Genomic DNA, 104,683 nt, shown 5'->3' with positions numbered 1-104,683 from the left:
GCAGGAATTCGGTGATTTTTTTTGCTTCTGTGCATGTGCAGGAACAAAAAATTGCCGAAATCTCTTTTGCACGTGCATCCCCTCGCAAAATCATGCTGGGTCCGCACACATGTGCACACCCAAAACCCGAAGCTGCGTGTGCATCTCCAGTTTTACTATCGGTGCAGTGTTCTCATCTGTACCGGTAGGAACCTGTTACTGGGTGGGCTTTTTCAAGAATTATGATTGGTTAAGGCCCTGTGAGCCTAGAATATAAATTACAGGCATTTGCTTGCTGTTCCTCAGTTCTAGTTTTGCGTCAATAAATGCTGTTGCATCTATGCTGGTCTGCTTCTTGCCTACTGAAGCCCACTACATAATAAATGTTTTACTAAGTTTCTCTATGATCTTAATGCAATGGCTATTTTTAAAATAAAAAGACATTTGTTTTTTAAAAAATTGTGTTTTCCTGCGATAACAATCTTAGATAGCTTTTGATAAAGTATGGCTAAACAGAATTATGTCCAGAAACAAGCTTGGCAGGAAAACATTTTCTGTAGTTATTTTTAATGAATCTTAACCTCACAAAACCAGTGTTACAAGTAAATGCCACTTCCTTTTCTAGAGTCTCAGGTGATTTATTTTGTGTTCACTGTTCTACAAGCAGAAAGGTCAGATGCTGCAATTTGTAATGCCACTATTTCCTGAAACCTGTCCCAACCCCCAATGTACATAAGATTAAGTCTTACACTATGGAGAGGGGCGGCATACAAATCTAAACAAACAAACAAACAAACAAACAAACAAACAAATAAATTTAATCAACTGTCCCAAATTAACTTATGAGCTCACAGATAGGGATATTTTTTAAACTATGAATGTAAAACAGGTATTCACAATCAAGTTAAATGTATCAGAAAACTTGTGAAATTACAGCTCATCCATGAATTTTGGTTCAAAAAGTTCCATCAGAAGAATCATCTTTTCAAAAACAAGATCCATCCATCTACTTCTCAAAGAATGGATCTGCAATGTGCTTGTCAAAGGTGAAATAATACAGGGGAAATAATAATGGTGTTAATATTTGCAACACAGCCTTATGCACAGTATCCTTGCTTGGAGGAAAAATCTGCTAGTGAGGAACAAGGCTTCTCTCATACAAAGGAGCATTAAAACAGAAAACCTCCTCCCCTCAAAATGTCATTATAGAGCAACGCAAACCAAGACAGCTAGACATAAGAATATTGTTTCCCAAACGCCATCACTCTGCTAAACCAATAATTCCCTCAACACTGTCAAACTATTTACTAAGTCTGAACTATTATTACTACTAGTTTTTTCCTCATCATTCCTATCACCCATTTCCTCCCGCTTCTGACTGTATGATGTAACTTGTTGCTTGCATCCTTAAGATTTTTATTAAGATTGTTTCCTGATTGCTTATTTGACCCTTATGACCACCATTAAGTGTTGTACCTCTTGACTCCTGACAAATGTATCTTTTCTTCTATGTAGAGAAAGCATATGCACCAAAGATAAATTCCTTGTGTGTCCAGTCATACTTGGCCAATAAAGAAGAAAGAAAGAAAGAAAGGAGGGAAAGAGAGAGGAAGAAAAGAAAGAAAGGAAAGAAAAGAAAGAATTCTTATGGAAAAAAGCCACAAATTGTTTCCACTAGTAAGATTTTTTATAGGGAAAAGTGCTTGAAGTCCCCCCAAAATATGCTTGTCCTTCTCTAAAATAATAGAATTAAAGTGACCCAAACGGGTATTTCCCAAGAGAAACCTGGCTGAGAATAGAAGGGGAAGCCTATTTCTTGACAACGTGATTCTTGGCTCCTGGGTGTATTTTAAGTTAACTATCGAGGTAAATTCTTTATAGTTTAGGTCTTTCAGTTAACAGTTGCCCCTTATTTGGAAGAAAACTGCGTCGAGGGGAACATCCTTCTCTGAGGGCCGCTTTGAAGCCTGCAGCCTGCTGGATTAACCAGGCCAGAGGGCAGAAAGGCAGCCGCCTGTCCCCCTCTTAGGAACGGTTGAATCGGTCTCTGTGTAGCCAAGGCTCCATTCGACCCGCAGCTAGAACCATTCCCCTTGGCGCCTAGTCAATGAGCGTCGTCACCCTTGGCTACGCAGCCCAGCCGCCTCTTTCCAGGATGCGGCACTTTTGGCGGGCCGCAAAAGAAAACTGCGCCGCGGGGGAAACAATCGTCAGAAGTGGAATTCACACCTGTGACGGGCCAGCCCCGTCCCCTCCCCGTTCTTACACGTCTCACAGGCCGCGGGGCGGTCGCGCCCGGGGCCGGCGGGCGGTCGCGCCCTCTCCAAGCGGCTCTCTCCACTGGGAGGCAGGGCGGGCGCCGGGGCGAAATTCTTGGGAAGAACTTTTACTGCTCGAGGGGTGGAGCGGAGAAGGGGAGGCCTGGAAGGCAGCCGGCAGGCAAAACACACGGGAGTCGGACGTGTGGAGAGTCAAGCGTCTTTCCCTCCCGGACCGGTGTTTGGGAGCTGTCGAGGCGTCTCTGCGAACCTGCCGCCCCGATGGGCTCCTCCGCCGGGGAGCAAGTGGACTTGGACGAAGGCGGCCGGCTCCGCTCGCTCTTTCTGGCCTGCGACGTGAACGGCTCCGGTCGGATCGAGCGCGACGACTTCGGCTCGCTTTGCGCCGACCTGAGGGTCCGACCGGCGGAGGCCGAAGCTATTTTTCAGCGCCTGGACACTGACCGGGACGGCGCCATCACCTTCCACGAGTTCGCTCGCGGGTTTCGCGGAGTTGCTCAACCGCAGAGGCTGCGGAGCGACTGCGGGGAGCTCGCCGGGGAAGAGAGCGACGCTTCGGGTGCCTTGGCTGAGATGGCGGCGGGACCAGCGGTGGGTCCCAGCCAGGCCTGGCGGGAATTTGAGCGGCGGCTTGGGGAGGAAGCGGGCTTCATTCCCAGGTAAGTTCGCTGTTTCCCTCCTCTAAAGGGAAAGACGCACCATAACCAGTCCCAGAAGTTTTAGGCCCCCACCTGCTTTTTTTCAGTCACTCTTGAAAGGTAAAAGATGTTAAAAGTCCTTCTGAGTAGAGTTCCGCCTTTTATTTTCTGAAAGATACAACAAGCCTGTTAACAGATCGCTTTAGCAAACTTAAAGCAGTGTTTTTTCAGAATGGAGAAAAGTTGCACCTGTTGAACTTCTGCCATGCAGGTATTACTTCAGGGATACACAAGGGCTGTTGGCCAGCATTTGACCATGTGATGTTTTTTTAAATTTCAGTACAGTACTGTATTTCCATAGATAGCAGTTGATTATGTATTTGCTTATATGGTTTTTTCTGTTTTTTTCCTGTTCTGTTCAATTCAGCAAAAATATGTGAGATATATATATATATATCTCACATATTTTTGCTGAATATTAAAATTAAGGGAGACTAGGATAGCGCTATTTTGGCCTTGTTCTGACCTCATCAGCTAGCCATACCCTTACTGGGATTTGATCCTGGGGCCATTGCCTTGTAAGGCAGAGAATTCCTCTGATGAGGCCAGAACAAGGCTGAAATAGCGCTATCCTAGTCTGCCTTAATTTTAATATTCAGCAAAAATATGTGATACATACAGAACATAGTTTGTTGGCTATGAATAAATTAACTGCCTTGAAATGGCCCTGGGTTGGGCCTAGAGGTAAAAAGGAGCTGTGACGTTCCTTCAATATACCAGGGTGATCCAACAGAAATAAACAAAACACACACACACACACATATATATGTATCACATGTTTTTGCTGAATTTTTTAAATTAAGGGAGACTATGATACCGCTATTTCGGCCTCAATATATATATATAGTATATATATATATATATACACACACACACTGTATATGTATGTATGTATGTATGTATGTATGATATATATATGACAAACAAACAGGCAATAAAATCAGCAAACATGTAAGCACATATAACATTATATACTGCTCAAAAAATAAAGGGGATACTCAAAGAACACATCCTAGATTTGAATGAATGAAATATTCTCATTGAATATTTTGTTCTGTACAAAGTTGAATGTGCACAACAGCATGTGAAATTGATTGTCAATCAGTGTTGCTTCCTAAGTGGACAGTTTGATTTCACAGAAATTTGATTTACTTGGAGTTACGGTATATTGTGTTGTTTAAGTGTTCCCTTTATTTTTTTGAGCAGTGTATAAACACAAATATATACATATCTATGTATGAATATTTGAATAGAAAACATTCAGTGTATAGGTCAACCATCCTGTTGACTCAGTTTCTACAGCCCATCATTAACATATTTTAAATATCCTATATGTATATATAACTATCTTTTACATCTACATGCTTGTTATTTGTTTTTACTAATGTATTTATATTTGCACTATCTTCAAATAATCTTTATTTTAATTCATTCATTTCCTATTGTGTATCAATTTAACAAATGATTGAAGTTGATTATGTATTTGATTATTTTCACTCTTTATAGACTAGCCACCTTTTCTACAAGGAAGTGGGAATCAGTGTTTACCCTCTTATCAATGCAAAGGGTGGTGAGGTAGGAGAGGCAGTGTGTGTGTGTATTTGTGGCTTTGCCGGCATTCAAACTCTTAAAATTTTAGGTAGTTACCAATGACTAACTGGCTTTTCCCATGAAGTGGAGAAAATCGTAGATTATAGTTTCTAAGCAACCACTGCTTTTCACTTTAACTGGAAATTATCTATTGCAGTTTTATCTCAGGCCTGTGTACCTTATGGCATAGCTTGTGTTAAAAAAAAGTATAAACTTTTGCCGGTCCCTCCCTCTCCAACATGTTTGGTATTTGTTGTTGCCATTGAAAATTGTCCCTCTCAAAAGAAGTGGCATATGGTAGCATCGCTAAAGAGCGGGTGGCTAGAGAGGGCAGCAGAAAAAAAAAAAACACAGACAGGGAATTTTTGTTTTTGTTTTTATGATGCAACACATACCTTTGAAAACTCTCAACCTGCAAGCCTGCGAGGTGCCACGTTGCTCCTAGTCTTTTTTTGCTACTGCTCTGATCAGATTTCAAGTCTTTTCTTATGACTCTGAAAGAATCTCATTCTATTTTCTGTTGGTACTGCCTACCTCAGCTGATCATTTTGCATTCTTCAGGTTTGTGATAGTCCATCAAGCACATTTCCAAGCTAGTATACTTTCTTATACCTGTCCTGATTTTTCAAACAGCTGTTCCTGTGCAATGAAAAGCGGAACAACAACAACAGCAGCAACAACAAAAAAATCAGTCAAGTGAATTTAACCAAGGGATAGTCCTTCTTGAAGTCAGATTATTGAAAAATGTATTCAAAAATGTAAAACGTTTGTTGTTTGGCTGCTCGAAGATGTCAGTTTACACCTATATGGTTTTAGTATTGTGAAAATATTCCTCTGTTTGAGTTTTGTATCATATCTCCCTGAGCTGTATCCTGAATATCGAAATAGCATGAGAGCATGAGAACAAGCCAATAATACAGTGCAGTTTTTTAAAAAAATGTTATTTTCCAGGATATTAGCACCATATAAGGAATATTGCCAATCAAAACAACAAAGATTTCCCAAACAACGTTATGATTCCTTTAGAGAGCTAATTATCAAAGGTTATTACCATATTTTTCAGAGTATAAGACACACCGTTTTTCTCCCTAAAAGAGGCTGAAAATTTGGATGCGTCTTATATGCCGAATGTAGCTTTTTCAAAGCTTTTTTTCCAGTGCTAATGATCTTTCCTGCTTCCTCCGAAGGTTTTTTTCCAGCCCTGTCCTTGCAGGCTTGTTTTCATTCTTACTCCCTATGAAAAGGGCTTTTTTAGCCCTAACCAGGGGATAAAATAATGTGCTGAAGCTGAACAGACTAAGGAAGCTAGCCAGATGAATACTAGGTAGGTAGATCCCCCCCCCCCATATTATTCTCCCAAAAGTAAGGTGGATCTTATACTCCGAAAAATACGGTAAATGTCTATGGAGATTCTCAGTCATCCAGTTCCTGGTTGTCCCAAAAGTGCCTTTTTCAAAAAGGCAACAGGACTTTCTGTGAAACTAATTTAAAGAAAAACCAGAAAGTCAAGTTGCCCCTTGAAAAAGTACTTTTGAGGACATCAAAGAATATTGTATCACTAGTAGAAGAGTCAAATCATCCTTCAGGCTGTTATTCCAGTTTCATTCATATTTAGCAAAGTACCTTAAATTTCACTCAATTTGAACTGATTTCATGGCAATCTCCAGTAAGGTGCTCAAGAATGGGAGAAGGGTGCACACATAGCCAGAAGACTAGAAGTGTGACCATTTATGAAGTAGATGGATTTGTGCTATGTTGTGGTCAGTTAGGTTTGTCTGTCTGTCTGTCTGTCTCATCCATCCATCCATCCATCCATCCATCCATCCATCCATCCATCCATCCATCCATCCATCATCTATCTCCATTTTTTATATTTAGGAACTGCCCATCTCCCACATAGAGTGACTCTGAATCAATAGAAATAGTATTCATATATGCTGTTTTATTATTGTTGTTAGCCGCCCCGAGTCTACGGAGAGGGGCGGCATACAAATCTAATAAATGAATGAATGAATGAATGAATGAATGAATGAATAAATAAATAAATAAATAAATATTTTGCTCCACCATCAAGGCATATGCTGTTTCTAACCATTGTTTCCCACTCTTAGTTTAAATTAGGGCTATATAATAGCATAAACCTGATTTAATTGGGGCTTTAACCGAACTGATTGGCGGTCACAAGACCTTCATGAATTATAATTTTGAGGATTTTAGATGTGATGGATTGCACATTTCAGTCATCCTTCTCAGCATGATTATGCTGATTAAAATGGTCATAGTATTAAGAGTTTAATTTTTAAACAATATTAAATGCTTGTGCAATAGAGCTCACTTTTAAACTTTTGTTTGAATTTAATGCTGCAAGCATTAGGACAGGGATTAAGAATTATTTGAACTCTCAGCAGCACTAGCCAATAAAGTGATTAGGGATGCTGTAAATTATAGATCAGTATCAAAGCAAACTTTCTTTTAAGTCATACATTATCAAACTTACTGCAAAGGTCTAGCTAAATACCTGTACATGTGGGTCCAGTATCCTGTTCTAGAAGACCTATGTAGGTGGTGGAATGAGGTTTGTGCAGGAAGAATTTGTGTAAGCATCTGCCTTTCTTATCTTAGTACCATGGAGACAATGTTTGCTCTAGTACTCTGTAGTCTTGCTAATTTGGTTTAATCAGACAGGGGAATGAATTGCACTTCCTTTGTTTGGCATAAGTGTACAGACATAATGCGTTTGAATTCTGAATACCACTCCTCATGTATTGTTTCAAGCAGAATGATACTCAGAATGAAATGGATATGATCCCCAAAGAAGTAGGGCTGCTTAGGGAAAAACTAAATTTTGTTAATGAATTTTTAGATGCTCCTCTAATTTACAGTGGGTTTTTTTTAATAAAAAAAATAAACCGACTAAAGGTGTGCATTGGTATTATCTATCTATGTAGTAATTGCAATATGTATCTTGTCTTTCATTCAGGAGCTCCAGGCAGTGTATATATAGTAATAATAATAGCACTTAGACTTATATACCATTCCATAGTGCTTTTACAGCACTCTGAGCAATTTACAAATATCAGCATATTGCCCCTAACAATCTGAGGATCTTGAGTGGTCAGGATGGAACTGCTGGCTGTTGGAAAAGTTTAGTTGCAATAGTGCATTCTAACCACTGTGCCACCATGGCTCCTGCCTCCTAATTTTATTTATAGGAACAACTCAGGTTGGGCAGAGAATAATGGCCCTCCAGGGAATTTTTTTGGGTGAGGATGATTTAGAAATTGGGCGTCCTCATTACTAATTCAACACTGCATTGGCTTTCACTGGAAGAGGTGATGGCCTTGTGAATAGCAGTGTGTTCATCAAACATTATCAAGGCGTTGGGAACAGATTAATTTTTAAAAACCAAAGCCACAGTGAAAGAAAAGTATATACCGTATATACTCGAGTATAAGCCGACCCGAGTATAAGCCGAGGCACCAATTTTTGCCACAAAAACTGGGAAAACTTATTGACCCGAGTATAAGCCGAGGTTAGAAAATGCAGTGGCTACTGGTAACTTATAAAAATGGAAACCAATAAAATTACATTAATTGAGACATGTTTTAGAATATTTATTTTAAAGAAAACCAGTAAACTAGCTCTGTAAATTTAAAAGAGGGTAAACAAATTAACAATATTAACAAATTAAAAAGTAAAAAAGTAGCTCAATCAGCAACAATGCTAAAACCTAACTAGATTCCTTCTCATCATTAATTGGATTTACATTATTGTTCTGTTTTTATATATGCTGTGAGCCGCCCTGAGTCCTTGGAGAGGGGCAGCATACAAATCCAATTAAATAAATAAATAAATCTGTATGTCCAAACAGCTTCAGCATTAGCTGCTGTGAGGTTATCAGCATAGAAAACCAGATAGATAGATAGATAGATAGATAGATAGATAGATAGATAGATAGATAGATAGATAGATAGATAGAATGATAGATAGATAGAATGATAGATAGATAGAATGATAGATAGATAGAAAGATAGACAGACAGACAGACAGATAGAATGATAGATAGATAAATAGAGAGATAGATAGATAGATAGATAGATAGATAGATAGATAGATTGATTGATAGATAGATAGATAGATATGCTCTCAAACCCACTTTATAAAAGGCAACTTTTAAAGATCCACAAACACACTTAAGAAATTCCTGTCTAGCTCTTGCCTCATTACACATTATTAAATCCTATCCAAGCAAGGACAGCAACTACCACAAGATACCATTTTTTAAACAGTTTAAATCTTTTCAAAAGAGGGGGAGGAGAATCGGACAGCAGGAGGTCTTTTTAATCCAACTAAGGGAAACTCAGAGAGAGAGAGGAATAGTTAAAACCTGTTGGCAAATACACAGGTTAAGGGAGTGAGGAGTAAAAAAAACCAAAACCCTGCTGGTTTAAGCCAGGGGGAAAGGAGGCACTTTGGCTACACCTCCTTCAAAGAGGTAACTGGCATTTTTCAGGGGGGGGGAGGGGGCAGGCAAGCACACAAACAAACACACACACACACACACTCGCTCTCCAAAATTCATCCTTCCCCTTTTTCTTTGTTGCCTTGGCTTCCCTTTCATTCACAAGCCCACCCCCACGCCGCTCTAGGGCTTCCTGCCGACTCCGATAGGGTTTATTTGTTGACAAATACACACACAGAGGGAGCAAGGAGAAAAAAACCCCTCCCGGTTTCAGCGAGGGAAAAAGAAGTAGCTGGCATTCTTTGCAGGGTGGACAGGCGCTCACACACACACACACACACCTTCTTCCAAAGCTGATTCTCGATCCTTTTTTTGTTCCCTTGGCTCCCCCTCACTTTCCCAGCCGCCTAAGGCTATGTAGGGTTCTCCTCACCCAGCCCGTGCAAGTGCGAATCAATCAGCTGCCAAATGGTACGTTTTCCTCTCCTCTCAACTCAGGGAGAACTTCAAGCTCTGGGTTTTAAACGCAACCAAACGGGGACACAAGAAGGTAGCCAGCCGCTTCTCATTCAGGCTCGCACTCATTCTCTCTGTGTGCGCTGCCTTTGGAGGCGCCTTTGCTTGAGCTGGGGAGAGGTGGCAATTGCCCCACTCCTCCCACTGCCTCCTCTCGCAGGCTCAAGCAAAGGCACCAGCCGACCGGCCCGATGGCGTGCGAGGGGAAAAAGGCGAGGGGAAGCTGGTGAGGTGGAGGGGGGGAGAGAGAAAGGGTGCACGCAGGCACCGTCTCTCTCTTCTCCCCCGCGACTGCCCCGATGGCGTGCGAGGGGAAGCCGGTTAGGTGGAGGGGGGGAGAGAGAAAGGGTGCACGCAGGCACCCTCTCTCTCTTCTCCCCCGCGACTGCCCCGATGGCGTGCGAGGGGAAGCCGGTTAGGTGGAGGGGGGGAGAGAGAAAGGGTGCACGCAGGCACCCTCTCTCTCTTCTCCCCCGCGACTGCCCCGATGGCGTGCGAGGGGAAGCCGGTTAGGTGGAGGGGGGGAGAGAGAAAGGGTGCACGCAGGCACCCTCTCTCTCTTCTCCCCCGCGACTGCCCCGATGGCGTGCGAGGGGAAGCCGGTTAGGTGGAGGGGGGAAGAGAGAAAGGGTGCACGCAGGCACCCTCTCTCTCTTCTCCCCCGCGACTGCCCCGATGGCGTGCGAGGGGAAGCCGGTTAGGTGGAGGGGGGGAGAGAGAAAGGGTGCACGCAGGCACCCTCTCTCTCTTCTCCCCCGCGACTGCCCCGATGGCGTGCGAGGGGAAGCCGGTTAGGTGGAGGGGGGGAGACAGAAAGGGTGCACGCAGGCACCCTCTCTCTCTTCTCCCCCGCGACTTCCCCGGTACCTTCCCTACCCTTCCCACAGCCGCGGAGCCCCCTTTTACTTCCTGCTTGGAGCTCCTGCAGCTACGGTACTTCTCCGTTCCAGCAAAGTTGCCAGCCAACTGCTCCGACGAGAGAGGAACAGACGATGCGAAGGTGGGGGGGGGGGATCATGAAGCAGGAATCCCCCCCCCCACCTTCGCATCGTCTGCTCCTCTCTCGTCGGAGCAGTTGGCTGGCAACTTTGCTGGAACGGAGAAGTACCGTAGCTGCAGGAGCTCCAAGCAGGAAGTAAAAGGGGGCTCCGAGTGACGCGGCTGTGGGAAGGGTAGGGAAGGTACCTTCCCTTCTCCGTTCCAGCAAAGTTGCCAGCCAACTGCTCTGACGAGAGAGGAGCAGACGATGCGAAGGTGGGGGGGGGATTCCTGCTTCATGATCCCCCCCCCCCACCTTCGCATCGTCTGTTCCTCTCTCATCGGAGCAGTTGGCTGGCAACTTTGCTGGAACGGAGAAGGGAAGGTACCTTCCCTACCCTTCCCACAGCCGCGGAGCCCCCTTTTACTTCCTGCTTGGAGCTCCTGCAGCTACGGTACTTCTCCGTTCCAGCAAAGTTGCCAGCCAACTGCTCCGACGAGAGAGGAGCAGACGATGCGAAGGTGGGGGGGGGATTCCTGCTTCATGATCCCCCCCCCCACCTTCGCATCGTCTGTTCCTCTCTCGTCGGAGCAGTTGGCTGGCAACTTTGCTGGAACGGAGAAGGGAAGGTACCTTCCCTACCCTTCCCACAGCCGCGGAGCCCCCTTTTACTTCCTGCTTGGAGCTCCTGCAGCTACGGTACTTCTCCGTTCCAGCAAAGTTGCCAGCCAACTGCTCCGACGAGAGAGGAGCAGACGATGCGAAGGTGGGGGGGGGGGATTCCTGCTTCATGAGTCCCCCCCCCCACCTTCGCATCGTCTGCTCCTCTCTCGCGCCGTCGGAGCAGTTGGCTGGCAACTTTGCTGGAACGGAGAAGTACCGTAGCTGCAGGAGCTCCAAGCAGGAAGTAAAAGGGGGCTCCGCGGCTGTGGGAAGGGTAGGGCAGCTGCCGGGCTCCCGCGGTGCGCCCTCTTGTGGTCACCCGGCGCCCTCTTGTGGTGACCCGAGTATAAGCCGAGGTCGGGTTTTTCAGCCCATTTTTGGGGCTGAAAAACTCGGCTTATACTCGAGTATATACGGTATAAGGAATGGGAAACTCAGCAGTCTCCAGATGGTTTGAAGCAACAGTATCAGAATATATGACAATTGTCTATCTTGTAAAAGGCTTCTTGGAAATATAGTTAGAAATATATGGATGGCATTAAGTAGCAACTTTTGTATAAATATTAAACCTGAGGCTTGATATCTGTACTATATTTGGACATAAAAACACCTACGAATAGTCCTCAGGTTGTAGTTGGAATTGGAATCAGAATGTCCATTGCATAAACTGTGACATTACATGACTCCATATTTTAGTGAGGGTAATCCCAGCAGTTTCTATTGCCATCTTTAATCAAATCTCAGTGGTTGTTTGGTGAGGAAATCCCCCCCCCCCCCAATCCATTTGGGCCCTGGCAAAGTTTCATTTCTCCTTGATGGCTGTGCTGAAGCTAAATTAAGGCCCAGGGATGATGACAGATGGAGATGGCTAAGACTACTGTAGGCACTGGTCCTCTCCTCTGAGGAATTCCCTTGTGAAGGATGGTCCAAAAGCAGAGATGGTGGGAAGGTAGGTAGCTCAGAAGTTGAGGCACCCACATTTTGATCAAGTCATTATGACAGTGCTACAGCATCCATAATTTCAGGGACCAAATGTTAAGTACCATTCTTTCAGCACTGTCATAACTTTGAATGGTTGCTGAATGAATGGTAGTTAAACAAGACCTGCCTATGTTCTGGTTAGATTCCCACATTGTGCTAAAAAGCAGTTTTGTTTTGTGTGATACATGAATCTAGTCAGTTGTGATTTGTTGAAACCAGGACTAACAAATCATGTATTAATGTTAATCCAGCTGCAAAAAGAAGAAAAAAATACCTTCCTATCTTAGGTCATATAATCTGCTTATGTCTTCCTCAGTCATAGGTGGTAGGAAGATAGATACTAAGCGGTTTACGAGTTTGGTCATTGCTTGAGTATCTATTTCAACTATTGTACCAAATGCAAAAGGAATATTAATATTAACAGTGACTTCTGCATTTTCAAACAATAACAAATCCAAACTGAATTGAAAACCTTGCAGAAACTTTTTATAGATAGGGAATGGGAAAATATGTAGGTTTTCAGAGAATTATTAAATACTGTACTGAAAAGTCAAGTTATTTTGTGAAATATTGGTATGTAATTATTGGTAACCATTTTTTATAATTAGAATTTATAATAATTATATAATTATCTCCAGTTCTTTCTCTTCTATTTTTCTATCTTATGCAAAATTGAAATATACAAACATGTATATTATTATTGGGGTGGTTTGTTTGTTTGTTTTTTGCACAATTATTTGTTGTCATTTATGTTTGTGTCAACTGTTGTGACCACATAAATTGATAGCCTCTCAGACGATCTGTTCTCAACATGGCCCTTAAGTTATGTATAAAATTATATCTAGTTTTCTTACCCTTGGGCTAGAATCTACTTCCAATACATAAAATATAGCATAGTGGTTAAACCAGTTTGAGGGTGATTTATACCTGTCTTTTCAAATCACTGTCTTGCATATATGTTTGACTAGACACTAGAACATTTACTGATCATATCTGAATTCTGAGAATATATTCTGACACATTTACAGAATATGAGATATGCTTACGTTGTACAAGTTGGTTGCAACAGAAACTAGGACAAAGTTATTTGGCAAAATGCTTAATTAAAAAGAAAAAAAACTCCCATAGCTGTTTGAATTGTGATAATCAAAATGTTCACAGGTCATGAAATTTAACATCAGGTCGAAAGAGATAATTTGCAGACTCTACTTCCAGACATCATGCATGGGGTACTATCTTCATAACAGGGGTAATAGTGAAAAGAAATTACAAATAGGATGACAGGTTATTTTCAGAGGAACTTTGAAAAACTGAACTCTGCATTCTTCCTAGAACTGATGCTGTAAGATACTGTATATTGGATTACAGTTCACTTCTAGCCAGCATGATGGTAAGAATTATCATCCACCCAACATGCACAAATGTCCAAGTTGCCAGAGCTAGGATGGAAGACTTATTCTACCTGTCTCCTTTCATGATGTATTAGATGTGCTTTATAGAGCACAATGTGTTTGTGACAGGTCAATTATAATAATGGTCAATAATAATAATAACTGCAGGAAAATTGCAGAGGCTGACTACAAACAATGGCATGGTAAAGTAGCAACAATCGTGCATTGGAATATCTTCAAGAAATAGCATTGCCTGCAAAAAAGAATAGCTGCGATACAAAATAGACGGATTTATAGAAAATGAAAAAGGCACAGTGCTCTGGGACTTTAAGAATTCAGATAGGCAAATATCTCCTGGACAATACCTCAGGCTTAACCATTGTTGATAAAGTAGATTAAAAGAAAATCCTGGGTAGTAGACAATGCATAACCAAAATCCAACAAAATGGAAGAGAAAATAGCAAAATATACTATAAAGATTTGCAAATAGAAGTAGAACAAATGTGGTAAAAGAAAGCAAAGTTAGTGAAACCAATAGCAATAGGCACCTTGCATACCATCCCAAAACATCTGAAATACTATTTGAACATCATTGGCATTGATCATCGTCTTCAGTCAATTGCAAGAGGCAGCTTTAGTTGGAACAGCTTACATTCTGCCACAGTACCTTTAATATTATTATTAAACAATATCTACCAATCCTGGTCCTTAAAAAGGACTGAATAAGTGGATAAAAATACCAAATCCAATTTAAATACTGATTCAGAGCCCTTGGAGTTATAGTTAAAGGATTCCCTTGATATCTGCAAATATTTAATTTATCAAACTTGAGTACTCTCCTGTTAAAAACAAAACAAAACAATGCACCCTGCTTGAAATTGCCTAGATTCCTATATACTGTACTACCTTAGTAATGTTTGGCTCCTTGGTTAGGACTCAAATTATTAAGTTTCTACCAATCTGGGCATCCAACCGTACATTACTAACATATTAAGGAGAAACTTTCTGACAGAGCGATCAAACTATGGAACAGCTTGCCTACGGAGGTTGTGAGAACTCCAACACTTGAAACCTTCAAGAGGACATTTGACTGCCACCTATCTGAAATGGTGCAAGGACTCCTGCTTGAGCGGGTGGTTGGACTAGATGACCTACAAGGTCCCTTCCAACTCTAGTACTCTGTAAATCTACTCAAATATCATTCTGAACATTTCAATTCCAATAAAATTCTTCAGTGTGCAGGATGCCAACCAGTTCCACTGGCTGTCAATTATTTTAATTGGCAAATATATACATGCTTCAGTTTGTTCAAAATCAACCCGGATGTTGGCTTTGAGTGTAGTTTTCTTTTCCTTTTTTAAATGTCTGTTGGGGAAAAGGTGATGTGATTTGTTAGTATTGCTGCATATTTGATATATCGGTATTTAGGTCAGCCGTCTTGTAATTATCCTTCATTTAAAAAAGAAAAAGGAAGCCTTCCCTATCCTTAGAGCTCCTTAAGTTTTTCTAGAGAATGTTTTTGTTCTGTTTGCGCAGAGTTTGATTTCTCATTCTTGCACCTGACTGTTTTGTGTAAATGTAGTCCACTGAAAGTGCCTGAATGGAGCTGTTAATTAGGTCAGTGGGAAACAACAAAACCATATTAAGGTTCGGTGATCAAATAACCGGAGCAAACTTTACCACCACCATTGTACTGAATGTTTACAATTGCAGCTTTTCCAGACAGAGCTCAGCAGGCCTATGTGAAGTAGCTCAGTGGAGGGAATCATATCTTTTATCTTTCCTTCATTCACGTTTCTGGTTTGTTTAATCTTCTGGAGATTAAAACCTCACAAGCGCAGCAGCTGTGGGATAGTGCATAGAAACTACGTAGGACTGTCAAGCTATAAGACAATGCTGTTGCCAGATCTCAACATGAGGATTGGTTTTAGGATTCAGCTGATTTTAACCCTAGTTTGGCGTTACATTCAAAGCTGGTCAAAAAAAGTGTCTCTATTAGCTTGATTTATTATGAATTAAGCATTGAAATAGGGTTGCAGCCAGATTCCCCTGGTTGTTGCCCATTGTAGATGTCCTAAAATATAACATTAATATCATATAGATTTTGGTAATTTAAGATGGTGAAAAGAATGAATTAAATAGTTTTAAATACTTTAATACTTTTTTGTCTACTATATTTCCTATTTAAAATTATAATAATAATAGTTCCAGTATAACTTATTACCATTGTCAACTTTCAGTTTATTATATCTGGATTTTGAATAGAGTTCTCCTAGATCTGTGGTGGCGAACCTATAGCATGCATGTCACAAGTGGTACGTGGAGCCATATCAGTGGGCATATGAGCTCAGGTAGGCCATATCAGTGGGCACATCAGCCAGCCAGCCAGCTGATTTTCGGGCCTTCTGGGCCAACTGGGAGTTGGGAAACAGCCTGTTTTCAGCCTCCAGAGGAGATGGGGAAGGCCTATTTTTTTGCTCTCCCCAAGCTCCAGAGTCTTTCTAGGAGCCCGGGGAGGGCAAAAATGGCCCCGGAGGCCCTCTGGAGGCCAGAAATGGCCCTTTTCCCAACTTAAAATGGGCCATTTCTAGCCTCAGGGGCCGGGAGGCTATTTTCTCCCTCCCCAGGCTCTTAGAAAGGCTCTGGAGCTTGGGGAGAACAAAAAAACGGGCTTTCCGGTTCAGCAAGAACTTGGCAAATAGGCAATTTTCTGCTTCCAGGGGGTGGGTGATGGGTGGGAAAGGCTGTTTTCTCACTCCCCAGGCTCCTAGGAAGATTCTGAAGCCTGGGGAGAGCAAAAAACGGGAGTGCCGGGAGAGCGAATAACACGTGCCGGGAACAGGGGGTGGTGTCACATGTGCATGCACAAAGGAGGGCTGCATGGAATTATGGGGGTGGGCACGCATGTATACGACCTCCCCGTGACCCCCCACTTTTGCCATGTGAACCAAAAAAGGTTTGCCATTACTATCCTAGTTTGTACTACTCGCATTGCCACGCTCCCTTGAACCCGTAAAAAGCATTGCATTCCCCCCACCCCCACCCTTTTCTGGCAACCGAGAATAACATTTTAAGTATTGGTTTGATGGATTGATTCTTATCCATGTGAAGTTTTATGCAGCAAATATTTTACCAGATTTAGAAAAAGGTATGATAAATATAGATAGTCCTCGACTTACAACAGTTCGTTTAGTGATTGTTCAAATTTACAACGGCACTGAAAAAAAATGACTTATGACTATTTTTTCACATTTACGACCATTGCAGTATCCCCATGATCATGGTAACTGATTTGTATTTGTATTTGTATTTGTATTTATGATCGTTACAGTATGCTGAAGTCACGTCACCTTTTGTGACCTGATAAGCAACGCCAATGAGGAAGCTGGATTTACATAACTACCTTGTTTCTAACTTAACAACTACAGTGATTTGCTTAACAACTGTGGCAGGAAAGGTCGTAAAATGGGGCAAAAACTCACTAAATATCTTGCTTAACAACAGAAATTTTGGATTCGATTGTGGACGTATGTTGAGGACTTCCTGGATACTAGTTCCAGACTGCATATCATTCTGACAAACTTTGATTTTAAGATCTTTTAAAATTCCCATACCATTTGCTATCATTTTAGGGCAGGGCTTATTATTATTATTATTATTATTATTATTATTATTATTACGTATTATTATTATTATTATTATTATTATTATTATTATTATTATTATTATTATTATTAATTAGATTTGTATGCTGCCCCTCTCCGTAGACTCGGGGTGGCTCACAACACAATACAAACAGTTCATGACAAATCTAATAGCCCTAAAGTGCATGTAAACTCACATTCACATGTGTGATATGTTTCTTCTTCTCTACTGCCTATTTCAGCCCTTGACTTCCTCTTCCCAAATCCATTAGCAGGAGAATGTAGGGAAAGGAATAGCAGAACCTGGGGGTTGAGGAAAAAGAGGGATCAGTCTAGAATCCCCACTTAGACATAAGTCTTGCTCCCCACCCACCCCAGTGCTGTTGACCCTTGAGGATGCCGCACCGGTAGCAAAAGTTGAGCTACAAGCACAGCTTCGGGTGTCTTGTGTGCACATGTGTTCCAGTGTGTTTTTGCTTCTGTGCATGTGCATACAGCAAAATCTTTTGGCGATTTTTTTTGCACAAGCAAAAAATAACTGAATTCTCACGCATGTGTGCGTCTTCTCACAAGATTTTGCTTCCTGTGCATGTGCAGAAGCAAAAATGTGTTGGAACATACGTGCATGTGCGCATGACATCCAAACTGCACACGTCGTGCGCCAGAGCAGCGGTAGGAAGAATCAGCCCCTGCCCTTAACCCTTACATAATTCTAACCAGGTATTTCACCTTGAGTTAAGATTCCTGTGCATAGGCTTTTAGTAATAAATCAACTTAATTGAATACGCATGTATGGACATGATCTTTCGCTCCTGACAGAGAAAGATATAATTTGAGTGATATCAAAAAGGTGAGACTTATCCAGACCACTTATTTGATGAACTTGATGGATTTTTGTCTGGATGGGACAGTAATCTGATCCTATACTAGAAGCATTTCCTGCATGAAGGGAAAACCTGATTCTTCCCCATTAGCATTTTTATTTATGAAAGTTTCTCCAGCATTGCATATGTGTATGTGTTCATGCAGTGAATTTAATTTTTTATAACCTAAATGCTTGAGTAAAGAGATTTTGAGTTTAAATCTCTGGATATGTTTTGATTCCAGGATAAATTAAGATCACAATGCTTACACCAAAATAAATTAAATCATATTAACTAGTAATATGTCTTGTTTTTTGTTATCTGTAATTTGCTCTTACTTATGAACTATTTGACCTATTTATAGAACCTTATTTGTAAAATCTTAATTTAAAGTTTGTGCCATTTACCCATTTTCCTTGACATTACCAAGTACGGTATATTATTTTTGAATAAATCTGCAAAACATTTAATACTTGATTTCTCCCCCATTTCTAGGCAAGAGCAGGTCTGCGTTCTATATCAAAACATTAATATAGTGGAACCACGATTAGTTCAACCATATGAAAATGTTATTAAGAACTTCATTAGAGAAATCAAGCTGCAGAGTACAGAAATGGAGACCTTGGCCATCGCTGTAAAAAGGTAGATAACTGGGTTTTTACTTTATAATGAAACTATATTAGTATCAATTATTCAAATCTGAAGTGGGCAAATATCCTCTAGAACTCTGGACATATCTACATCTACATAAAGTAAATAAAGAGTGTCCACACCATATCCAGAGCACTATTGGATTCAAATATTTCCATGAGTCCCAGACAACAAAACTGGTGGGAAGGGATTGGAGGAATTACAGCCTAAGGTATTTGAATTTGTTTAGCCATGCTATAAATACCCAATAAATCATGTGGGTGAAGAACAAATGAATCATAAAGGTTATGCTATCATGACCCTTGCAAATGATTAAATATGATGGAAGCTTTTGTTTGTTTTATAGGTTGTGAACGTTCATTGTATGTTTTCTAAAACAGTATTTTCAGAATAGGTATCTCTAACTTAACTTTGAGATTTCTGATCACAAAGAATTTGAGTCTGAAGGGAAGGAATAATTAAGTGAAAAATGTATTTTATTTATTTATTTATTTATTTATTTATTTATTTATTTATTTATTTATTTATTTATTTATTTATTTAATTTTTATGCCACCCTTCTCCTTAGACTCAGGGCGGCTTACAACATGTTAGCAATAGCACTTTTTTTAACAGAGCTAGGCTATTGCCCCCACAATCCGGGTCCTCATTTTACCCACCTCGGAAGGATGGAAGGCTGAGTCAACCTATTGCTAGATGCAAGTTAGGAATTTGATTTATTAATGGTTAAAACACAAATTTTCTCAACAAGGCACATACTAGGCAGTAGCTTTCCAAATACTTGGACATCAGTTGAGTTTCAGTTGGTGGAAAAAGGGCACTACACTGATAATACCTAATCTTATTTCCAATCCTATGCAATCATTTTGAATTTCTATACTTATGCAAAGAAGTCTTTGTCTTTTCATGCCCCTAAGTCTTCTCCATGGAGAAGAGTTGCATGTTACATTTTCTGCATTCTTTCTGAGACAATTGCTCCTGCCAGGATGAGATTCTGATGCCACTAATTACTAGTATTTCATCATATTACTAGTAGACATACAGTGTTTCCCTGAAAATAAGACCGTTTTATATTTTTTTCAACTGTGAAATAAGCACTTGGCTTTATTGCCATGCACTCAAAAGCCAGATTGAACTTATTATCAGGGGTTCAGTGGCGGGTTGCTCCCAGTTCAGCTTGGTTCTGCGAACCGGTAGCGCCAGTGTTGGGAGGCCCCACCCACTGTCTGGGATGCTTCTGCGCAATTGGAATTTTCCAGTGAATTATGCTATAGGCAGAAATAAGGTAGACTATATAAACTCTAATATATATATATAAATATATAATTTGTAATCTTTGTAGTTATGGTATCAGTGTGATCATTCATTTACATCCCCATCAGTTTCATCCAGAGATTTAGTGCCTAAGGTCAGAACCTTCTGCAGATACTGTAATTGGCTTATTGCTATGAGGAATAGTAAAACTTCTGTTTAGAAGTGTATGGAGACAATCTATACCTATAGTTCAATGGCTATGATTGCTCAATACTGAAGATCTTTGATAAATAGGATAATTGGGTATGAAAGGCAATTTACATGTCTCTTTTAGTATGTAATGTCACATTAGCTACAGGGAAGATCCACCAGTTAATTTTAAAATGGGAATATAAATCTGTTCTCCTGGTTTGAAACATATTTCTCCAATTATTTTTAAAGTTGTTTTATGTGAATATTTACTTTTATAGAGCACAAGATAAAGCAGCCATTCAGCTTAGTGAATTAGAAGAGGAGATGGAACAACGCATACAGGCTACAGAACGTAACGTCAAGAAGGAGGTGATTAGAAGGGGTTGCTTCCCTTAACAAAATAAGTAAACTAATTCCAAATTTTGTGATTCAGATCTGATGTATGGAACATTTCTCTGCATTACTTTCTTCTTTAGTTTGCCTATAATTTAGTTTTCTCTTCCCTCTTTCCATTCAAAAATATCCTTAATTTCCATTTATTTATGGGTCTCTGGTTTTTTTTATATAACTTTTGGTAATTAAATCTAGGGAATAATTCAAAGGGGAAAAAACCCTGTATTCTGCATATTATTATAGAACTAAAGTTACAAATAGTTCTAACGAAATTTAGATCTCTAATCTTAGAATATGGTAATAATAATAATAATAATAATAATAATAATTTATTAGATTTGTATGCCGCCCCTCTCCGAAGACTCAGTAAACTAATTACATATCTTGACTACAGAAAATGCCTGTTAGTATCCTTGGAGGATTTGTTTTACAGAACCACTGGTTGTCAATACTTCATTCGTGCAGCTATACTACTGTTATTGCATCCCTCCTATAACAACTAAAAATAACTTCGTATGCTTAAAGAGCCATAAATAGTGGGCTTTTAGATAATCTAAAATAGTGGGTTTTTATTTATTTATTTATTTATTTATTTATTTATTTATTTATTTATTTATTCATTCATTCATTCATTCATTCATTCATTCATTCATTCATTCATTCATTCATTCATTGGATTTGTATGCCGCCCCTCTCCAAGGACTCGGGGTGGCTCACAACATGATAAGAATCACAAGAAATAGGCTTCTTGTGTATAAGAAATCTGATCATGATGTTATTAAAACTCTGAAAACTGGGTGGGGGGGTATTAGTTAGAAAGAACTAAGATGTTAATGTAGATTAAGGCAGAATTGGTTGAGATTTTTTCTTCTCCAAATCAGAACATGGTGGGTTGTGTGTGTGTCTGCAGGTGAACCAAAAATAGGGCACAAATTGACAAAATCCATGTTGTACTGATATGATGAAAGCCCTTCTTCTTTTGTACATGTGACACTGTATGCATGCCCCATTCATGTATAGTGTCATTTCCCCCCTCCAAACAATTAACATATGAAAAATACAGGGGGGAAAAAGAAGACAAAATTTTGGGTTTAGTTTTGAGTATTTGCCCTATCTCTCAAAATAAGAGATTCTAATAGGATTCACAAGCTGCCCTAAGTTATATTACAATTATACATTAGGTTCTGAAGTAAAGTTTGCAAAATATGGTTTATATTGTATAAGCAAAGCTCAGGATCTTGTATCGACTAAGCTAATTGTCGATCAGTTTCCGGTCACAATTCAAAGTGTTGGTTATGACATATAAAGCCCTCTATGGCATCGGACCAGAATATCTCAGAGACCGCCTTCTGCCGCACGAATCCCAGCGACCGGTTAGGTCCCACAGAGTTGGCCTTCTCTGGGTCCTGTCGACTAAACAATGTTGTCTGGCAGGACCCAGGGGAAGAGCCTTCTCTGTGGCAGCCCCGACCTTCTGGAACCAGCTCCCCCCGGAGATTAGGATTGCCCCCACCCTCCTTGACTTTCGCAAACTTCTTAAAACCTACCTTGAGACATCTCCCCCAGGCTTATATAGTGTTATGTATGGTATGCTTGTGTTGTATATTTTTTAAAAATAATGGGTTTTTAGATATTTTTTAAATATTAGATTTGTTTATTGTATACTGTTTTATTGTTGTGAGCCATCCCGAGTCTGCGTAGAGCAGGGGTCCCCAACCACCGGGGCGCGGACCAGTACCGGGCCGCGGGGCATGTTGCACCGGTCCGTGGAGTCAGCAGCTGCCAGTCCTCCTGCCGCCGCCCCCTCCCTCCAGTGCTTCATCTCCCGCTGGGAAAGAGGCCTCGGGAGGCAGGTTCTGCCGGCCACAGGGCGATGGACGGGACAGAGGGGCGGGAAGGACCGGGAGGCTCAAGCCTCTTTTGGCTTCTGCCGTGGCACGCCTTTGCATTTTTGGCTGGGGGGGAGGCAGGAGGGCCGGCCTGACCCCCTCCCTCCAGCGCTTCACCTGCCGCCGGGCAAGAGGGTTTGGGAGGCAGGTTCTGCCTGCCACAGGGCGATGGCGGGAAAGAGGGGCGGGAAGGACCAGCACCCCCATGCTTAATCCCGCCCCCAACCACACCCCTTTCCGCCCCACCGGGCCATAGAAAAATTGCCTTGCTGAAACTGGTCCCTGGTGGAAAAAACGTTGGGGACCACTGGCGTAGAGGGACGGCATACAAATCTAATAAAAATAAATAAATAATAATAATAATACTTGGCACGATGGGCGCAGTACCAAAGAATCTCAGTGGACATTTGAAAACCATCGGAATTGACAAAATCTCCATCTGTCAATTGCAAAAGGCCGCTTTACTGGGATTGGCAAACATAATTTGCCGCTACATCACGCAGTCCTAGGTGCTTGGGAAGCGCCCGACTGGTGATGAAATACGAAATCCAGCATAGTGATCTCGTTTGCTGTGTTGTACTGACATAATAATAATAATAATAATAATAATAATAATAATAATAATAATAAAATAAATTCTAGTTAAACCAATTTATGTGGCTGTCGACAATAATAGCAAAGATATACAATAGTTATAATCTTGGCTCTGATTATAAATTGCTTTTGAAGTATCCCTGAGTTTATGGAATGAGGAGAACTTGCTTTTAGAGAAGGAAAAACAAGCTGTTGCAAGTAATGTGTGTACAATGGATATTTATGACTAAGGAATGGGTTTGTATTTGATGAAACAACAAAACGTAAATGGGTATTTTCGGTGTATTAATTGCCACCTAATATTATGAGCAGCCTATAATAATGTAGTTTGCTTATCATTCTTGAAATTCTGCCTTTCTTACTCAGTTCCTCACAAATGTACTGTTAAAAAGAAAGACGCCTCAAATGTAAATGCAAGATTGCTGCTATGATATTTACTTTGTGGGATAGTTCTGAACTATACGTTTTATTAGCACATAGCCTTTACGAAGCAAGTATGACTTGTGACACAGTCAAATAGTGTTTTGTGTGCTAATAATTAGAGTATATACTTAGTGTTTATTTTCAGGTAACCTGAAACATGTACTATAGCAAATCTTTGTGCATATCTAGTCATATATGAACGCTTTAAAATTGGCCAAATAGTTTTGACTGTACAATTAGAACAGATATTTGTTCTGCTTTGTAGTTTAACAAATCTGTAAAATGTTTCAGGAGAAGCGTAAAGCAGAAGAAGCTTTGAATGATCTCAAGCGTCAATATGAAACGGAAGTGGGGGATCTCCAAGTAACAATAAAAAAATTTAAAATGGTATGTACATACTTAATATGAGTTAAAAAGTGTATAGATAAATAGATCCAGGCATGATTCTCTGTAAATGTTCCACTATCTTTGAAGCAATTAGACAGACAAGAAGACTTGACTTTCCTCTTATTGAAAAATGAACTTCACATATTTTAATCCCTGAGATAACAGAACAAAGTGATGCTTCCTTAAAAACAAAGGAATTGTGCTGTATGGTATAGTTACGAATCAGAATCTAAATGTTGTTAAACGTGTCCTTCTTCATTCTTTTTACAAGGCAATTAGTATTTAGTTATTTCAAAAAGTGAGAGCTTAGCTCTGTTGTATTTTGGGAATAAATCTGCTCATTTAATGCTTGAGTTGCTGTCCGCAATTCCTTGTCTGAATAACCACAAATCAGAATCTGTTGACCTTAATGAGCCTTTTGATTCCCTAATAATAACAACAGTGTTTGACAATTACGTTTTTAATTATCAAAGCATCTGTTAACTCTAAATAGATTTTGATCAGTTTGAAAGTAAGGATTTAGCTATAACCTAAAATGAGCAGGAATTATTTTTGTTGATAGATTGGGAAATCTTTCTGTGAATTGGAGATTAGTTAATTCTTAGCTTTCTAGTTATTATTTTAATTTTTCATTTATCATTATGCTATAGTTCTTTGTTCTTAAGTTATTCATTGCTCCACACCATAAATTATTTGTTTTGATAATAATAGCTCAAGGTAATGACTTATTTAATATTGTAGTACTGTTTCAGATTATTAGTTGTTAAATTAATAAAACTAGTTTGTTAGTTTTAAAAGCTGCCCTCAAATAGCCTATACAGAAAACAATTGAGTTCTTGAGCATTTTTGTGAAAGGTTTGATTCCCTTTGCGTTGTAGTCAGACAAATTTTCTTATAACATCTACATTTTCTTTATTGTCTACAGCTTGAGGAACAATCTAAACATATTAATCACAAAGAAGATTTGGCAGTGTTAAAAAGAAGGATGCATGATCTGACCATGGTATGAGTTTCTTAAAATTTCCTCATTTAACCTATCAGTCTCAACGTGACTAATATTTTTGTTGCCTCTTCTGGCTTGGTGATATTTGACATTTTCTTGAACTGTCAGGGAGTTCAAATGAACAAATAGAATTTAGGGAGAGAGAGAGAAAATTTTTCACCCGGGTATGAGGTGTATTTAGCTCCATATATTAACAACTAGCTAGTGGGTATGTAGTGTGTTTAACAATAAAATACAGTCTGCCCTTAGATGCAGACATGTTTTTCTAAAGGGTAGAACAGTGATGGAATTTTTATAGTTTTGTGGCCTTGTGTATACCATGAATATTCAAGGGCGTTTTGAAAAGGTACATACAGATTTTTTGGGGAAAGAGGTTGGATACAAATGCGAAACCAGTGCAAAAATAATCCTTTTATTTTAAACTGGTGACTGTTCAAGTAGTACACAGGTTGATAAAATAATTTATCAAAGTAGCCATTCAGATAATCCTAAAATGTGTTTAATTTCATGAATCATTATTACATGAATTGCTGTTTTTGAACGTTTCATTTTTAAAATTTCTATTTTTAGGAAAATCACAAACTTAAAAAAGATCTTATGGAAGCACAGACAAATATAGCTTTTCTTCATAGTGAATTAGATGCTTTAAAAAGTGATCTTGCAGATCAAAGTTTGAATTCAGAAAGGTAAGGAAGTACCTCTAGAGATACATAGTAAGTTGTTGGTAAAAAATCAAACTAATTTCCCTTAAACTATTCTCTTTGCAGAGATCTAGACATGATCAGAGAGTACACTGAAGACAGAGATAGCTTGGAGAGGCAGATAGCAATATTACAGTAAGCTGCTAAATAATTCTGTTTTTAAAATGTTTTCATTTATAAAATTTGATATTCAGAAGTTGGGATCTTCAATGGGGAAAAGAACAACTCTCTTTTTGTGAAAGAACAGCTCTCTTTTGGGGAAAGGTCTCCCTAGTTCCCAAATCTACATTTTAATCAGCTTGTCTGGTAGATAAAACAGGTAATGATCTTTGGAAGCATTCCTTTCTTCAGAAATAAAATTTAATCATTTTAATGTATTTTTAATTTCTATACCTCTCCTGACCAAAGTCTATAATCTGACAGGTTTTTAGGTCACTGAATTCTAAATGAGCCATAGTCCACTGCATTTTATTTATTTATTTTTATGTTCCTTTCCAAAAGGACATATTTATTTAAAACATTTATTCAGCTGCCCATCTCCTAACGAACATTGGAAAGGTTTAAATCAAAATTTAAAACAACATATAAAACCATATTAAAACTATCAAACTGAACAATTAAAAGAGCCGTTATTACATTACATGTAACATCTTAATATTACATTAAGACATTGGTCCAAAGTACCTGAAAATGCAGTATAGCAGCATAATATCACATGCTTATTTAATTACTAATACCTGGGGTAAAATTGAATTGGAGAAATTGAACTGATCTGCAGTAAAATAGATAAGTACAAATGGAATAATTCTGTCTCAGAACTAAAGTCATTATTGGAGGCTTTGCTCCAAGAACACCTGACTGCTAAGGTGGCTACGTAGAATCATCCTTCTCCACATAAGCTTTGAAATAACCTTTCTGGAATAACATACTTGGACCTTATTCTATTATCTTTGTGGTGACATACAAGGATTGCATGTTATTGCAGCTGCGTATTCTTTTGAAGAGGTGCTTTACATTGTGAAGCCAGCCTGCTTGTGATTCAGTAAAGCACCACATTAGTTTCTTATTGCATAGAGACTCTGGGAAGAATTCTTTTGTAGTCTTGGACAAAGTTGCTTTAGTGAGGTAGGTGGTGCATTAGGTCCCTACACGTTCTAAAACGTTCCTCAAAATTTCAGTCTTGAGTAGTGATGGGCGAACCCAACGGTGTTCGGGTTTGGCAAGTTCAGACGAACTTTACGCAAAATTCACCCGAACCCGAACGGGGAATCCCACGAAGAGATTCCGGGGGCGGAGCTTTGATGTCACGTATACCGGCAAGTTGCTAAGGACGCCAAGGTGATCACTTCCTGGATTCCATGGAATCCAGGAAGTGATCACCTTGGCGTCCTTAGCAACCTGCCGATGACGTCAAGGCTCTGCCCCTGGAATCTCTTCGTGGGAGGGATTCCCCAGCTCGTTCAAAGGGAAGTCTTCACGTAAAAATAAATGTTATTTTTACGAAAAAGGACGCCACAGCGGCGCTGCAAGCAAAGGGCGGTCCTTTCACGTAAAAATAAACATGTTTATTCCATGGAATCCAGGAAGTGATCACCTTGGCGTCCTTAGCAACCTGCCGGTGACGTCAAAGCTCCGAATGCCGAACGCGACCCCGAACTTTGCCCGAAGTTTCAAAAAATTTCAGGTTCGTTTTTGGCATACCAAACACCGCAAAATTCGGTACGACCTGAATTGTGCGGGTTCGGTTCGGCCATCACTAGTCTTGAGCATTGCAGAGGCCTAATATTTGTTTTAGAAATACATGCCATTTTTTGTTACTTCTTGTATATTGAATTTTATGGAAGCACTCTAGGAGGTTTTTGCTCTTTTCAAACTTATCCTGATCACTTTGCTGTGATAACTTTTGGATTTCAAAGTATTTGGTTTTAGACATGGGAGAACACTAGAAGTGGGCTCCCCATCTTCATGTGGTGGGTAAAATGGTGCAATCAGTTCTGCTGCTTCAAAGTTCTTTAACTTTGTACAGATTGAGGCAAAATGATACAGACAAAAAGCAAAACATCGTTGAAGCAGTTAAAAATGCAGCAGTTGCATTTTAAATAATTGCTTCAATAACTATGTCATTCTTTCCTAATCTGATGCCTCCTAGATCTAAATTACAATTCCCATCACATATTAAACTCTCATAAGAATTATAAAAGTTTGTAACCTAAAATATGGGGAGGTCATGAGGCAAAAGGGCTTGACAGTGTTTAAAATGAAAATTCTCATCTTTTTTGTGGTACCTTATTTATTTATTTAATTTATTTATTGGATTTGTATGTCGCCCCTCTCCGCAGACTTATCATGTATGCACAATACTTTGATTAAGTATACTGCTCAAAAAAAAGAAAGGGAACACTCAAATAACACATCCTAGATCTGAATGAATGAAATATTCTCATTGAATACTTTGTTCTGTACAAAGTTGAATGTGCACAACAGCACGTGAAATTGATTGTCAATCAGTGTTGCTTCCTAAGTGGACAATTTGATTTCACAGAAGTTTGATTTACTTGGAGTTATATTGTGTTGTTTAAGTGTTCCCTTTATTTTTTTGAGCAGTGTACTTGTGAACTGTCAGATTGTCAAAGAGACAGTGAAGTGGGAAATGAAAAAAAACCCAATTCCATGGTCATTCTCCAATGAGAAAACATGGAGTCTTTGTAATTATAGGAGCAATTATTTCTTGCTTTGGTGTTAGTGGCACCCATATATATGATAATCATTATAGGGTTACAATAGGAGTGTTTTAACACTGAAAGAGAGCCATTTTAGTGTAGTGGTTAATGCATCAACTAGAAACCAGGAGGGTGTGAGTTGTAGCCCTATTTCAGGTAAAAAGCCAGCTGTGCATTGTTGCTCCTCCTCCTCTCCGCCCTCCCTCTCAGCTCTAGGAAGCATGCAGTGGCAAACTGTTTTCAAAATTTTACCAAGAAAACTACAGGGACTACAGGCAGTTGCTAGGAATCAAAACTGAGTCAAAGATAATACACATAGGCGATTCACACATAAAAAATGCACACATAAAACTGATTCAAAGATACAAAGATTACAGTCATAGACAGATATGCATTTATTGAACCATTTATTGAACCATTCTATCATTTTCCTAACCTTTATGAAAGGCACACGGAACCTCTGTTATTTTTGTTGAATTTCTTAACACCAACCTAAACTGCAATTGCTGAGGTTGACTTTTCCCCCTCTGTCTTGATTTTAGGTCAGCTAACAGGAAACTACATGACAGTAATGATAGCTTAAGAAGTGCATTAGAAAACATTTGCAGTGTATACAATAAATCACTGGTAGGTTTAAACATTGCATATTCAACATGTAATTAATTATATTAATTAATAGATTGCTTTTTTTCCCTTTTGGGCATCTTAATAAAACACCTAAATTGGCATGATTGAAATACAGCGTTCCCTCGATTTTCGCGGGGGATGCGTTCCAAGACCGCCCGCGAAAGTTGAATTTCCGCGAAGTAGAGATGCGGAAGTAAATACACTATTTTTGGCTATGGACAGTATCACAAGCCTTCCCTTAACACTTTAAACCCCTAAATTGCAATTTCCCATTCCCTTAGCAACCATTTAGATTATTACTTACTATGTTTCTTTATTAAAGTTTATTAAAAAAAATATTTATTAAAGGTGGACGAAAGTTTGGTGATGATATATGACATCATCAGGCAGCAAAAACCATGGTATAGGGGGAAAAAACCGCAAAGTATTTTTTAATTAATATTTTTGAAAAACCGTGGTACAGTGATCCCCCGGTTATTGCGTCCCCGACCATTGCGAATGGGATACATCGCGATTTTTCAACCCGGAAGTAAAAACACCATCTGCGCATGTGCGCCCTTTTTTCCTATGGCCACACATGCGTAGATGGTGTTCCCCGCCGGGCAGATCAGCTGCTGGGCGGCTTCCCTGGGTCTTTCCCCTCTTGCTGGCGGGAGGGCGAGAAGCCCCCCCCCAGCACCCGCTCGCCCTCCGTTCGCCCGCCCTTCGCCCGGCCACCCGCCATTTGCTCGCTGCTCGCCCGGCCACCCGGGTTCGTTTGGCTTCGGGACTCAGTTGGGAAGCGGCACGGGTGTTTTAAAAGGTCTCCGCCGGCATGGGGGGCTTCTTAGCACCCCCCCAAACCCAGGTTGGGGCTTCGGGGGGGGGTAGGAAGCCCCCCATGCCGGCGGAGACCTTTTAAAACACCCGTGCCGCTTCCCAGCTGAGTCCTCAAGCCAAGCGCAGAAGTTAGCCTTGAATCCCTTTGAACCCCGCCGCTTCTGCTGGATACGGGCGATGGGCGGGGCGAGCTGCCACAGCCCCTGGCTTCCGCGCCGCTCGTCCCACCCACCGCCCGTATCCAGCAGAAGCTGCTGGATTCAAAGTGCTGGGGTGGGGGGCTGTCGGGACAAGCCGCGCACAAAGGCCGAGGCGAGGCTGAGCAGGAGGAGAAACCAACCAGCGAGGCGGTGGGCTGGGAGCCGCAGGTGAAAGGAGCTCGGGCATCGGAGCGCGGCGCCAGGCATTGTTCTCCGGACCCCGCCCGCAGCCTGGAGAGGGAAAGGGCCGCCGTGGGGCTGAGCGGGCGGGGTCCGGAGAACAATGTCCGAGCTCCTTTCGCCTGCGGCTCCCAGCCCACCGCCTGTCTCCTGCTGCCCGGTTTAGCCAGGACACGAGCGGCGAAATGACTTGGAGGAATGTGAAGCTGAAACCGGCCGGGACACCCCCCACCCCCCACATTCCTCCAAGTCATTTCGCCTGCTGCCCGGTTTAGCCAGGACACGAGCGGCGAAATGACTTGGAGGAATGTGAAGCTGAAACCGGCCGGGACACCCCCCACCCCCCACATTCCTCCAAGTCATTTCGCCTGCTGCCCGGTTTAGCCAGGACACGAGCGGCGAAATGACTTGGAGGAATGTGAAGCTGAAACCGGCCGGGACACCCCCCACCCCCCACATTCCTCCAAGTCATTTCGCCTGCTGCCCGGTTTAGCCAGGACACGAGCGGCGAAATGACTTGGAGGAATGTGAAGCCGGTTTCAGCTTCACATTCCTCCAAGTCATTTCGCCGCTCGTGTCCTGGCTAAACCGGGCAGCAGGAGACAGGCGGTGGGCTGGGAGCCGCAGGCGAAAGGAGCTCGGACATTGTTCTCCGGACCCCGCCCGCTCAGCCCCGCGGCGGCCCTTTCCCTCTCCAGGCTGCGGGCGGGGTCCGGAGAACAATGCCTGGCGCCGCGCTCCGATGCCCGAGCTCCTTTCACCTGCGGCTCCCAGCCCACCGCCTCGCTGGGACTCAGCTCGAAAGCGGCGACAGCCAGCGCGGAGAAGCCGTTCGCCGGCGCTGGCTGTCGGCGCTTTGGGGCTGAGTCCCGGGGCGAATTCGCTCCGGGACTCAGCTCGAAAGCGGCGACAGCCAGCGCGGAGAAGCCGTTCGCCGGCGCTGGCTGTCGGCGCTTTTGGGCTGAGTCTCGGAGCGAATTCGCTCCGGGACTCAGCTCGAAAGCGCCGACAGCCAGCGTGGCGCGGCTGTTTTAAAATGTCGCCGCCGGCATGGGGGGCTTGCCAGCACCCCCCGGACCCCCAACCCGGGTTTGGGGGGCTGCTAGGAAGCCCCCCATGCCGGCGGCGACATTTTAAAACAGCCCCGCCGCCCCCAATCTTCGGCTCCTCGCTAGCGCTGCGGGAGTAAAAACACCATCTGCACATGCGCAGATGGTGTTTTTACTTCCGCAGCGCTACTTCGCGAAAACCCGCTCGTTGCGGGGGGTCCTGGAACGGAACCCTCGCAACGAGCGGGGGATCACTGTATAGACTTTTCGGGAAGTTCGAACCAGCGAAAATCGAGGGAACACTGTATAATAAATCTTCTGGATTTCTGTCAAAACAATCCTATGCTTTTTAAATTGGAAATAAGCCTGGTATATTTAATTGGACATAAATATACATATTTTGATTGGTTAATACTGTTTCTGTTTTTTCTATTTAGAAACAACACCTCCCCCCCCACTGAATTACTTATAATTGTATCTTGAGAAACAGTTTTGATTATTGAATCTAATATTGCTTATTTATTTTATAATTTGTATTTTTTTCTATTATTAAAATAGGTAGCATGGATATATAGAATTATTATTTATTTCACAAGACAAATTATTTTGGGGAAAACATTATACCAAGGGGTTGCTTTATTTACCCCCACCCCTTAATTAGGCACATAATGATTGAATATGTTTTTGTGTTGAATTTTCTGAAATTGAAATAGCTGTAATCAAGAAAAAAAAAATTTTGGTAGATAAAGTGATTATCTTAAACATTTTCCAGGTTATCTGAAAACTTTCTAATTCATGTGTTTATTTTTCAGCGACTACCAAATATTTCCCCTGGAAACACAATGTCCAGAAGCAGTCCTAAATCTGGTTGTGGCCATTCTCCCCAAAATCCACAATATGACAGGTAGAATTGATTATACCTTTAAAATTATACAGTTTGAAAAACTGGATATATATGTGTTAAGTGATATTCTAAAGATGGAGTCAAGCAGTTTTCTACCTTGAAAATTCATTTCTTTTTCTAGAGCTTCATGATAAGGTTGGACTCACTGTTAGGTTCAATCTCTTACAGCCCAAGATAGGATTGAAATAATGAACATAGAATAATAGTGTTGAAAGGGACCTTGGAGATCTTCGAATTCAATCAACTGCCCATGACAGGAGATCCTATATAAGCAGTCACCAACTGTGGTCTGTAGACCATTGATGATTCATGAGAAAATGTTGGTGGTCTGCAGAAAAACTATTTGCATTTTTTATATTACACTAAATCAGGGGTCTTCAAATTGAGGCCCCTGGGCCGGATACATGCAATCAATGATTGTGTTAGTGCAGAGAGTCTCCCTCTTTGGGGTCTTTTTGGATGGGTAAGAGGGGCCAGAAATTCCAACTCGGGGTTTGCTTCAGCCTTCTGGTGTGAAGCTTTGGGCAAAGGCTGGAGGGAAGCACCACTGGTGATGAAAAGCCACTGGCTGATCATCTCAGACTGCTGAGCTTCCAGGCATTAGTACCTGTCTTTGAACTCTCTCAGTTCCTCCCTCTGCTTGGAAAGCCTATGCTCGTAGTCCTCAGTGACGTGCTTCTGCTGAGCCTCCTTCTCTGCCAGATCCAATTGGAACTGAGCCAGCTGCTCTGCCAACTCTTCTTCATGCTGGCTGCTTAGCTCCAAAAACTGCATCCTGTTGGGGCCCTAAGGAACCCGGGCAGGCAGGCGAGGAGTGGCTGGAAGGGGAGGGGTGAATAGAGGCTGGCAAGGCACTCCTTGACATCAGTGACATCGAGTTGGCAGTGTCCACCCAGTCACATGCCCGCCTAGCCATGGCCATCCAGCTGGTCATTAGGCAAATCATATTAGCGGTCCGCGAGATTTAAAATTATGAATTTAGTGGTCCCTGAAGTCCAAAAGGTTGGTGACCCCTGTCTTCTTCATTCAGAACAAAATCTTCTTGAAAACCTCCAGTGGTGGAGCATCCACAAATTTGAAGGCAAACCTTTCCACTGATCAATTATTTTCACTTGATAAAAACTAGTTTTCACAGTTGCTGTGCATGATTAAACAATGGGTGTCCCTGAGCAAATTCTACAATTCTTATTTTCAATACATGGATTGATCTGAGTTCATAACGTTTCCATCTCTGATGGGTTCTTTACCTCAAGAACCTAATTTAAGCTTGGAAAGCTATTTTGGATTAGTCAGCAGTCTCTCTGTTATTCTGTACCATCCAGATAGGAGCCCGTTGGTATCACTAATCTTTCATAAAGTCTACGGAGTCTAGGGAGAGGGGCGGCATACAAATCTAATAAATAAATAAATATATAGATAGATAGATAGATAGATAGATAGATAACAAAACAAAACAAAACAAAACAAAACAAAACAAAACAATTACAGTTACTAAAGTTGAAGGACAGAGTGGGGTTAGCTTTGGATGTTCAAAACTCCAAAAGGAGTCTGGTAGCATCTTTTTTATACCAACAGGCAGCTCAGCAGAATGACTAGATTGATGTAGTATTTAAATTAAAGTGAAATGGACTGGAGAGAAAAATGGGGTATTCGAGTAGTGACAACTAGTGGTCTCTTGTCTGTCTTTTAGTAGATTCTTCCAGGAATCAATCTTGATCTATAGATTTGTCTGTGGATCTTGTTGAGTAGGTAATTTAGTGGTGGTGGTTTCTCTTTGTACAACAGCATTCCAGAGGAAGAAAAGGAAGTACACAATAGAAATCTAAAGTAACTTAAATTGGATATAAAACAGAATGACAATATGGCAGCCCACCAGTTTAAGAACAGGAAGTAGCTTTCTTGCACCAGCAGAATCCTGTAGTAGACACACATGGGGGGTAGGGAGCAGCAAGGGTGGTGGTGTATGGGTACCCAGAACACATTACCTACTATTCTTATGAGCAGGAACCGATTTTCATCACAAAAAGGCGAGGTGCAAATGACAGAAAATATGAATTGTTAAGAGAAGATTAATCGATTTACATGAAATGGAGGGGGGAGAGGAAAGTGTTTGAGCAGTCTGATTGTACTTATTTTGTGAAGGCTGCTACAACAGCCCACAGAACCTTGTTTGTGTTGGTTTTCATACATTCAACTTCAGGGTCTAAATCGAGGAGCTGCCGCAACCTCTTTGTGGCAAGGTCATACTGCTCATCCAGAAGGGGGGCAAAAGCGTTCTACAGGACGTCCGCCGCGTGGGCTAAATAAATGAGAGCCAGCAAGCGCTTGTCCATGCGGTGGGGGTCATTCACCCATCGGTCAAGCACAGCATCTTGAACTTTCTTGATGAGGCGCTGCTTAATGTTGTTGTTGGTGAGGGGGTGCGTGGTCATGTCAAAGAGGAGAAAGTTCTCTTTGGAATGCATAGTTTAATTTCATCAGCTGAGCATCTCTGTCAAGAACCTAGCTATAGTTGATAACAGTTGGTGGTGTGCTCAAGATGGAAACTAGAAGCAAGTAGTTACTCATGGCAATCTGTAGGTTTCCTATAAGTGTAGAGGTGTCCAGCCTTGGCTACCTTAAGTTTAAGTTTAATTGGATTTGTATGCTGCCCCTCTCCGAGGACTATATTAAGACTTGTGGACTTCAACTCTCAGAATTTCCCAGCCAACATGTCCACAAGTCTTAAGTTGCCAAGGTTGGACATCCCTGGTATATGTACAACATAATGTTTATGGTAACTTTAATATACAACATTGGTTGCCTACCCTATGCTGCTCTCTAGTGGAATAGAATGATTATCTAACAAGGGATATGATTATTGGGAACAGCTGTATTGGATTTTGTCCCTGAGAGGTTTTCATGAATTAAAGTTAATACTTCTTATTCGTTAATCATTTTGAATGGGGGCTTAGAATTTTTACTCTCTGGAATAATTTTGTAAATTTAAGACTTGGTATTATGTATAGCACTTTAGTTAAGAAGACAATTTCAAGAAATATAAATTTTCTCTCGGTTTTCAGAACAGTTCTCTAGCATGCTTTTTGGGGAAAAATGCTTTAAGAGATGTGTATCCTATTCTATGTTAACTACAAAATTTGAAGGACTTTAAACAATTTTTAAATTTTTTTTGAATGTTGATAAATTGGGATATAAATACTTAATGGTCTGGTTTTTAATATGATAGGGTTTTATATATTTCTTTTTAATATTAGATTTGTTTCACTATAATATTGTTTTTATCATTGTTGTGAGCCGCCCCGAGTCTTCGGAGAGGGGCGGCATACAAATCTAATAAATTGAATTGAATTGAATTGAATAATGAAATAAGCATATAAAAAACAAACTAGACCTTAAGTATGTTACAATTGTATTTTATTTTTATGTTTTAGCACTATATCTCCAGAGATGTTTAACTATGAATAGTCTTTGAAATTATTCAGGCTATTCTGTGTAATGGAACAGGGTAACAATAATTACATATGTCTTAATTACAACTTCTATTTTAACCTAACATCTATATAGGTCTGCTCTCCCTGACTTATTCGTGTCCTCTGTATTTTTCCCCATGAGAAATATAATTGGCTAAATGTTTAGACTCTAGAGCAGTGGTTCTCAACCTTTCTAATGCTGTAACCTTTAATACAGTTTCTCATGGTGACTCCCAACCATAAAATAATAAAATTATTAGGAAACTCAGGGGTGGGTTCTAACCAGGGGTGGGCTGATGCCTGGATGGGGCGGGGGGCAATGCAGTGGGGTAGCGAAAATGGAGCTCCACCCCAGAGCACCCAATTTGCACTAAAAGATGTTGAAAGAAAATGCATAAGCCACGTCCACAGTGTGGTAGTAAAAAAGGTTTGGTAGCCCTTCGCTGGTTCTAACTTACCTCGATGCCGGTATGCTTCCTCCTGTGCTGCATGGCCGCGCCTCATGGGCACGAGGATGCTTTGCGCGTGCACATGTGAAGTGCCAATTTTTTTTAAAAAAAATTGCAAAATAACCCTCCAAAAACAAGATGGAAAATGGCGATGCATGCATAATGCCAGAAATCAGGCTTCTGCATATGCTCAGAAGTTCCCATGCTACAGATAATTTATTTTGCAGCAGTCTATTTGCATGTGGGTGGACATGCCTGGAGATGGATAGACGAGCGGTGTCTCGGTCCCTAAGACCATCAGAAATATGTATTTTTCGATGGTCTTAGGCGACTCCAGTGAAAGGGTCATTCGACTCCAAAGGGGTCACAATCCATAGGTTGAGAACCACTGCTCTAGAGGATTGCAGCACACTTCCTCACCATAGCAGGAATCTCTGTGAGGTAGGCTTGGTTGAAAGAGTGACTGCCGCAAAGGCTGAGTTTTTGTGGCTGAGGGTGTGTTATACCCTTACCCTTTGCATTGCCTTTCCAAAAGTTTATTTTTTAAAAAATTTATTTATTCATCAAACAAGTATAGTATTATAGTACATATTAACATAACATAAGTAGAACGTGGTAATAGAAAGGATAATAATAAGACAGTAGGACAGGGACATTAGGCACAAAAGTGCACTTATGCACACCCCTTACAGTTCTCTTAGAAAAGGGGAGAGGTCGATTGTAGATAATGTAAGGTTGAAGATTTTGGGGTTGGGGGAAGCAGCAACAGAGTCAGGTAATGAGTTCCAGGCGGTGAACACTCTATTGCTGAAATCGTATTTTCTGCAGTCAAGTTTGGAGCGATTTACATTCAGTTTATATCTATTAACGTGCTCTTGTGTTGCTGTTGTTAAAGGTGAAGTAGTCACTGACAGGGAGTACATTATGATGTATGATTTTATGAACAACAGTTAAATCAGTTCGGAGACGACGTAGTTGTAAATTTTCTAGATTTAGTATTTGAAGTCTGGGGGAGTAGGGTAATTTGTTACGTGAGGAGGAGTGGAGGACTCTTCTTGTGAAGTATTTCTGGACTCCTTCGATTGTATTGAAATCTGATATGCAGTGTGGATTCCACACAGGTGAGCTATATTCTAGAATAGGTCTTACAAATGTTTTGTATGCTCTGGTTAATAAATCAGTGTTTCTAGAGAAAAGAAGTTATTTCTCCTTATGTCCCAATCAGGCTGTCTCATTCATCCTACGTGGATGAAGAGTATGACTCCCTCGCACTTTGTGATCCGATGCAGAGGATAAACTGTGAAGTTGACAGCTTGCCTGAAAGCTGCTTTGATAGCGGCTTGTCTACATTAAGAGATTCCAATGAATATGATTCAGAAGTGGATTCCAAGCATCAAAGAACATCGGAGCGAACACAGTGTCTGCAGGAAAGCTTCCCGGGTGATGCTTCTGACACAGATGTGAGCTACGGAGCATGTTAACCATACATTTTAAAATGTTCAGATTGGTGTTTAAAAGCAGAATCACCTCCTGCTTGTCAGAGAGTGAACTAGAACCTCATTTGAAATGGAAATATATGTGAGTTTAAATATGTAAAGGAATTGCAGGTTTTACATTTAATGTGGTTAATTGGCCACGTTATTTCTGTGGTTACACTTCACAGAATTTTGGGGGAAGAGTGTTTATTTATTCATTGCATCCCATACTAGAATGTCATAGTAAAAAAAAAATCCATCTTAACCTACAGGAAAGAGACTTTATAGAATTTTAATAGATGGAATAGAATAGTTGAAGCATTTACTCCAGGTCTCCAAGGTGAATCTGTAAATGTTATCCATACAAATGGGAAAAAAAATCTGGTATGACATGTATCAACTGAGAGTCAAATTGGATTATGGCAGTAGATTGAGCTTTCTCTCTCTCCCTCCCACCCTCCCTTTCATTAACAATAGTGTTTTCCAAAGCAGGTTAATCACATCTTGTTTTCTGCAGGTCCCAGAGATACGAGATGAAGAGGTATACAGTCCTGATGATGTAAATACAGAATTGTATTGGAAGCCTGATCAATCAGTCAGTCGATGCAGTTCTAGAACTTCAACAAGGAAGCACATCCATGCATTCTCTCCACAGGTATCAAATATAGAGTGCCACATTTACTCTTAAAACCACAATGGCTAAGATTGAAGGGGCATCTGTCAGTACAACCAAAATATTAGTGTATTCAGTGTACCCTTGACATTTTTAAGCTCGGATTCTTCTATCCTTTCCTGTGTGCCATTTCATTTTTCACTATCTTTTTTACTGTCAAAACGTATTTTCCATATGGCATGATGGAGGCCTGAGGCTTTTTTTTGCAGTAAAGAACCAATCATGTTATTTTTTTGGTGACACATTATCCTAAGGTGTATTTTAGTGAATAAATAATTATAACTAGGTTCATAATACAATGCATTGTCAGAAACCAAACAAGTTTGGCTTAGCATAAACATACGGTACTATGTTTAGCATTAGCATCTGGTACTGGATGCTAATTTAGATGCAAGCTTCACTGATTTTATTGGCTATCAGATTATTATTTACAAAGCTCAGTGAAATCTTCCGAAAGAATGTATCAACATCTTGCCTTGTTGTTATGTAACTGAGTTTCCTGAAATTTTATCTTTGCTAAGGTGTCCAGAAAACTTGGAAAACAGGGAAATCAGGGAATTATCAGGGAAGTTGGAAGTTTGGGAAATATCAGGGAATTCGTGAAAAAAATGGAATAACTAGATCGCAAATTACAGGGAAATGTCAGGGAAATATCAGGGAATTTCAAAATGCTTTCCCCTGGACACCCTGCTTTGAAATTTTTTAATAACTTAAACTTAAAAACTTATTTAACTTGATTTTAAGGCATGTTATGCTAATATAAAAATGTACTTTATGACATTTTTATAATGCATAAAATACTTTTAAACATCATTTTTATTGAAATAAAATTTTAAACAGGATGAAAAAAATAGTAACTTTAAAAGGAGAAATAGAAAAACAAAAACTGATGTAAAATAAATGAGGAACCGCAAAAGACAAACAAGAAAAGATGTCTAAAGAAGTGACTTCTGATCTTTGCAGCATTTGTAGTCACATTTCCTTGTTCCTGGAAAACCTCATTTATAATCAGTAAATCCAGAAATCCCCAGACATAAAGACATAAACCACTTTAAAATCTGTCAGAAGTCCACCAGAACAATCTTCCCTGCCTGCCATCCTCTAAAACTGTTGGAGGAATACAGAATATACCTCTCAGAGTTCTGACAAACTTGCTCAGACTTCATCCCTGAGCTCAACAGTAAATTATAGATCTCTAGACACTTAATCCTTAGTTCAGTTTCTCAGTTTGACTTGGCAGAAAACCCTGCAAACACAGCTTGGCTAGATTAGAAAATTTACTGCAGACAAGAACAAAGCATCACATTTAACAAGTCGATTGCTCATTGCAGTGCAAAGATCTCAGGGAGTTTTGTATTTTCTGAAGGCTTTGTATTCTGGCTTTTTGCTCTCACCCTTTTGAATTAAGGGGTATTTTGTATGTTGTTTGGTGACTTTGAGAGTTTGTGATATGTTTGCTTAAGGCTCATCTTCAGTCTGGGAATTCTTAATTCACATTTACTAACTGCGTTCTTTATGTTCTTGGCCAAAACAAATGTTGGAAAGGCTTATTTACTCCACTGTTTCATTACTGATCGCCACCCAGATGACCTTTTCATTCTGAAGTTTTTGTTTATTTAAGTATTAATATCATAAGAAGTAGAGAAATACAACAGAAAATAGTAGGAAAGATAAGAGAGGGAAAAGAAAAGGGAAAATTGTGGGGAAAAGGAAAAAAAGGCTATGACGTCTGACTTCCCTTTAGTGCTGTAGAATAAAATAATAACATCAAACCTCAACTTTTTACTTTTACATAATGGTATAAACTAGCCATTTCTATAACAAAACCCAAAGTCAAAGTTTCATTTTTCCTCACCTTGACCACAAAGTCCAGAAGTGGCTTCCAAATGGAAACAAAAGCAGTTGTAGTTTTGTCTTTAATCAAAGCAGGCAGTTTAGTGATTCCCATCAACCTCTGCAGCCATCAGATGACCCTTCATAAAAATAAGATATGAAGACATCAGTTCATTCGTCTTCAAGTCTACCAACTGTATAGAAACCCAAAATTTTATGAGCCACTCCTTTTAAAGGTGGTTATGTTTTGTGGTTGCCAAAAATTATGTAGAGTGGAAATACATATTTTTAATATTATTATTAAATCAGTGTCATTGGATACTTGGGCACTATCTCTTATAGTGAATGAGTAGGATGTATACTTTTGAACTTGTACAAGCTCAACATCTGTTTTAGGAAGAAATCATTTTTTCAGAGTGTTTCTGTTTTAATGACATAATTTTTTTAATTAATTTTTTTTATTTAAAACAAAACACATAACAACACACAAGCATAAAAGAAAAACATACACATTCGGGATGATTTACATCCCAATTTTAATCAGAAGCACATGCGGAGCTGTATACATTTTTACATTAATTGAGAACATTTTTGTCTATATTTACTGTAAAGAAAATAATAAGAAAAGTTCAAAAAAGGAAAAAAGAAAGAAAAGTCATAGAAAAATCTAATTCCAATTAAAAAGATAAACATATCAATTATTGATCTTTTGAACCTTGCACTTTATTTCAATTAGCTATTTCTTTGTTTTAACCAATTGTAGAATATATTCCAAACTCTATAATAATCCATTTCCTCTTTTCCTTCTATTTTTTTGGTTAACATATCCATCTCAGCGCATTCCATAATTTTTAAAATTATCATTTCTTCTCTTGGTAGCTCTTCACTTTTCCATAGTTGGGCATATGTTATCCTGGCCGCTTTTAGAATATGGGTAATGACATAATTTATTAAAGCAGCCACATCTTTAAGTGAGCCTTAAAGGAACTGACCGACTCACCTGGAAAAATGTGGCTTGCTTTAGAGCAGTTATACTAGCATGGGTTTTTTAAAAAACCTTTCCTTAAATCAGGGGTCGACAAAGTTGTTCAGAATCTAGGAGCCAGCCAAAAAATTTAGGAGCCAGAATTTTTTTTAAGCAAACTTGGTTTTTTGCCGAGTCTCCACCTGACATCGCTTTCACCCCCTCCCCCCCGGCGCAGGCCTGGCTCCGCCGAGCCGGCTCTGCTGTACTCCCGTCGGGATCCGAGGGGAGACCGTTAGTCAGAAACCGAAACAGAGAAGAAGGAAAGGGAGACCGGGCCGGGGACGCGGGTGAGGGGGGGAGGGGGGAGGAGGGGTTACTGGTCGGAAGTCACCGCGCACGCGGCCGGAGGAGGAATGAACAAAACCTCACGCCGGGAGGGGAGGGGCTTCCGCTTCTCTCCGAAGGCGGGTGAGCGGCCAAGATCGGAGCGTCTGTGTGCGGTGGGGGGGAGTGAAGGGGTTCGAGTAGGAGGCGGAATGGAGGCAAGGGGGGGAGGGAGAGACGCACGCAAGCGCAGGGGACGCTGGGAAAGCAGCTCGCTCCGAGGTTGATGGGCGGAGCTACGGAAGCCAAGATGTACCATTTCTGGGCGTAAACACAAGGCGGGAAAAATATACTGTATACACATACAGCAGTGTTTCCCAACCTTTTTGGAGCCGCGGCACATTTTTCATATTTTCAAAATCCTGGGGAACATGGGGGGGGGGCGCTAAAAAAAGTTTGGACAAAAAAAATCTCTCTTCCTCCCTTTCGCTCTATTTCTCTCTCCCTCCCTCTTTCTCTCCCTTCCTTTCTCTCTCCATCCCTCTTTCTTTCTCTCTTCCTTCCTTCCTCTCTTTCTGTCTCCTCCTTCCTCTCTCATCTCTTTCCTTCCTCTCCCTCCCTTTCTCTTTCCTTTCTCTCCCTTTCTGTCTATCCTTTCTATCTCTCACCCCTTCTCCCTCTTTCATTCCCTTTCTCTCCCTCCCTTTCTCTCTCATTCCTTTCTCTCCCTCTTTCCTTCCTATCTCTCTTTCTTTTTCTCCCTCCTTCATATCTTCTTTCTCTCCCCCTTCCTCCCTCTTTCCTTTCTCCCCCTCCCTTTCTCTTCCTTTTTCTCTATCCTTTCTACTTCTTACTCTTTCTTTCTCTCCCTCCTTCATTCAATTTTCTCTCCCTCCCTTTCTCTCCCTTTCTCTTTCTTTCCTTTCTCTCCCTCCCTTTCTCTTCCTTTTTCTCTATCCTTTCTACTTCTTACTCTTTCTTTCTCTCCCTCCTTCATTCAATTTTCTCTCCCCCCCTTCCTCCCTCTTTCCTTTCTCTCCCTCCCTTTCTCTTCCTTTTTCTCTATCCTTTCTACTTCTTACTCTTTCTTTCTCTCCCTCCTTCATTCAATTTTCTCTCCCGCCTCCCTCCCTCTTTCCTTTCTCCCCCTCTTTCTCTTCCTTTATCTCTATCCTTTCTACTTCTTACTCTTTCTTTCTCTCCCTCCTGCATTCAATTTTCTCTCCCCCCCTTCCTCCCTCTTTCCTTTCTCCCCCTCCCTTTCTCTTCCTTTTTCTCTATCCTTTCTGCTTCTTGCTCTTTCTTTCTCTCCCTCCTTCATTCAATTTTCTCTCCCTCCCTTACTCTCTCTTTCCTTTCTCTCCCTCCCTTGTTCTCCCCTGGGGCTGCCTGTGCCTGCCCTGCACCACCCAACACGGACGGACAGCCCCCGGTCGTCGGTTCGTCGCCCCCCACCCCCCCACGGAGGGAGATCAGGCTGGCGAGGGCGGTAGAACTACGTCACCAGCCACTGGAGGGAGATCGGGCTGGCGGGGGCGGCGAATCCACCTCCCCAGCCGCGCGGAGGGAAATCCGGTAGGCGGGCGGGTGGCCGCGGCTCCCTGCGCGCCCCTGGAAAAGCGTACAGGGAACGGTGCCCGGGGCCGCTTTATCCGCCCCCCGCTCCCCCCGCCATCTCCCTGCGACTGCCTGTGCCGCTGCAGCCGCGGCCCCCCCCCCGCTCCCACCGCCAGTGCCCTCCCGCCGGGCCCCAAAGGACACTTGCCGATGACGACAGGGAACCTTCAGCTGGGCGGGCGCTGCCGTGCCGGTGCCTCCGACCTCCCGGTTCCTGCTCGATGCCGCGGTTTCTGGCGCTCTCCTGCTGAGCCCCAAAGAAGGAAGGCGGGAAAAAGGCGCGAAGAATGGAGCTCTCCTTCCTGCCTGCCTTCTTTGGGACCCAGCAGGAGAGCGCCAGAAACCGCGGCATCGGGCAGGAGCGGAGAGGTCAGAGGCACCGCAGCGCCCTGCCCAGGCGGCACACCGGTTGGGAAACGCTGACATACAGTACAGCAGGCAACATTTTCTAGGCGCCAGACAACATTTTCTAGGCGCCACTGGCGACCAGGCGCCTGGGTTTGTCGAACCTTGCCTTAAATAATGGTTAAAATATGTATAGCCCTTGTGAATTTCATGAAACAAAAAAAAAGAAATTCTTATTTTTCTAACCTGTTAATTTTTATATGAACGTCTGTCATACTATCATTTTTAAAAAGGTTTGAGGAAGAAAGACCTGCATCCTTCAGTTATTTCTTCAATAACTTAAATAGGAAGTGTATAGTTTTTAGTATTCTAAATTGTACTGTACTACTGGATTTATAGAAAGCATTGCAATATTGACATTGCAATGCTTTTTTATAAATCCAGTAGTGTATTGATAGTTATTGAAATTGATGTCCAGTGCCGCCTCTATGTTGGTTGAGGCAGGCAGGATTCCCTTGGGTACCATTTGTTGGGGGTCAAGGGAAAGTGGGGTGGGTTGCCTTTTCTTTCTGCTCAAGATCTCCATATACAATTGGTGGACCACTGTATGATAGAAAATGTCGGACTCGATGGGCTTTGGCCTGATTCAGCATGGCTGTTCTTATGTTCTTATGCAATATTTGTGTTCTCATTTTCACTCAAAGCAAAGTGGGACATCATCCCAATGGTGTCTGATGAAATATTTTCATTATGCTTGTCTTCAGTGATTAAGTTGATTATCATATCTAGAATTACAGTATTCCCTCACTTTTTGCGGGGGATGCGTTCCGAGACCACCCCCGAAAGTTGCATTTCTGCGAAGTAGAGATGTGGAAGTAAATACACTATTTTTGGTTATGAACAGTATCATAAGCCTCCCCTTAACACTTTAAACCCCTAAATTGCAATTTTCCATTCCCTTAGCAACCATTCAGATTATTACTCACCATGTTTATTTATTAAAGTTTATTAAAAAAAAATTATTAAAGGCAAACAAAAGTTTGGAGATGACATATGACGTCATTGGGTGGGAAAAACCGTGGTATAGGGGAAAAACCCGCAAAGTATTTTTTAATTAATATTTTTGGAAAACAGTGGTATACACTTTCCGCGAAGTTCGAACCCGCGAAAATCGAGGGAACACTGTATCACCATAACCAATTAAGTTTACACACACACACACACACACACACACACACTGTCCAGGAGTGGGCTCTTACTTTCCTCACTGCCGGTTCACGTCCTTCCATGCCACATGGCTGCGATGGTTGGTGAAAAATTACTGACTTCTGCACTGGCTTGATACACACTTTGTGCAGTGCAAACTCCCCCCCCCCCCCCCCGGTTAATCAAAAACAAGATGGTGATGCATGTGCAGTGCCGGAAACCGGCTTCTGCGCATGCGTAGAAGGAAAAAACCCTGGAAAGCCCTGCCCCTTCCCTGCAAAAGATGGTGGCGTCCATGGACTGGCACCAACAGAATTGGTTCTGTGACGTCATTGTGACGTCACCAGCGATTTGCTACCAGTGGACTGGTCCAAACCAGGAGGAACCCACCTCTGATGCTATTTGTTGCTCCAGTGTTCCATGTTTAGCGCTGATAGCCTGACGTGTTTTAAAAATAAGCCTGCTGAATCAGAGCTTAGTATTATTTTAATGTTGTCAATATGGTACCTGTTTTGCTATATTAGGTTGATTCTATAAACAGCAATTCCAGATACCCAAGCTCAGAGAAGGCCTACAAGATAGTTCTTGCCGGGGATGCAGCTGTTGGAAAATCTAGCTTTCTTTTGAGGCTTTGCAAAAATGAATTTCGAGGGAACACCAGTGCAACTCTGGGTATGTTTTTTATATTTTCCTTTTCTAGGGCACCCATAACTGCCTGAGCTAATAGATGAGCTTTGAAGATATTTCCCCCCTCAAAATATAGATATCATGTTTTCATTATAACAGCTTGTCTTTTAATCACCTCTACATTTGACTTTTTCCAGGGATCTAAAAACATCATATGCGGCTTTGTCCTGACCTATTTCAAAACTTCTATTGAAGTTACAAAGGAAACAGGGATAAGTAGAGAGATGGAGATATAGTCAGGTCCTTTCTCCAAACTAGAATACAGATTTTGACACTATGTTACTTTGATAACAACAAAATCTGAGAATTTCCTGTTGGAACAGTCAAACACTGGGATAATCTGCTGGAAGAGTGGTGGATTTCAATTTGTTGGAGTTTTCATTAAAAGTTCACTTGTTGGGATTGATTTACTGGATTCCTGCACTGAGCAGCAGATTAGACTATATGACCTGTAAAATGTAGAACATATTGTAGTGGGATGTTACAGAGTTATAAATCTGAAGATCAGCAGAAAATAATCCAAAATATTAGAACAAGCCACTGCCAATGGAAATGCCTCGAATGAGAGGTCCACAGCATGTCCCCTCTCCTCGCATGCTTATTTACAATGTATTTCCCTCTGTTCCCAGCCCCCACCTCAAGCTACAGTAACTAGAGCCTAGGTTTGACTTTCTTCAAAAACCTACATGCACATGAAAATTAAATGTTGAGATCTTCAGCTCAAAGATCTCCTGAAAGATGCTCCCAAAGGGGCATTCCTATTTGTGGTTGTCCTTTATGGCCAACATTGTCAGGACAGTAATATTGAACTCCAAACCTCAAAGGCTGATGGGCAAATGTCACCTGTTGGAAGCAGAGTTAAAAACTTGATGCTGTAAGCAGAAAATTACCAGTATTTCTCATATTTGGAAGTGGACAAATAGCCAGATGGTGCAGCACAGCTTTCTACTTTATTATATCTTAAATACTGGGCTTGTCAACCGGAAGATTGGCAGTTCATGATCTATGTACTGTGTAGTGGGGTGAGCTCCCATTCTTACCCCAGAGTTCTCAGTAATGCTCACATTTGAACATTGTTTATATTTTTAGGTTTAATCCTATAGATAATTTCCAGATCCTTAACTTTCACTGACTTAAAGGATGTCAATGCAGTGTATTTAAAGGATGTTGTTTATTTTAAGGGGTTGACTTTCAAATGAAGAGACTCATTGTTGATGGAGAACCTACAGTGCTACAGCTTTGGGATACTGCTGGCCAGGAGAGGTTAGTTTAATTTATCTGATTTTGTTTGAAATAAAAATAAAAGATCTGTATTAAAAAAATTATGTTTTGGTGCTGTCCTGTTAGTTGGTGCTATTAGAATCTTCATAAGAATGTCAGGAAACCTAGTTCATTTTGGAGAATGCCAGGTTAATGAAAATTATCCTAGAATGCCATAGAACAGTGATGCAAACATATGGCACACGTACCATAGATGGTATGCGGAGCCATATCTGAGGGCACGCAAGGTGTTCACATATGTCAGCTCCAATGTGCATGCACATGCTGGCCATCAGACTTTCAGCCTTCTTTTCGGCTGTTTTCACTCTTCCCAGGCTTCAGAATAACCTGAAGCCTGGGGATGGCAAAAAACGGTCCAACAGGCCAACTGGAAGTTAGTTTAGAAACTTCTGGTTGGCCCACTTGGATGTTTTTTGCTCTCCTCAGGCTTCAGGAGGCTTTCTTAAACCCCGGGGATGGCAAAAAATAGCCCAACAGCCCAAATGGAAGTTCATTTCCATTTTTTGCCATCCTGAACCCTGGAGAGAGCAAAAAACAGCCCAATGGGCCTACCAGAAGTCTGGAAGCTTCAGTGAGGCCTGTGCACATATGGGGGGGAGCAGTGGGGGGACATTGCATTGTGGGTGTGGGCATGCACACTATCACACACATACCCTTTTGCCTCCTGAGCCAAAAAAGGTTCACCATCACTGCCATAGAAAATGCTCTAAGATTGAACAAAGTGTATAGATACTTCGAATTTCAGCTTCTGCTAGCTCCAGACAATGCTAAGGAATTCTACTCTGGAACAATTACAGGACACCTGGTATTTACCTGGTGTTGGATGGTAGTAGCTCATTGGACTTAAAGCCCTGGTTCTTTAGAGTTTAAACTAATCCTAAATTTGCCACTATATTACTGGTACCAACTTAATGGCTATGTAATTGAGCCTTTACTATCATCTTAGTTTGTTCTCTGCCATCCTTTGGGATCAGATGTTTGATTTTGATCTCCTGGACTTAACCTGCTCTATAGACTAAGGGGGAAAAAAAGCAAGATAGAAGAACTACAGAAAATTTTTAACTTTTTTTTTTAAAGGTTCCGAAGTATTGCTAAGTCTTACTTCAGAAGAGCAGATGGAGTGCTTCTACTCTATGATGTTACCTGTGAAAAAAGCTTTCTTAATGTGCGAGAATGGGTGGATATGATAGCGGTAAGGATGTTTTGATCTTACAAAACTTTTTAAGGAAACCTGTGTTTGAAATGTTACTAGCGGTTGAGGTGATTCACATTCAGTGTGTTGCAGTACATGTAGTCCTTGACTTACAACAGTTCATTTAATAACCGTTCAAAGTTACAACTGCACGGAAAAAAAGTGGCTTAGGACTGTTTTTTCGCAGATGTTGCAGCATCCCCCATGGTTTGCGTGATCAAAATTTGGATTGAACTTGGCAGCTGATTCCTATTTATTCAATTTCAATTCAATTTATTAGATTTGTATGCCGCCCCTCTCCGAAGATATGTTGCAGTGTCCCAAAATCACATGGTCACCTTTTTGTGACCTTCTGACAATCAAAGTAAATGGAGTGCCACTAACTTAATAACTGGAGGGATTCGTGTAACGACTGTGGCATAATTGGGGCATAATTCACTTAACAAATGTTTCACTTAGCAACAAATACTGTGGGCTCCATTGTGGTTGTAAGTCAAGACCTACCTGTACTAAATATCAGGTCAACTCCCTTCCTATATGTTTTCTAGAAGTCCCTCAAGACCCCTTGGCTATGTCATCTGGCCTGGGGGTTTAGGGGTTGGTGAGATCTTGAGGCGGCTCCCTTGTTGATCTAATTTCTTGTGGGTTTTTATGGTTTAAAAAAACTTTCAATATGATGGTTTTGACATGCTTATCATACATACGTAGGTCTTGGCATATTCGGGTCTTTTCCTGTATAAGGTTGATAGACTCCTGGCGATGTTTCAACGAGGTTCCACTCTTCATCTTCAGGTTGTTGTCTTTGGCTTTGTGCTCGGACAAACAAAGCTGAAGATAACAGCCTGAAGATGGTGAGTGGGGCACAGTCGAAACGTCACCAGGAGTCTATCAATCTCACATGGGAAAAGCCATACCCTCACTGGGATTTTTTCCCCCCCAAATACAAATTTGATTTTTCTCCAACGTAGAATAAAAAATAGTACATAAGTACAAACACTAAAACCATGTTTAAAATAAAAAATATATAAACATTTTATATAAAACCTTCACAGGGATTTGAACCTGCAGCCTCTGCTTTGTAATACAGTGATACCTTGTCTTATGAACTTAATTGGTTCCAGGACGAGGTTTGTAAGGTGAAAAGTTCGTAAGGCGAAACAATGTTTCCCATAGGACTCAATGGAAAAGCAATTAATCTGTGCAAACCCAAAATTCACCCCTTTTGCCAGCCGAAGCACCCGTTTTTGCGCTGCTGGGATTCCCCTGAGGCTCCCCTCCATGGGAAACCCCACCTCCAGACTTCCGCATTTTTGCGATGCTGCAGGGGAAACCCAGCAGTGCAAAAATGGGCGCTTCGGTTGGCAATGGAATCCGGAGGTAGGGTTTCCCTACAAGGGGAGCTTACGCCTGGCAATGGAAGCCCGGAGGCAGGCAAAGCCAGCGGCGGCGGTAGCAGGTTCGTAAGGTGAAAATAGTTTGGAAGAAGAGGCAAAAAAATCCTAAACCCCGGGTTCATATCTCGAAAAGTTTGTATGACGAGGGGTTCGTAAGATGAGGTATCATTGCATATATATGTTGCTGTTTGCAGCAGTCTGCTCTTATGAGATGGGCAATGTATAAATATATATTAATATATATGATACAGTAACCCAACAGTTTTTTAAATTTAAGCTAATTGAAAGCAGAGTTAAAATCTAATAATAATAATTTAAAGCATGCATTAGACCAGAGATGGCGAATCTGTGGCACATGCGCCACAGGTGACACACATAGCTATATCTGACAGCGCACAAAGTGTTGCCCTGTGTCAGCTCCAGCACACATGCACGTGCTAGCCAGCTGATTTTTGGCCTTTTGGGGGGCGGTTTTCGCTATCCCCAGGATTCAGGAAACCTCTTGAAGCCTGGAGATGCTTTCAAACGGCCCAACTGGCCAACCGGAAGTTCAGAAATGAAACAGATATGGATTGCCCTACTACTTACCTTCAAATAGTTGCAACCAGGCCTCTTACATCTCGGCCCATTTCTTCTGCAGCTGGCAAGGCTTTGCAGCCGATAACAGAACTCCAGATCAATCCAGAGCTCTATTATCGGCTAGAGAGGCCTTCAGGAAATCTTTGCCGGCTGCAGATGAAATTAGCCAAGATGTGCGAGACCTGGTTGCAACTTACTGAAGGTAAGTAGTAAGGCAGCTCCAATTCTGTTTTATTTCCAAACTTCCAGTTGGCCCATTGGGGTATTTTTCAGCAACCCCAGGCTTCAGGAGACTTTCCTGAACCCTGGACAGAACGAAAAACAGCCCAACAGGCCTACAGGAAGTCCAGAGGCTTCAATAAGGCTTGTGTGCATACATGGTGTGTGTGTGTGTGTGTGCACTGCATTATGGTTATGGGCACTCATGCACACATTAGTATGCGTGTGCACGTCCTTTTGGCACTCGAGCCAAAAAAAGTTCGCCATCACTGCATTAGACTGTTAAAAAAATCAGTATTTTAGATTTAACATCAGAAGGTCCGGTATTAAAGTTTTATTCATTTTAGGATGCTACACATGAAAATATCCCAATGATGATGGTGGGAAACAAATCAGATCTTCGTCAGACGGCTTCTGAAGAAGGACTGAAATGCGTACCTCTCAACTACGGAGAAAAGTTGGCCATGGTAAGAATGACAGGTCCAGTAGCTTGCAAAAACTAAAAAAGATAATATTGAAAATAGAATCACATATTGAAAAGGAAACTTGAACTGTTAGAAGTTGAATCTTTAAAGTTCAGGCAAGAACTTAATTTTTGAAAATTGCTATTGCTATTGTAGTTAGGGTTAGAGTTAGGGGTTACCAAATATTTGGAAAGTAACAGCTATTTAATACAATGTCTCAATCCTTTGGCATTTCTAGAAATTTTGGACAGTTGTCATCCCGCATAAGAGCTGGTAATGATGAAAGTTGACGTCAAGAACATTTTGAAGTTATCATATTGAACAAAAGCGATTAGTTATAGTACTTTCAGTTTTGTCTTTTAATCATTTTTTTGAATTGAATTTCCATGAAGGTAATTAATATGCTTTCTGAATTTTTTTTTAACCTTCTAGGCTTACGGTGCACTATTCTGCGAAACAAGTGCTAAAGATGGATCTAATATTGTTGAGGCAGTGCTTCATCTTGCTCGGTATGTTCAGAGGCCATATATCCACATCTTTTAAAAAGTCATGTTTGTTCAATGTCACTCATTTTTAAAAATGTACATTTAGTGCTCTGTGTAAACTGGGATAGGTGGAATGAATAGCGTGGTATGTACACAGTTATCCTTAGTTTCAAGACCAATTCCAGCTTTTCAGGGGCCATCAAAGGCTATTGGTGAATTTCATAGTATCAACTACCTTCTTGTTCCATTTCTTCATTCATAAGAAAGGCCTTTGTTCTCTTCCTTCAGGTTTAATTCTGAAGGATCAGATAAGAGAACCAGAAGCTGTTCCCTTGCACAATTAATTTATGAAGTAAAAGTGGATTACTGGATCACTGCTATTAGTGAATCCAATTAGGTATGAGGAAAGCTGCATCTTGACTATTATTTCCTGAGGCTAAGTATAAGAGTTGCTAGCATTCAGACCAGGCCAGGTATCTGTTCCAATGACTATTGACAAATCTCAGTTATTTTAGATTTTACAGAGTCCATTGAATATTTTATGCCAGTAAGTATGCATAGTATAAGCCACTCCCTGTATTGCCACATTGTATTCCCCCCCCCCAAAAAGTGCATTAAATATATTTGCTCATTGCATATCAAGAACACTGTATATGTTTCTTATAGATTGCAATGTAAAATTGGCTTGTTAGTAAAATCTCCATAAACTATAAAATATCCAAATAGTTTTAAAAAATGATAGGATTACACATTCAACATCTACTGGTAGATATTGCGGAGAATTCTCACAACAACCATGATATGGAATGTTCCCATTATTTTAACAAGTTTTCCCCTGTTTTAAATTAAAAGTATAAAAGAATTTGATTGTAGCTTTCTGTTTAGCTGTGTTTGTTTCTGATACCATAAAAATACACTGGATTGTAGAAAGAGACCCTTCTGCTTATTCATTAAGAAGCTAGAAGAATCTCTTACCTGTTATTGGCGACAGATACAGCAGAGGCATAACCACCTGAAACATCAGTTTAAAATTAATTGTTGCTGTGTGATAAGAGTCATTTCCAGAATTCTATAGGCACTTTATTAAATGGCAGTTAGAGTTAGAGTAGAAATTTCAAGGGAGCTAAGTACAATACAACTCCCAAGTAGTAGACAATAGGCTTTTAAATTTTAATTTTAGGAGAAATACATTAATTTCGGAAATGAAATACAGGTAGTCCTCAAGGTACAACGGCTCATTCTAGATCACTTGATCAAATCCAGATGTTTGGCAACGGATTCATATTTATGACAGTCGCACTGTCCCAGGATCAAATTATGACTTTCTGGCAAGCAAAATCAATGGGAAATTCAGAATCATTTATAAACCCTGTTACTAATTTAACAACTGCGGTGATTTGCTTAACAACTGTGGCAAGAAAGGTCATAAAATGGAGCAAAACTGACTTAACAGTTGCTTCGCTTAGTAACAGAAATTCTGGGCTCTGTTGTGATCACCTGTAGTCTCTCCATGACATCAAAACGTTAATGAAAAAAATACCTGGGAAACTTGCTTTGTAAAGATGCTTTATAACCTTAACCCAAAGGTACATTCCTGGACAACCTTGACAGCTAATTGTTCAGTCCATGATCAAGATTACGTAGTTCTGTGACTCAGGATACCAAACCATTTATAGGGAATAATGGAGGAAAAGTTCTGGACGTGTTTTTAAAAAATGAAAACATGCATAAAGTCTTATTGTTGCCAGAACTAATGTATTACTCAAATCACAATCCACAGGCAACCTTCCTTCCACAGTTCCCATTTATTTTAGCGCATCTGTAGATGATAATTTGGATTGTCTGTGTGGATTGTGTCCAGAGCCAGAAAAATATGCTAAAATGGGAGGTGTCATAATGTCCCAAGACAGGAGTTTATTATGTAAACACCTCTTCTTGACAATACGTCTTCTTCTATGTTTGCCATTGAACTAAGCACTGTAAACAGCATTAATTCACGTGATATTTATTCATGTTCCGTGTACACGGTGAAAGCAAACTGTATCAATATGCAATATTTACAAACCTTTACTCTTATTCAGCAAATGCTCACATTAAAGCAGGATAATTTCCCTTTGAAAATGCTTTGTCTGATCAAACAAACTATTGTTTTTCAGTGAAGTGCGAAAAAGAAGCGATAGCAGAGATGATGATAAAACAGTCACTAAGCTGGCGGGGACAACACTAAAAAAGTCTTCATTCACCAAAAACTGCTGCAGTGTATGAGAAGCAACTCCTTGGCCTCAAAGAAACAGACTTCTGTGGCAATGGAAGTGGGAAAAAAATGAAAAGCAGAGATTGTTCCAGATGATCAGCAGAAGGAAAGATGGAACTAACTTTTCAGCTGTGAGGCCCATAAGAGTCTTCAAGCAGAATTGAGATAAGCTGCTTATTGAATGAACCAAGCCAAAAAGAATAAAACTCTTAGTTCGTCAGTGGAATCATTCACTTCTTCATTTGTGCTTTAAGATAATTCCATCTTAAATCAACTGTGCCTTCATAAGCCAATCTGCTTGGATGAAACTGGATTCCCCCCAAAATCTTAACTGTGTATATAAATAAACATTAGCTTTTTTAAAAAAAAGGGAGTATCTAGTCCACTCTGCCTTGCATCACGAAGACATTTCTAATACTTCATCACTAATCTAAAAACTTATGCAGTCCTTGTTTTTGAAGGATTTTCTAAAGCAATCAACTTTTCCATACCTCGCAGCTTTTCAGAAAAGAAAAAAGTAGTGATGGCTTGGAAATTGAACGTCAATTGGGAGAAAAAACACAACTATCTAGAACTATCTAGAAAAAAAAATGTACTCCTCCTTATGCTGAATTCTGAAAGGTGTTGTTGGGATTACATAGGATCTCTGAGTAGAATGTATAAAATGCAGATGGCTTCTACTTCTTTCAAGTGCCCTCCTGGAATTTGGGGACTATAACGGGAGGCTTTTTTTGAAATGTAAGAAGTTAAAGTCCCAGCAATTCTGTAGAATGCTACAGGGAGAATGGCTCTTATAAAATTTAGTAGATTTAATAGATAACATAGAGAATATTTTAGTTGCAAATATTGTTGCATGACTATATTGTTTCAGACAACCTAGCAAAGCAGAAAGAATGCTGAGCTGCAATTTTTGCCCTGATGTTTTAATTTTGTGTAGACTAGACTAAAGATGCAAATGATACTTCATGGATTCTCAGAATTTGGAGCCACAGGATATTTTGTAACTAAGGTGTGCATACACGCGTAGTGGATTTGTAATGATCTCACTTTTCTCATCCCCATGCTGCAATTTAATGATTCATTCCTCTTCTTCCTGAATTTAAGGGGACAGAAGGCTGCAAACTGTATTGTGATAGTACCTTGGCAATAAGCAAAAGTGAGACCTGAGATTGTAGTCATTACCTTCCCTTCTCCCCAGAATAGTAAGCTGCTTTCTGAAACTCTTTGCTAGTGTTTTTTATACTTTGATGTCAAGAAAGACGCAAAATTTGTGAAACTTGATCAAATGCCTCATCCTTGCTCTGGGTCTGAATTGAACATGAAAGCAACATGACCTCACTGAAGAAAATACCAGAAAGCAGATTTTTTAATATAAATAATACTCAAAATCAGAGACGATCCCAATCCTCCAACACTAGGAGAGATATTGGCCTTCTCCCAAGGCAGAGGTGTCTAATCGTGGCTGTTTTAAGACTTGTGGACTTCAATTCCTAAAATTCCCCATTTGGCATGGTTAGCTGGGATATTCTGTGAATTGAAGTCCTCAGCTCAAAGTTGCCAAGGTTGGACAGCCCTACCCCAAGGCATTGCTTTGCAACAAGGGGACGAGGCTGCCTGAATGTATTTGCAAGAAGTCTCCTTCGTGCTTGGAAACTTAGAAAAGGTTTATAAAATTAATATCTACATGGACCATATGAAATCCATAACATGCAACATGTGCACTTTAATATGTTATTGTAATGATAAGCCTTGATGCTACACAAAACCCAATTTTCCTGAGAATCTGATAAAGACCAGGAAATGCAAAAGTTTGTCATTCTGTTGGCTGGACTAAGCGGCAGTGTTATATGTTTTTAAAGTTTTACTAGATTCATATTTTTCTCCTTGAAATATACAACTAATCTGTTTTTCTAATTACACAGGTTTTATTTTGCTTTACTATGTTAAGCTTTCTAATTTTTAAGGAAGTTTTCATAGTTGAAACAGTAGTTAGCTGATCACATTTGTCAATTTGTGAGCAAATTGGGAAAGGAATTTAAATTCTTAAATTAGTAATTTCTCACAAGGTTATGGGAAGAGGAACTTATTTCTCTCTATTGGTGTCAGAAATTTACAGCTAGATTCTCCATGCTTTTTTTTACAAGTAATCTGAAAGCTCCAAACAGTCTTACTGACCATCTTTACACCATTTAGATAAATAAATTGAAAAAAAAATTGTCTGATCTTAACTGTATTGGATTGATTTTAGGTATAATATGTATTAGTGTTGGGCTCATGTTTTACTATTCTTATTCCTAGTTATCTATGATACAGTATTTGATCTTGAAGGACATTCGAGGCTAATTATTTTATTGTTAGAATACAAGCCAGGCTCACAAGCCACAAATTTGATCCTTGGTTTCTTTAACTACAGTTCCATTGAGTTTGAACCCAGTGGAAGTTTGGTTATTTAAAAGCTGAAATACAAGTAGTTGAGATTGGTTAATTTTTTTCCAAAGCAGATACCCACCAGATTACCCTATAACTCCTGTTAACCCTATGTAATTTTACTATTCTGTAGGAATTGAGGAAGTTGTAGAATGAGAATATTTGGAAGACTCTTTATGTTCAAATCTCTCTCATATAATGTTAAATTGTACATGAAGATTGTGTCTTCGTTAAATGGTCGCTTTGTCATCAAGTACAGATCAGGGAAGCTTATAACACTACCATCTTTTTAATAGTGAGAATGTTTTGATGTAACAATAGGAGAAAATCCATAGAATTAAGAGTTCAGAAATGAGTTTTTGATACTAAGCCAACCCCAAATCACAATTGTGCAAGTGAGTCACAAATGTTTTGCAGATTCTTCATTCTTTTATATTTGTGCTTCTCCTATAATGATTGAAGCCTCTTTTTATAGGTGCCAGTTTTATTTTGAAATTTTAAAGATTTCCCGGCCCCAAAATGCCCGTAGTTAAATTAAGAAATTCTTGCTTGGGATGCAAATAAGTTTGTGTAATATTGTTTTGCTTTTTTAAAAAATAAATAAAGGTTATTAGTTCATATGAATGATAAACCAATGTGTTAATTGCCTTGCTGAATGACATGCATGTACCAACCTAGATTTCTTTTAAACACAGGAACAAGGCACTTAGCACTTGAAGTAAAAGAAATATTGGCTTTATTGGTCCACCAAGACCATATAGAGTTACACTTCCTATAACTTGGCTTTCTCTTGAAGGAGGAATCCTAAATCACCAATATTTGGCAGGAGTGGAGACATTAGAGACTTTTTGTTTTCAGGGAGAGCTCCATGCTACAAGGTCTAGCCACAGAGATTTTTCAAAACAGACTAAAATATAACCAGGCTTCTAGAATCACAGGAAGTAATATAATGTCTGCATCGAGAAAAAAAAACCCTGTATGTAAGTCCTGAATGAGTTGAGCTTGGCCAACTTCTGAAAAGAATTCTTGAATATTTCCTTATACTCTTAACTTCCAAAATCAAATCTTTATATTTATTTAGTTGTTACATTGCATACACGATACATATATTTATTTATTTCCACAGTTAAATATGCTTGTTACTTTGGTAAATTCTGTATATAAGATGTATTTTCATGCAATTAGTGATCACATTGTTTTGTCCTTACTGTCTTATTGTTTATAGCATGTGCCATTTTGAAAGGCAATATTTGTTCTCTGGAAGATTTAATCTATTAAATGCTTTAGTATGTAATATATGCTTTAAAAGGCTGTGTGCCCAAAATGTGCTACATCATATTTTCTTAGAAATAAAATTATACAAACCACAAGAAATCTGTGTTTACTGGAAATGAGACTTTTAAGCCTTTTTTAAAATGACATTAAGGCAACCATATGATGTACCAGGCTACAGATAATTTCAAGAATTCAGTCTTGATGGGGGAGACTGAAACATGGATTCTGAAAAAAGGACCTGTTCTCCAGTGCTGTTGTAACTTTGAATGATCATTAAATGAACTGTTGTAAGTTGAGGACTATCAGTATTGTGACATGGGTTTTTTGGGGAGTGGGGAGGGAGGAGGTTAAGCAAGGGAAAGGCTTTGAAGCTGATGCCTTTGCAGACTGGCAGTTAACTTTCCCCAAAGCCTAGCAAGAACTAGTTGGGAGACTGCAAACCAGTCGGCTAGCTGATCAGGGCAGAAAAATCTCTGAAAGCAGCCGCCATTTATGCAAGGAATTGTTGGAGTGCTGAAAATGGCGAGTGCTTCCAGGAGACATGGGCAGCAAGCCTGAGCACTGCGGGGTCCCATTGGGGAGGGATGGGGGGAGGAGTGAGATATGGTCAGTTAGAAGGGTGAATGACTGCAAGGGTACTTCAGCTGCTGTAAATTTGACACACTATGTAGCTTTTTTGGGGGGTAGGTTGTTATAACCTAGGAAGCAAAATTGCGCTCAAACCCGCGCTCATGCGCCAGAGCTGCAGAACTGCGTGCAATTGTCCATACCGGCAGGAACCCACTACTGTCCCCACCGGTTCCCATTGTGATGTTTTGTGCATGTATCCATTCCAGGAAGTGATTGTCTGGGCATACTCAGTGCTTAAGAAAAAAGAAAAAAACCAAATAAACACCTTCCGTATTACAAACTAGCCAAGGAGCACAGAAAACAGCTGTTGAGTGGCAATTCAATCTGCCTCTCCTGATCAGCTGTGCTTCAGAAGCAGAGATAAAGATCAGTATAACCCAGAGGCTGACCTGCATGCCTGTTTTCATGGATACAGGGAACTGGTTTGTTCTGAGCTTGGAGTAAGAGCTTCAGGTTCTAAAAAACTGGCCCGAACCCAGGGGTGGGCAGCAGGCAGAATGGGGTGGAACACAGTTCCACCGGCGGAAATGAAGCTGTGTGTCCAGCTCCAGCTCACCATCCCCCTCCCATCCTCCTCCTCGGAAAGTGGCAGGGAGACCAGCACCGGCAGGAGCCGCAGGGGGCCCATTTTCTCCCCCTTCTTTTCTCAACAGCTGATCATCACCCATTCGCCTAGCTACCCAGCTTGAGGTAGAGGGTTGACCCAGGAAGGAGAGCGTGGGAAGCAAATTCGTCACCCCAGAGAACGACACTGGTGAGGTTGTAAGTTGAGGACTTAACAGTTCACTTGAACAAGGATGATCGTTCAAGGCACTCCCACCTGGTCACATGGCCAGCAAGCCACACCCACAAAATAAGCCACACCCACAGTAAAAATTTTGGCTGCCCATTACTGCCTGAACCCCCTCTGCTTGGGTTGTGGTGATATTTGTCCATTCTAGATGTAAAAAGAACCAAAGCTACAAATGTATTCCACAGGAAACCCAGATCATCTTTCCGTTTAATAATCAGATTTGGTTTTTCCTTCTGCAGCCCAGAAGCAGAAGGAGAAAATACGTGCAGAGGGTGTGGGGTATAAGACAGATGAAACCTGGTTCTACAAGATACAAGAAAGGGCTTGCTTGACACTTAATCATCTGAAGCTCTTATTTATATTAATGAGCTTTCATAAGCACTTATTTGGAGCAGCCCTGTTGTAAATCAATTCATTAGAAGTTAGATTCCATGGGTGGAGGGAATTTTTTTTCATCACAAACTATCTAAAGCTGTGTGCTTTATGGGTGCATTATGAAGTTTTAAGGGCACAAATGTTGATGAAACATACAAACCATGGGATAAATGGTACAACTGAATTCAGAATAGAATAACTAAAAGAAACGATAAAAGACCTATACAAATTTAGATAACAATAAATAAATATTTACATTTAACAAGACAATATTTATTTACTCTCCTATTTATCTTTCTAATGACGAATGTAATCCATTAGAAACAGAATATTTGTATACTGTATTGAAATAGAAACGGATAATGATCTGCATCTATATCATGAGATTTCTTTCTTTTTCATTGTATTTGAAAAATTAAATAAACTTTTTTTAAAAAAGGTTTTTCTCCTATTCCTCATTGGAGACACTATTTTTTAAGTTTGTGTTTTCTCAGCTCCTTACAAATAATGTCTCAACAGCCCAGGGGTGGTTCCCACTTACTTTCGCCATTGGTTCGCATCACAATGTTTTCAACGTGCTTGCACTCATCCCCTCGTGCAATTTGGCTTCCGCGCATGCTCAGTAGCAGGAATCAGCCCAAAACACAGCTGAGGAACTGTTCAGCTGTGCTTTGGGTGAAGAAATAAAGATCGGTATTAACCTGGGGGCAGGCGGGTGGGAGGCAGGGGTGGGCTACTGCCCAGACGGGGGGGGGACAACACCGCAGTGGGGTAGTGAAAATGGAGCTCCACCCACAGCACCCAATTTGCACTGAAAGGTGTTGAAAGAAAATGCAGGGCGTCTTGCATAAGCCACGCCCACAGTGTGGTAGTAAAATTTTTGGTAGCCCTTCACTGGCGGGAGAGTCCTTTTTCAAGCAGTGGGAAAGACCGCCATCGACTGAACCGGATCCGTGACGCCATCATCCTATTACCAGCGGGTCGCTAGCGGTTCAGTGATGTGGTCCGAATGGGGGGGAACCCACCCCTGACACAGCCAGTTCTAACAGTGGTGTGTGATCACTCTTGATCAAGTCTGTCAAACTGGCGGCCTGAAGATTGGATGCTACAAAAGTATAGTCTGGCTATGCAAAGGCGATACATCAAGATACGTCATGTGATGCGATTGGGTTTGACACCTGTGCTCTTGATGGTGACCCTACTTAGCAAGCAACAGTAAGCAAAGAAAATAGTAGCACTGAATTAATTAATTTTTTAAAGTAACATTTTCATATTTTATCTCCTTTCCATCAAAAAGCTAGGGGACTTCCTCAAAAAATGAGAATTTTCAGAACTGCTGTTCTGATAATATCATTTAACTCAGTTCAGAACCTCCTTAATATACATTATCTACAAACGGTGAGTGGCTGAAGACTAACACCAAACTAAATATTTTATTGCAAGAAACCTACAAACAAATGTGGCAAAGAAATTATCCCATGAAATCAATTGTAATGAGAAAATCATTTTAATAAATTTTATTATTGAGAGGATAATCATTTATATGAGCACCTGAAAAGAAACACCAGCTGTACTTTCTCCTTATGTGGAATTATGTAGTTGTGTGCCATAAACACATTTATACATACACATTAGAATGTATAATGAAAACAAAACTTTTGGTTTCCCCTTTGTTTCTACTGCATGGGTAATGAATAAAAAGGATGCTCCAATTAATATGAATGTAAATATAATTAATATTCCAGAGAATGAAATTGGTTGTAGCAGAATAGGTAGGTAGCAACATAATTTAAACTGAATTGAAATAGAAAATGAGGGTATAAAAACATTAATCACAGATCCTGTCCCCAAATATGCAACCTAGATCATTATATAAAAATATAATTTAAAAAATGAGACGGACTTCTCATTCTCATATCAGAAACAGTCTGATACATTTATAAAATGAATAATTTTAAGTTTCAAATGCGGTTTTAATATTCTGTTACTTTTATCCTTTGGGGAAGAAGTCAATTAACTCCCCCACCCTTTTTTATCAAGGCCTTGCCATTTCTATATTATATTAATAAAACTGCCATTTTATTTATTTATTTATTTATTGGATTTGTATGCCGCCCCTGTCTGTAGACTCGGGGTGGCTAACAACAGTAATAAAAAACATCATATAAATCCAATACTAAAACAACTAAAAACCCTTATTGTAAAAACCAAACATCCCTACAAAACATGCATAAATTGTAAAGGCCTAGGGGGAAAGAATATCTCAGTTTCCCCATGCCTGACGGCAGAGGTGGGTTTTAAGAAGCTTACGAAAGGCAAGGAGGGTGGGGGCAATTCTAATCTCTGGGGGGAGTTGGTTCCAGAGGGCCGGGGCTGCCACAGAGAAGGCTTTTCCCCTGGGCCCCACCAAACGGCATTGTTTTGTTGACGGGACCCGGAGAAGGCCAACTCTGTGGGACCTAACCGGTCGCTGGGATTCATGCAGCAGAAAGCAGTCTCATAGATACCCTGGTCCGGTGCCATGAAGGGCTTTATAGGTGATGACCAACACTTTGAATTGTGCCCGGAAACTGATCGGCAACCAATGCAGACTGCGGAGTGTTGGTGTTACATGGGCATTTTTGGGAAAGCCCATGATAGCTCTCGCAGCTGCATTCTGCACGATCTGAAGTTTCCAAACACTTTTCAAAGGTAGCCCCATGTAGAGAGCGTTACAGTAGTCGAACCTCGAGGTGATGAGGGCATGAGTGACTGTGAGCAGTGACTCCCGGTCCAAATAGGGCCGCAACTGGTGCACCAGGCGAACCTGGGCAAACGCCCCCCTCGCCACAGCTGAAAGATGTTTCTCTAATGTGAGCTGTGGACCCTCTCTGAGGGGGTCAATGATTCCCCCGCCAGGGTGATACTTTAGTACCAAATATAGCATTAAGAAACTGTTGTTGTATCAAAATATAGCACCTCTAATTGATCAATTTAGTTATGTAATGAATTGTGGCATTAAGGCAGGATGTGAAAAACTGCACATCATCATACATTTTTAAAATACAACTCTAGACAGTTTCAGCCAGCCTAGGCTATTTCTTAAAGTATGCATATGTTTCATTTTAAATTTCCAAAGAATCTCTCTCTCTCTCTCTATTTTCTCTATATATCCACTTTACAAATACCTAGTTATTTCCAGTGACACAATTTCATATATGAATGGTCCTATGCATTTCTCCACTCTACCATTTTCTCCTTTATAATCAAATCAAAAACCAGACCTTATAGAGTAATTCAGCTTTTCAAAGCAATACAATTCCCAGCTATTTTTCTGTCATTGTGATGCAGGCAGCATATGGGGTGTTTCAAATCTCACCTCACAGCGCTTGTCATGGAAACAATCAGGGTGAGACAGACTGACATTCTCGAATTCTGCAAGGAATCCTGGGTGAGAATAGTGCAATCTGCAGTTTAACTCGGCCATGATAATGCTGCACTGAGGCACACATTGACTGCTGCTACAATAATTTTGGCCAGATTTGTATGTTTAAAAAAAAACTTAATTCAACCCAAAATGGTTTTTGACTTTTCAAACAGGATTAAAAAAAATGCCCATGTCCATAAAAAGATGGCACCCGGCAACAGATGAGAATAAGCTCCCTTTCTATTTATTTAAAAGTGGCCACAAGAGGGCGGCATTGCCTAACTCAACTCTAACAACAATAATGATGATAATACTGCCACCTCAGGGCAGATAGGAGTGTAGAAAAACTTATTTAAAATATATGTAGTAAAAAGTAGGTTATTTCAGAGGCACGTTATAAGCTAAAACTCTTAGGTTTTCAGGGTTTTTAAGAGTTTATTTTTAAAAACCACTTCACTGCACAAGACCCATGAATTGTTGCTCCTTCGACCTTAAAAAGTCATTGCAATCCTTATCCAGTGATTGATGCTGATTAGAGATAACTTCAGCTGCAATGGTTCTGAGGCGCTTCAGCAAAGACCATAGGTGGTTTTGGATCTTTCTAAATCAGGCCAGCCTGCTTTTTGTAGGTAGATATGAACTTCTCAACTTGGCTCCACTGAAAATAGATCTTCAGTAGCTTTAGAGAGGGATAAGTGAGGTATAGAAAAAGGTGGATAGAGGGGAAAGCTTAAATCTTCTTCACAAAAAGATGTCTTGTTCTCCATCATGCTTCCAAAACTGTCATAGCTCTGAAGTGGGCATAGATTAATTGCCTCCCAAAACAATCAATGGGAGAACAATCTAATAAGATCTAAAAGACCTAGACTCAGTTTCTGACTGGTCCAATACATGGCAACTCCAAATCTCAACCAGCAAATGCTCTGTCCTACACATCGGCAAAAAGAATCAGAACTTCAAATACAAATTTAATAAACAAATTATCACAGATAATCCCCACTCAGTCAAGGACCTCGGGGTACTAATAACTCTTTAGTTATTAAGTGCCAAAGTGTCTAAGTGCCAAAGCCCACTGCAACAACATCGCTAAGAAGGTCTCAAGAGTTGTTAATCTAATCCTACGTAGCTTCTGCTCTGGAAATTTCACACTACTTACCAGAGCTTACAAAATTTTCGCCAGACCCATCCTCGAATACAGCTCATATGTTTGGAACCCATATCGCATCTCAGACATTAACACCCTTGAAAATGTTCAAAGATACTTCACAAGAAGAGCCCTTCATTCCTCCACTCGAAACAGAATACCGTACAAAACTAGACTTACAATTCTGGGTCTTGAAAGCTTAGAACTACGACGCCTTAAACATGATCTAAGTATTGCCCACAAGATCATATGTTGCAATGTCCTGCCTGTCAAAGACTACTTCAGCTTCAACCACAACAACACAAGAGCACACAACAGATTCAAGCTTAACATTAACCACTCCAAACTTGACTGTAAAAAATATGACTTTAGTAATCGGGTTGTTGAAGCATGGAACTCATTACTGGACTCCGTAGTATCATCCCCTAACCCCCAACATTTTACCCTTAGACTATCCATGGTGGACCTCTCCAGATTCCTAAGAGGTCAGTAAGGGGCGTGCATAAGCGCACTAAAGTGCCTTGCATCCCCTGTCCTATAGTCTCTCCTATATCTAGTATTTCTTCTCTACTATATCCTCTATAACCTTCATTGTGTATTATTGTGTATTGGACAAAATAAATAAATAAAAAATAAATAAAAAGGTAGATGGTGAAGACTCTAAAGTAGGGAGACTGGACCACTTCCTCAAACAGTGAAATGCTTTCCCTTGCTTTGTCAACTGCAGAAAAGAAAGTTCTCTTCAGAACTTTCTTTGGGTGAAAACAATTCACTTCCCTTGTCCCTCACCCACAAACATGTCACGTTGCCCACTCATATTATGCCAGTGTGGCAAGTCCTTCCTCTGCTTCCACCCAGGTGGGTGGGTTTAGGATAGCCTTGAACCACTGGGAAGAATGCTGCATCTGTTCCCTCATGAAAATCACCCCTCCCAAGTTCCCATAAACATCAGGCCTTCTATACATAGAAGGCAAGTGTTAATTTATCACCAACTTCTGCACTGGCTTGACAGAAAAAAGTATATCCTACAGTGGAGAGAGATTACAAGGGGTTAATCCGTTTAGCTATAAGGGGGAAGAGAAACACTATACTTTCCTAAGATTAGATATTATTCCCTTTGGGTAAGAGAAATATTTTGAAATGCAATTAGCTGGGGAAAATAAATAGGATTTGGAGAAATGGATTGTGTTCTGGAGTTCAGACCCCCACCCTTGGTATATCTTTGGTTCTTGAGAAAGTTACTTAACCCTTCCCAGAGTGCTTTTCTTTCTGTGGTTAGTCAGATATAGCACAGCAGCCATTTTGGGGGTTGGGGTCAGGCCCAGCTCAACATAGAAAAATCAAGCCAGCATTCAAGTCTTTATTTATTCAAACCCAATAGACAGAATCTTGCCAGACTAAATTACTCTTACTCTAATAGAAACATAGAAACATAGAAGACTGGTGGCAGAAAAAGACCTCATGGTCCATCTAGTCTGCCCTTATACTATTTCCTGTATTTTATCTTACAATGGATATATGTTTATCCCAGGCATGTTTAAATTCAGTTACTGTGGATTTACCAACCACGTCTACTGGAAGTTTGTTCCAAGGATCTACTACTCTTTCAGTAAAATAATATTTTCTCATGTTGCCTTTGATCTAATGAAGTGCTTCTCAATTATTTTCTGTTACGTTCCCCCCCAGGAAAAAGTAAAAATTTTGCACCCCCCCAAACTCTCTGCCGTGACTGTAAATAGTCACCAAATTGCAATCCACCATGAGATGCGCATCCTACCTGACACTTGTACCAGTACCTCCATCACGTTCCTCGGCCTTGTGTCCAGGGCAGCCCATTCTAAAAGAAAATGTCTCACAAGTTCAATCAAACTTCTCAAACAATGCTGAGGAACATGACAGAGGTCCTGATACAAGTGTCAGGTAGGATATGTGTCCTACTCCCTGCGACAATAAAAGCACATTCCCCGGGGTCACACGCCCCCCTGATATTGTTCTGTGCCCCCCTGGGGACACACCCCACTATGCTTGCCCTAATGGGAAATTCTAGGAAGTGTCTATCCTGACTCTCTTCTTCTGTCTCTGATCCAGGGGTGGGCTATTGCCCAGATGGGGGGGGGACGCAGTGGGGTAGCGAAAATGGAGCTCCACCCCAGAGCACCCAATTTGCACTGAAAGATGTTGAAAGAAAATGCAGGGTGTTCTGCATAAGCCTTGCCCACAGTGTGGTAGTAAAAAGTTTGGTTGCCCTTCACTGCTCTGATCTAATTCTGGCTGGGCTGCAATCAAGGAAATGGAGCACCATCCTTATGAAACCAGGTTGCAACGCTTGAAAGATGGCATTTAAGGGTTGAATTGATCGAAGTGTATAAAATTGTGCATGGGATAGAAAAGGTGGATAGAGAAAAATTCTTTTCTCTATCCACCTTTTCTATCCCATGCACAATTTTATACACTTCGATCAAGAAAAATTCTTTTCTCTATCATACAATACTAGGAGGAGGGGGCACTCCCTAAAGCTCATAGGTAAGAAATCGAGGACAAATAAAGGGAAATATTTCTTCACCCAGAGGTTCATTGGTTTATGGAATTCACTTCCAGAAGAGGTTGTGACAGCTGTCAGCCTTGATAGCTTCAAGGCAGGATTTGACAGATCTATGGATGCCAAGTTTATCAGTGGTTATTGAAACGGATGTCCATGTGCTGCTTCCATGTTGGTTGAGAAAGGCAGGATTCCCTTGAGTGCCATTTGTTGGGGGTCAAGGGAAAGGGAGGGTTTTGCCTTCTCTTTCTACTCAAGATCCCCATGTACAATTGGTGGACCACTTTGTGACACAGAACGGTGGACTTGATGGGCTTTGGCCTGATTCAGCATGGCTCTCCTTATGTTCTTACATTCTTATGCCTCTTGTTCTTTTCCCTCACTTTCTGAAATATACTCCCTCCTTCCTGGAAAACTGACATTTCAATGTAGTTTATCATGTCATCTTCACTATTGCAGGCACCATTCATCACAGATAGTTTCTCTGTGTGGTGATATTTGCAAAATAGTTCACTTGGGGTTTGAGTGAACCATATCTGGGCAGCAAAAAATCAAGAGAAGCACGAGCTAATCTGCTGTAGATATGGAGATCCAGAAAATTCTAGTCCTTTGCTACCCTCAGGTGATTGTTTGAAAAGCTATAGCTCAGAGGTGTAAGATACTTCCTGAAACTAGGGTGATCAGATCTCTGAAAAATAAAAAAGAGGACCAACGAGGGAGAAGGAAAACACTGTTTAATTTTCTTGGCATCTGCAGGAGCCTGTTAGGAGGCAAAAATCTTCAGTGCGTAACTGATTAAGGTCTTGTCAATTTCAGGCAGCAGCTCAAGCCGAGGGTGCCAATCAACCAATTAAGGTAATAGAGCAGAGCTAATTAACTTGCGGTTAGCATTTTTAGGGAAGCCTTGGCTGAGGAGAAAAACTGAGATGGTAATAATAATTTTTAAAAAAATGATTTTAAGGCTATGCCTGATAGAATATGAGAACAAAAAAGATGACATCCTCCTTTTGCTGAGGTATCTGATAACTGTTCAAAATACATATGGGTGTATCTATGTATTTTAAAAGGATCAACGTAATACCAACTATGGGGAAATTATTAATATTTTTATTTTGGCTTTCCCCCCCCCAAATAATTGAAGTCAGTGAACATATCCAACACATTCCTCCTCCTATTTTCCCCACCACAATAAGCCTGTGAATTGAGTTTAATTAACCCGGCATATAAGTCCAATCAATCAATCAATTAATCAATAAATATAAATAACAAAGAAACAACAAAACAACTTGTTTGAGAGAATGACTGGCATAATGTCATCCAACTAGCTTTCATGGCTAAGACTAACTCATGACTTTCTAGTCTGCTTCCACTAGCCAGGGGTAGGCAAAGTTGGCTCTTCTATGACTTGTGGACTTCAACTCCCAGAATTCCTGAGCCAATCATGCTAGGTCTGGAATTCTGGGAGTTGAAGTCCACATGTCATAGAAGAGCCAACTTTGCCTACCCCTTCACTAGTCCAAACTGAATCTCAATTAAATAGTGAATAGTAAATAGATGAAATAGCAAAAGCAATGATGGTTTGGTTGTATATGAAGCGAAGACAAAAAGCTTCCAACAGTATCATAGATTGGTGGTGAGGATGATAATAGAAAGCAGCAACTGGTACTAAATTAGACTAGTTTATCTGGCAGAGATGGCACTATTGTCTTGCTTTAAAAAAAATGTCTGGAAGGAGGAATTAATTAAGGAAGTGTCATTTTCCTGTGGTGGTGGAAAATATCCTAAAATATTAGATCCCAACTGTTGGCCAGGTCCACACGCTCCCTAAAGCCTCCTTCACCATAGCTACCATGTTTTCCCGAAAATAAGACAGCATCTTATATTAATTTTTGCTTTTAAAGATGTGCTACGTCTTATTTTTAGGGGATGTCTTATTTCCCCCCCCCAGTGAATTGCATCCTGCAGCAAAAACTTGTATCCTGCAGCAAAAACGCATCCAAACACGCAGCCGCATGTTGGATGCGTGTTGGATGTGTTTTGAATCTGATTGATGCAGTGTTCAGGGATGCAATTTATGGACAGCAGTGTTATATATGTTCTGTTTGGGAATGCTGTGAAATGAAACGTCTCCTATGTCTTACTTTCGGGGGATGCCTTATTTTCGGGGAAACAGGATAGGTTACTCCTTAGTGCTCTCATATCAGACAATAACACTCTGGAGTCAAAAATGTTGTCAAGCATCTAACTGCTTCCTAACTTGAGTTCCTAAGAATGCATTTTGGATGCAGAATACTTTAGGGAACCAAAATTAGAAGTAACTAGAAGTCAGTGTTTCATTCCGAAATGGTCTCCATCAATTTGTGGCAGAGAAATGACACTGACCATGTATTTCATGGCCACGAATACAAGGATGTTCACACATATGGGCTCTTCTCCTACAGAAAGCCTGATATTCCTTCATGTTAGTGCTCCAGCCTAAAGGAAACCTTGGTTTAGAGATGGTGAGGTTGACCTAAGACTGCTATGGGATGTTCTGAGCTTAAATTAAGAACGGGAAACTAGCGTCTAATTGCAGATATTTTTCTCCAATAACATTTAAATTAAAATCCTGGTTTTTTGGTTTTTTTAAAAACTATGCTGCAGTCGAGATGCCAACAGATCATTCTATCTTTTCTGAAAGTAGGCTAATGAGCTGAAAAGCGAAGCTCAGCTGAAAATAATTATTCCTGTTTCAGCTTCATTTGCATGCCCTTCAGTATTTCACTATTAACATCTTGATTTAGTGTATAAGTATATGCTAGGAACAATTGGACTGAGCCCCTTAAGGAAAAAAAAACCCCTTGGCATCCTTTGGGTCTAATTTTCCCCACACTCCTTGGCTTTAAGAAGAGAAATGGCTTTCACTTTAGTAGGGTGGGCAGCTAAAGACCTCTGGATAGCAAATGACTTCTTCTTGTTTCTCTCTTTTTTTAAAAAGGTAAAAAAAAAAAGAATTGCATTGCACTGGAGGCCCCGGAAAGCAATGTTCTGTGATTGTTTTTATATTGCTTCAGTAACTCTAGAGCATTTATCCATGTAATAGCATGGTCTTCTGCTTCGCTGCTTGCATTGGCCTCATGCTTCAGTAGCTTTGCTTGATAGGATTCAGATGGAACACTGCTTAGGATATTTTATGTATCAGAATGAATATTATAGCAAACAAGTCAACAAGACATAATCAGCTTGACTTGAAAAGCTAATTAGGCTTTAAGTTTAATATAAAAAAATTACGGGAGCCCAAACCATCTTGTTTACATGCAAATGTTGCTATTTGTGTTGAATTTGCAGCCTGAATTATTTGGCAAACAAATATGGAGACAATATGCGATTCTTTTGATTCTGCAGCCCGCTCTCCAAATGCATTTGCCCAGACATTCCATTATGTGCAATGTTGACTTTTTGTCCTTGCTTAAGTAGTTTGCTGATATAACTTTGATAGCATCTTGAACAGGAAGACGTGACCTTCTGGAATTAGATGCCGTGGATCAAAAGATTTTGGATTTCAGCCTAATGCTGTGACTTGATCCCCTGCATTTACCAGGCTGAACCCCTTCCTCTAGCAGGCTCTATCCTTTATCCCTCTTGGCCCTCGTCACCAATGGTTACAGAGGACGTAAATGAAGATCATCCATATTACTATAGGTTATAAATATGTATACTTAATGAGTTGGAGTACAGGGACATCTTATGCAAGAAACGTCCAGACCTGGTGCAATCATGTGCAAGTATGCTGCAGGATTATAAGATTGCAGCCAGCAATAATGTTCTGCTCCATTTATGGACAACACCCAAGAGCTTTTAAAGACTTTAAAATTAGGATGGATCATTAAAAGGAAAGAAACTGGATAAAACTAGTAAGAAAAATGATGCAATGAGGCTGATCTGACAAGTCATTGATTGGTGTCTTAATGTAGATAACAATAAGCTTTTAGACACATGTGGTTCCAAAGCTTTAAATGCAACCTCCAAAGAATTCTATTCAATTATACTTTTTAATGTTATTGAAGATTGTCCTACCCTTCCTCCTGATGTTTTGGTGTATTTAGCTCCTGAAACATCATCTGGATGCAGGATGGAGCCCCGTGACAACAACCCTTCTGTCATTGGGGTCCTCCAAGGGAATACTATGGAAATAGCCACTAGGCCCGCCAACCCGGATCTCCTGGGTCGGAGCGATACTGGTAGGATCACTTCTGCCTGTTCCTGCACAATTTTCCTGACCACCTGGGAAGATGGGGAGGGGTGGGGCGGCGTACCGAGGGACGGCGTACCGAGGTTCATTACCGGGTGATCAAACTAGGAGGTGATTGCTTGAGCACCCCTGGGTGCAGAGAACGTTTTGCCTGTTAATGTCATGATGTCAGAGCCAATCTGCTGTTACAATCTGCCAAAACTATATTTACAATCCTGGGTTTTGAAAGCTTAGAACTACGACACCTTAAACATGATCTAAGTATTGCCCACAAGATCATATGCTGCATTGTCCTGCCTGTCAAAGACTACTTCAGCTTCAACCACAACAACACAAGAGCACACAACAGATTCAAGCTTAATATTAACCGCTCCAAACTTGACTGTAAAAAATATGACTTTAGTAATCGGGTTGTCGAAGTGTGGAACTCATTACCGGATTCCGTAATATCATCCCCTAACCCCCAACATTTTACCCTTAGACTATCCATGGTTGACCTCTCCAGATTCCTAAGAGGTCAGTAAAATAAAATAAAATAAAATAAAATGAAATAAAATAAAATAAAATAAAATAAAATAAAATAAAACCGACTTCCTCTTTTGTATAGTTGACGCAGAACAAAAGATGACCTTGGACTCTAAGAAAGGAATTGGTTTTGGCTATCAACTTCTCTCCTACCCCTCCCAATTCCCTTATGCTGTGTTACTGTGGCAGGCCAAAGCCTCTAACTCCACATCATGGCTTTCGGCCTGACACAGCTGTGCTTTGGGTGAAGCATAAACCCAGGGACGGACGGGTGGATCCTTTTTCAAGCAGAATCAGTGGAAAAAATCTTCCAAACAGTCAATTCAGAAACACCCCCCCCCCCCAAAAAAAAAAAAAGTTGGCGGTGCCCATGCACCAGCACTGATTGAACTGGATCTGTGATGCCATCGTGACATCAACAACAGGTCGCTACTGGTTATGGCGATCTGGTCTGAACTGAGAAGAACCCCCCCTGATTATGTATGTGTACACTTTTGAGAGCAGGCAACAGAATTTCATTTTTAATGTGTGCCAGAGTACCCACCAGAAAAAAAAATAACAGTGAAGGTTATTACTTTTTCCATTTTCCCAATTTAAATGTTTGATGTTCTAATAAAATAATAACTTGTATTTTGCTACTTGAACTTAGTGGCATGCATGGTTGCTTTAACCTTGATCTAAAGACTGCCTAGGAATGATGTGATAGGACAAATAAAACTGGAAATTATCCACAATAATTTCCAACCTTCCAAGTGTACTGTATACTGCAATTTAGCATTCTTTTCTATCAAAGTGAAGAATATAAGGAGAGCATGAATGTCAAATAAATTTGACAGTATTGCTGATTGAATATAGCATGTTTATTAATGATCCCAATCATTTTATATTACACTGTTCAAAATGCTTTAAAGAGATTGTTCTAATCAATTAATTCAATGCAATTAATTCATCAAGAAATGAATCTTTAATATCCTGCATTGTTCTAATACAACTGGGTTTTTGTAGTAAGTTCTACTTTTCTCTTTTCATATTAATTTTTATGATTTCTTCCTTTTTATTCTATTCTGTGCTTTATTTATGGGCATCACGTGGCTTTTACTTCCTCCTCCAAAATATCACTCCTCTAAAATGCATTTATCTTAGTGTGCAAGTACTAAATCAAGTTTAGAATACAGAATTCGATTTACTGCATTGGACTGTGCATCAGATTCTAGCAAATTAACAATAAATTTTCATGAAATGATTTATACTGAACACAGGCCTTAACACTGCCAATTCATTGAGAGCTTACTGTGTATAAATATTCATAGTAAACAAACAAATATATTAACTGTATTATGCTTGCTTCAGTATCATTAAAACAATTACAAAATTTATGACTGGGAAGTATGCAATCAAATATTTTAGAAAGTTATCAAATTTATTGCTCATGCACACGAAAAAGACCTATCAAAATCACTTGAATAAGAATAAAATTAGTCCAATTTTTAAAAGTCTCATACTATGGATGCTAAACTAGATTATGTTTGATGAGAAAAACAGTTTCATATATTTTTAAGGAGAGAGGGAAGTTGGGGAAATAAAAAGAAAGGTGGCACCCTGGATATTAGGAACCTGTCTGTTGCTGCCACTAATACTTCATTTTGAGGCCATTGGCAAATACTGGTCATTCCATTGCTCCATAATGTTCAGGAATTATGCTGGTAGTTTCAAGCTGCAACCTATAAATGTCAGGAGCAAGAAATCAGGGCCCAGGATGGAGTTCCAAAACACTGTAATCGCATTCCGTTCTATCTATGCATAAGAATCTGATCTACTAACAGTCAAGAAAAATTGGTGAATCAACAGATTTTAAGGGGAAAGAAAGAAATAAGGCTTTTACAGGGACTCCAAACTAATAATGCATTTGACCCAACTAGTCATCTCTTTCATCAAGGACTATAAAGATATCCAATAAAATATATCTGTAGTATGCTAAAAGTTGCCAATATCTTTATCCAATGAGTCCTGTAAGAAGGTCCCTTACTTACTTCTATCTCAGTTTATAGATTGGATTTCTTACAGACTAGATTTTACAAACTTATAGATTTGATTTTTAAAAGATGGTTGCCTTAAATTCTTGCAGAGAGTCAGTGGTGGAGAATTCGTTGTTGTTTGTCTTTCTGGTGAAAAATTGGCACGGAATTGTACATTTTTGTCCAAAACCATCCCTAGCTTTCACTGGAAACCATGATTTATGCTGTGAAACAGGCAGGGTTGGCTCTGAAACCCAGCGCCAACCCTGCTCTGGGTTTCATCATATCTTTTATAGCTTTTAGAAGTGAAAAGCTATCAACTGGCTCTCTTTGCAATTATTGATGCCCAGAGGGATTTCAATAAGTGGTGACGCTTCCAGCAGCTCTGTACAGATTTGTAGGTGATACTTTCTCTCAGAATTCACATCATTTCCTGAAAAAGTAGTGTCTCTTCTAAGTGGCTTTATTTTCTTGCCTTTTTTTTTTTTTTTTTACTGTAAAGCCATCAATTCACAAACCCTTCTTTTACTAGAAATAGCTGAACTGAGCCATTTTAATTTTGCTCAGTTTTTAAGGTTTTTTGGGGGGGGGGGGCGGGGGTGTTATTAACATGGGTGCAGGGATGCAAAGAAGTACAATATGTGAGAGGCATGATGTGTGTGACAGGGAGAGCACATAGGGTGCGTGGAAAGATGAGGATGGCACAAGAAGGATATGCAGAAGCATGCAAGTGTAAGGTAAGAAAGTATCCCTGGAATGATAGTCCAACAAGTCACGAGTTATTTAATTTATTTACATTATTAAGAAACTCACATCCACCATACAAGGGAGAAATATAGTCAGCATTAGGCTACAAAACTCAATGGAATCTATATTTTTTAGGGGGCTTACTCAGATTTAGCAGATCATTAAAAACACAATAACCCCCTTTTAAAAATTCAATTGGAAACCAATATGGTAATCAAGGAACCACCAAGGAGGAAACTATATCCCACCAAAACTTATACTTTTTCCAAAGTAACTTGCTTCTGTTCTTCTAGACGGGTCACTGATCAGAATTAAAAGCCACACATGCTCCAAAGGATAATATATAAAAGTATGCTGCTTACAAAATGTTCAGGCAAAAAAAAAATTAATAGTCCAAACTCTAAATTAGTCCATTCTGGCAATGTTCCCAGCTTAATGCCTCTGAGATAAGAATGGGTCGGGACTAGAAGCCAAATACTCATTAGGATTCCCTTTTGAAGTGATTCTGTCAATCAACCGGACTTACATTTCACCGTAGGCCTTTGGACGATGCAAATTACATGGCTTAGAGTGATCTGAAAGTAGAAGGGCAGCGCCGGACTTACCCGGCAGGCAGGCTTTGCTGGAGGGACCGGGAGACACGGTCCCTCATGGCAGCCGCCATTTTGGATCCCGGGCGAAGTCTCGCGATGCGAGACTTCGCTCGGGAGATCAGGGCCTGATTGGCCAGGCCCTGATTGGTCCGGGCGGGGCCTGCTTGCCCTATATAAGGGCGAGCAGGCCCGGGGCTCTCCCTTTTCGCCCGGACTGATCTCCTGAGCAGACGTTCGGTCGTTCTGCTCCGGCGGCCATTTTGTTTGGCGACCTCGTGCGAGGCGCCATTTTGTGGCCTGTGGTGTGGCGAAAAGCCTGTTACAGCTTCAGCGGAGCCAGCATCGGCTGGGCTCCGCTCCGGTTTGGAGCCTCATTGTTCCTTTTGGAGGGAGGGAGGTGCTGGCTTCTGGTGGCCTCGCGGGACCGTGGGGGTCGCTGGGTGGCTTGAGGCCTGGGATAAAGGCCTGGTGTTGGGCCTTGTTGCCCATTGAGAGGGGGGATTAGCTTCCTGGGTGGGTTTGCACTACTGAGGCCTGCTGTTTCGGGCAGGCCTTGTTCAAGTGGTGCAGGGCCCGTTGGGGGAGGGCTTGGTCCCGCCCTATTCTTTCTTGTGAAAAATCAGAGTTTGTTGGTATGGCCCCTAAAAAGCGGCCAGCTAAGGCCCTCCCGGCCCAACCTGTGGTGCGGCCTAGGAGGGCTGCCAGGCCGTCTGCCCGGGCTCGGGCGGCGGCAGAGGGGCCCCCGGGGGGGATCCCGGTGGGGGGGGTGGTAGGGTTTATGCCCACAGTCCCTCAACCCGAGGTGTCCCCTTCTCTCTCCTGGGTCAGGGTACTGGAGCGGCTCGATGAGTTGGAGAGGTGGCGGTCGGGGGCAGGCCCGGAGGGGCTTTCCTCGGCTGCCACCGCAGCATGGGGCGCAGACCCCGAAGAGGAGTCGGCCCCAGCAGGGCAAGTGGCCCACGACGTGCAGATGGCGGGCACCGGACAGACGGGCAGCACCGGGCAGACGGGCCACGCTGGGCAGATGGCCCAGCCTGGGCAGTGGTCATCGTTCCAGGGCCCAACCAGGATGGGCCCACCGTGGATGGCTTCTACCCCTTACGGGGCAGGTGAGGTTGCACCACATGTAGGCGCATCACCGCTCCTGCCCATCCAGGGTCCCGGGTTCATCCCGCCAGCTTTGGGGGGTGGCAACAGCTTCATGGGGTCTGCTGCAGGCACCTGTGGTCAGGTCTGGTCCCCGCCGGCTCCGCCAGTGGGGGCGCCGGGGGTACCTGTCCCACCTGGGGCGGGGGTGGGGGGTTGGATCCCTCCTCCACCGGCCATTATGCCACCGGTCCCATTCATGTATCCACCGGGGCTTGGGGTGCTGGGCTCGGGGGCCACCACGGTGTGGGACCCGTTCGCCAGCATCAAGCCTGGGGCCATCCCTTGTGGGTTGCCCGCGACACCTTTAGGGTACCATCTTCACCCGTCAGTTAAGGAGGCAATCTGGCGGGGGGAGTACGTTGACCTTTTCTCCATTTTGAACAGGGAGGTCCCTAAACAGGACAAGGAGGTGGTCCCTGGGGAGAAGGTTAAAAAGACAAAGGTCACGAAATGCTTCAGCTCGTGGCTGTATGCCTTTCTGACCTTTGCGTCGGTGGTCATTCAGAGGCAGCCGGGTAGGGCCGCTGCCTTGCTGAAGTACATCGACCTTATAGCGAGGGCCCATTTTGAATATGGGGGCACCATATGGAGGCATTACGACAAGGGGTTCAGGATGCGTATTGCCCATGACCCCTACTTGCCTTGGGATATGGTGGTACCGGACCTGTGGTTCCAGGCCACGCATATGTCAGGGAAGGAGGGCTGTGATAGGACCGATAGCGGTCACTTTATGGAAGAGGAGCCTGCGACGCCCGCGCCGGCCAAGGCCGTGGCGGGTGCCGTTGGAAAAGGGGCCTCTTTAGCGTGTCACGAGTTCGCTGCAAAGGGGGCGTGTTTCCGCCCCATTTGCAGGTTTCGTCACGCCTGCGGAAGTTGTGGGGGAAACCATTCCGCAGCCGTGTGCCCCCGCCCCAAGAAGGGGATTGAAAAGAAAGGCTCGGGTCTCCCAAAGCCTCCCCCACCTGCTGGGGGAAAAGGGGCCCAGCCCAATTAATTTAGTGGTGCTTGAGGGTTGGTTGGGCGACTACCACCCTCGCTCGAGAGCGGCCGCTCTCTTGCTAGGTTTTTCAGAGGGATTTAGGATCCCTTACCAGGGTGTTAGGAAGGCCTTCATGTCTGACAACCTTAGGTCGGTTGTTGGTCATGAAGACATTGTTAGGGAGAAGATTGGGAAGGAGGTTGCCGAAGGCAGGGTCCTTGGGCCCTTCTCGGAGCCGCCCTTCCCGAATCTTCGGGTGTCTCCCTTAGGTGTGGTCCCCAAAAAGGCGAGTGGTGAATTTAGGTTGATTCACCATTTGTCTTTTCCAAAAGGGGAGTCAGTGAATGATTTCATTCCTGACGAGTTGTGTTCAGTCCGGTATGCATCCTTTGATGCAGCCGTGACTATGGTTAGGAAGTGTGGGGTGGGAGCCCTTATGGGTAAATGCGACATTAAGTCGGCATTCCGGCTCCTCCCCATACACCCAGACGACTTTGAGCTGTTGGGCTTCCATTTTGAGGGGGGTTATTACGTGGACAGAGCTTTGCCCATGGGGTGCTCTGTCTCGTGCTCGCTTTTCGAGAGTTTTAGCACCTTCTTGGAGTGGGCGCTCAGGAGGCAAAGTGGTCTGGGTACGGTCGTTCACTACCTTGATGATTTCCTGTTGGCGGGGCCTGCGCATTCAGAGCAATGTTTTGCTTTGATGCGGGACTTCGGAGCCCTTTGTGCTCAATTAGGGGTGCCTTTAGCCTCTGAGAAGACCGAAGGCCCCGCCACCAGGATTACCTTTCTGGGTATTGAATTGGACTCAGAGGAGCAATCTTCTAGATTGCCCCTGGAGAAGTTGGTTAAGATTACGCGGAAGCTTGATGAGGTCCTGGGCTGCCGGAAGGTGACCCTACGGCAGCTTCAGGAATTGGCAGGCATTCTTAATTTTGCCTGTCGGGTAGTTGTTCCTGGAAGGGCTTTTTCCAGGAGGTTGTATGATGCGATGAAGGGGCTCCGTTTGCCCCATCATCGTACCCGCCTTTGCGCTGGGGTCAGGGCTGACCTCGGCGTGTGGCGGGATTTTTTGGATAGATTTAATGGGTTGTCTTTCTGGAGGCACGAGCTTCTGTTGGAAGCTGAGTTGCAGCTCTGCTCTGACGCCGCGGGGACTTGTGGTTTCGGGGTAGTGTTAGGTGACCAGTGGTGCTGGTCGGCATGGCCTCCGGAATGGAGTGCCTCTTCGTTGGTTAAGGACCTGACGTTCTTGGAGCTCTTCCCCTTAATAGTGGCCTTAGAGCTTTGGGGGGAGCAGTTTAGGGACAAGACCGTGCACTTTTGGTGTGACAACCTAGCGGTTGTCCATGTGGTGAATGCCCTGTCCTCAAAGAGCGACAGGGTCATGCGGCTTGTCCGCCATTTTGTGCACAGGTCCTTGTCTCTAAACGCATTGTTTTTGGCTAAGCATGTCCCCGGGTTAGATAACGGGGTTGCTGATGCCTTGTCCCGTGGTCAGTTGTCCAGGTTTCGGACCCTGGCCCCGTGGGCCCGAGAATTGCCAGAAGCGTTCCCCAGCCACCTCTGGAGTCTGGGAGGGATCCAGAGTGGTGGAGAGGCGAGGCATCCCGGGCAATCTCCTTGTCTGTAGCGCCCAGCACCCTCAGGGCATACCAGCGTGCAGGTAAGGAGTTTGGGGAGTTTAGGCAGGGCAGGGGTTACCAGCTTAGTTGGCCTGTCCCTGTAGAGCATTTGGCCGAGTTTTGCGTCCAACTTAGGCAGCGTGGCCTGTCAGTTAGGACAATCCGGTCCCGGTTAGCCGGCCTCGCCTTTCTGTCCAAGGCGGGGGGGTTTGCAGATCTTTCGGGTGACTTTCGCATCCGGAAGATGCTAGAGGGCTGGCTTAGGGAGCAAGCGGGGGCCCCAGGTGACACTCGTCAGCCCCTGACGGTGGAGCAGCTGTCATCAATCAACGTGGTTTTTGGCAGTCTGTGTTCCTCATTGTACGAGGCCCGTCTTTTCAGGGCAGCGGCTTGTGTCATGTTCTTTGGGGCCCTTCGGGTCAGCGAGGCCATGGCTTCGTCTCAGGCTGACACTTCGCTCCGGGCCTTCCAGTTCGCTGATCTGGCCTTTAGACAAGGGGGGGTGTCCCTTGTAGTGAGAAGGTCTAAAACGGATCAGCTACGCAGAGGGGTTACCTTACAACTTAGTGCGGCCACCGACCAGTCGGTGTGTCCGGTGGCCGCCCTACGGCTTTATTGTGGTATGAGGGGGTCAGGTCAGGGGTACCTGTTTAGGCATTGTGACGGTACCCCTCTGACCCGTTTCCAATTCTGGGCTTTAGTATCTAGGGCGATGGCCCAGGTGGGCATGGATCCCGCCGGTTATGGAACGCATTCGTTCCGTATCGGCGGCGCCACTAGCGCGGCACTTTCTGGTTTCCTGGCCCATCGGATTCGGGAGATCGGCCGCTGGCGGTCAGCGGCATATTTGGGTTATGTTAGGCCCGCTGAGGATCCCAGGCAGGGCTTAGGCTAGGTAACCTCTCTGTGTCTGTGTCCTCTTGCAGGTCCCCAGGCTAACACGAAACCGACGGCGCTGCTGTGTGGCCACAGCATGATTTTCTGGGCCGGCCGCGCGGCAGCCAGGAGCGCCATCGGGACCCACCTGTCCCTGGGGCGGTGGGTCAACGTTGCCTGGATGGGCCGGAGAGGTATGCGGTGGGAGGGTCTCCTACCGGCGTTGCTGGGCGGTCAGCATTCTGTGGCTGCGCCCGGCAATATGGGGGGCGGCTCCTGGAGTCGCGCCCAAAGGGGTCTGGGTGGGCAGCGTCCTGTGGCCGCACCCAGGTGGCTGGTATTGCACTTAGGTGGCAATGACCTGTGCATACTGGGAGGCCTGGCGCTGCTCATCCAGGCACGCGAAGACCTGCGAAGGCTTCGTGAGGTCTGGCCCACCACGCAAGTGGTGTGGTCAGAAATATTACCTAGGCTTGTGTGGAGGGATGCCTCTTCCCTTAGGGCCATTCACCGGGCTAGGCGACGGGTGAATAGGGCTATGGGTAAAACGGTTAGAGAATTGGGTGGAGTGGTAATACCTCATCCCCTTATATCAATAGACCAGCCATGGCTCTACCATGATGATGGCGTTCACCTGTCTGAGCAGGGGAACGCCATCTTCTTACAGGACCTGCAGCGGTCTCTGCGTGAGCTGACGCAGCTAGAGGGGGGAGTCGGGGGGCCAAGATAGAGATCTGACCCCCGCTCCTGTGGCAGGTTAGGGGCGGAAAATTGGGTGGTTTAGCAACCGCGCGTTCTCCCTTGGGCATCCTTGGGGATGATTGACAGGTTCTCCGCAAGCTCATGGAGGGAGTTTCTGCCTGAGCAGCTGGGGGGAACCTGTCTTTGGGTCCTGCACCTTTAATTCCCCGATTCGGGTTAGCCGGTGGGACCCCCCTCATGCACAGCATGGCAGAAAAGGTCACAGGTGACGGCCTGGCCCTCACCTGGACCTTGCATTGAGATACGCCCATGAGTTGCCCAGGAATGTTTGCTGGCATAACGTCATTTCCGCCCCGGAAGTATTTGTTTGACCCTGCAGGTCCATTTCCGGGTCATAGTTGTTTATGCTAATTTATGCAAAGTATTTGAATAAGTTATGCAAATTTATGTTAATAAAAATGACCCAATTTTAAATCCAGCTCTGGTGTCCGTGTCGTTACTCCGTCTCTCCAGCAAGGGCAGCGCCGGACTTACCCGGCAGGCAGGCTTTGCTGGAGGGACCGGGAGACACGGTCCCTCATGGCGGCCGCCATTTTGGATCCCGGGCGAAGTCTCGCGATGCGAGACTTCGCTCGGGAGATCAGGGCCTGATTGGCCAGGCCCTGATTGGTCCGGGCGGGGCCTGCTTGCCCTATATAAGGGCGAGCAGGCCCGGGGCTCTCCCTTTTCGCCTGGACTGATCTCCTGAGCAGACACCCGCCCGCCCTCCACTATTTTGCAGTGTGCTTCGGGGTCGCCCTTAGGGGGCCGAATGGGAATTTTTTGCAGTTCTGCCTCTTAGCCGAGCTGTTTTTTCGCCCATTCCACACTGGGGTGATGGATGTGCGGTTAGGGGGTGCTTGCATTAATTAGGTTAATTGGCTTACCTTTGGTCATTTGGGTAGGCAGGTTAGGGGCGGAAAATTGGGTGGTTTAGCAACCGCGCGTTCTCCCTTGGGCATCTTTGGGGATGATTGACAGGTTCTCCGCAAGCTCATGGAGGGAGTTTCTGCCTGAGCAGCTGGGGGGAACCTGTCTTTGGGTCCTGCACCTTTAATTCCCCGATTCGGGTTAGCCGGTGGGACCCCCCTCATGCACAGCATGGCAGAAAAGGTCACAGGTGACGGCCTGGCCCTCACCTGGACCTTGCATCGAGATACGCCCATGAGTTGCCCAGGAATGTTTGCTGGCATAACGTCATTTCCGCCCCGGAAGTATTTGTTTGACCCTGCAGGTCCATTTCCGGGTCATAGTTGTTTATGCTAATTTATGCAAAGTATTTGAATAAGTTATGCAAATTTATGTTAATAAAAATGACCCAATTTTAAATCCAGCTCTGGTGTCCGTGTCGTTACTCCGTCTCTCCAGCAAGTGCTCTTTAAACTCCGGCTCACACATGGCCATGATTTGGAAACGTTGTTCGTCATGCCCACTTCTTACGAGGCTGTCACTTATATAGTGACAAGGCGTGATCATGTGTTCCATAGAGCTACTGGTGCAAAGATCCCTTCCTTTTCAAATATTCATGTCTGGACATAGTTCTTCTCACTCTTGCATCTAGCATGGGACCCTCCTCTAATTCATCTTAGAATCATAGAAACATAGAAGTCTGACGGCAGAAAAAGACCTCATGGTCCATCTAGTCTGCCCTTATACTATTTTCTGTATTTTATCTTAGGATGGATATATGTTTATCCCAGGCATGTTTAAATTCAGTTACTGTGGATTTATCTACCACATCTGCTGGAAGTTTGTTCCAAGGATCTACAACTCTTTCAGTAAAATAATATTTTCTCATGTTGCTTTTGATCTTACCCCCAACTAACTTCAGATTGTGTCCCCTTGTTCTTGTGTTCACTTTCCTATTAAAAACACTTCCCTCCTGGACCTTATTTAACCCTTTAATATATTTAAATGTTTCGATCATGTTCCCCCTTTTCCGTCTGTCCTCCAGACTATACAGATTGAGTTCATTAAGTTTTTCCTGATACGTTTTATGCTTAAGACCTTCCACCATTCTTGTAGCCCGTCTTTGGACCCGTTCAATTTTGTCAATATCTTTTTGTAGGTGAGGTCTCCAGAACTGAACACAGTATTCCAAATGTGGTCTCACCAGCATTCTATATAGCGGGATCATAATCTCCCTCTTCCTGCTTGTTATACCTCTAGCTATGCAGCCAAGCATCCTACTTGCTTTCCCTACCGCCTGACTGCACTGTTCACCCATTTTGAGACTGTCAGAAATCACTACCCCTAAATCCTTTTGTTTTGAAGTATTTGCTAACACAGAACTGCCAATACAATACTCAGATTGAGGATTCCTTTTCCCCAAGTGCATTATTTTACATTTGGAAACATTAAACTGCAGTTTCCATTGCTTTGACCATTTATCTAGTAAAGCTAAATCATTTACCATATTACAGACGCCTCCAGGAATATCAACCCTATTGCACACTTTAGAGTCATCGGCAAATAGGCAAACCTTCCCTACCAAACCTTCCCTTATGTCACTCACAAACATATTAAAAAGAATAGGACCCAGAACAGACCCTTGTGGCACACCGCTTGTAACCTGACTCTGCTCAGATTACTCGCCATTAACAATAACTCTCTGATGTCTACGCTTCAGCCAGCTGCAAATCCATTGAACTATCCAGGGATTAAGTCCAATCTTCACTAATTTATCTATCAGCTCTTTATGTGGAACCGTATCAAAGGCTTTGCTGAAGTCCAGGTAGGCAATATCCACGGCACCATCTTCATCCAACACCTTTGTGACATAGTCAAAGAAATCAATGAGATTAGTCTGACATGATTTGCCTTCAGTAAAGCCATGCTGATTTGGGTCCAATAAGTTATTGTTTTTTAGGTGCTGATTTATCCTCTTTTTGAGTAGAGTCTCCATCATTTTAACTATAACTGATGTCAAGCTAACTGGCCTGTAGTTACCAGCTTCTTCTCTACTGCCCTTCTTGTGGATAGGCACAACACTGGCCATTCTCCAATCCTCAGGAACATCTCCTGTTAACAAGGATTGGTTAAACAAATCAGTCAGGGGGGTAGCAATGACAGATCTGAGTTCTTTAAGAACTCTGGGGTGGATGCCATCTGGACCCATTGCCTTATTTATCTTTAATCGTTCAAGTTCTTCTAAGACATCGGCTTCTAAGATCACTGGAGCTGAATCCGTACAGCTGGAAGCAATGCTATATCCCTCTATAGTTTTATTTTGTAAGGTGTCTTTTGAGAAAACTGAACAGAAGTAGCTATTGAAATGGTCAGCGATCTCCTTATTCCCATTAATGCATGTATTATTCCCGGTACTAAGCTTCGTGATGCCGCAGTTTTTCTTCTTCTTATCACTAATATATCTGAAGAAGGTTTTATCCCCCTTCTTTAGAGATTTGGCAATTTCTTCCTCTTTTGAGGCTTTAGCAGCATATATTATCTGTTTCGCCTCCTTCTGTCTCATTTTATACACCTCCCTATCAGCTATACTTCCGGACTCTTTATACCTCCTATAGGCAGCCTTTTTTCATTGACTATAGCCCTTACATCATTGCTAAACCATAGCGGTTTCTTCTTCCTTTTACCTTTAGTTATTTGTCTTACATACAGTCCAGTGGCTTTTAAGATGGCCTTTTTTAATACAGTCCACTGGGTGCTCGCTCCTGCCATTTTATCCCTCCCCTTTAGTTCATTATCTAAATATTCCCCCATTGCATTAAAATTTGTTTTTCTGAAATCCAATACTTTGGTTGCATTATAGGATTGCTCACAATGCGTTTTTACATCAAACCACAAACATAGATGGTCGCTGCAACCTAAATTTTCTCCCACCTTGACATCTGAAACCCAATTCTCATTCGTAAAAACTAAATCTAGAATATTCTCCCCTCTAGTTGGTGTCTTAACCAGCTGTGCCAGAGCTGCTCCTGTAAAGGCCTCTACTATATTCTCACTTTTGCATGTAAGGGCACTGGGGATATTCCAGTCAACATCAGGCATGTTGAAATCACCCATAACCACAATATCTCCCTTTACTGCCATTTGGGTAATTTCATCCACCATCTTGTTGTCATATTCCTCGGATTGCCCTGGAGGCCTATAGATCACCCCAATTCTAATGACAGAACCTTCTTTATTTATCTTCCTCCTCTGACTCACTGAATACCATAAGTGGGTGTGCTACAGTCTCTGGTTGGTCCTCAATCTCTAACTCCTCATCACTCTCACTCTCAGACTCAGGTGTCAAGAACACTGGCCTAGGATACCAATATGCATCCATCTCTTGATCCTCGAAATCCGTGACCAGCTGAGCCAGACATGGACCAGTCACGATAGCTTCTCTATTCTTTGGAGCAGAACCCCTCCAATTCTGATTTTCTTATTTACAAGCAGCCATTTTATATTTTCTTTAAACTTTTCCTGTATTTACTTCAGCAACTCTAAATTTGCTGCATTTCTTCTCCTCCTGGCTTACTCCTGGTATAGAGCTGTGCAATTAGCACCAATGCTAACTTAGCTAACGGTTCCTTTCTACTGCAACAAATTATTATAATGCATTTTCTATGCATGTCCCCCAGTTTATACAATTGTATACATTTTTATCTATACATTGTTGTGGTTAGCTCTGGCCCAGCTCCTGCCCCAAGGATGTGGCGGAGATATCCACATGCTGCAGGCCTGTTTTGCTCCCCGTGGAATCTGTTGGTGAAGGCTCCTCTGACCAAGAAGACATAAGTGACAGGGAGGAGGAGAGTGGGGCAGACAGCTCAGAAGGAGATCAATTATCTATCTCCTCCTTGGATTCGGAACAAGAGTTAATGATATAGCCACGCATGCGGAAAGTGATGCATAGGCAACAACAACTGAGAGATTATTATCAAAGAAAATGAGGCCACCTGTGGTTGGGTGGGACTGTGGTAATTAGTGAGGCTGTTATAAATAGCAGCCTGTGGGTTTGGCCATTGTGGAGGATTATCTGATTGTTGTGTTTGGTGCCTGCTTTGCTGACTTTGACCTTTGTGTGCTGATTTTCCCCCGCTTTGAAACTAAACCAGAGCAAAGTGTGTTTCACTTTGTGAAAGAAGAAGGACTGTGAATTGCCTCACAGCTGCAAGCTAAGTATCACAGAACTGATAAGGGACTTGTACAAATTAGCAGTTTGTTTGAAGACGAGTGCTCTTTACTATACAAAAAGAGTGCTTCGTTTATTTGCATTTTTGGTATAAAGAAAATTGTTTTGAATTTTCAAATGTGTGTGTGTCTGAAATTGTATCTGTGCATTTTCGGGAGGATTCTACCAGAGAGCTCAACATACAGTGTATCACAGAATTTGGAAGAATGCAAATAATAGATAAATAGTAGCATAAAATGATGTGGGCAGCACCAGATTATGTCAATGGTAAGAGATGTTGTGAGTTATAGTTCAGCAGTATATGGAGGACAAAAGATTTCCTATTTTTACATAGGTTTGGAAAGTGCAGATCAGATAAATCCCAATTAGCTAATAAGAGATAAATATAGATCTTTCCATTCCTAATTCTTTCCTGAAGTCGCTTAAATATATTAAGTATATATTTTTTGTCTTCAAAGATATTGCTTTACAGGTTAAGACCAGCTGGTGCTCTATTATCATGCTCAACTGGTTAACTCAAATTGATGCATCAACTGCCTGAGTTCCAAGAATACTTTTTGCTTCCTTATCTTTAATTAGACCCAATTAGTCATATTTTGAAGGCCATTAGAAGCCTGATTTTCAGAGGAGTGGGACCACAGTAGGACATAGGCTGTCAATGTAACGAACAATTCCCACTCAACCACAGAATAGCTGACACCAGGTGACTTGGGCCTGTCGCTACTATTCAGCCCATCCCTGTCCCACAGGATTACTGCTGAAAAGATATTTGAGAGCAGACTCCAAGGGTATTGCTTTGAATTTCTAAATCAAAGGCGGGAAAGGGGTATAAATAGATGAATTGCCTCCAATTTCCCTTACACTTAGTAGACCGAGGTTGTGTTTTATGAGGTGGAAGCTGCTCAGGTAATAAGCAAAACAGAGCCATTGGTTTCTTCCCATCTGCCTCAGGCAAGAAATCCCCTTTTACCCTTTAACTAAATTTGTGGAATGCCTGTGAGATTAAAGTGGCCCCTGATCGCTTGTAGCAAGATAACAGAATTTGGAGAAGATGGCCGTTTATGCATCAGTGAGAATTCCAATTGCTTTTCTGTCCCAATTTGAATTAATTCTGCACCAAATGCAATTGACCAATATTGCAGGTTGCAGTTCAAATCTTAGTACTGTACGTAATGGTTTTCCCCCCTCAATTCTGTTTTATGGTTATGTAGTATAAAACATAGCCTAAAAGGGCATTTTGATTGTAGATATTGCAAATGTTTGCAAATCTATCCTCCATATCTTATGTCATATTCTCGCTGAGCAGCTAAACTGAGCTTCATTTTAACCTTAAGATTAATGTCAACTTCTTAAGAACTCAGAGAGTGTGGCAGGGACGGTATGGCAGTGATGATGTGGCAGTGAGATGCCTTAAGTGGTGGAGACACTGCTGGCCTTTTCAAGGGGGGACTGTGGCAGTGAGATGTCTTAAGTGGTGGAGACACTGCTGGCCTTTGTGTGGGGACTTTATGGAAAAAGGGGATAGTTGAAAAACTCACCATGGTCATTTTGCTTCTATATTTCAGGTTAATTTTGAGGGGCCAACCAAAATTAGTCCAGTGGACTGTGGATCATCTACCAGCATAAGTCTGGCATCCTGATATAGTTATTTTATAAATAGTCTAAGAGAGTTTGGGTCGTGGTGGTAAAATGTAAATTAATTGGATTTGCAGTAATTAAAAGGTATCCCACTAGGTTATATGTTCTTTAAGAGAGGCTTGGAGATTTTGGCCATGGGGGTGTGGATATTATAGCATTGCGAGAATCAAAATGGTATGAAAAATCCACAAAAGAGCATAGCAATAGAAGCCTTGTACCTTTTACAAGAGTTTATGTACAAAGTGCATTAAAAAGAGCAGAGGCCTTGATTGCATCATCATGATTGCCATGCTGGGTTTTTTGACCCCTTCTTTCCATCGTACTTCCTGAGAACATTATTTATTTTATTTATTTATTAATTGGATTTATATGCCACCCCTCTCCATTGCTGACTTAGTGGATGTAGGAGATGAGTGGGCTGAATCCGAGGGAGGGGTTAAATGTGTCATCAGTTTGGAATCAGCCATGATAGAACTAAGCTCAGCACCCCCATAAATTTCATTTTTTAAATTTAATTTTTAATTAATTTTTAAAAATATGAACACACACACAATATAAAACAGGTGTTCTGTGAGTGGTGCCCACCACCAGACAAATATTTACACCCCACCATCAAATCGGGGGTGTTTCTTGTATATACCATTTTAACTCAAGAGCAAAATATCTGTTTACATATTATAAAGTGATTCCAATTTATTCCTGTAGCTTGGCCTTGGATTCTACTCACCATATATCATCTTACCTTTTCTCACTGTCCCATCAGTTGTCGCAAATCAGTTTAATTAACTGAATTCATCCATAATCTCAAATTGAATATAATCCTCCATGTACTGGTACCAATTTCATCGAGCCTTCAATTTCCCCAGCAAATCTTACTCAGGAATTCTGGTAGTTGAAGTCTACATATCTGAAAGTTGCCAAGGTTGAGAAGCAAAGGTTGAAACCAGGGGTCTCCAACTTGGGCAGATTTCAAGACTTCTGGAATTCAATTCCCAGAGCTGGCTGAGGAACTCTGGAAATTGAAGTCCATAAGTCTTAAAGTTTTCAAGATTGGAGACCCCTGCTCTAGACCACAGGTGTCAAATTTGTGGTATTACACTGCCATCACATGATGTTTTATGATATTTTTTACCCCTTTGGCAAGCTGGGGTAGGCATGGCCTGCTCAAGACACCTCCAACCCGTGGGCCGCTAGTTTGACACCCCTGCTCTAGACTGAACAGTTTTGCCTTTGAAAGGACTGAGTTTAACAAGTTGCTAAGAGTGCTACTGTAACTGCATAGAAAAGAACTGCTTGGTGGCTGCGTACTGAGGCAAGCTAGCTCAGCATAATATTTCAGAAACAAATTATATGGGATCACTGCAAATAATTAAGCGTTGTCATTCTTGATTACCTTGGTAATGAAGAGGCAAGCCAAGTGCTACTTATTATAACTCCAGGGCCTGGCAGTCCTGTCTTGTGTTGAAGTCATAATTGATTTTTGATTGTCTTACCTGAAGAAAATATCTCATTTTTGTAGAGCGGATCCTTCTAGCTATTTGTAATTACGATCCTGATTCCAGGGAGAGTTGTTCTTTTTCATGTTCATAGTAGGGAAATTATTGGAGTGAATCATACACATTCTAGACTTTAATTGGCATGTAGCAAAGAGTTTTACATGTGTGCTCATGCAAAGCCATTTCCCTGATTGAGTGGCCAAAAGAGAAGGAACTTTGTTTTGGAAAATTCTTGTTCAGGCCAAACAGTTGAAAGTATCTGAAGTGTACTGATTTTTTTTAACAATCATCCTTGATTGTTATTTAACAGCTTTAAATTTTTGTAGTCCAACAATATTTTTAAACAGAGAAAGTAACACTGCGTTTCTCCCAAAATACGACCTAGCAAAGTAAGCCCTAGCTTAATTTTTACATGAGCACCCAACACAAGTCCTATCCCCAAAATAAGCCCTAATTAAGTTCCCATCCACTCCAGGGCACACTGGTAAAAATTAAGCTAGTGTGAGGATGGGGTTGGTGGTGGAGCTGCCCGACTACTTACTTTTGGACATTTGCAGCTGGGCTTCTCACACTTGAACATCTGCCTTTCTTCTGTAGCCTGCAAGGCTTTCCTGAAGGTCTCTGCAGCTGATAACACAGCTCCAGATCAATCTGGAATTCTGTTATTGGCTTCAGAGGCCTTGAGGAAATAGCAAGAGCATTTAGCATTTTGACTTATATACTGCTTCATAGTGCTCTAACAGCCCTCTCTAAGTGGTTTACAGAATCAGCATATTGTCCCCAACAATCTGAGTCCTCGTTTTACCCACCTCGAAAGGATGGAAGGCTAAGTCAACTTTGAGCCAATTGTGAGATTTTAACTGTCGAACTACAGCTAGCAGTTAGCTGAAGTAGCCTGCAGTGCTGCACTCTAACCACGGCACCACACCGGTAAGGAAAGCCTTATCAGCCTTAGAAGAAGTTCCTGAAGACTTCTGACAATGAAAAGGAAGCGGGTGGTGGTGGTGGTAATGTGTGCAGGAACTGAATCAGTGGATGATACCCCTACCAAAAATAAAACTTGATGGCTTTTTTGATGGAAAAAAAATAAGAAAGGGTCTTATTTCGGGGAAAACACGGAGTAGATAAATGAGAGTTTTGGAATAACTGCAAATAATAATAATTAATAATAATAATAATAATAATAATAATAATAATAATAATAATAATCTGGACCGGGACTCACTGCTCACAGTCACTCATGCCCTCATCACCTCGAGGTTCAACTACTGTAATGCTCTCTACATGGGGCTACCTTTGAAAAGTGTTCGGAAATTGCAGCTCGTGCAGAATGCAGCTGCGAGAGCAGTCATGGGCTTACCCAGGTATGCCCATGTTTCACCATCACTCCGCAGTCTGCACTGGCTGCCGATCAGTTTCCGGTCACAATTCAAAGTGTTGGTTATGACCTTTAAAGCTCTTCATGGCATCGGACCAGAATATCTCCGAGACCGCCTTCTGCCGCACGAATCCCAGCGACCGATTAGGTCCCACAGAGTGGGCCTCCTCCGGGTCCCGTCAACTAAACAATGTCGGTTGGCGGGCCCCAGGGGGAGAGCCTTCTCTGTGGCAGCACCGACTCTCTGGAACCAACTCCCCCCGGAGATCAGAACTGCCCCTACTCTTCCTGCCTTCCGTAAACTCCTCAAAACCCACCTTTGCCGTCAGGCATGGGGAAACTAAACATCTCCCCTTGGGCACGTTGAATTTATACATGGTATGCTTGTGTGTGTGTATGTTAGTATAGGGTTTTTTTTAAAAAATTTTTGAAATATTTTAATTAATTGGATTATGTATTGGATTGTTTTTTCACTTGTTGTGAGCCGCCCCGAGTCTTCGGAGAGGGGCGGCATACAAATCCAAATAATAAATAAATAAATAAATAAATAAATAATAATAATAATAATAATAATAATAATAATAATAATAATAATAATTTATTAGATTTCTATGCCACCCCTCTCCGATGTTCTGTTTCCACTCCGAGGTATTTTAAAGCAATTTTTGGAGATCTACTGAGATCTGGGCACAAAGTTATGATGTTGATTTGAATGGGTAATCAGAGTTTTTCCTGTTTCCTATGTGATAAATGTAAAAAAAAAGAAAAGAAATGAAACTTCATTCACACTCATTGGGGCCACTGTTTAACTTTTTCAACCAATAGACCCTTCCAGAAATTGAATCTAATGCACTACATAGTTCTTATATAAATATGTTGAATAAATAAATGAATAGAAATGGATAATGTGCAGTAGGTTTAAGGGAATATCTATGTTTGGTTTCCTGATTTCCTACTGAAGCTTGCCCTTTAGTCCTTCAGTAAAAACATTGGAACGAGGACAAAATAGCATTGGGGCATCTTAAAAGTTCAGCTTCTGAAGGATTCTTATAATGGTGAAAACACTTTCCTTGTGGACATGCCTGGATCTGAGTGTGTTGCTTAGAGGGCATTGTGTACTAATGAGAACAGATAAGTTCACTCTGTGTTTAGCACATCCTGAGGCCATTAAAGGTGCTAAGAAAAAGGATGCTATGATGAGATTAGATGTCTGGGTCAGAAATACTCAAGGGAGAGGTGCCTTTTCGCCTGGAAGTGGATGGCCCCTAACCTTGCCTCTCTGCAAATATCCAATTTCATTGCAGCTACTGAAACTTGTCAAATTGTTATTATTTTTTAATTATAATGTTTAAACTTAAATTACAGTTAGACCAACTGTTTTTCAGAAAACAATGAGTGCTTTGTTTCTAGAATCTCTCTGGGCTGGTTAATTAGTAAGTCCTTGAAGACAGAGGCTCGGTTATCATAATCAGATGAAACTTGGTATATTTCAAATAATATAAATATTATCATAGTGTTTGTGGGTGAAAATTGTTTCCTGAATAAATGAGGCAACATTGGGCGTGGTTCTAGATCTTGTTCTGGCTAAGATATTGTGAATGGGAAGGTTTTGAGCAAACTATTGCAAACAAACTAAATGCTTTCATGAAAAGGCTGAAGAAGATAGTAGAAACATAATGATTTCTAAATTTGAACATGGGAAAATCTCAAATAAATTGTGCGATGCTAGTGTTGAACCTTATTGTGCACGTCTAAGTTTTGTTCCTCAATACTATATGGTAGTTTTAATTTAAAATCAGTAATGTAATGTAATAGTGGAAGAAAAGAACTTTCCATTTGGCTGAACTGGAAACCAGAGGCAGTGAAAATGCCCAATAAATCTGGAACAAATTAGGATCTTCTAGACTAGGTCTGTCAAACTGATGACTCGTGGTCTGGATAAGTCATGTGCAGGCCACACCCACCCAGCTCGGCAAAAAAAAAATCATGATATGTCATGATACATCAGGTGACCCCATTGAGTTTGACACCTGTGTTTTAGGTAGAGATAAATTGATAAGGATAAATCTAAATAAGACAGAATTGCTGTTTGATGAGTAGCACTTCCTTTTAAGGAAGCTGGTCCATTACTTAAAGTAAATGGTGAAAAGGTGGCAGCCAGGGGTGAGCTGCTGCCCAGACGGAGAGGGGAAACGCAGTGGGATAGTAAAAATGGAGCTCCACCCCAGAGCACCCAATTTGCATTGAAAGATGTTGAAAGAAAATGCAGGGTGTCCCTCACAAGCCATGCCCACAGTGTGGTAGTAAAAAAATTGGTAGCCCTTCACTGGTGGTGGCCCTGGTCAAGAAGTCTTTGGCCAGTTTTTTCTGGTTCACCAATTAGGGCTGTTCCTGGGACAACAGAGCCATGCAGTAGTAACTCATGGTTATCATCACATGGCTGGATTACTGCAATGTGCATGGACTGCCTTTGAAGGATTATTCAGAAAGTGCCATGTTCTGCCAGGCTCTATGGTATGAGTCTCCCGAAAATTCAAGGGTACAAATTTCAGACACACACACACACTTGAAAGTTCAAAAACAATGTTCTTTATCACAAAAATTCAAAAGAAACAAAGCACCCTTTTTGTATTGCAAAGAGCACTCATCCCAAAACAACCTGGTAGTCTGTACAATCCCCTTAATCAGTCCTTAAGTAGTTAGCTAGCAGCTGTGAAGGAACATCACAGCCCTCCTTCTTCCACGAAGTGAAACACACACACTTTGCTCTGCTTTGGTTTCAAAGTCGTGAAAAATCAACAAACAAAGTCTGGAAACAGCAAGGCACGGTCCTGAAGAAACAATGATTAGATAATCTTCCACAACGGCCAAGCCAGCACACTGCTATTTATATCAGCACCTCTAATTACTGGAGCCCCACCCAAACACAGGTGGCCTCTCTTATCTCCTGTAATATTTCTTCAATTGGTCTCTTCTATGCCTAATTCTGCGCATGCATGTGTCTAACACTTCCTCATCTGAATCGACCGAAGATAATGGAGATTGGCTTCTTGGGCTGTGTGCCAAGCCCCCCTCTTCCAGGTCTCCCCCACCTTCTTCTTCATCCGAAGAAACTGCACTACTTGACTCTGTCGGCAATAAAACAGGCCTATGACATGTTGATGTTTCCCCTGCATCCACCTCCACATTCCTTGGGGCAGGAGCTGGGCCAGAGCCAACCACAACAGTGCCATTAGCACAAAAGACACTGGCTCATGTGCTATTTCAGTGAGAGGAGGACTAGAACTAAGTCAACAAGGGAGATGGGGGGGAGGGAATTCCAAGTGTCAGGAAGCAATTATTGGGATTCCTCCTTCTTTCCCCTCATTCACATAGTAACTAGGATGAGGCTGTGGGCATATTACACCTATTCTATAATATCTGTACAACTTACTAATGCAGCTTAAAAAAACTAATTGTAACTTTCTGTGGCTCCAGGTTTGCTTTCTCAAATAGTGGGGCAGAGTGACACCGGGTGTGTGTGTGTGTGCGTGACCCCAGAGAACGTGCTTTTTTTTGCCACAGAGAGTAGGGATTTTTTGCACATAGCACAGAGTAGAAGACATGAAGTGCATATAACCAACCCTTAAGAGACACCATGGAAAAATATTTAGCAGGGCTGAAAGGAAAGGAGAGAGATGGAGATAATGAGACAAACGTTAAGTCTCCCAAAAGCTAAGACAAGGAAATATGATAAGTGTATGTACTGCTTGGCTTCACTGTGACTACAGTGAGAGACGAGGAAAGACCGTTATGTTTATTGTGTCTAAAAATGTTGGCAGTGGACAGCATGAAACCAAATAAATTAAGGCATTACTTAAATACATTGCACCCCAATCACATTGATAAGCCGCTTGAGTTTTTTCAGCGAAAATGTGTTGAATATTGCAAACAATTGTCCTGGCGGAGAGTTGCGGGGGGAGCAAAATGTTTACTTCTTCCTGGGGGGGGGGCATAGCAGAAAACAATTGAGAAACACTGGCTTTATTTCAACTAGAATCAACTTCTCCAGATTTGCTTATTTCAACTAGAGTCAACATCATAGGAAAAATAACATATCTGTGAAAACATGGGTGTAGAGGTATTTTTCTGTCATGGCTTCAATTCTGTGGGTTGAGCTTCCCATGACAGATTTGTTCCAGCCCCATTCACCTTTTGCAAACAAGTCAAAGTTGATCTTTCCTGAAGGTCTTTCTAAGCTAAAAGTTAAACAATGACTCTGGGAAACAAATGCTGTTTTCCTTCTTTAGTTTTATTTTATTATTGCATTTCTGTTCTATATTTAGTGTGGATGTTTTATACGCTACTAAGAGTCCAATAGTTAAGATGGTATAATTACCATCGAATAGACAAATGCTGGAGGTGAAGAAGCCAATTGGATTTACTCACTCATTCAAGCAAATGTTGCTACTCCTGGAATCCAGTTTAGGAGATTGGAAACAGCTGAGCTCAAGAAAAGCTAGCAGAGGAACAATTCTAGCCAAATGTTTATTTATTTATTTATTTATTTATTTATTGGATTTGTATGCCGCCCCTCTCCATGGACTTGGGGCAGCTAACAACAGTGGTAAAAACAACATGCGACAATCCAATACTTAAACAGCTAAAAAACTTTATTTTAAAACCAATCATACATACAAACATACCATACATAAATTGTAAAAGCCTAGGGGGAAAGAATATCTCAATTCCCCCATGCCTGATGACAGAGGTGGGTTTTAAGAAACTTACGAAAGGCAAGAAGGGTGAGGGCTATTATAATCTCTGGGGGGAGTTGGTTCCAGAGGGCCGGGGCCGCCACACAGACATTGTTTAGTTGACGGGACCCGGAGAAGGCCAACTCTGTGGGACCTAACTGGTCGCTGGGATTCGTGCGGCAGAAGGCGGTCCCAGAGATATTCTGGTCCGATACCATGAAGGGCTTTATAGGTCATAACCAACACTTTGAATTGTGACCGGAAACTGATCGGCAACCAATGCAGACTGCGGAGTGTTGGTGTAACATGGGCATATTGTTTCTACTCTATTGCATCTAGAATGTTCAACAGGTAATACAAGCCACTTTTGTGGATACATTTGGATTTGGGAGAACATAAACTGTATGTTAGGTGTCATAGGAAGAAAAAATAATCACTCTTGATTTGAGCAGTCCTGGTCATGATATGGGTATCTCCGTGTGGTTTCTTGGCAACGGTTCTATGGTAACTTTGTGTTCCCTTCTTTCTGTGGGGCTCCCTTGTTCCCCCCCCCCAACTTTCTGTTGTAAAACATCAACTTACCACTGGGGTGGCCAAGCGAGGCAACTTTAAGACTTGTGGACTTCAACTCCCAGAATTCTGGTTGTGGAAGTCCACAAGTCTTAAAGTTGCCAAAGTTGGACACCCCTGATTTACCAGATTGATCAGCATTGCTCATCTTTGTCTCTTTTCTGTTAGATGAACTTATTTCCAAACAGATCCTTGCACTGTTACCACCCACATCTTTGTTTACATTTTCTATGAAGGCCTCTGGGACTTAATTGGGCCTCAAAGGATAACTGAAGTTGAGGGTGGAGAGTGGCATTTTGTTTTGCCACACATTAGCTTTCCTTAATTTTTAATTACAAAGATATATAACACGCTAGGTGGGGCAGGTAGCCTAGAGCAGTGATTTTCAACCTTTATTGAGACGCGGCACATTTTTTACATTTACGAAACCCTGGGGCACATTGAGCGGGGGGGGGGGGGCTAAAAAAAGTTTGGACAAAAAAATTCTCTCTCTCTTCCTCCCCTTCACTCTATTTCTTTCTCCCTCCCTCTTTCTCTCCCTTCCTTCCTCTTTCTTTCTCTCTCTCCATCCCTCCCTCTCTCTCTCTCTTGCTTTCTTTCTCTCTCTTTCTCTCTCTTTCTTTCTCTTATTCTCTTTCTCTCTTGCTTTCTTTCTCTCTTTCTTTCTTTCTCTCTTTCTTTCTCTCTCTCTTTCTTTCTCTCTCTCTCCCTCTTTCTTTCTCTCTGAGCTTCGCGGCACACCTGACCATGTCTCGCGGCACACTGGTTGAAAAACACTGGCCTAGAGGGCAAGAAGTTGCTCATCCTTCCTTCAGAGCCAAATCCACAATTCTTGCTACTACTGGAATGAGGAATCCAAAATAAGAGCTGAGCTGAAATCTTTGGAAGGATTCAAAAGACGCACCTAATTTTCTTAAATGAAATCTACAGGGGCATATTCCTACTGAGAAACGAACCTTGTCTGGAAGATGGACAATGAAATCTAACATGCCAAGTGACTTTTTGCAAATTTTAGTCAGCCAATTAACTCTCAGTTCCACAATGGCATATGTGGAATGGCTAGTGACAAATGCTTGATTGCAATGTTAAGAACTTAAGCAAGACATGTAATAGGAAAAGGTAGTTACAGATTTATGAGGTGTATCAATTAGCTAATAGCAATGAATGTTAAGGGGCAGATTCTTGAAGACAGAGTTGGTTAACAGAATCAGGCAAGCTGTGAACTGCAGCTGATTGGCAAGATCTGCGAAGAAGCAGATTATGCAAGATCAGAAAACCCACCCAGGTATTGTCACAGAACATACATACCAGGGGTGAACTGTGGAAATTTACTGTTCTGTGGGTATGACTTATTTTGGGGGCATGGCTTGTAGGTCAGGTGGGTGTGGCTTCAGGTAGGTGTGGTCAGGGGACTGGGTGGGAGTGGCCTGGTTATGGGACTAGATGAGTGCAGCCAATTTAGCAGTCCATTTTGCTAGAGAGCAGGGGTTGGATTAGATTACCTCTGAAGTCCCTTCCAGCCTTTGCTGTGCTGTTTCAAAGCATCATCTGAAGCTGTGTCTAGTGCCAGCCAGGTTTGTGGTTGGCCTTCCTTCCTTCCTTCCTTCCTTCCTTCCTTCCTTCCTTCCTTCCTTCCTTCCTTCCTTCCTTCCTTCCTTCCTCAAAATATGTATTTGATGTCAGGAAAGGCAAGAATTGAAAGCCTTTATTCATTGTAATATTAAGGGAATCTCACTGACAATATAGGTTATCTAATAATAGTTAATTATTAATCATTAATAAATTGGCTGCTCATCTACATTTTATTTCCTTCCTTTCTAGCTACTGTATGTTACCACAGATTTATACAAAGAAATGGCAAATAAAAAGATGTTCCAGATAGATGGTGGCAGAAAAATCAAGATATTGTTTTTGAAATCTCAGTAGGTTAATGTATTCCTTTCTTCCTTTCTTCCTTTCTTCCTTTCTTCCTTTCTTCCTTTCTTCCTTTCTTCCTTTCTTCCTTTCTTCCTTTCTTCCTTTCTTCCTTTCTTCCTTTCTTCCTTTCTTCCTTTCTTCCTTTCTTCCTTTCTTCCTTTCTTCCTTTCTTCCTTTCTTCCTTTCTTCCTTTCTTCCTTTCTTCCTTTCTTCCTTTCTTCCTTTCTTCCTTTCTTCCTTTCTTCCTTTCTTCCTTTCTTCCTTTCTTCCTTTCTTCCTTTCTTCCTTTCTTCCTTTCTTCCTTTCTTCCTTTCTTCCTTTCTTCCTTTCTTCCTTTCTTCCTTTCTTCCTTTCTTCCTTTCTTCCTTTCTTCCTTTCTTCCTTTCTTCCTTTCTTCCTTTCTTCCTCCCTCCCTCATACCTAAAACACTACCAGCAGGCTCTGCCTATGGTTTATAGGAATACATCTAAAATGGGTCTCCAACTCCTGGTCCATGGACTGGCACCGATCTGTGGCATGCCAGAAACTGTGCTGTGCAAACAAGCAAAGCCCCATCTTCAGGATACAGGTAGCACATGAAAACACTCCCCATCCCCCAGGCCATGGAAAAACCTCTCTCAACATGGAACCAGTCCCTGCTGCCCAAAACGTTGGGGGCCACTGATATAAAATAATAATAATAATAATAATAATAATAATAATAATAATAATAATAATAATTTTTTATTAGATTTGTATGCCGCCCCTCTCCGAAGACTCGGGGCGGCTCACAACAATGATAAAAACAATATTATAGTGGCACAAATCTAATATTAAAAGAAATAACTAAAACCCTATCATATTTAAACCAGACAACACATACATACCAAACATAAATTATAAGGAGCCTGGGGGAAAGATGTCTCAAATCCCCCATGCCTGGCGGTATAGGTGGGTCTTGAGTAGTTTACGGAAGACAAGGAGGGTGGGAGCAGTTCTAATCTCCGGGGGGAGTTGATTCCAGGGGGCTGGGGCTGCCACAGAGAAGGCTCTTCCCCTGGGGCCCGCCAGGCGACATTGTTTAGTCGACGGGACATGGGGAAGGCCAACTCTGTGGGACCTTATCGGTCGCTGGGATTCGTGCGGTAGCAGGCGGTTCCGGAGGTACTCTGGTCCAATACACAAACATAGCAGGTATAAGGCTCATTTATACCTGTTATCAGGCATACTTTTCTTTCATCAGAAAACTCCAATTCACCTGCTGCTGTTTTGCTGGAGCATCTCTATTCTGGCTTGAAATAGATGACATTTGGCCGGAAGACCAGACCATCCTTGTTTGCATAAACGAGAAAACAGATCCTGCCTTCATTACTCAAATCATTAGGCCCTAGACAAAAAGGAGAAACAAGAAACAAATCACCTCAGTGACATCCAGGTCTTGCTTTATTTTATCCTGACAGGGCCTGTTTCTGCAGCCCGGCTTCCCTCTCCCACCACCCCGAGGGCCTGTTTCCTGTTACTCTTCATGGAAATTGAAGCTGGGCCTAAAAGACCTTGGAGGCTTGTATCTTCTCTTCACATGAGTGAAGCTTCACCGATAAACTTGAACTTAAAACTTACCGAGGCGTAACTGAGGGTTCATTTGATAGCTAGTGGTTTTTCAGCCCCACCGCACGGCTTGGGAGGCTCAACGTGAGCGAGATTGTTAATGTCCTGTGAGAGAAAACAATAACACATTTCATTAATGCGTTCATCTGTGAAGCGTCTATTAGTGCAGTGGAGGTATTAATGACGTTATGCTTGAAAATGACATGTGGGGCCTGACAGGAATGGCAAGGTCTGATGAGAACAGATGACAAGATAAGCAAATATTTGAACGGCTTCATTTGCCTGGCAGGCAAAGGATGCGTTAAAGCAGAAGTGAGCAAGGAAAAGCCTGGAAAGGAAGGAAAGGAAACCCTTTGTTTGTGTTCAGATGGAGTTGCAGCCAACTGGGAGAAAGCAGGCAAGGATACAAAGGCAGTTTATTCACGGGCAAGGGAGCATTTCTTGAAATTTCCAGCTCCTCCAAAGACATATTAGGAGAAATAATAATAACAACAACAACAACAACAACAACAACAACAACAGTAATAATAATAATAATAATAATAATAATAATAATAATAATAATAATAATTTATTGGATTTATATGCCGCCCCTCTCCGTAGACTCGGGGCGGCTAACAACAATAATAAACACAACATGTACAATCCAATAATAGAAAACAACTAAAAACCCCTATTATAAAACCAAACATACACACAAACATACCATGCATAACTTGTAATGGCCTAGGGGGAAGAGCTATCTCAACTCCCCCATGCCTGGCGGTATAAATGAGTCTTAAGTAGTTTACGAAAGACAGGGAGGGTGGGGGCAGTTCTAATCTCCGGGGGGAGTTGGTTCCAGAGGGCCGGGGCTGCCACTGAGAAGGCTCTTCCCCTGGGGCCCGCCAAATGAAATTGTTTAGTCGAAGGGACCCGGAGAAGGCCAACTCTGTGGGACCTTATCGGCCGCTGGGATTCGTGCGGTAGCAGGCGGATCCGGAGGTAATCTGATCCATTGCCATGTAGGGCTTTAAATACTAAGGTTATATCCTGGAGGTGACTTGCAAAAGGTTACATCACACTGTGGAAGATTATCACAAACATCGGTCAGGTTTTTTAAAATTTTATTGTAAGCGTTAATCATGCGGGATATCTTTTTTAAATTCCAAAATGATGTTAAGAACAACGTTTTATTTTTATTTTTTTATTGAACATTTTTAAACTTAAAAACAAACACGGAAATTTATACAATTTCTTTCCAAAAACAATTTCACATCACTAGAACATTTTAAGTTTCAGGTTTTTCCTCTTCAATTTTCCATTTCTGGTATGTACATATATTTCACATTTATATTTACTACATGCCATATAATAGTGTACTCTATTTTTACCATACAGTATTTTTAATTTCCTTTTTATTTGTTTATATTTGATACCATCTAGTAACTGCGACTCAGGGCAGTGTACAATATTGCAAATGCAAACAATATATGTGAGAAATCTAATTATTTTAAAAAAAGACATATACAAAATTAATAAAAATGTAACAAGCCCCTTATGCAGTCATCCACGTTTATCCAATTTAATAATTCACATCGGCCGGGGACAGTCTCATCACTCATGGTCCCCATGCCCGCCGGCAGAGGTAGGTTTTCAGAGCTTGAGTGATTATTATTCTTGCAGCTGTTATCACTTGTATTATTAAATATTGTATTTCTTTTTTATAGGTAATATTCCCAATAAAAATATTTCCAGTTTCATCTATTTTTTCTTTGGTGATCTCTTCTAATTGTATTTTAATTTTATTCCAATATCGTTTTGCTTTTGAACAGGTCCACCACAAGTGGTAATAGGTTCCTTGGGTTTGGTTGCATTTCCAACAATTTGACTTTGTATTTGGGAACATCTTAGCCAAGCATGCAGGTGCCAGATGCCACCTATAAAATGTTTTGTACATGCTTTCCTTATAGGCTACAGACATTGTTAGTTTATAACTTTTATCCCACAATCTATGCCATTTATCAAAATCTATATTGTACCTGAAATTTTTGGCCCAAGTTATCATATTTTCTTTAACTGTTTCTTCTTCCAATTTGTATCTCAATAGATAATTATTGTTCTATCCTGGGCCTACGCAGCTTGAATCCACGCGCTGATATTTCAAATCAATCTTTTTATATATAAAATCTCATTATACAAGCCAAAGTCATGCATGTGATATAATCTTGGCAGCTTATCAGTGAGGGTAATTAAGAGATAACAGTCCTGTGGCTAGGCTGCTGCCAAAGATCAAGGCTACTTGCACATTCCTTCATTAGATAAGGAGTCTCCAGTTTCACAGATTTACGAATACAGCTTCCCAGCATTTCCGCAGACAGGGCATTTTTACTCCAAGGATTTTAGCAGGAAAATAACAGGTGGCTAGAATAACCTGGCTAGAACCTCAAATATCATCTGGCTTCATTGCAAAACATTGAAACTCCACCCCAATTTACCCATACGCCAACCTTAAAAACTTATGGGAGTGGTCAATAATTCCCTAGAGTTACCAACTACAGACTACTTCCTTTTCCCATATAAGTATTCTTGTCTTTTTCTTAGTCTTCTAAAGTGGGCATCTAACAAAGGCTCCTGATCTTCCTCCTCCTCCTCTAAGTCAGACTCTACTGTCATTGACATATCTGCAACCTCTGGTGGTCCTTCAGATTCATCCAGGTCTATTTCTCCTTCACTCTCACTCTTTGCATCAGCAGCACCACTGGTCTAGGGTAACAAGATGGACCTGGCTCATCCTCCTCAGAACCTGTCATTATCAGAGATGGACAAGGAAGAGGTGGACAAAGAACACTCACAACTATAAATCTTGGTTATCAGTGTATCTTCTGTACCTTGTAAAAAATTATCTAGTTCATGTTTTTCTTTTTGAGACATATATTTTTCCAAAGCTTTTTTTATAGCTAGTTTGTACTTTGCATGTATGGCCAGCAAACAATGTCTGTACCCTGTTCAGACCTGGAATATGGCACATTGACTCAAATTAACGTTTTTGCCTAGCATTATCTGATTGTGAATATGAAGCCCATGCATTTAATGTATAGTTCAAAATTGATAAAGAGTTTTAAAGAAGGAAGCAAAGGGATGTCCTCCCCCACTCCTTTTGTTAAATTTCAGTTACCAGTGTAGAAAATTCAAATGCTAAACTTAGGGGCAACTGGTAAAAATATGTTACTGCAATGCTCTCTACATGGGGCTACCTTTGAAAAGTGTTCGGAAACTTCAGATTGTGCAGAATGCAGCCGCGAGAGCCATCATGGGGCTTCCTAGATTCACCCACATTTCTGCAACACTATGCAGCCTGCACTGGCTGCCGATCGGTTTCCGGTCACAATTCAAAGTGTTGGTAATGATCTTTAAAGCCCTACATGGCATTGGGCCAGAATACATCCGGAACCGCCTTCTACCGCACGAATCCCAGCGGCCGATAAGGTCCCACAGAGTTGGCCTTCTCTGGGTCCCGTTGACAAAACAATGTCGCTTGGCGGGCCCCAGGGGAAGAGCCTTCTCTGTGGTGGCCCCGGCCCTCTGGAATCAACTCCCCCCAGAGATTAGAACAGCCCCCACCCTCCTTGTCTTTCGCAAATTACTCAAGACCCACCTTTGTCGCCAGGCATGGGGGAGTTAGGATATTCCTTCCCCTAGGCCATTACAAGTTATGTATGGTATGTTTGTGTGTATATTTGGTTTTTATAATAAGGGTTTTTAGTTGTTTTATTAAATTGGATTGTTACATGTTGTTTTTTATCATTGTTGTTAGCCGCCCCGAGTCTGCGGAGGGGCAGCATACAAATCCAATAAATAAATAAATAATAATAATAAATAATAATGTTGACACAAAATGATAAGCAAGCAAGCAAGCAAACAATTTTTTTGGGTTGAATAGAAATTTCAGTCAGGAGAAATTAGGTAGACTAAAACTGTCTAAGTTTGGGAAAGGGATAAAAGGATTTGCATTATTCTTATGTCTACCTGATGAATGCAACCCTAAGTCTAATTTCCTGAATTTAGAAAAGTGGTTAACAAACAGATGTATGGATTTGAAGCTTATAATACCACTGTGGCCCAATCAAGCCTCATTCATCTTTTGCATACCAACCAAATACAAGGGGAAGCAATGAGGAAGTATTTTCAATGTACATGTTGGCAGTTGGATATGTGATTGTGGAAGCATTTCATTATTAGTCCTTACAAGTCTATTCCAGGCTCCCTTTGCACATATCTTCAGTCTATGTCAGGGGTGACAAGCTGGATGTATCATGTACTGGCCACACCCATCCAGCTTCGGCAAATGGGGAAAATGTCACAACACATCACATGACGGCAATGTGACGTGGCGACTTTGACACCCATGGTCTATGTCTTTCTGTATTTCTATAAACCATCCAAACTGAGACAATGTTTTCAATTGTTACCTCTTCCCTACCTATCGAAACTGGTTCTTATGAGTTTGAAGACTGTGGAACCTTTGACCTCAGCTGTCATCATTGTCCAAGGAGAGGTCATAGCACTAGTCTCCATGGGTTGGCGAGATTAAACCTTTGTTTATTACCTGAATCTATCTGTCTGTCTGTCTGTCTGCCTGTCTCTATCTATCTATCTGTCCGTCCGTCCGTCCATCCATCCATCCATCCATCCATCCATCCATCCATCCATCCATCCATCCATCCATCCATCCATCCATCCATCCATCTATCTATCTATCTATCTATCTATCTATCTATCTATCTATCTATCTATCTATTAAGCCACCCAACAATGCAAAATAAGCAATGCTATACAGCATAGTACAACAGTAATAATATGAAACAGTTAAAAAGAACCCCAAAATATTACATTCATTCAGTAAACATTCATATCTTTTGGGCTGGGCTAGTTATTCAGGGCCCCCCAGCTATGTTTTCCCAGCCTTTCGGGGTGGGGTGGGGACAGTACGAGTGTGTGGGTGTCAATAAATGAAAACTATAACTATACAAAGTAAATTTAACAACATATCCCACCTATTATTTTAATAGATTAAGAAAATTGTATGAGAGGTCATTATGACGAAATAGTATGTCTGTGGTTAAGAGCTAGTAGTAATACAGATAAATGCTTTAATTTGGCAATATTTCTGTCTGTAGGTGAGCAGTAGTAAAAAATAACCCCAACCTTCTCTGAAGTAACTTCCCTTGGGCTTGATATTTCTATCAACTTTCTGTAAATCCTTCCAAAATTTGATTGTATCAACTGACCCAGGGGATGTTGAAGGAATGAGTTAATGAGGCAGCTCCCTTGTCTGTAATATCTAATGCTCCATCCTTGAGTTTTAATTATAGTATCTATGTTTTCATTGTTCATTGTTTTTTGTATTGCTATTTCAATTGCTAAGTCATGTTTTGTGAGATAAATAAGCTTATTTCAACAGGCAGGTTTGCTAATTGGTGAGCAGATCATACTGCGCCAAGTGCTATTTGTTGACGGGGGACTCTATTTTCCAAATTTTGATTCTTACCTCTCTTGGGTTTGCTTTGCCAACCCTGCTTGCTTTTTCCATTATGAATTAAGAGAAGAGTCTGCTTGGAACACGGCTGGATGTTTTGCGCAAGATTCGGGAAGAAAATAGATGTGGCAGAAACACAAGCCAGTCTTTGAATGACAATCTCACACATCTCAATGCCATCAAATATAATTCAATATGAGTGATCAGGCAGGCTTGGCAGCATTTCCAAGAAAAAAAGAGACAGAAAGGAGGTGGTTTCGTATTTTACTCAATCTAATCAAAGTGTCCTTCTACAGCTGTAATTTTTCTATTTAGCACAGAATAGAATGGAAATTCTGGCTAGCTAACACCCTGTTGCCTGAATTAACATACTATGTGCAATTGCTGGTGATTTAAAAACACAAAGGAAAACATTTTCCCCTTTTTGTTTTTCAAAGCTAATAAATACATCACACTCCTGAAGATATTCACAATCCACTTTCCATTCCTAGGAAAGTGGGCACTACATTAATTCACTCATACTTTTCTGCTCATATTTCTTTGTGCTGAAGGTTAAAAACATTTGTTAGCCAGATCAAATTCTTATTTCTGCACAGTTGTGATTCGTTAAACAGAACAAAACAAAGCAGAACAGTACAGAACAAAAGAAAACATTCTTTTCCTTAGGATATTTTGCTAGAGATTTTTTTTTTATCTGGAAGAAGTTGTCTATATTTTTATTATCAAGGATCCAGTACTAAAGCAATAACATTAAATAAGCCTTTACTTTAATAATAAATATTTTAAAGTCTTACATTCACATATTCTTCTACTATTATTAAAAATAATAAAGAATATTATTTTAATAAGTTAGAATATTTCTTTTCTGTGAAAGGAAGCGATATATGCAAACCCTTACATTAGCATTTAATTGTTTTAAAACTAATATCTAGTGCCTGTTAATGTTTGTTTAATATCTATTAACATCTCAATATTCAAGAAATCTTACAGCTGCAATGTAATTAATGGTACTATGCTTGGTGGTAAAATTTCTTTTCATATTAAACCCACATTTTAATATGTATCTATATTTTCATCAATATAAATAATAACATAATTTGAAGATAAATAAGAGGTAAAAATAAAACTCCAGGTATTATTAAATTGTTTTTCCCTTAGCAGCCTAAGTATAATCACCATATTACTTGTATCACAGGTAATCCACACAGAGGGGGAAATACTGTACTAATTCTAATTTTTTAAAAAGAAGCTTTCTCTTTTTTAATATGTGTTTCCTCTTGACAAGCAAGTTCCAAATATTCTTGAGGGTTGGCAAGGTTCTTTGTTTACTTCTGTAATCAAATGCAGCTTGGTAAATAACTGAACAACTTCAGTTCCCATTTTCCTCTACCAAAATTTTCTCTAGCAAGGTTGTTCCCCTCCTTTTTTTTTACTATTCTGGTTAAATGTGATGGAATATTATTGTCATATTTTTTTTACCATAAAGAAAATTTAATTGACTATTCATTGCCAGACTGGAAAATCTCCCCCCCCCCAATGAGTTATGAGATGGTTGATGTTGGGTTCCAATACTCAAGACTAGGAGGCAACTTTGTGACAACAGCTCTTTTATTTGAAAAGGTTGCAACTCCAGCAAAAACCCAGCCAGTGGCTTTTGTTTAAGTAGGGAACTCTGGCTGGGAAGAACC

At 41.5% G+C, this 104,683-nt stretch overlaps 1 protein-coding gene across 1 annotated transcript; it reads left to right on the top strand.

Moving 5' to 3' along the window:
* Positions 1–2,098: 2,098 nt before the first annotated feature.
* Positions 2,099–56,746, top strand: RASEF (RAS and EF-hand domain containing). Its single transcript, XM_070742727.1, has 17 exons — positions 2,099–2,917; positions 18,541–18,687; positions 20,421–20,511; positions 23,733–23,828; positions 24,754–24,831; positions 25,402–25,517; positions 25,599–25,667; positions 28,795–28,879; positions 31,940–32,031; positions 37,176–37,410; positions 37,943–38,080; positions 44,915–45,062; positions 46,259–46,340; positions 47,436–47,550; positions 50,090–50,209; positions 50,639–50,715; positions 52,848–56,746. Exons 1-17 carry the CDS (start codon positions 2,520–2,522, stop codon positions 52,954–52,956), a joined length of 2,196 nt encoding a protein of 731 aa, XP_070598828.1. The 5' UTR covers positions 2,099–2,519; the 3' UTR covers positions 52,957–56,746.
* Positions 56,747–104,683: the final 47,937 nt, after the last annotated feature.

This window comes from Erythrolamprus reginae, chromosome 2, assembly GCF_031021105.1.
Source record: "Erythrolamprus reginae isolate rEryReg1 chromosome 2, rEryReg1.hap1, whole genome shotgun sequence".
NCBI classification, from domain to species: Eukaryota; Metazoa; Chordata; class Lepidosauria; order Squamata; family Dipsadidae; genus Erythrolamprus; species Erythrolamprus reginae.
The sequence above is the reverse complement of the archived record's forward strand: the minus strand, read 5'-3'. Positions and strand labels throughout refer to the sequence as shown.

Excerpts from the sequence above, each read along its gene's own strand:
- RASEF (XM_070742727.1), top strand. The coding sequence starts at position 2,520 with ATGGGCTCCTCCGCCGGGGAGCAAGTGGACTTGGACGAAGGCGGCCGG. Across the intron at positions 20,512-23,732 it reads AACGTAACGTCAAGAAGGAG|GAGAAGCGTAAAGCAGAAGA; the intron begins GTGATTAGAAGG and ends AAAATGTTTCAG. Across the intron at positions 38,081-44,914 it reads TCCATGCATTCTCTCCACAG|GTTGATTCTATAAACAGCAA; the intron begins GTATCAAATATA and ends TTGCTATATTAG.